Raw genomic sequence first — 144,179 nt, 5'->3', positions numbered from 1 at the left:
ACCCGCTCTGATGCAACACTACTGGCCCCAGCAGGAAAGCTTGTCCAGGGCAAACTCGGCCAGTTGTGGCCACAAATCAATTTTGCCTGCCCAGTAGTCCAGGAGATCATGGATGTGGGGTGGCATGGTGCAGTCCAAGTATTCCACTACCTTCTGGTTCAGGTTCTGATCCATATCTTGCTGCTGGATGGTTTGTTTAGTAGGTGGGTGAAGAAAAGTGCTCATTAGAGACTCCAGACTAGTTGATGCTGATGGTGCTGGTGCTGCTCCTGAACACACCCACCCTCCTCCATCAGCCATGGCAGTGGAATGTGAGAGCAGAGGGCCCCCTCCCCTGTGAAAGTGTGGCTGAAGTGCATGCACAGTTTCCTAAGCCATTTTCAGGAAGTGCAGTTGGGTGGAAGACTTCAGGAACTGCTTTACAACCAGATTAAAGACATGCCCCATGCTGGGTGCATGGGTCAGCCCTCATTTTGATGCCTACACAATGTTTTTCCCATTGTCGGTGACCATGGTTCCAATCTTAAGTTGGCAAGGAGACAGCTAGAATTCAATTTCTTGATGAAGGAGGGGGAGCAGTTCCTTCAAGGTGTGACTCAGTTCACCCAGGCAACCCAGATGCAGAACAGCGTGACACCACTGTGCTCTCAGGTGGTATGCTGGAGTAGCACTCCGAATTGTGCCTGCAGTGGAGGCTGAGGTGGAGGATGAGGAGGCAGAGGAGGACATTGGCACAGGACTCACAGCTTGTGAACGTGGAGGTGGCAGTGGTGTGGCTGGGCAGGAACCACATTTACCCAAAGAGCCATAAATGACATATATTGTCCTTGACCGTAGTTACAGTTACGTTATGGTGACAGGGCATGTGTTGAAGGGCTGTTGTTCCAAACTTTGGCACCAGGGCAACGCTTCATCTTCTGCCTACAGATATTACCAATGGCCACGCTGACATCCAATAGGGCATTTTCCCCCAACCACTTCATGCCTGCTACTGCTGCCTCCGTGAACCCGTGCACCGCTAGTTCTTTCTGGAAAGGTAGGCTCCTGCGTAGCAGATGGTCTACCCCGGGCACGTTTGGCTCCAGATCTCACACTGCTGCCACCCTAATGGCTCAGCCACTGCCTCATGCCCCCCTCTTCTCCTTATGATGATGATGAAGCCCCCTCTTCACCCAGCTCTCACGTGCAATCGGTTACATCATCATCCACTAATGTCTGCATATGACTGATGTCACCCTCACCAGTCTCAGGGCCACATGCCTGACCCCTCGCAACACCAGCTCCCACGTGACTCTCAACATCGCTACTTGCCCGCCTAACGGAAGAAGCAGTGGATTTCTCCCTCCACATCTTGGTTGGGCAGTAGCTGCTGACTGTCCTCTAGAAGCTCGTCCTCACTGAAAAGTGGAGCCGAGCTGACTGCATACAATACTTCCCAAGGAGAAGTAACAGAAAATGAAAGAGGCAGGTTCCGGACAGGTGGGGGGCACAGAGCTTGTTCCCGGGCCATGCCAACTTAGCGTGATGTCAGAGGAACCCACGGCTACTGGTTGTCAGGGAGCAATTTCACCCTCAAAACAAGAATAATTGAATGTATTTGTATATGAGAACATGAGTACACCCCAAAACTTGTAGTATTAGACCGTAATTAACTCCAATTATACAACTAGCGATTAACAGATATACTTATGCATAATAAAATGTGAGTACCCTAAGCAATTTCACCCCAATTAGAGAATCAAGGATTAACAGATTGAATCATATATAAAACAATGTAAATTCCCTAAAATCTATAGTATCAAGGTCCAATTTCATCCCAATAAGACAATCAAGGAGTCTATGCCATATGAGCAATTACGGATAGGGTCATAGAGTCTGACACACAGCCAACAACTCCCAGTTGCCTCCAGCGTGAAATCACACAATGGGAGGAGGCAGGAGGCTGTGAGTCCAACCTATCACCTGCTTATGTTACGCAGGCCACACAGGTGCACCTGAATGTTGCCATTAAATCAAAATCAAGGCACATTTAAACCTGGAGTTGTTGCACCTCCAGGCATGCATGTACAGACAGAATAACAAAATAACGTGGTCATAAAAGGCAGAAAGATGCTCAAAACCCCATATGCTGTTGTGCATATATAATCAGGGGAGAAAATCCTGCACATGTGATCCATTGCTAATAGCAATCCCAGAAAAAAAATGCATACAATGGAGTATGTAGGTGTAAGAGGCAGCCCTGAATCATCCAGCAGCATTTCCAGCACTTACAGTATATCTATGCAAACTGTCATGTTTCGCTCTGGCCATCAGAGGCCACTGTGACTGAGTAGGAACATGAGTTGTGCTGTTCCAGAGGCTAAGGAGGAGTTCAGAAGTTTTTTCCGGGCTGTGCTAGAAGTTGCAGGGTCTTTCTGGAGAGAGAGACTGGCTGCTGGAAGATAACAGAAAGAGACTGGCTGCTGGCAGATAGACAGAGATTGGCTGCTGGGAGATAACAGAAAGAGACTGGCTGTTGGGAGATATAACAGCTAGAGACTATAAGAGGTGATTTTTTTCCTGACAGCTGTGGAGCAGAATACAGAGACTGCACAGTGTGTTCCAGAGGAGTGAGACCGTGTCAGAGAACAGTGACAAGCCGGATTCTTCCTGCCAAAGCTGAAACTAGGTGAAGACCTGCATCTGTTGTAATCCAACCAGAGAGAGAAAGACAGACCACGCTGGGACAAGCAAGCGACCGGACCTGGAGCCAGACTGCACCTTCCGTCACGCACCAGACCAAGGAGAATCTGCAGAACTGTAGAGTAAGGGAATTTAGTCAGTGTGCTGTAGAAGCGTCCCCTGGGTAGCAGGGCTAGATAGGAAATTAGTAGTGAGAGTAGCTTGTAAGCTGTCTGTTTGCTGTTTAGCTCATTCCGTGTCTATGCAAAATCCCATTACCATTGTTGCTGACTTATGTACACCTGTTTATACCATTCCTGTCATTAACCCATTGCGCCTCTGATGCGGTGGCACTGTACTGTTAATAAAGCCGGTGTAATGACCGGTGTCACGCACAGGGAGGAAAACAGGGAAAGCCCTACCTAAGGCCCCATGCACACGGCCGTTGTTCACAGCCGTGTGCGGGCCGTGGAACCGCGGCCTGGATCCCTCCTGAGAGCAGGAGCGCACGGCGTCACTGGTTGCTATGACGCTGTGCGCTCCCTGCTGCCGCCGCAATACAGTAATACACTGGTATGATCTATACCAGTGTATTACTGTACTGTGCCGGCAGCAGGGAGCGCACGGCGTCATAGCAACCAGTGACGCCGTGCGCTCCTGCTCTCAGGAGGGATCCAGGCCGCGGTTCCACGGCCCGCACATGGCTGTGAACAACGGCCGGGTGCATGGGGCCTAAGGGAGAGGGAAAGGTGGTGACCCCTAACTCACCTTGCGGCTGGCACCTGACTGCCCTGATGTCCCTAGACATGTTCCTCACCCGTGCGGCGATCATGTGCCTAAACCCTGGCTTTCCCTGAAATGAGCCCTAGATAGTGAACGGGCCGGTGGGATCGCTAGTCCTCACCACTGCACTAAGAGGGAAACACCAGGGAGAGGACAGACAAACACAAACACCCAGGTGGACGACAACAACTGTCCACAAAGGTCCAACAGGGATCCGGAGGGTAGCGTTCTGAATCAACAGTCAGAGAACGCAGCAACACAGCTCCAGTGGGTCAGGATAGATGTCCAGGCAGGAAGCTCTATCTCTGGCAACCAGAGAAGTGTGAGAGAGGAATATAAGGAGGTTTGGGAGTGCTGGACAAGGAACAGCTGAGGATAAGGAGCTACGGATCCCTGAGTAAGCCAAAAGGGTTTGCAAAGCAAACCCAGAAGGCTACCATAAGGAAAACAGCCCTATCTTAAATAGAGCGTGCAGCCAACCGCTGCGACTTCCTGACCCTGGGTATAACTGAGTCAGGCGTGGTTCTCGATACCCTCGTGACAGTACCCCCCCTCTCTACGAGGGGCCTCCGGACACTCAGGACCAGGTCTCTCAGGATGAGAGGCATGAAAAACCCGAACTAACCTGTCGGCGTTTACCTCAGACGCAGGAACCCACATTCTTTCCTCGGGACCGTAACCTCTCCAATGCACCAGATATTGAAGAGAGCGGCGGACCCGACAAGAATTAACAATTTTGGATATCTGAAATTCTAGATTACCATCCACGACAACAGGAGGGGGTGGCAACGGTGATGGTTCTAGAGGTGGAACATATTTTTTGAGTAACGACTTATGAAAAACATTATGAATTTTAAAAGTCTGAGGTAACTCCAGGCAAAAAGCCACGGGGTTGATGATGGCTACAATCTTGTACGGACCAATAAACCTAGGACCCAGTTTCCAAGAGGGAACCTTCAATTTAATATTCCTAGTAGACAACCACACATAGTCATTCACTCCTAGGTCCGGACCTGGCGACCGTCTCTTATCAGCCATGCATTTGTATTTACCTCCCATATTTTTCAAGTTAGCTTGCACCTTCTGCCATACCGATGAAAGAGATGACGAAAAACGTTCCTCTTCGGGAACCCCAGAAGACCCCCCCCTCTTTGAAAGTACAGAATTGGGGATGAAAACCATATGCACCAAGAAATGGTGACTTGCCAGTGGATTCCTGACGACGATTATTTATGGCAAACTCAGCTAACGGTAAATATGATGACCACAACTCTTGGTTTTCAGACACAAAACATCTTAGATATGTCTCAAGGTTTTGGTTGGTTCGCTCAGTCTGTCCATTCGACTGAGGATGGAAAGCTGAGGAAAAGGACAAGTGTACCCCCAAACGGGAACAAAAAGCTTTCCAAAATTTAGAAATAAACTGGGTACCCCGATCCGAAACAACATCGGAGGGGACCCCGTGAAGCTTCACGATTTCACTGACAAATACCTGAGCAAGAGTCTTAGCATTAGGTAGTGCGGGTAACGCAATGAAGTGTACCATTTTGCTAAACCTGTCCACTACTACCAAAATCACTGTTTTGCACGCAGATAAAGGTAAGTCAGTGATAAAATCCATTGACAGATGTGTCCACGGTCTATTGGGAATGACGAGTGGTAATAGAGACCCTGCAGGACATGTATGTGAAACTTTTGCATGCGCACAGGTAGAACAAGAAGACACAAAATCCAAAACATCCTGACGCAACCTTGGCCACCAAAAACGATGAGACAATAGCTCCAAGGTTGCTTTACTACCCGGGTGCCCAGCAAGTGCCGAATTATGATGTTCGAGACGTAGGTTCAACGGTACAAACAATTTCTCTGAGGGGCAAGAGACCGGGGCGTCCCCCTGGGCCTCTAACACCTTCCCCTCCAAAACAGAGTGTACCGCAGAGACAACCACTCCTCTTTGTAGAATGGGCACCGGATCACTCACATTACCCCCTCCAGGGAAACAACGAGATAGTGCATCAGCCTTGGTGTTCTTTGCCCCAGGACGATAGGTAATAACAAAGTTAAACCTGGTAAAAAATAGCGACCACCTAGCCTGTCTAGGGGTGAGACGCTTAGCTGATTCGAGGTACAGGAGATTTTTGTGGTCCGTAATCACAGTGACGGGGTGGACTGCCCCCTCTAAGAAGTGGCGCCACTCCTCAAACGCAAGTTTAATAGCTAATAGTTCCCTATTGCCAATATCGTAGTTCTTTTCTGCTGCAGATAGTTTTTTAGAAAAGAAAGCACAAGGACGCCATTTGCCAGGAGACGGACCCTGAGACAGCACCGCCCCCACTCCCACCTCTGACGCATCGACTTCAACAATAAAAGGCTGAGAGACATCAGGTTGGACTAGTACAGGTGCTGAGGTAAACCTCTGTTTTAGAGAGGAAAAAGCAACTTTAGCGGCGTCAGACCATTTAGAAAAATCAGTCCCCTTCCTAGTCATGTCAGTAAGCGGTTTTACAATAATTGAATAATTTTTTATGAATTTCCTATAGAAATTCGCGAAGCCCAAGAACCGTTGTAGTGCTTTGAGGTTCTCAGGAAGATCCCAATCTAAAATTGCCTGGACCTTCCTAGGATCCATACGGAAACCTGAAGCAGATAAAAAATAACCCAGGAATTGTATTTCCTGAACGGCGAAGACACATTTTTCAATCTTAGCATATAATTCATTCGTCCGTAGGACCTGCAGTACTTGTCTGACATGCTCCTCATGTGTTCTCAGATCAGACGAATAAATTAAAATATCATCTAGGTATATTACCACAAACCTGCCGATTAGATGACTAAAAATGTCATTAACGAAATGTTGAAAGACGGCAGGAGCATTGGTCAGACCGAAAGGCATAACTAGATTTTCATAATGCCCCTCAGGGGTGTTAAACGCTGTCTTCCACTCATCCCCCTCCTTAATATGAATCAGATTGTAGGCCCCCCTAAGATCAAGTTTGGAGAACCACCTAGCACCCGCAATCTGATTAAACAGGTCAGGAATGAGAGGAAGAGGGTATGGGTCTCGGATGGTTATCCGATTTAATTCGCGAAAATCTAAGCAAGGACGCAGGCCCCCATCTTTCTTTTTAACGAAGAAAAACCCTGCAGCCACGGGTGAAGAAGAGGGCCTGATGTGTCCCTTAGCCAAGCTCTCGGAGATATAATCTTTCATGGCTTGTCTCTCTGGACCCGAAAGATTATATAACCTGGTCTTGGGTAATTTTGCACCAGGAATAAGGTTAACCGGGCAATCATAAGGACGATGAGGTGGTAACTTCTGACAACCCTTTTCAGAAAAAACATCCTCAAAATCCGAAATAAATGAAGGTAGGGTAGTTATGGAGGCAACTAAGCAATTGCTATTTAAGCAATTTTCTCTGCACTGCTCACTCCACTCCAATATCTCCCTGGCCTGCCAATCCACTACTGGATTGTGCGCTACCAACCAGGGAAGACCCAGCACCACCGGAGTGGGAAGCCCCTCCAGAACATAACCTGAAAGAATCTCGTTATGGTGGTCCCCTACCCGAAGGTGTATATTATGAACAATGTGGGTGAGGTTTCTCTGAGACAGGGGAGCAGAATCAATAGCAAATATGGGAATGGGTCTCTGTAACGTACAGAGAGACAAACCCAAAGTGCGGGCAAAATGGGCATCTATCAAATTTACCCCTGCTCCACTGTCTAAAAAGAAAGAAATAGTCTCCGTCTTATCACCAAAAACAATAACCGCTGGCAACACAAATTGCGATGTACGTATGGAGGAGACGTATACCCCCCGGCTGACATCCTCCACACAGCCTGGGGTTAGCAGTTCTTCCGACGGTCTTTTGTTTCTGAGGAAAGAAGGACAGACATTAATGAAATGACCCCTCTCCCCACAAAAAAAACAAACCCCACGCCTACGGCGAGCCTCAGGAGGACGGACCTGACGAGTAGTTCCTCCTAGCTGCATAGGCTCGTCTAAGTCCGTACAGACTAACTGCTGCTTGAGAGGAGTTACCAATTTCTCCGGTTCTTTCAACCTGTCCCTAAGGCGTCTCTCTATACGGATAGAAAGGGACATAACCGCATCAAGGGAAAAGGGGGTCTCATATAATGCAAGCGCATCCTTAACCCTTTCGGATAACCCAGAGCAGAACTGACTCCTGAGAACCGGGTCGTTCCATTGGGTATCCGTAGCCCACCTACGGAATTCAGAGCAATACTCCTCTACCGGCCATTCTCCTTGTACGAGTCTCTGTAATCTTGATTCAGCCAGTGCTACTCGGTCAGGGTCGTCATATATGAGACCCAAGGCCCCGAAAAACTCATCCACTGACCGAAGAGCCTGGGAATCAGTAGGTAAAGAGAACGCCCAGGACTGCGGGTCCCCCTGCAGCAGGGAAATAACAACCCCCACCCGCTGATCTTGATTACCAGAGGAGTGAGGGCGCAGTTTAAAATATAACTTACAGGCCTCATGGAATGCCAAAAACTTGTCCCTTCCCCCAGAAAATCTGTCAGGGAGAGGGACCTTGGGTTCCGCAACAACCTGGTTACCAGTAGCAACCGCTGGGCTTGCGGTCAGTTGTAATTGCTGCTGTTGCTGGAGGACCGACGCCTTCAATCCTACCACCTCCAAAGACAGGCCATGAAATTGTTTGGACAGAGCAGCAATTTGATCCATACTGGATTCTAAGTAGGTAAAAAAAATAAAAAAAATAATATAAATATATATATATATATATATATATATATATATATTTTTTTTTTTTTTTACCTACACAAAATAATGGCCAGAGATAATGTAATGACTGGTGTCACGCACAGGGAGGAAAACAGGGAAAGCCCTGCCTAAGGGAGAGGGAAAGGTGGTGACCCCTAACTCACCTTGCGGCTGGCACCTGACTGCCCTGACGTCCCTAGACGGGTTCCTCACCCGTGCGGCGATCACGTGCCTAAACCCTGGCTTTCCCTGAAATGAGCCCTAGATAGTGAACGGGCCGGTGGGATCGCTAGTCCTCACCACTGCACTAAGAGGGAAACACCAGGGAGAGGACAGACAAACACAGACAAACACAAACACCCAGGTGGACGACAACAACTGTCCACAAAGGTCCAACAGGGATCCGGAGGGTAGCGTTCTGAATCAACAGTCAGAGAACGCAGCAACACAGCTCCAGTGGGTCAGGATAGATGTCCAGGCAGGAAGCTCTATCTCTGGCAACCAGAGAAGTGTGAGAGAGGAATATAAGGAGGTTTGGGAGTGCTGGACAAGGAACAGCTGAGGATAAGGAGCTACGGATCCCTGAGTGAGCCAAAAGGGTTTGCAAAGCAAACCCAGAAAGCTACCATAAGGAAAACAGCCCTATCTTAAATAGAGCATGCAGCCAACCGCTGCGACTTCCTGACCCCGGGTATAACGGAGTCAGGCGTGGTTCTCGATACCCTCGTGACAGCCGGTTTATGCTTCAGTCTCCTTTTCCACTGTACTGTACTTAAATCCTGCCTTGCGGTCTCTTCCTCTTCTGACTGTTAAAAGTGGCGCTGCGAGCAGGGTACAATCACAGAGATAGAGGCGGATGAAGGCAATGTGCATGATGCTAATGTGAGTACCTCAAACAATGTTGGAACCCCTGCAAGGGCCCTCCCTATTGGCACGTTGTTTAACTTGCTATCCAAATTTGGTGGCCAGAACATGTCACTGGCGGATCGGGTGACAAGGTTACAGAGCGCTGCTAGGATTTACAATGTCAGCCAAGAACTACAAGTAGAAATCGCTTTGGCTGCTCTAGAGGGTGAGGCCTGACAAAATGTTCTACTACAACCGGAAGCCACGCGCAATACGTTGAAATAGATTTGCGACTCCTGGAAGAAATATACGGTGAAACAGCCAGTGCAGGGCACCTCAGGGCAAAGTTATTTTACCGGATTCATTGGGAAGACGAACGGGTCTTGCAGAATGTGCTGGCCGAGGTGCAGAAAAAAAGAGGCGGACGGAGTAACCGCCATGGGAACTGTAGATCGGGTACTGCGGGAACAATTCATTCTGGGACTCTACAGCACTCTCCTGAAATGGGCCCTGCAGGAACGAGTTAGGGTGGACTCTACACTAACCTTTCGACAAATATTAGCATCGGCAGTGGCACGGAGCAAATAAGAAAGTTATGTGTCCGGAGTGATACGGACCTAAACCGTCACACCCCTCAGGGTTACAAAGAGCAAAGAGGTCCTAGTCAGAGTGGTACAAGACTTAAAGAAGTCCTATGCATGAAAAATTGACACACCTGGAAAAACGGATGGCGTCGTGCTATACCCCTGAAGCTGCCTACCCGGCCCGACAACAAACTTGTTAGCCGCCCCCATGGGTTCCTATACCAGAATATCCTTACCCTAATTTACCTTCTCTCCAAGCTCCTCAATATCTTCCAAGGAGGCCCGTCAATCAAGTTCTAAGGGCACCCCCCATACCCAGACAAGTAGAAGGACGTCAAGGGGCACAGTGTTGGTGGTGTGGAAATTACGGACATTACGCCAAAGAGTGTCAGAGTGATGCGACTGGATGCCCAGAACTGCCGTTAAACTTCCTCCCCTTCCCCCCCGCAGTAGTGGGGTGTACTGAGGGGGAAGTGGAGAGCTAAGATACCCAGTATGGTTCCGAACACCTGGTCGCAGGGTGTCCCACCACTCAAGCTGAATTTGAAGGCATTCCTGTTGACTGCTTAGTGGATACGGGGTCATAGGTGACGACTATGCCTGAGTCACTCTTCTACCATTACTTCCAAGCGCTGGCCAAGCCAGAGTGAGAGACGCTGGTCCGGGTTACAGAGGCCAATCAACAACAGATCCCTGTCACAGGAGTCATGTGGATGAATGTATGGCTATGTGGGCAAGAAGTGGGACGGAAAAGTATCCTCTTGGTCCACGAGATGTTCAAAGAAAGATGTGCATGTGATAATTGGTAAGAATATTCTGCAAGAATTGGATCAGATCATGTTCACCATACGGGGGCCGGGCTATTGGAAGCAAGCCACTCCGCACAAACCTACTCAGAAAGCGCTTCAACGGCTGATCCGATTCTGTGGGACACAGAAAAGTGTCCCAGAACACCAGTCTGTAGGAACGATCTGAGCACCAGGAAAGGCTACCCTCACCCTCCCCCCTGGACGGGAGACCGTGTTGACGTTACCCGTGGGAACCTTCCGCAATCTTGAAGGTATGGAGGTGTTCATCAAAGAGACCTAGGAGAGTCTGGTAAGGATGTCCTGGTGGCCCGGACACTGGAAGTGGTCCAGAATGGACGAGTACCCATAAGAGCTGTGAACATGGGACATCTAGAAGTTTCCTTGACACCAGGAGTAGAACTGGCTTGTGTGTACCTACATCGGGGAAAAGTACTGCGTCAGAGAGAAGTGACTCTAGCTCCGGTAGGTGATGCTGTTTGGACCCTGGCAGTTACTGTCAGCATAGAAGAGGTGCCGACACCAGAATGGAATGGGAGAACCATCTTGGACCAAATGGAAATAGATGTGAAGGCTCTCACTTCGGACCAACAGTAGCAGTTGAAAACATGCTGTGGGAGAATCAGGCTGCGTTCGCCCGTCACGCCGATGACTTTGCTGCACGGATGCTATCACATATAAGATACTAAGGGGGGACACTCCACCAATTCTGGAAAGATATCGGCAGATTCTGCCCAAGTTGTACCTGGAAGTGAAAATGCTGTTGAAACAGATGATAAATTCCGGAGTGGTGCGGGGTAGCCAGAGCCCTTGGGTGGCCCCAGTGGTGCTTGTCAAGAAGAAGGATGGCACTATTCGATTTTGTGTGGATTACCAGCGGTTGAATACATGCACCGCGCAAGACTCATATCCTCTGCCACGCATCGAGGAGCCTCTGATGGCTCTAGGGCGAGCCAAATACTTCTCCACCCTGGACCTAACAAGCGGGTACTGTCAAGTACCAGTGGCTGAGCAAGACAAAGCAAAGACAGAATTCATACTCCCCATGGGACTATTAGAATTCAACAGGATGCCATTCGGGCTGACTAATGCCCCAGGGACCTTCCAGCGGCTGATGGAGAGATGCCTGGAAGACCTGAATTTTGAAGCCACCCTGATATACCTGGACCAGATCATCGTATACTCCGCTACTTTTCAAGAACACTTGAATCGGCTAGGGCAGATACTCGAGCGACTGCGATCCTATGGCCTGAAGGTAAAGCCAAAGAAGTGTAATCTCTTCAAGAGTGAGATCGAGTACTTGGGCCATAGTGTGTCCCAAGACGGAGTGCTGCCGTCCCAAGACAAAGTGGCTGCAATACAATGGCTAGTGACCAGAACGCTGTGGAAGTTGAAGACCTACCGTGGATTGACCGGGTACTACCTGCGGTTCATCGACAACTATGCATAGATAGCGGGCCCTCTGAATGAGGTATTGAGAGAAACTAATGGGAGGCCCAAGGGCCAAAGTATTCCCTGGGGACAGAAGCAGGAGGAGGCGTTCCAGGCCCTGAAAGAAGCCATGATATCAGCCCCCATCTTGGCTTAGGCCAACTTCGATAAACCATTTCTATCTACTGATGGCTGCCTCTATGGACTTGGAGCAGTCCTGTCGCAGGTACAAGATGGACATAAAAGAGTGATTGCCTATGCCAGTAGATCCTTGAGAGATACAGAGCGAAACCTCCACAACTACAGTTCCTTCCGGCTGGAACTCCTTGCCCTGGTGTGGACTATGTCTGAGAAATTTGCAGGATATCTGGCAGGGGCTAAGATCTTCGTACGAACTGATAACAATCCCCTGGCCCACCTGGATACTGCCAAGTTGGGAGCCCTGGAGAAACACTGGGCAGCTCGCCTTGCAAAGTAAGACTTCTCAAATCGCTACCATTCCGCTACGGTGAACACTAATGTCGATGGTCTGTTGAGGGTTACTTTTGAAACTCCAGTAGGGGATATCGATGAACAAAAGGAAGAAGATGAAACTCCGGACTTCCGCAAGTTTGTTCTGCCTGCAGTCGCGGTCCAGAAAAAAGGGGAGGCCCGTAAATTGGCAAAGGCACTGGGGAGAACTAATGAGGACTGGGGCCGATTACAGCATGAAGATGTTGGACTGCGGCAGATGAAAAGCTGGGTAACCCAGCGAAGGAAATCCCACAGAGAAGTAAGGACTGATCTGGATGCCGAGATGAAGTCTGTTCAACATCAATGGGACAGACTGGAAATGCACGGAGCTGTTCTGTACCGCAAGTGGCAAGAGCCCAATGACCTAGAGGCGAGGTGGAAAGTAGTAATATCCAGAAGTGTGGCACGTGAGATAGCCAAAGAAGCCCATGAAATTGGAGCTCACTTCGGGCCAGCCAAGACTTACCAGTGGCTGCAGCGTTATGTATATTGTCCACGACTGGAAGCCGTGGTTGAGGAAGTTTGCGGGCAGTGTCGAGTGTGTGAACTCACTAAAAGCACAGAACAGAGAGTTAGAGATGTCCCGAACTATTCGCCGGTGAATAGTTCCCGGCGAACATAGCTTGTTTGCGTTTGCCGCAGCGGGCGAACATATGCGATGTTCAGTCCGCCCCCTATTCATCATCATTGTGTAAACTTTGACCCTGTACCTCACAGTCAGCAGACACATTCCAGCCAATCAGCAGCAGACCCTCCCTCCCAGACCCTCCCACCTCCTGGACAGCATCCATTTTAGATTTATTCGGAAGCTGCATTCTTAGGGAGAGGAGGGACAGTGTAGCTGCTGCTGATTTAATAGGGAAATCGATAGCTAGGCTAGTGTATTCAGTGTCCACTACAGTCCTGAAAGACTCATCTGATCTCTGCTGTAAGGACAGCACCCCAAAAAGCCCTTTTTAGAGCTAGAACATCAGTCGTTTTTTTTTTTTTTTTTTTTCCTGTGTAATCTAATGGCAGTTGCCTGTCTGCCAGCGTGTGTGTCAGGCTCACAGAGTATACTGTGCCCACTTGCCTAGTGCCACCACTCATATCTGCTGTCACAGTAGCTTGCATTTAAAAATAAAAATAAAAAATTTGACTGTAATATAATAGCAGTCAGTTGCTAGCACGCTCGTGTGTTTCATGCCCTGCAAGTGCATAGTGTCACCAGCGCAACTCATATGTGGTGTCACAGTCGATTACATTTAAAGAAAAACAACAATTTTGATGACTGTGAATAACTAGCAGTCAGTTGCACACACGTGTTTGTGTGTTTAAGGCCCAACTGCAAGTCCATAGTGTCACTTCAGCGCCATTCATATCTAGTGTCACATTCGATTATATTTAAAGAAAAACTACAATTTTGACTGTGAATAAATAGCAGTCAGTTGCCTGCATGTGTTTGTGTGTTTAAGGCCCAGCTGCAAGTGCATAGTGTCACCAGCGCAACTCATATCTGGTGTCACAGTAGCTTGCACGCATAGTACAACTTAACTAATCTAAAAAAAATGACAGGCAGAGGCAGGCCACCCCGCAGGGGCCGTCATGGTCGTGGTGCTGAGATTCCCTTTGGCCCTAGAATAATGCCCAGTGTTCAGAGTCCACGTACCCTGAACTCGAAAAGTTCTGAGGACATAGTTGACTGGCTAACACAGGACACCCAATCTTCTACAGCTTCCGCTCGGAACCTTGATGCACCATCCTCCTCCAGCTCAGCTTTGGGCACCTCTCAAGTTACTACTCGCCCGCATGCCGCCACCACCAACACTAGCACCACAGCTGCTTCACTTGATCTGTCAGAGGAGTTATTTACACATCAGTTGGAAGAAATGAGTGATGAGCAACCATTATTGCCAGAGGATGTAAATAACAGGGATATGTCTCAGTCAGGCAGCATTCCACCCATGGACGTACGGTGTGATGATGATAATGTTGTACCCGCTGCTGCTTCCTTTGCTGAGTTGTCAGATACAAGTGAAGCGGTTGATGATGACGATGTGTCCGTGGATGTCACGTGGGTGCCCGCTCGAAGAGAAGAAGAACAGGTGGAAAGTTCTGATGGGGAGACAGAGAGGAGGAGGAGACGAGTTGGAAGCAGGGGGAGGTCGTCGCAAGGAGCTAGTCAGACAGCATGCATAGGCACCCGGGGTCAGCTAGACAGCACGCCAATCAACGCATGCTGTTGCCACCACCAGAATGCTGTCATTGCAGAGCTCAGCAGTGTGGCATTTTTTTTGTATGTCTGCCTCTGACAACAGCGATGCCTTTTGCAACCTGTGTCAAAAGAAACGGAGTCGTGAGAAGTCCAACACCCACCTAGGTACAACTGCTTTGCGAAGGCACATGATCGCACATCACAAATGCCTATGGGATCAAAACATGAGTACAAGGAGCACACAAACTCAAAGCCGCCATCCTCCTCCTGGTCCAGCACCTTCAGCCACGTCAACCACTGCTGTCCTCCTTGCCCCCTCTCAACCATCCACCACTCCGTCCCTCGCCTTGAGCAGCTCCTGCTCATCTGCCCACAGTCAGGTGTCTGTCAAGGACATGTTTGAGCGTAAGAAGCCAATGTCACAAAGTCACCACCTTGCCCGGCATCTGACAGCTGGCTTGTCTGAACTCTTAGCCCACCAGCTTTTACCATACAAGCTGGTGGAGTCTGAGGCCTTCAAAAATTTTTTAGCTATTGGGACACCGCAGTGGAAGGTACCCAGCCGAAATTTCTTTGCACAAAAGGCATTCCCCAACCTGTACTCGATTGTGCAAAAGGAAGTCATGGCATGTCTGGCACGCAGTGTTGGGGCAAGGGTCCATCTGACCACTGATACCTGGTCAGGGCAGGTATATCACCTACACTGTGCATTGGGTAAACCTGCTGACGGCTGCCAAGCATGGAATGCGTGGCTCTGCAGAGGAGTTGGTGACACCGCCACGACTTGCAGGCAGGCCTGCTGCCACCTCCTCTACTTCTCCTACTCCATCCTTTTCCATAACCTCCTCGGCTGAGTCCTCTTCTGCTACTGCGTCTTGCTCCACAAAAGCGGCAACCCCCAGCTCCCCAGGGGCTATTCTACATCCCGGATACGACAGTGTCACGCCGTCTTGGGGTTGACTTGCCTGAAAGCAGAGAGTCACACCGGACCAGCACTCCTGTCCACCCTGAACGCACAGGTGGATCAGTAGCTGACTCCGCACCAACTGGAGATCGGCAAAGTGGTGTGTGACAACGAAAGCAATCTGTTGGCGGCATTGAATTTGGGCAAGTTGACACATGTGCCGTGCATGGCACATGTGTGTAATCTGATCGTACAACGCTTTGTGCATAAGTACCCAGGCTTACAGTACTCAAGCAGGCCAGGAAGGTGTGTGGCCATTTCAGGCGTTCCTACATGGCCATGGCGCACTTTGCAGACATTCAGCGCCGAAACAACATGACAGTGAGGCGCTTGATTTGCGACAGCCCGACACGTTGGAATTCAACACTCCTAATGTTTGACGGCCGGCTCCATTAAGAAAAAGCCGTCAATGAATATTTGTATGACCGGGGTGCTAGGACAGCCTCTGCAGAGCTGGGAATTTTTTTGCCACGTTACTGGACGCTCATGCGCAATGCCTGTAGGCTCATGCGTCCTTTTGAGGAGGTGACAAACCTAGTCAGTCGCACCGAAGGCACCATCAGCGACATCATCCCATTTGTTTTCTTCCTGGAGCATGCCCTGCGAAGAGTGCTGGATCAGGCCATAGATGAGCGTGAAGAGGAAGAGTTGTTGTAACGGATCTCCTAGCACCCCGACCGGGTACCTCCGTTAATGGATGCTCCCAGTGCCTCCCGAGGACTCCAAGCACTCTGCTCGACACCGATACCACCACAGGAACCAGGAACAGGAACAGCTCTTACAAGAGCTAGTAGTAATAGCCAGGAGAGTATACAGCGTATAGCAATCCCCATACACATGAGACGAGGCTCTATGTTGAATGTAAAAACAGCAACTCTTTATTGAGGGCTAACCGCCCGTATTTATGCAGGTCCCCATCTGGTTGACACGCCCCTATGAGACCAGAAGGAAGACTGCGACACAGGACAGATACAACACATCCCCACAATGCATCATGGTTTCCTCCTCTCTGTCCTGGAGACAACCGAGGAGCAATCCAATTATCTCTCAGGACAAAGGGAAATCGCCAATACACATGTGGAGACAACAGGACAGACATCACCATTTAAACACACAATGGCACAATGGGACAATAGAAGCAAACCCAGCATATTCCTCCCAAGCTGACAAGTTACACTTATTATAAATTGTTACAATCTTTGTGAGTTTACATTGTACATACATATAACTTACATCAATTTAACCAGTATAACTTGGGGACAAACCTATCCAAAATTCACTTGAATAGGTTCAGGGGTTTAAAACTTAGCAAAAGTATTTCAAAGGACTGTAATCCTAGGGCAGGAGGCTGGCAAACAGCCCCCTCCAAAACACTGTGGCGAGGTTGGTTTTGTCACAGTTGTGGTCACCATCACCACCAGAAACAGCCTTATCAGCATCGCTTGCTGGACCTGCAGCAACGCTGGAAGAGGAGTGTGAGGAAGAGGAGTCAGAGGAGGAATGTGGCTTTGAGGAGGAGGAAGACCAACCACAGCAGGCATCCCAGGGTGCTCGTTGTCACCTATTTGGTACCCGTGGTGTTGTAGGTGGCTGGGGGGAAGAACATACCTTCAGTGAGATCACTGAGCATGAGGAACAGGACATGAGTAGCTCGGCATCCAACCTTGTGCAAATGGGGTCTTTCATGCTGTTGTGCCTGTTGAGGGACCCTTGTATAAAAAGGCTGAAGGGGAACGACCTGTACTGGGTGTCCACGCTACTAGACCCCCGGTATAAGCAGAAAGTGCCTGAAATGTTACCGAATTACCGGAAGTCGGAAAGGATGCAGCAGTTCCAAAATAAATTAAAAAGTATGCTTTACACAGCGTATAAGGGTGATGTCACAGCACAACGGGAACATGCAAAGCTTTTTAAGTCCTACGCATCGCCACAGCCCTTTGGGGTACACCCTCAGGGAACGACTCGACCGACAGGTAGAAGACTACCTCGCCTTAACTGCAGATATCGACACTCTGAGGAGCGATGAACCCCTTGACTACTGGGTGTGCAGGCTAGTACTACTTAACACACACTCCTATCTGGTGGCACATTAGATTGCACGCGCAGTGCCCCAAATTGGAAGTAGGAGGACCGACCAAGCATCTTTTTCCATCTCCCGGTTCCTAAAATCGATTCCATATACACGTCTCCTGATAGGGGACTTAATAGGGATTAAACTGATATGAATAGTACTACTTAACACACCACTCCTATCTGGTGGCACATTAGATTGCATGCGCAGTGCCCCAAATTGGAAGTAGGAGGACCGACCAAGCATCTTTTTCCATCTCCCGGTTCCTAAAATCGATTCCATATACACGTCCCCTGGTAGGGGACGTAACAGGGATTAGGCTACTTTCACACTTGCGTTAGGAGCGGATCCGTCTGGTGTCTGCACAGACGGATCCACTCCTATAATGCAAACGCTTGCATCCGTTCAAAACGGATCCGTTTGCATAACTGTTTATTTCAGATCTGATTTTTCACTTCGGAAAACTCAGATCCGACAGTATATTCTAAACACAGAAGCATTCCCATGGTGATGGGGACGCTTCAAGTTAGAATATACTGAGAACTGTGTACATGACTGCCCCCTGCTGCCTGGCAGATGCTGCCAGGCAGCAGGGGGCAGACCCCCCCCCCCCCTCCTGTATTTAACTTATTGGTGGCCAGTGCGGCCCCCCCTCCCTCCCCAGTATTAATTGTAACCAGTGCGGCCCCCCTCCCTCTATATTCATCGGTGGCCAGTGCGGATTCCCAGTATTAAATATGACCAGTGCGGCCCCCCCCCCTCCCTCCCCAGTATTAATTGTAGCCAGTATGGCCCTCCTCCCTCTATATTCATCGGTGTCCAGTGCGTATTCCCAGTATTAAATATGACCAGTGAGGCCTCCCCTCTCCCCCCCCTAATTAAAATCACCCCACCATCATTGGTGGCAGCGGAGAGTACCGATCGGAGTCCCAGTTTAAATCGCTGGGGCTCCGATCGGTTACCATGGCAGCCAAGACGCTATTGCAGTATTGACTGCCAGGGCTACTTGGCAATAAATACAAGCATTATACTTACCTGAAGAGCTGCGATGTCTGTGTCCGGCCGGGAGCTCCTCCTACTGGTAAGTGAAAGGTCTGTGCGGCGCATTGCCTATAGCACAGACCTGTCACTTACCTGTAGGAGGAGCGCCCGGCCGGTCAGACATCGCAGCTCTTCAGGTAAGTATAATGCTTGTATTTATTGCTAAGTAACCATGGCAGCCAAGACTGCAATAGCGTCTTGGCTGCCATGGTAACCGATCGGAGCCCCAGCGATTTAAACTGGGACTCCGAACGGTACTCTCCGCTGCCACCAATGATGGGGGGGTGATTTTAATTAGGGGGGGGAGAGGGGAGGCCTCACTGGTCATATTTAATACTGGGAATACGCACTGGCCACCGATGAATATAGAGGGAGGAGGGCCATACTGGCTACAATTAATACTGGGGAGGGAGGGGGGGCCGCACTGGCCACCAATAAGTTAATTACAGGAGGAGGGGGGGTCTGCCCCCTGCTGCCTGGCAGCATCTGCCAGGCAGCAGGGGGGCAGTCATGTACACAGTTCTCAGTATATTCTAACATGAAGCGTCCCCATCACCATGGGAACGCCTCTGTGTTAGAATATACTGTCGGATCTGAGTTTTACGATGTAACTCAAAACTGTTGGTATATTCTAACATAGAGGCATTCCCATGGTGATGGGGACGCTTCAAGTTAAAATATACCATCGGATCGGAGAAAACTCCGATCTGATGGTATATTAATAGGGACTCCTGACTTTACATTGAAAGTCAATGGGGGACGGATCCATTTGAAATTGCACCATATTGTGTCAACGTCAAACGGATCCGTCCCCATTGACTTGCATTGTAAGTCTGGATGGATCCGTTTGGCTCCGCCTGGCAAGCTGCGTTCGGGTGTCTGCCTGCTGAGCGGAGCGGAGGCCAAACGGTGCCAAACTGATGCATTCTGAGCAGATCCGCATCCACTCAGAATGCATTGAGGCTGTACGGATCCGTTCGGGGCTACTTGTGAGAGCCTTCAAACGAAACTCACAAGCGGAGCCCCGAACGCTAGTGTGAAAGTAGCCTTAAACTGATAGGAATAGTACTACTTAATACACCACTCATATCTGGTGGCACATTAGATTGCATGCGCAGTGCCCCAAATTGGAAGTAGGAGGACCGACCAAGCATCTTTTTCCATCTCCCGGTTCCTAAAATCGATTCCATATACACGTCCCTGATAGGGGACGTAACAGGGATTAAACTGATAGGAATAGTACTATTTAACACACCTTATAATAACGCAGAGAAAGGCAACGCAGAGAGAGGAGTCTGAAGAAGAGGAGTCTGAGGAGGTGGAAGACTAAACACAGCAGGCGTCCCAGGGGGCTTGTTGTCACCTTTCGGGGACCCTTGGTGTTGTACGTGGCTAGGTGAGGACAAGGAACGGGGCATGGCTAGCTTGGTATCCAACTTTGCGCAAATGGGAGTTTGCGGTTGTGCAAATGGACTGTTTGCGGTGCATTAAACAGGGAGTTTGGTCTTTCATAGTTTGGTCTGTCACTGTGAAGCGGGCGTAACCATTACACTACCAGATCGATACAACATCATACCTGATGTTTTAAAGCATGTTATTCCAAACAATCTAGGGATGTTAATTGATTTATGCCCTTTATGGATTAAAACCCGACTCTGCGTGAACTACGTAATTTTCCATGGGAGTTTTGCCATGGATGCCCCTCCTGCAAGCCACAGTCCAAGTGTTAGTCCCCTTGAAACAACCTTTACATCACTATTGTGGTCAGAAAGAGTCCCTGTGGGTTTTAAAATTTGCTTGCCTATTGAAGTCTATGGCGGTTCGCCCGTTTCGCGAACATTTTCGGAAATTTGCGTTCGCCATCCGCGAATGGAAATTTTATGTTCGCGACATCTCTACCTACAGTCCATACAGACCAAAGAACTGCTGGAAGTATTGATGATAAACTACCTCCTCGTGGGACAATCTTTAAGAGGTCCGCAGTACTGCCTGGTCATGATTGACCACTTCTCCAAGTTTGCAGTAGTCTCCCCAGACTGCTGAGTCCACAACACACGCTATCTGTCAGGATTTCATCCGGGTCTACAGGTGTCCAAAACGGATCCACTCAGATCAAAGGTCGTGCTTTCAAGGGAAAATAATGGAGGAGCTAGACCATGGATGTCAAACTCATGGCCCTCCAGATGTTACAAAACTACAACTCCCATCATTCCCTGATAGCTGTAGTATGCCCAAGAAATAAACAATAAGACAGCACTACTCACTATTGGTATAGCTACTCCGGTACGTGGTGGTGCCTGCAGCATTAAATCCTGGTCCTAGGATTCCAATGGTTAACAATATAGAATAAGCCACGGCACTCCAGAGGGATTCCAATCGATTTATTTTTATTACACCTTGTGCAGCAACGTTTCAACCTAACGGTCTTTATCAAGCTCCCCTTGGAGCTTGATAAAGACCGTTAGGTTGAAACGTTGCTGCACAAGGTGTAATAAAAAGAAATCGATTGGAATCCCTCTGGAGTGCCGTGGCTTATTCTATATTGTAGTATGCCCATGCATGATGGGAGTTGTAGTTTTGCAACAGCTGGAGGGCCACGAGTTTGACATCCCTGAGCTAGACCAACTGTATGGTATTGAAAAATCCAGGACGACTCCCTATCATTCCCAGGGAAATGGTGCCTGTGAGCAATTCAACCGGACGCTGCTACAAATGCTGAGGACACTAGAGGAAGAGAAGAGGGCACTAGTCTGGGTCTACAATAATCGGGTCCATACCACCACCGGTTACACCCTGTACATGTTACTGTTTCAGAGAGCTGGTTGAGAAATCGTTGAATTGAACCTGGAACAGCCAGAAGACCTAATGGAACGATCAACCACCTCATGGGTGAAAGAGCACAGTCCGGATATACCAGACCATTTTTCGGTTGGCCAGTCAGCAGTTACAGGAGAGAGCTCATACGGACCGTCCTCCAGTCCAGGAGGTTCCACTGAAGCCTGGAGACCGGGTCCTGGTACGAGTGTCACAAGGGTGTCAAGAGCCACGCCTGACTCCGTTGTACCCGGGGTCAGGAGGTCGCAGCGGTTGGCTGCACGCTCTATGTAAGATAGGGATGTTTCCTTAGTGTAGCTTTTCTGGGTTTGCTTTGCAAACCCTTTTGGCTCACTCAGGTATCCGTAGCTCCTTCTCTCAGCTGTTCCTTGTCCAGCACTCCCAATCCTCCTTATATTCCCCTCTCACACTTCTCTGGTTGCCAGATATAGAGCTTCCTGCCTGGACATCTATTCTGACCCACTGGAGCTGCGTTCTCTGATTGTTGCTTTAGAACGCTACCCTCCGGATCCCTGTTGGACCTTTGTGGACAGTTGTTGTCGTCCACCTGGGTGTTTGTGTTTGTCTGTCCTCTCCCTGGTGTTTCCCTCTTAGTGCAGTGGTAAGGACTAGCGATCCCACCGGCCTGTTCATTATCTAGGGTTCATTTCAGGGAAAGCCAGGGTTTAGGCACGTGATCGCCACACGGGTGAGGAACCCGTCTAGGGACGTCAGGGCAGTCAGGTGCCAGCCACAAGGAGAGTTAGGGGTCACCACCTTTCCCTCTCCCTTGGGCAGGCTTTCCCTTTTTCCTCCCTGTGCGTGTTGCCGGTCATGACATTATATCTGGCCTTTATTTTTGTGTATTTTTTTATTTTTTTTAACCTACTTAGAATCCAGTATGGATCCAATTGCTGCTCTGTCCAAGCAATTTCATGGCCTGTCTTTGGAGGTGGCAGGATTGAAGGCGTCAATCCTCCAGCAACAGCAGCAATTACAACAGACCGCAAGCCCAGCGGTTGCTACTGGTAACCAGGTTGTTGCAGAACCCAAGGTCCCTCTCCCTGACAGATTTTCTGGGGGAAGGGACAAGTTTTTGACTTTCCGTGAGGCCTGTAAATTATACTTTAAACTGCGTCCTTACTCCTCTGGTAATGAAGGACAGCGGGTGGGTGTTGTCATTTCCCTGCTGCAGGGGGACCCGCAGTCCTGGGCGTTCTCTTTACCTACTGATTCTCAGGCGCTTCGGTCAGTGGAGGAGTTTTTCGGGGCCTTGGGTCTCATATATGATGACCCTGACCGAGTCGCACTGGCTGAATCAAAATTACGGAGACTCCTACAAGGAGAGCGGCCGGTAGAGGAGTATTGCTCTGACTTCCGTAGGTGGGCTACGGATACCCAATGGAACGACCCGGTTCTCAGGAGTCAGTTCTGCTCTGGGTTATCCGAAAGGGTTAAGGATTCGCTTGCTTTGTATGAGACCCCCTTTTCCCTTGATGCAGTTATGTCCCTTTCTATCCGTATAGATAGACGCCTTAGGGACAGGTTGAAAAAACCGGAGCCATTGGTAACCCCCTCCAAAGCAGCAGTTAGTCTGTACGGACTTAGACGAGCCTATGCAGCTAGGAGGAACTACTCGTCAGGTCCGTCCTCCTGAGGTTCGCCATAGGCGTGGGGTTTGTTTTTTTTGTGGGAAGAGGGGTCATTTCATTAATGTCTGTCCTTCTTTCCTCAGAAACAAAAAAACGTCGGAAAACTACTAACCCCAGGCTGTGTGGAGGATGTCAGCCGGGGGGTATACGTTTCCTCCATACGTACATCGCAATTTGTGTTGCCAGCGGTTATTGTTTTTGGTGATAAGACAGAGACTATTTCTTTCTTTCTAGACAGTGGAGCAGGGGTAAATTTGATAGATGCCCATTTTGCCCGCACTATGGGTTTGTCTCTCTGTACACTACAGAGACCTATTCCCATATTTGCTATTGATTCTGCTCCTCTGTCTCAGAGAAATCTCACCCACATTGTTCATAATTTACACCTTAGGGTAGGGGATCACCATAACGAGATGCTCTCATGTTTTGTTTTGGAGGGGCTTCCCACTCCGGTAGTGCTGGGTCTTCCCTGGTTGGTAGCGCACAATCCAGTGGTAGATTGGCAGGCCAGGGTGATATTGGAGTGGAGTGAGCCGTGCAGAGAAAATTGCTTAAATAGCAATTGCTTAGTCGCCTCCATAGCTACCCTACCTACATTTGTTTCGGACTTTGAGGACGTTTTTTCTGAAAAGGGTTGTCAGAAGTTACCACCTCATCGTCCTTATGATTGCCCGGTTAACCTTATTCCTGGCGCAAAATTACCCAAGACCAGGTTATATAATCTTTTAGGTCCAGAGAGACACGCCATGAAGGATTATATTTCCGAGAGTTTGGCTAAGGGACACATCAGAACCTCTTCTTCACCCGTGGCTGCAGGGTTTTTCTTCGTTAAAAAGAAAGAAGGGGGCCAGCGTCCTTGCCTAGATTTTCGTGAATTAAATTGAATAACCATCCGAGACCCATACCCTCTTCCTCTCATTCCTGACCTGTTTAACCAGATTGCGGGTGCTAGGTGGTTCTCCAAACTCGATCTTAGGGGGGCCTACAATCTGATTCGTATTAAAGAGGGGGATGAGTGGAAAACAGCTTTTAACACCCCTGAGGGGCATTATGAAAATCTAGTTATGCCTTTCGGCCTGACTTATGCTCCTGCCGTCTTTCAACATTTCGTTAATGACATTTTTAGTCATCTAATCGGCAGGTTTGTGGTAATATACCTAGATGATATCCTAATTTATTCGTCTGATCTGAGAACACATGAGGAGCATGTCAGACAAGTACTACAGGTCCAATGAATTATATGCTAAAATTGAAAAATTTGTTTTTGCCGTTCAGGAGATACAATTCCTAGGTTATTATTTATCTGCGTCAGGTTTCCGTATGGATCCTAGGAAGGTCCAGGCAATTTTGGATTGGGATCTTCCTGAGAACCTCAAAGCACTACAACGGTTCTTGGGCTTCGCGAATTTCTATAGGAAATTCATAAAAAATTATTTTATGATCGTAAAACCCCTTACTGACATGACTAGGAAGGGGAATGATTTTTCTAAATGGTCTGACGCCGCTAAAGTTGCTTTTTCCTCTCTAAAAGAGAGGTTTACCTCAGCACCTGTACTAGTCCAACCTGATGTCTCTCAGCCTTTTATTGTTGAAGTCGATGCATCAGAGGTGGGAGTGGGGGCTGTACTGTCTCAGGGTCCGTCTCCTAGCAAATGGCGTCCTTGTGCTTTCTTTTCTAAAAAACTATCTGCAGCAGAACAGAACTACGATATTGGCAATAGGGAACTGTTAGCTATTAAACTTGCGTTTGAGGAGTGGCTTCACTTTTTAGAGGGGGCAGTCCACCCCGTCACTGTGTTTACGGACCACAAAAATGTGCTGTACCTCAAATCAGCTAAGCGTCTCACCCCTAGACAGGCTAGGTGGTCGCTATTTTTTACCAGGTTTAACTTTGTGATTACATAGAGGAAAAGAGATTTTGTCCAGCTTGTACTTGTGGTAATCCAAGGCTTCTTTATTGAAAATTCAGTATAAAATCCAGGTACAGAAAGCAGAGTCTACATGTTTCGGGCACAATGCAATCTTAGCCCTTACTCATGACTCATGAGTAAGGGCTAAGATTGCATTGTGCCCGAAACATGTAGACTCTACTTTCTGTACCTGGATTTTATACTGAATTTTCAATAAAGAAGCCTTGGATTACCACAAGTACAAGCTGGACAAAATCTCTTTTCCTCTATACTTCCGCATTTCTCCTGATTCTGGTGAAGGAGCTGTTCCGTGCTATACCAGTGGAATCCCTGGCAGGTGAGAGCTGCTCAATACTTCTGTTTTCTTCAACTTTGTGATTACCTATCGTCCTGGGGTAAAGAATACCAAGGCTGATGCGCTATCTCGTTGTTTCCCTGGAGGGGGTAATGTGAGTGATCCGGTACCCATTCTACAAAGAGGAGTGGTTGTCTCTTTGGTACACTCTGCTTTGGAGGGGAAGGTGTTAGAGGCCCAGGGGGATGCCCCGGTCTCTTGCCCCTCAGAGAAATTGTTTGTACCGTTGAACCTACGTCTCGAATTATTAAAGGAACATCATAATTCGGCACTTGCTGGGCACCCGGGTAGTAAAGCAACCTTGGAGCTATTGTCTCGTCGTTTTTGGTGGCCAAGGTTGCTTCAGGATGTTTTGGATTTTGTGTCTTCTTGTTCTACCTGTGCGCGCACAAAAGTTTCACATACACGTCCTGTAGGGTCTCTATTACCACTCGTCATTCCGAATAGACCATGGACACATCTGTCTATGGATTTTATCACTGACTTACCTTTGTCTGCGGGTAAAACAGTTATTTTGGTAGTAGTGGACAGGTTTAGCAAAATGGCACACTTCATTGCGTTACCCGCACTACCTAATGCTAAAAATCTTGCTCAGGTATTCGTCAGTGAGATTGTGAAGCTTCACTGGGTCCCCTCCGATGTTATTTCGGATCGGGGAACCCAGTTTATTTCTAAATTTTGGAAAGCTTTTTGTTCCCGTTTGGGGGTTCACTTGTCCTTTTCCTCAGCTTTCCATCCTCAGTCGAATGGACAGACTGAGTGTACCAACCAAAACCTGGAGACATATCTAAGATGTTTTGTGTCTGAAAACCAAGAGTTGTGGTCGTCATATTTACCGTTAGCTGAGTTTGCCATCAATAATCGCCGTCAGGAATCCACTGGCAAGTCACCATTTCTTTGTGCATATGGTTTTCATCCCCAATTCTGTACTTTCAAAGAGGGGGGGTCTTCTGGGGTTCCCGAAGAGGAACGGTTTTCGTCATCTCTTTCATCGGTATGGCAGAAGGTACAAGCTAACTTGAAAAATATGGGCGGTAAATACAAATGCATGGCTGATAAGAGACGGTCGCCAGGTCCGGACCTAGGAGTGAATGACTATGTGTGGTTATCTACTAGGAATATCAAATTGAAGGTTCCCTCTTGGAAACTGGGTCCTAGGTTTATTGGTCCTTACAAGATTGTAGCCATCATCAACCCCGTGGCTTTTCGCCTGGAGTTACCTCAGACTTTTAAAATCCATAATGTCTTTCATAAGTCGTTACTCCAAAAATATGTTCCACCTCTAGAACCGTCACCGCTGCCACCTCCTCCTGTTGTCGTGGATGGTAATTAAGAATTTCAGATATCCAAAATTATTAATTCTCGTCGGGTCCGCAGCTCTCTCCAATATCTGGTGCACTGGAGAGGTTACGGTCCCGAGGAAAGAATGTGGGTCCCTGGTAAACGCTGACAGGCTAGTTCGGATTTTTCATGCCTCTCATCCTGAGAGACCTGGTCCTGAGTGTCCAGAGGCCCCTCGTAGAGAGGGGGGTACTGTCACGAGGGTGTCAAGAGCCACGCCTGACTCCATTGTACCCGGGGTCAGGAGGTCGCAGCGGTTGGCTGCACGCTCTATGTAAGATAGGGATGTTTCCTTATTGTTGCTTTCTGGGTTTGCTTTGCAAGCCCTTTTGGCTCACTCAGGGATCCGTAGCTCCTTCTCTCAGCTGTTCCTTGTCTAGCACTCCCAATCCTCCTTATATTCCCCTCTCACACTTCTCTGGTTGCCAGATATAGAGCTTCCTGCCTGGACATCTATTCTGACCCACTGGAGCTGTGTTGCTGCGTTCTCTGATTGTTGCTTTAGAACGCTACCCCCCGGATCCCTGTTGGACCTTTGTGGACAGTTGTTGTCGTCCACCTGGGTGTTTGTGTTTGTCTGTGTTTGTCTGTCCTCTCCCTGGTGTTTCCCTCTTAGTGCAGTGGTGAGGACTAGCGATCCCACCGGCCCGTTCATTATCTAGGGTTCATTTCAGGGAAAGCCAGGGTTTAGGCACGTGATCGCCGCACGGGTGAGGAACCCGTCTAGGGACGTCAGGGCAGTCAGGTGCCAGCCGCAAGGAGAGTTAGGGGTCACCACCTTTCCCTCTCCCTTGGGCAGGACTTTCCCTTTTTCCTCCCTGTGCGTGTTGCCGGTCATGACAACGAGAGAAACATCCCAGAGGCAAGTTGAGTGAGCGTTGGGAGGTACAGCCATACAAAGTGATCAAGAGAGTGTACCCTAATGGTCCGGTCTACGAAGTGCAGGTTGAAAATGAGGAGTTTGCTTCACAGACTTTGCATAGGAATATGCTACGGCCATGCCGGTCCACAGACCTATTAAGAGGACACATCCTCCTCATTCCCCATACCCAGAACTTGTTATCTCCGATGGAAACAAATGTGAATACTGGTGGACCCTTCCTAACACTGCGAAAGGTCCCCAGGCTGCAGGTGATGAGGCTCCTGCTACAGAACCACTACCGTCTCGCAATGAGGATGAAACCGTGACCACATCCAAATCTCCTGCTGTAATGGAAGATCCCAGGTTAACAGCTCCCAGTGGAGAAAGTCAGGTCTTAACAGATAGTCAAGACCTCCGGAGATCCAGTAGGTCTACTGCAGGGGTTCCACCAAACTGGTACGCTGCTGATCAGTTCATTTGGTCTGCCTGTATACATTGTGGACAATGTTGTACTGCCATTTAAATGTTCCATTAACCCCTTTGTTTTCCATGGACTATATCGCAAGGCTGAGGACGGCCACCTTTAAGTGGGAGGCATGTAAGAGGCCGCCCTAAATCATCCAGCAGCATTTCCAGCAATTATATCTATGCAGGCTGTTATGTTTCCCTACGGCCACTGTAGGCCACTGTGACTAAGTAGGAACATGAGTTGTGCTGTTGCAGAGGCTAAGAAGGAATTAAGAAGTTTTTCCCAGCTGTGCTAGAAGTTGCTGGGTTTTTCTGGAGATAGAGACTGTCTGCTGGGAGATAACAGAAAGAGATTGGCTGCTGGGAGATAACAGAAAGAGACTGGCTGTTGGGAGATATGCAATAGGAGAAGACATAAAGAGGTTGGGTAATTCCACCAGGGTTATTAGCCCTGGGGAAAAGGTGCCAGAGGGATGGAAAAGATGTTAATGTGGATGAAGACAGATAAAATAAAATAGAACCACCGTCTATGCGCCGTTCAGTAATTATTTAGGGAAGGCAGCACAAGTGTTAAAGGGAGATGAAATTTTTTTTTTCAATCCCAACAGACACGTACCAATAATGGATGAATCTCGTCTGGTGGTTCCAAATCAACTGAATGGATCCAACTGGACTTGACTCAAAAAAGAAAACACTATAGTAGGCGCCACTCCCAAGAGTATGGAGGAGATAGATGTGGTAAGTAATACCCCCTTACACTAGATGATGGTGATGATATAGAGTATTCTCCTAAGAGGAGGTTGATGATTCTGGAAGTTAGAGTACTCACTTCACAGGAGGGGTAGTCACAGGATAAAGCTTAAGACACCCGTGACTAACTGCCCCCCTATCCAGGATCGCATGTCAGATGGTATCAATTGATGGCCGTCAAACGATAAGGCTTCTGATCAAATGGAGTTTATTGCAGAAGAACAAGATAAATAACCCAACGCGTTTTGGAGGTCTCACACAACCCTCCTTCAGGGGTATTAATAAAGGAATACAACATATAGAATAATTGAATACACAAAAAAAAAACATATATGTGCTTATATATTATATATATATATAATAGATAAGCACATATTCTAATACATAAAAAATGTATATCCAGACAGGACCAGGTATAAGAATGACTATACTATGAATAACCAGTGCTATATAAATTATATTACAGGCCGCTTACCGGAAGTGGTCATGCGTTCCACCTGATTATTGTTTTTAGCCATAACACAGGGTAAAGAAAGTATATCTGGCCAGGATGGGTTAGTAATGTATGGGAGGGAGGTGGTCATCAGGCCCACTATAATCAATTTTAATTATTGATCGATCTAATATGGTGTGGGGCCCTCTTTCCCTGGGACACCACTCCATCTGCTTTTGTATCCTATTTAAGCGTCCATTAAAGGAGAAGTACACACAGTGGGACTATCTCCCCCTGAAGCGCTGGAGACCTCTGTCAAAAGACCCCTGAAGGTAAATTTTGGACATCTGAGTATAGTACTGACAATACTAATTTATTTTGGTTGGATTGTTGACTTGGTCTAGACCCAAAAATTGGATAGGGAAGAAATATTTACTTATGTATATGGTACTGTCTACAAGCTTAATACCTAATAATCTGATTTTCAATTGGAACCTTATAGCACTGGTTATTCATAGTATAGTCATTCTTATACCTGGTCCTGTCCGGATATAAATTTTTTATGTATTAGAATATGTGCTTATCTTGTATATATATATATATATATATATATATATTTTGTGTATTCAATTATTCTATATGTTGTATTCTTTTCTTAATACCCATGAAGAAAGAGGGTTGTGAGACCTCCGAAATGCGTTGGGTTATTTGTATTGTTCTTCTGCAATAAACTGCATTTGATCAGAAGCCTTATCGTTTGACAGCCATCAATTGATACCATCTGACATGCGATCCTGGCTAGGGGGGCAGTTGGTCACGGGTGTCTTGAGCTTTATCCTATGACTACCCCCCCTGTGAAGTGAGTACTCTAACTTCCAGAATCATCAACCTCCTCTTAGGAGAATACTCTATATCAGTGATGGTGAACCTTTTAGAGACCAAGTGCCGAAACTGCAACCAAATACCCACTTTTTTATCGCAAAGTGCCAACACGGCAATTTAACTAGAATACCAATATAGTATATCTTCCATGTACTTTATAATTTAGCTATAATAGCTTAATAGCCTACATTTAGTGCGCTGCCTGTGCTGTTCATAGTGCGTCCTGTGCTGATCAATGGTAGGAAAAGTCTAAAGCATATTGGAACGCCATAGACTTTTTCCAAGGCGCGGGTGCCCACAGAGAGGGCTCTGAGTGCCACCTCCGGCACCCGTGCCATAGGTTCACCATCACTGCTCTATATCATCACCATCATCTGGTGTAAGGGGGTATTACTTACCACATCTATCTCCTCCATACTCTTGGGAGTGGCGCCTACTATAGTGTTTTCTTTTTTGAGTCACGTCTGGTTGGATCCATTCAGTTGATTTGGAACCACCGGACGAGATTCATCCATTATTGGTATGTGTTGGGAGATATAACAGCAAGAGACTATAAGAGGTGATTTCTTCCTGACAGCTGTGGAGCAGAATACAGAGACTGTACATTGTGTTCCAGAAGAGTGAGACCGTGTCAGAGACCAGTAACAAGACGGATTCTTCCTGCCAGAGCTGAAACTAGATGAAGACCTGCATCTGCTGTAATCCAACCAGAGAGAGAAAGACAGACCACGCTGGGACAAGCAAGCGACCGGACCTGGAGCCAGACTGCACCTTCCGTCACGCACCAGACCAAGGAGAATCTGCAGAACTGTGAGTGGCACCGGTGCTAATCTGCGATAGGTTATAGAATAAGGGAATTTAGTCAGTGCACTGTAGAAACGTCCCCTGGGTAGCAGAGCTAGATAGGAAATTAGTAGTGAGAGTAGCTTGTAAGCTGTCTGTTTGCTGTTTAGACAAATAATGGTGTAGTGAGGCGCCAGTTACACGTAACTATTACAGAGAGAGTAAGTGTGAAGATATACGAAGCACGTAAACAGCACAAAATGGCCCACAGGCCAGTGATCAAGTATGGAAGGTATAGTAGAACGTACCATACAATATATACACAGTAGTGAATCTAGTTAAGTCAAGGGACTTACTTCACCGGAGAGGAGGATAGACGGGATAAACTCAAGACACCTGTCTTCCTAACCAAACCCGCCGAAGTCACCTGTAAGATGGATGCACACCCCGTCCTCACGATGGAAATAAACTTAAGGACTTCAAACCAAGGATGCTTGTTTAATTCTTTTCATAAAAAGTAAAGCTCGACATGTTTCGGGGATTACAATTAAGTCCCCTTTATCAAGAGCATAAGCATAACATAATACAGAAAAAACTCACAGAAGAGATTCATATAATTTGTTTGGTTGATTACATGTGGCATTTAGTTGTGGGCCGTGACTTCCTGATCACATGACCTCTGGGTCCAGAAACAGGAAGTACGTTCAAAGGCAGATAAATGAAAATGCTCTAATATTTGGGAATTTTGTCAATTCAATCTTGTTCCTAATCTAATTTAGCCATATCAGTAGCTAGACCGGCGATCTACATCCCCTGGCTACATCTATATGGGGTGAGGTTCGCTGTGCGTTCCACTCTGGAACGCATCGCCACTATGCCGGCTGGGTAATCTACTGTTCCCGGTGCGCTCCAGCCTGGAGCACACCGCGGTAAACAGACTTCCTGTAGGGGGGAGTGGCTAGGGCTCTTCAAGTTTACAATGCGTTCCAACTTGGACCGCATCGCAACATGAAGGGGAATAGAGGAATACACCATTCCTGGGTGCGTTCCAACCTGGAACACACCGCAGCTATTAGACCTTCTGTAGGGGGGGAGGGGCATAGCTATAACACTTCAAGTTAACGATGAGCTCCAACATGGACCGCACCGTAGCATGGAAGGGAATGGAGGATCAAAAAATCAATCAAAACAGCTTAAAATGATATACCTCATCATATATAAGACATTAAAATATTACAAATGAAATAAATAAAATAGGAATAACAATAATAATAAGTCTTAAGTAGCCTTGGGGCATATTAGGCAACAGACCCCCAGGAGTCTATAATCGACAATAAATATTAACAATTACCATATTTTTCGCCCCTATAAGATGCACTTTCCCCCCCCAAAAGTGGGGGGAAAATAGCAGTGTGTCTTATGGGGCGAATGCTGCATTTTGCCGAACTGTCAATGATACGCCACGCCGCGATGCCGTGCGGCGGGTTTATCAGCTGAGAGGAAGGAGGGGCTGGGGGCCGGCATCTGGTTTTATAATGACAGCGGGGCCCGTGCAGTGATTGTATTCTACTACACGGGCCCCGCTCACTGTATATACCGTAATCTTATCTATAGTTGTAAGCATTGTTAATATATACAAATTCAGGGTAATCAGCGCCTGTATTACTTACAACAAGGGCTCGGTAGCAGAGAGGAGGGAGGAGGCAGGCTGGGAGGATGGGCGCTGGCAGCGTGAGTCACTACGTCACGCGCCTGCGCCGCCCGCTTTATGAATGAAGCAGGCGGCGTCAGCGCATGAGGTAGTGACTCAAGCTGCCAGCGCCCGTCCTCCCGGCCTGCCTCCTCCCTCCTCTCTACTACCGAGCACTTGTAAGTAATACAGGAGCTGATTACCCTGAATTTGTATATATTAACAATGCCTACAATTATAGATAAGATTACGGTATATACAGTGAGCGGGGCCCGTGTAGTAGAATACAGTCACTGCACGGGCCATGCTGTCATTATAAAACCAGATGCGACCCCCACCCCCTGTATTGGGGGTCATTCACACTACAGGGACACTTATGGAGGGGATCTGTGGATGACGCATACAGTACAGACCAAAAGTTTGGACACAACTTCTCATTCAAAGAGTTTTCTTTATTTTCATGACTATGAAAATTGTAGATTCACACTGAAGGCATCAAAACTATGAATTAACACATGTGGAATTATATACATAACAAAAAAGTGTGAAACAACTGAAAATATGTCATATTCTAGGTTCTTCAAAGTAGCCACCTTTTGCTTTGATTACTGCTTTGCACACTCTTGGCATTCTCTTGATGAGCTTCAAGAGGTAGTCACCTGAAATGTTTTTCACTTCACAGGTGTGCCCTGTCAGGTTTAATAAGTGGGATTTCTTGCCTTATAAATGGGTTTGGGACCATCAGTTCCATTGAAGAGAAGTCAGGTGGATACACAGCTGATAGTCCTACTGAATAGACTGTTAGAATTTGTATTATGGCAAGAAAAAAGCAATTAAATAAAGAAAAACGAGCGGCCATCATTACTTTAAGAAATAAAGGTCAGTCAGTCAGCCGACAAATTGGGAAAACTTTGAAAGTAAGGGCTATTTGACCATGAAGGAGAGTGATGGGGTGCTGCGCCAGATGACCTGGCCTTCTCAGTCATTGGACCTGAACCCAATCGAGATGGTTTGGGGTGAGCTAGACCGCAGAGTGAAGGCAAAAGGGCCAACAAGTGCTAAGCATCTCTGGGAATTCCTTCAAGACTGTTGGAAGACCATTTCAGGTGACTACGTCTTGAAGCTCATCAAGAGAATGACAAGAGTGTGCAAAGCAGTAATCAAAGCAAAAGGTGGCTACTTTGAAGAACCTAGAATATGACATATTTTCAGTTGTTTTACACTGGTTTGTTATGTATATAATTCCACATGTGTTAATTCATAGTATGATTCCTTCATAGTCATGAAAACAAAGAAAACTCTTTGGATGAGAAGGAGTGTCCAAACTTTTGGTCTGTACTGCATATGTGTCATCCACAGATCCCCATAACAGTGCCATCCAGAGACCCCAATAAGAGCCATCCACAGATCCCCATAACAGTGTCACCCACAGATCCCCCATAACAGTGTTACCCACAGATCCCCCATAACAGTGTCCTCAACAGATCCCCCATAATAGTGTCATCCACAGACCACCATTAGTTCAAAACCCACCAAAAGCACACCTTTTTGTTCAAATATTTTTTTTTATTATTTTCCTCCTCCAAAACCAAGGTGCGTCTTATGGGCAGGTGCATCTTATAGGGCGAAAAATACGGTATAGTTATAAAAGTATAAATATTCCCATAAATAATCAACAGTAAATATTAGCTATTATAGTCATAAAAATATATGTTTGCTGTTTAGCTCATTCCGTGTCTATGCTGCGGTGGTACTGTACTGTTAATCCGATTTTACGGTAGTTCCATTTTATTCCTTAATAAAGCCGGTTTATGCTTCAGTCTCCTTGTCCGCTGTACTGTATTTGAATCCTGTCTTGTGGTCTCTTCCTCTTCTGACCGTTACACTGGCAGATGTAACACAGAAAGATCCTACACGAGGAGTGTGTGGATGTAATTGGCTTTATAAAGCAAACATTTACAAAGAAAACATGGTGCACTACAATGGAAAATGCAATTGACAATATATGGCTAAACCCCTCACACTGATATTAAAATGAGACTTTCGCCAATATATTCTTATATCAAGAACATACCGGAGCTTGCGCACCTCGTCAAGGTCTCTCAAAGTGTCATGGGACCTAGCGCTAACTTATCTATGCCATATGAGCAATTACGGATAGGGGCATAGAGTCTGACACACAGCCAACAACTCCCAGTTGCCTCCAGCGTTAAATCACACATACAATGGGAGGAGGGAAGAGGCTGTGAGTTCCACCTATCACCGGCTCATGTTACGCAGGCCACACAGGTGCACCTGAATGTTACCATTAAATCAAAATCAGGGCACATTCAAACCTGGAGTTGCCACACCTCCAGGCATGCATGTACAGACAAAATAATGTGGTCATAAAAGGCAGAAAGATGCTCAAAACCCCATATGCTGTTGTGCATATATAATCAGGGGAGAAAATCCTGCACATGTGATCCGTTGCTAACAGCAATCCCCAGAAAAATGCATACAATGGAGCGGACCACATGTACCACAGAAACATCCTACACAGGGGAGCCAAATGTGTGGATGTAATTGGCTATATAAAGCAAACATTTACAAATGAAAAATGGTGCACTACAATGGAAAATGCAATTGACAATATATGGCTAAACCCTAAATACTGATATTAAAATGTGACTTTCGCCAATATATTCTTATATCAAGAAAATACCAGAGCCCACGCACCTAGTCAAGGTCCCCCTTACTCATGAGTAAGGGGGCATGTTCTCCTGTAACGTCGCTTGGAGGGGAGGAGGTGTGAACGATGTCTGTCTCAGCATCCCTCATGATGGCAGAGAAGGCAAGTCCGATGCCTTACATAGGCATCGGGGCTTGCCTTCTACGGGAATGTGTGAGATCCAGCCTCTTAGGCTGGGTATCACAGGCAGGCTGTCAGCATACAAGAAGACATTGTCATGGAACCATGAACCAGACGTACAACAAGAGATAAGTGGAAATAAGAAGGCTTTATTGAAAATCAAGCTGTAAGGCAAAAGTCCAAACGGATGGCTAAACCGAAGCAGGGTCTTGCGAAGCCAGAGGTCAGGAACCAGAAGGGTAGTCAGACGAAGCCTGGATCAGGAACCAGCAGGGTAGTCAGACGAAGCCTGGATCAGGAACCAGAAGCAGCAGCAGTCTTAGAAGCATGTGAACACAGGAGGACCAAGCAAGGAACTGAAGCCACAGACCTCCTATATATATGAGCTAGGCATCCAGCTCCTCCCAGTGGGAAGGAGAAGCCGCAGGGTGGAAGGCTACAAGAAACCCAGAAACCAAGATGGCCGCCAGCACATGTCAAACGAAGGAGAGCAGCAAGAAGGTAAGACCATGACAGTACCTCCCCCTCAAGGGCCCCTCCTCCGCGGAGTAAAGAACGGTTTCTGAGGGAAGCGTGCGTGGAAGGCTCAGAGCAAGGCAGGAGCATGGACATCTGCGGAGGGAACCCAGGAACGCTCCTCTGGACCATAACCACGCCAATGGACCAAAAACTGCACCCGACCGCGGACCAGGCGTGAGTCCAGGATATTGCTCACCTCATACTCCTCACGATTGCCCACTTGGACCAGACGAGGCAGAGGAACCGAGGAAGTGAAACGATTACACACTAGTGGCTTCAACAGGGAGACATGAAACACGTTGGAGATCCGCATGCCAGGAGGAAGCGCAAGGGCATAGGCTACCGGGTTTACCCTGCGAAGCACTCGGAAGGGACCAACAAAGCGAGGCGCCAGCTTGGGAGTGGGCACTCGAAGGTTGAGGTTGCGGGTGGACAACCATACGCGGTCTCCGACCTGGTAGGAAGGAGCGGGCGCTCGTCTGCGATCAGCCTGGAGTCTCTGGCGCTGCGCAGAGACCTCAAGGGACCTCTGGATCTGTACCCAAGAAGCACGTAGGACGGAAAGGTGATCCTCCACAGCCGGAATATCCTGGGGAGAGAATACCTCCGGTAACACGGCAGGTTGGAACCCATAATTGGCCATGAAGGGAGACGTCCCAGAGGAAGAGTTCACCGCCGTGTTCCTGGCAAACTCAGCCCAAGGCAGGAGGTCAACCCGATCAGCCTGGAGTCTCTGGCGCTGCGCAGAGACCTCAAGGGACCTCTGGATCTGTACCCAAGAAGCACGTAGGATGGAAAGGTGATCCTCCACAGCCGGAATATCCTGGGGAGAGAATACCTCCGGTAACACGGCAGGTTGGAACCCATAATTGGCCATGAAGGGAGACGTCCCAGAGGAAGAGTTCACCGCCGTGTTCCTGGCAAACTCAGCCCAAGGCAGGAGGTCAACCCAATTGTCTTGGTGATCGGAGACATAGCAACGAAGGAATTGCTCCAAGGCCTGATTGGATCGTTCTGCGGCCCCATTGGACTGAGTGTGGTAGGCCGAGGAGAAAGAGAGATGAATCCCCAACTGGGAGCAAAAGGAGCGCCAGAACCTGGACACAAACTGACTCCCCCGATCCGACACAATCTCCTTGGGCAAACCGTGCAACCGGAAGACCTCCCTGGCAAAAATCGTGGCCAACTCTTGTGCAGAGGGTAACTTCTTGAGAGGAACACAGTGGCACATTTTGGAAAACCGATCCACAATCATGAGAATGACCGTATGGCCTCGGGATGCAGGGAGGTCCACAATGAAATCCATCCCCAGGTGTGACCATGGACGCTCCCCGGTGGCTATGGGTTGCAAAAGGCCCAACGGACGGTGCCGAGGGGACTTACTCTGGGCACAAACGGAGCATGCCGCTACATATGCGGCGATGTCGGAACGTAGAGAAGGCCACCAGAACAGACGTGAAACAGCCCAGGACAGCTGATTCTTTCCAGGATGCCCCGCGGCCTTGGAGTTATGGTAGGTTCGCAACAACCGAGTGCGCAACTCCTCAGGCACAAAACATCTGCCGTTGGGTCTCCCAGAGGGAGCACCAGATTGAGCCGCCAAAATCTGCTCACCCAGGGGAGAGGTCAGGCTGGTGCGAATGGCGGCCAGGATCTGATTCGGAGGTATGACCGAAGTCGGAATCGACTCCTCCCCGGACAGCTCGGAGTACTGCCGTGATAAGGCATCCACTCTGATGTTCTTGGAACCGGGTAGGTAGGAGACCACGTAATTAAAACGTGACAAGAACAGAGCCCATCTGGCCTGACGTGGTGTCAATCTCTTGGCCTCAGAGAGGTAGGTCAGATTCTTGTGGTCCGTCAGGATGAGAACCGGAACCACCAAGCCCTCGAGCAAGTGCCTCCATTCTTTAAGGGCCTGCACGATGGCCAATAACTCCCTGTCACCAATCTGATAGTTGCTCTCCGCGGAAGACAGTTTCCGGGAGTAAAACCCACAAGGAAGCAGAGGACCCTCTGGTGTTCTACGCTGAGACAGAAGGGCTCCTACTCCCGTCTCAGACGCGTCCACCTCGAGGACAAAAGGCAACCCAGGGTTGGGATGCGACAGAATCGGAGCCGACACAAAGGCGGACTTTAGAGCCTCAAAAGCTCGGATGGCCTCGAGCGGCCAGACCTGGGGATTACTGCCCTTCCTGGTCAGATCCGTGAGAGGCTTGGCTAGCCTGGAAAAGTCCCTGATGAACTTCCGATAATAATTGGCGAAGCCCAAAAAGCGCTGCAGGGCACGAAGACCACTGGGCTGGGGCCACTGTAAGACAGCCGAAACCTTCTCAGGATCCATGGAGAACCCCTCAGCGGAAATGATGTAACCTAAGAAGGTTACCTGGGATCGGTGAAATTCGCATTTCTCAAGCTTACCGAACAGCTTGTTCTCTCGTAACCGTTGCAACACTCGTCTGACATCCAGAATGTGGGCCTCCATGGATTCAGAATATACCAAGATGTCATCCAAATAGACCACCACACACTGCTGCAACAGGTCACGGAAAACATCGTTGATGAATTCCTGGAAGACTGCGGGCGCATTGCACAACCCAAAGGGCATAACCAAGGATTCATAATGACCGGTCCTGGTGTTAAACGCGGTCTTCCACTCATCGCCCGCCTTGATCCTTACCAGGTTATATGCCGCCCTCAGGTCGAGTTTGGTAAAGACCGTGGCCCCTTTGAGGCGATCGAACAGCTCGGAAATCAAGGGTATCGGGTAAGCGTTCTTGATCGTGATGCGATTGAGACCCCTGTAATCGATGCAAGGCCTCAACTCACCGCCCTTCTTTTTCACAAAGAAAAATCCAGCCCCTGCCGGGGATGAGGATTTGCGAATGTGTCCGCGTGAAAGCGCCTCCCTCACGTACTCCTCCATGGCCTCATTCTCCGCTACCGACAGTGGATAGACTTTGCCACGAGGAGGAACGGCACCAGATTGTAACTCTATGGCACAATCATATGGGCGGTGCGGAGGTAGGGCAACCGCACGCACCTTATCGAATACATCCCGGTACTCCTCGTATTCAGGAGGCAACAGAGAGTCCGAGGAAGTACACAGCAACTTGACAGACCCATGGATGCAACTAGCCCCACACTGCGGTGACCACGAGAGGATCTCGGCCGATCTCCAATCGAAAGTCGGATTATGCTTCTGGAGCCAGGGGTACCCCAAGACCACCGAGTAGTGTGGAGACGAAATAACCTGGAGACAGACCGACTCTCTGTGAACGGCACCAATGGCCATCCCCACTGGAAGGGTCTCATGAGTCACGTGTGGCGGCAGAAGGGGTCTGCCGTCTATCGCCTCAAGAGCCAGTGGGGAACCTCGAGGCTGCAGAGGAATGGAATTGGCGGCAGCGAACACACTATCAATGAACAAACCACCAGCACCAGAGTCCACCAACGCCTGGGTCGTCACCGAGCCCCCGACCCAGGAGAGGACAACAGTAATCAGTGGTTTGTCAACACGGGAAACCGGGGACGAGGAGACTCCACCCAAGATCTGCCCCCGACAGGTGCGAGCGTTTCCCGGACGGTTCGGGCATGCCAACCGAAAATGCCCACCGAGACCACAGTACAAGCATCGGCCCTCGCGTCTCCGGAGTACCCTCTCCCCCTCGGACAGGCGAGCAAACCCCAGCTGCATGGGTTCACCCCCAGACAAGTCATCCCCAGGAGGCGTGGGAGGAGAGGGAGGCACGGGTGGGACAGCAAACGTAGGCGCCAATCTGTTAGAAGACCTCCGCAGGCTCTCCTTAAAGGAAGGTCTCTCCCTGAGTCTGGTGTCAATCAAAATCAGGAAAGAAATAAGAGACTCGAGCTCCACTGGTAGGTCCTTAGCTGCAACCTCATCCTTCAAGGCATCCGAGAGACCATGAGAGAAAGCAGCGACCAGAGCCTCATTATTCCAGCCCACCTCTGCTGCCAGGGTACGAAACTCAATGGCGTATTCAGCTACGGATCGTGAACCCTGTCTGATGGACATAAGGAGCTTCGCAGCAGAGGCAGCACGAGCCGGCACATCGAATACCTTCCGAAGAGAAGCAACAAAACCGGAAAACTCGGCAACCACCGGATTGTTGTTCTCCCATAAAGGGCTGGCCCAGGCCAAGGCCTTGTCCGAGAGCAGCGAGATCAAGAAGCCCACCTTTGATCTCTCAGTAGGAAAGGCATGTGGCAGCAACTCAAAATAAATGCCCACCTGGTTAAGGAAACCTCGGCACTGAGTTGGCTCTCCCCCAAAGCGCTGTGGAAGGGGGGCAGAACCGGTCATACCCCGAAACACCGCAGGCGCAGCAACAGGTGTCGGGGTAGACTCTGGCACAACAACCGGAGCGGCAGTAGGAGCGGACCCAGGAGCGACAACCGACCCATCGGCAACGGAAGCTAAATGAGCCGTGCGTTCAAGCAGGGTTTGCAACGCCACAGCGAACCGACCCAACAGGTGATCCTGCTGATCAAGTCTGGCAACCAGCGTAGGTAGCGAGGATGGCCCTGTACCGTCAGAATTCATGGCTTGGTCCTAATGTCATGGAACCATGAACCAGGCGTACAACAAGAGATAAGTGGAAATAAGAAGGCTTTATTGAAAATCAAGCTGTAAGGCAAAAGTCCAAACGGATGGCTAAACCGAAGCAGGGTCTTGCGAAGCCGGAGGTCAGGAACCAGAAGGGTAGTCAGACGAAGCCTGGATCAGGAACCAGCAGGGTAGTCAGACGAAGCCTGGATCAGGAACCAGAAGCAGCAGCAGTCTTAGAAGCATGTGAACACAGGAGGACCAAGCAAGGAACTGAAGCCACAGACCTCCTATATATATGAGCTAGGCATCCAGCTCCTCCCAGTGGGAAGGAGAAGCCGCAGGGTGGAAGGCTACAAGAAACCCAGAAACCAAGATGGCCGCCAGCACATGTCAAACGAAGGAGAGCAGCAAGAAGGTAAGACCATGACAGACATGCAATATATTACAATACAGGATGTAGTTTAATACATTGCAGAGGGGATCAGACCAAAGAAGTTGAAGTCCCATAGTGGGACAAAAAAAAAGTTTAAAAAGTAAAAAAAAAAAAAGTGTTTTTCATAATAAAAAAAGTTTCAATTAAGAAATAATAAATTTCCCAAAATAAAACATAAAATTGTAAAAAGAAAATGAAAAAATGCAAAACCAGACATATTGGGTATTGCCACATCCATAACGACTGGCTCTATAAAAATATCACATAATCCACCCTCCCACCTGAACGCTGTAGAAAAAATAAAATAAAAACTGTACTAAAACAATAATTTTTTTGTCACCCTACATCACAAAAAGTGCAACACCAAGCCATAAAAAAGGTGCATGCCCCCCAAAATAGTACCTATCAAACAGTCACCTCATCCCGCAAAAAGTTAGCCCCTACATTAAACAATCAGGAAAAAAATGAAAAAACTATGGCTCTCAGAATATGGAGACACTTAAACATGATTTTTTTTTTTCAAAAATGCTTTTATTGTGTTAAAAGTAAAAATAAATAAAAAAAAGAAGACATATTAAGTATCGCTGTGTCCGTAACAACCAAGTCTATTAAAATATCACATGACCTAAACCCTCAGGTGAACACCGTAAAAAATAAAATGAAAACAGTGTTCAAAAAGCCATTTTTTGTCACGTTACATCACAAAAAGTGTAATACCAAGCGATCAAAAAGTCATGCGCACCCCAAAATAGTACCAATCAATCCATCATCTCATCCCGCAAAAAATGAGACGCTAAAACAAGATTTTCTTTGTTTGTCTCAAAAATGCATTTATTGTGTTAAATAAATTAAAAAGTATACATATTACGTATTGCCGGGTCCATAACAACCTGCTGTATAAAAATATCACATGATCTAACCCCTCAGGTAAACACCGTAATAAATAATATAAAATAAAAACAGTGCAAAAAAATATATATATTTTTGTCACCTTACATCATGAAAAGTGTAATACCAAGCAATCAAAAAGTCATATGCACAGAATATGGAGACACTAAAAATTTTTTTTTTTCATAAATGCTTGATTATGTAAAACTGAAACAACCAAAAGAAGTAATTATATTTGGTATTGTCGCGTCCGTAACAACCTGCTCAATGATCTAACCTATCAGATGAAGATTGTAAAAAAACAAAACAAAATTTAAATGGTGCAAAAACAGCAATTTCTGGTTACCTTACCTCACAAAAAGTATAATATAGAGCAACCAAAAATCATATGTACCCTAAAATAGTACCAACAAAAACTGCCACCTTATCCTGTAGTTTCCAAAATGGGGCCATTTTTGGGGAGTTTCTACTCTAGGAGTGCATCCCCCTGTCTTCAAATGTGACATCGCAACTTAAAATTATCCCAGTGAAATCTGCCCTCCAAAAACCACATGGCGCTCCTTTCCTTTTACACCCTGCCGTGTGCCAGTACAGCAGTTTACACAAATGGGGTGTTTCTGTAAACTACAGAATCAGATTAATAAATATTGAGTTTTGTTTGTCTATTAACCCTTGCTTTGTTAAAGGAGAAAAATGGATTAAAATGGAAAATCTGGAAAAAAAATCATTTTCATTTGATTATTGTGGAACACCTAAAGGGTTAACAAAGTTAGCAAAATCAGTTTTTAATACCTTGGGGGTGTAGTTTCTAAAATTAAGCCATTTATGGGTGGTTTCTATTATGTAAGCCCCACAAAGTGACTTCAGGTCCGGTTTCGGCACTGAGATGCAGGACGTGGAGTAAGTTAGCTGAGGCCGTCCCTCACCAAGACCGTGCTCCGGATTCAATATACCAGCACAGAAGGGGTAGTTGCAGCAACCCTAAACTCCCCAGAGCATCCTGTCCGGTCATTCATGGACAGATACCTACTCCGGAGCGGCAACAAGCAGGTACGGAGCGGCGCTTCACAGGCCGATAACACCATGGTGAGCAAGATGGCGGATTCGCGCCCGGCATCCCCGAGCAGTGCCATAGATAATGATACTGATGCCTTGCCCATTACCCAGGCAGATAGCCAACTTGAGACGGCTAATATAAATTAAAAAACTTTTGCCATAGAAGTTGCCAGACACTTGGCACCTGATATCAAAGAGACACTCTCTAAAATGCTGACGCAATCTCTACAACAACTGCATGAAGCGGTAGCCCAGCATGACACGTGCCTAGAAGTGCATGGGCAGCAACTCGCCCTGATGGAAGAGGAGAATTTTAAGAACGGCTTGGCCATTCAGGAGCTGCAAAAGCACAATATAATATTGAAGGATCGTCTGGGGTAACTGTACCATCTGGAAGAGTCACTCTCAATGTCAGTCACTTCTCACCCGGAAGGGGTCGTATGCCCCATGTCAGCTAAGGACGCTAGTTTTTTTTCAAGTTGTCCGTGTTTTATGCCACTCATTGTCCTTCTCTTATTATTGGGAAGATATCATGTCCGCTTAAGCGTTCAGTTACCACAGTTGGTGCTAATATAACAGTTAAAGTATGTTTACCTGCATTACACCTGCCGCTGAAACAAGGATTTCAGCGGCAGCAAAAGTAAAGTAAACTAGTAGATAAGTAGAATGTAGAGGGTGGGGGTGGAGGGGTTTTTGCAACTCAGAAAAAAGGAAGCAATAAGCTAAAATAAGTTAGAGTTGGGGTAAAGGAGTTGGTATTCATCACAGTTGACACTTAACTTTGAGGGGTCACTGTTCTGGATATCAAGGGGAAAGAGGGGGTAGATTACATAGTTGTGTTTCTCTTTTTATATTATTTTCCCTCTCCTTTACTGTCCTCCCAGAATCACAAAGTTGGTGGAGATCTTATTGAATCTATTTTTAGGCGACTGATAGGTACTGAAACATGAGATGCATGGTGTTACGTCATCTAAAGAGAGACTATTCTGACATTGTGCTTCTTCAAGAGACACATTTAGCGATGGGTGATCTCGAAAGAATGAACAAATTATGGGTTAGGGAGGCTCATGGGTCGGCTTCGGTTGATAGAAAAGCGGGAGTCCTAATCCTATTGAATAAGAACTTGAGCTGCCAGGTCCTGTGGTCGTCAGCTGATACTAGAGGTCGATGGGTCCAGATCCTGCTATCAGTTCAAGACACTCAATATAGCGTCTACAGCATTTATGGCCCTAATGTTAATAATACGGGTTTTTTCAATTACCTAGAAGTACAGGGTGTTAACTTCCTGTTTGTGGCACATTAGTATATGTGAAGGGGGAAACTTTTCAAGATGGGTGGTGACCATGGCGGACATCCAACTTCTGTTTTTTCAATAGGAAGAGGGTAATGTGACACATCAAACTTATTGGGAATTTCACAAGAAAAGCAATGGTGTGCTGACCTGCTTAGAATGGTGTGCTGACCCCCGATCTGACCCCCTTAGACTTTTATCTTTGGGGTCATCTGAAGGCAATTGTCTATGCTGTGAAGATACGAGATGTGCAGCACCTGAAACTACGGATACTGGAAGCCTGTGCTAGCATTTCTCCTGCGGTGTTTCTATCAGTGTGTGAAGAGTGGGAGAAGAGGGTTGCATTGACAATCCAACACAATGGGCAGCACATTGAACACATTTTACAAGTGGTCAGAAACTTGTAAATAACTCATGAAAGAATAAAGTTACGTTAAAACCAAGCACACCATTGTTTTTCTTGTGAAATTCCCAATATGTTTGATGTGTCACATGACCCTCTTCCTATTGAAAAAACAAAAGTTGGATTAAAAATGTCTGACTTCAAAATGGCCGCCATGGTCACCACCCATCTTGAAAAGTTTCCCCCCTCACATATACTAAAGTGACACAAACAGGAAGTTAATATCACCAACCATTCCCATTTTATTAAGGTGTATCTATATAAATGGCCCACCCTGTACAATTACTGACTGATCCCTGCTCAAACTAAATTATAGGGGGAGATTTCAATTCAGTAGTGCAGACAGCAGAAGATAGAAGGCAGGATAAACCCATACAGGCGAGTTCTAATCCGCAAGACCGAGCCATGGGTAGGTTGATGGAGGGAGTGGTTTTGGTGGATCCATGGCGTCAAATGCATCCTGATGAAAGGAGCTACACCTTTTATTCACATTCACAAAAATCATGGTTGAGACTTGACTATATCCTGGTTAGTTCCCACTTGTTTGGGAAAGGTGCAAATGGCATCTATCAGCGACATGGTGATATCGGATCACTCTCCAGTCTGGATCCAGCAGAGGGACACGTATTCCAGAGGCTCTGATTATTTATGGAGATTCCCCTCAAATTGAATAACCAGTGAAGACTTCGTTAATAAGCTAATAGGGTGGTGGGAAGAATTCAAAGGGGATATTCAAGAACATGAGGATTCACCTGAGCTGCTCTGGAATACCTCTAAAGTAGTCATTAGGGGAAAGATCATGAGCTATATATTTGGAAGGAAAAAGCAAGCCCAAGTACGCCTGGAGCAGACCAGCCTGTTAGTCAGGCAAACATATCAAGCTTTTACTCAATCTCCCACCGCCGAGAATAAGCAGAAATGGGTGTCAGCTAGGGGAGCCTTCGAGGCCAAGTAGAAGGACAGGGAGTAATTGCATAACACAAACCTCACAGCGACCCGACATAAATTTGGGAACAAGTTGGGTCGTCTTATGGCCAATGTTGCAAAAGGTAGAAGAGCCCCCCAGTCAATACTAGGGATGAGAGAGGCAAAAGGGGGAGTGGCTACTAATCCGGCCATCATCAACTCAATAGTAGGAGATTATTACGAGCAGCTATATCGAGATAGTACGGAACCGGATCTAGCGGCTACTCTCTTAGATAAGGGCAAATTACCAATTCCTAACTCGGAACAAATACAAAGTCTCAATGGCGAGGTCAGATTAGTCATTAAAAGGCTTGGTAATTCTAAAACACCTGGTCTAGATGGCTATACCGGGGAATATTACAAGGCCCTGATAGGTCAAGTTTCCCCTGTTTTGCTAAGTACTAAAAGGTATAGCATCCCCAGATAAAGAAAATGTCACGTACATCAAATTACTGCCCAAACCCGGAAAAGACCCCCACTCGCCAGGTTCCTATAGGCCTATCTCGCTCATTAATGTGGACACTAAGATCATTTAAAAAATGATGGCAGACTGTCTAGCACTCATATTACCTTCCCTGATCGGCAAAGAACAGTTCGGGTTTGTGCAGGGACGTTCAGCGGTAACGAACATCCGCACGGTACTAACAGTGTTAGATAGGGTACATCATCAGCCGAGGGTGGGAGAGACTCCAGCCATGCTCACTCTAGATGCCGAGAAAGCATTCGACAATGTCCAGTGGACATGGCTGGAGGTAGTTTTGGACAGGATGGGCTTCTCAGGGGCATTTAGAGTCTATCTATCGCAGCTATATAATCATCCCAATGCAAGGATTTATACACAGGGATTTCTATCTCGACCCTTCAGACTCCAGAAGGCTGTCCTCTGTCGCCCCTTCTGTTCAATCTTTCCCTCAAACCGTTAGCAAGATACTTGTGTCATTCAGACCTTTACAAAGGGATAGGGATTGGAAGCAAGCAATTGAAAGTCGCACTATTTGCGAATGATGTAGTTTTGTATTTAGCCAAGCAACAGGAGCACATTGAGTGAATAATTGTCACGGACGGTGTACAGAAAACAAGACAAAGCAACATGCATATATGACTCACTGGATCCAAAGCTAAGGAACCAAAAGGGAGACCCCTGTACAAGACCTGAGACTTTCCCTGGCTGCTCAGCCTATGCAAAGATCCCAGAGGTGGATGGTTGCATATCCACGTACCTCGACTGTATAACCCCTGAACACCCTACAATAGTGAGGGGACACGACCACCGGCTCCCTACACCAGACACGGAGGGAGTCAGGGTCACCTGGGATCCAGCAAACAGAAAATAACAGATAAATGTTCAGCACTTAACTTTGTAGCAGACTGCAAAACAGGACCAGCATGCACACACACTCCAGGAAGTAGTATAAGCCGCCCAGTGATGCATTATGGGGTGGAACTTAAAGGGATGCAATCAGTCCAACTACATGACAGCTGAGAGAGGCTAACGAGATGAGGAACTGAACATCACAACAAAGAAAACTCAAGGAGGAGGTTCTGAAAGGCTTCTGTCAGAGCTTCTCAGCTGTCTGGTTGTGACAGTACCCCTCCCTCTACAAGTGGACTCCGGACACTCAGAGCCCACCTTCTCAGGATGGGACCTATGGAAAGCCCTGATGAGACGAGAGGCCTTAATGTCCGTCACTGGGACCCACATCCTCTCCTCAGGACCATAACCCTCCCAATGAACAAGGTACTGGAGAGAACCGCGGACAAGCCGAGAATCCACAATCCTAGAGACCTGAAATTCAAGAGTCCCATCAACCATAATCGGAGGAGGAGGCAAAGGCGAGGGTACAATGGGTTGAACATAAGGTTTCAATAAGGACTTATGAAAAACATTAGGGATCTTCCAAGTCTGAGGAAGATCAAGACGGTAGGCAACAGGATTGATGACAGACAGGATTTTGTAAGGCCCAATAAACCTAGGACCCAACTTCCAGGAGGGAACCTTCAATTTGATATTCTTGGTAGACAACCACACCAGATCGCCAACATTCAGGTCCGGACCAAGCACACGTCTCTTATCTGCCACACGCTTATCTCTCACTCATGCTCTTTAGATTATCCTGAATCTTTTGCCAAATAGATGACAGACGAGGAGAATCTGTCCTCATCAGGTAAACCAGAAGACCCCTCTCCCGAGAAAGTCCCAAACTGCGGATGAAACCCATATGCACCAAAAAATGGTGACTTATCAGAGGACTCATGACGACGGTTATTTAAAGCAAACTCAGCAAGGGACAAAAAAGAACACCAATCCTCCTGATTCTCCGCCACAAAACAGCGCAGATATGTCTCCAGATTCTGATTGACGCGCTCTGTCTGGCCATTCGACTGCGGTTGGAAAGCAGAAGAGAATGACAACCGAACCCCCAAGCGAGAACAGAAGGCTTTCCAGAATCTGGAAACAAACTGTGTGCCCCTATGTCTGAAGGAATACCGTGCAATTTGACAATGTGATCAATAAATGCCTGCGCCAGTGTCTTAGCATTGGGCAAACCAGGAAAAGGGATGAAATGCACCATTTTGCTAAAACGGTCCACCACCACCAGAATCACAGTCTTCCCCGAGGAACGAGGCAGGTCCGTTATGAAGTCCATGGACAGATGTGTCCAAGGACGGGAAGGAATGGGTAAGGGAAGGAGAGGACCTGACGGCCGTGAATGAGGGACTTTGGCACGAGCGCAAGTCTCGCAGGCTGCCACAAAACCCTCAACCGACTTACGAAGCGCAGGCCACCAGAATCTCCGAGCGATGAGATCCACTGTGGCTCTTGCCCTCGGGTGCCCAGCAAGGACCGTATCGTGGTGTTCCTTAAAAATCTTGTGTCTTAAAGCGAGAGGCACAAACAACCTCCCAGGAGGACAAAGATCAGGAGCCTCTGACTGGGCTGCCTGCACCTCTGCCTCCAATTCAGAAAAAAGAGCAGAGACCACCACACCTTCGGCCAAAATGGGACACGGGTCTTCAAAATTCCCGCCTCCCGGAAAACAACGTGACAGGGCATCTGCCTTCACATTCTTAACCCCAGGGTGGAACGTGACAACAAAATTAAATCTTGAAAAGAACAAAGACCATCTGGCCTGTCTCGGGTTCAGACGCTTGGCTGACTCCAAGTAGGCCAGATTTTTATGGTCAGTAAACACGGTAATAGGGTGTCTGGCTCCCTCTAGCCAATGTTGCCATTCCTCAAAAGCCAACTTGATGGCCAACAATTCCCTATCTCCCACATCGTAATTTCTCTCTGCGGAGGAGAGTTTTTTCGAGAAAAAGGCACACGGTCGCCATTTGGCAGGAGAGGAACCCTGAGACAAGACCGCACCCACACCCACCTCAGAGGCATCAACCTCAACTATGAAGGGTAAAGAAATATCAGGTTGCACCAAGATGGGAGCAGAAGCAAAACTCTCCTTGATATTAGAAAAAGCCTTACGCGCCTCTACCGACCAAGAAGAAAAATCTACCCCCTTTCTGGTCATATCAGTGAGTGGTTTAACAATAGAGGAATAATTCAAAATAAACTTCCTGTAATAATGGGCAAAGCCCAAAAAACGCATCAGCGCCTTCTGATTCTCAGGAAGCTCCCACTCAAGCACAGCGTGGACCTTCTCGGGGTCCATGCGAAAACCAGAAGCGGAGAGAAGAAACCCCAGAAATTGAATTTCTGGAACCGCAAACACACATTTTTCCAGTTTCGCATATAATTTATTCTCCCGCAGAATGAGCAAGACCTGACGTAAATGTTCCTTATGAGTTTTGAAATCAGGAGAAAAAATCAAAATGTCATCCAAATACACTAATACAAATTTTCCCATCAAATGATAAAAAATGCTGTTCACGAAATGCAGAAAAACGGCTGGGGCATTCATCAAACCAAAAGGCATAACCACATTTTCAAAATGGCCCTCAGGGGTATTGAAGGCCGTCTTCCATTCGTCTCCTTCTCTGACCCTGACCAGGTTGTATGCCCCTCTTAGATCTAATTTGGAAAAGACTTCAGCCCCAACAATCTGGTTAAACAGGTCCGGGATCAGACGAAGCGGATAAGGGTCACGAATTGTGATACTGTTCAGCTCCCTGAAATCCAGACAAGGTCTTAAAGAACCATCTTTTTTCTTAACAAAGAAAAGAACAGCGGCAACAGGTGACTTCGAGGGTCCTATGTGTCCTTTTCTCAGACTCTCAGAGATATAAGCACGCATAGCGATCCTTTCAGGTTGGGAAAGATTGTATAAACGAGATTTAGGCAGCTTGGCGCCTGGGATGAGATTAATAGGGCAATCGTACTCCCGGTGCTGGGGCAAATCCTGAACTCCACTCTCAGAGAAGATATCCGAAAATTCAGAGAGAAAAGATGGTACAGTCTTAGTAGCAACCTCAGAAACAGATGTCGTGAGGCAATTCTCTCTGCAAAAGTCACTCCAACCATTTATTTGCCTCGCTTGCCAATCAATGGTGGGATTATGTTTAGTGAGCCAGGGTAGCCCCAACACTAGAGGAGTAGGCAAACCGCTAAGGACGAAACATGACACATCCTCAACATGAGCATCACTCACAATTAAACGGATATTGTGAACTATGCCCTTTAATGATTTCTGAGAAAGTGGAGCAAAACAGGAATATCCTTTCCCAAAGTGCACACCTGGAAACCATGAGTTATTGCAAATTGATTATCAATGAGATTGACCGCTGCTCCACTATCCACAAAAATCTCACAGAAAATGCTCTTGCTCTCTAGCGCCACCCTAGCAGGCAGGACAAAATGGGAACTACAAGCAAAACCTTCAATTTCCACCTCAACCCTGCCAATAGTAACAGACGGAACATTTTTAAAAGATTTTTTCCTCTTTGTTTCTTTATTACTCCCAGAGAACTGCCTGAATCTCCTAGAGGGGCAGACATTTGCCAAATGATTTATACCTCCACAACAAAAACAAACCCTCCCATGCGGGCTGAATCTTCTATTGTCAGAAGCAATCAACCCCAGCTGCATGGGCTCCTGCTCAGAAGGGGCTGACAGCGACTGAGACCCCTGCGCACAGAATGGGACCGCTGCAGTGTCCTGAGACTGAGTATGACAGGAAGGAGAGATCTCTCCTCTCTCTCTAATACGCCTGTCAATACGAATGGCCTGAGACATAGCAGAGTCCAAGGAAAATGCATCTTTCAATCCCTCTGAAAGACCATGGCAAAATTGACTTCGGAGTGCAGCATCATTCCAACCAGTATCAGCTGCCCATCTCCGAAATTCTGAGTAGTATATCTCTGCGGATTGTTTACCTTGGCATAATAGACGTAGTCTAGACTCAGCCAGAGCAACACGATCCGGATCATCATATATCTGACCCAGGGCTAGAAAGAATTCATCCACTGAACGGAGAGGCCGTGCCCCCTCCGGCAGCTAAAAGGCCCAGGACTGAGCGTTACCCCTGAGCAGCGATATAATGATCCCCACCCTCCGTTCCTCATCACTAGAGGAATGGGGAAGAAGGCGAAAATGGAGTTTGCAAGCCTCTCTAAAACGCACAAAATTCTCACTACCCCCAGAGAACGTATCCGGGAGCGAGATCTTAGGCTCAGAACAAACTCCATGAACGCCAGCTGAACCGGTCACTTGAAGCTGAGAAAAAGTCCTGCGGAGATCAGCTACCTCCAATGAAAGACCCTGAAGGCGTTCAGCCAAAAGTGAAACCGGATCCATGCTTGAGACGGTTTAGGCGACTTATAATGTCACGGACGGTGTACAGAAAACAAGACAAAGCAACATGCATATATGACTCACTGGATTTAAAGCTAAGGAACCAAAAGGGAGACCCCTGTACAAGACCTGAAACTTTCCCTGGCTGCTCAGCCTATGCAAAGATCCCAGAGGTGGATGGTTGCATATCCACGTACCTCGACTGTATAACCCCTGAACACCCTACAATAGTGAGGGGACACGACCACCGGCTCCCTACACCAGACACGGAGGGAGTCAGGGTCACCTGGGATCCAGCAAACAGAAAATAACAGATAAATGTTCAGCACTTAACTTTGTAGCAGACTGCAAAACAGGACCAGCATGCACACACACTCCAGGAAGTAGTATAAGCCTCCCAGTGATGCATTATGGGGTGGAATTTAAAGGGATGCAATCAGTCCAACTACATGACAGCTGAGAGAGGCTAACGAGATGAGGAACTGAACATCACAACAAAGAAACTCAAGGAGGAGGTTCTGAAAGGCTTCTGTCAGAGCTTCTCAGCTGTCTGGTTGTGACAATAATGGAAGCTCTGGCCCTTTTCGGGTCATACTCTGGTTATAAGATAAATACATCAAAATGCTAGCTATTGACCTTAACCCGGAAAGGTAAAGGAAGGTTTTGTCCACCCCTTCACTTGGGTATTGCTAAGGCTCAAAGCTGCATTACATATCTGGGAATAAAAATAGGCAGAGAACCACATTCACTGTACCGCCTGAATTTTCCCCCACTTATCACCAAAATCATAAATGAGCTGGATAGATGGCAGGGACTCCCATTATCTTTACGGGCAGATGTCATCTGGTCAAAATGGTGAGCATGTCCAAGCTTCTTTATCCCCTTCAGACGATCCCACTCTTTATCCGTCATGCGGATATTAAAAAGTTGGAAAGCAGGTTAATACGTTTCATCTGGCAGGGGAAGAAGCCCAGAATATTGAATTGGAAATTAAAATTAGTCAGCTCGCATCAAAGTTTGTGTAAGGAAAAAGTTAAATCCATCTTCCCTCAGGTGCAGTTAGAGAGAGCTCCCATGTACTACCATGTTGATTGAATTCTGCTGAGCAACTCCTCCCGCCTTGCTCAGTGTGTCCACTTTTATTAACTAAACAAAAGGTGTAAAAGGGGCTGGCCCAAGACAAGGATACAGGAAGTGATGACATACAGGAAGGCAAGAATAACATAGCCAGCTAACAAACACATGTATACAATACAGGAAGTTATGACATAGGAAGACAAGCATTTAGATACAATAATCACCCATTACCACTGGAGGTAACGTTATCCAGCCTTGCTCAGTGATCAATGCCAGATAAAGTTACTATGATCCACATTCAGGTTTATTTACAGGACAACGTCATTATCTCCAGCGGCTGATCAGACGCACTAGAGACAACAAACGCACGTTCCTTTCGTTTATATTGTTCTCTTAACAAATGCATCCAAGCCAATAAATCCGCGTCTTGTGCGGGGGCCCTAGCCGGCGGCAATACATGAGCCAACAAAACACTGCTCTGCTGAACACATCAGTCTCCCCCGGCCCACAGCCCAGTGCTTAGTACATGGACCATTCGTCGACGGAGACCTCTGCGCCCAGCAGCTGTGACAGGACATACACGGGAAGATATCCACTCCAATGGTTTACCCTGACACTGAGAGACATGATGACAATACACAATATATTAAACACACATCCTAATAAAATTTCCACAACAATATCATTGGACAAACTAAAACTCAGATGTGAAATGGGAGGCTTTAATTTCCCAGAATATCAGAGGGTATAACCTGACCTGTCTTAGTAGACATATCCTGGATTGGGTCAATGGGACGTCGTTTTACTCGAATCTTCTCCTTCAACAGCAGTTTGTGCGACCCTGGGATCTGGTGGCTCTATTACATTCTAAGAGATCTATGCTACCCATGCCTGTCAAACACTCTATGGTGGTGAGGGATACCACTATAGCTTGAAAGGTTCTCAGAAACCACTTTCAACTTCCTTATCAAATATCCAAACATCTTCCCTTTCGGGGTAATCCCTCTTTTGAGCCAGGTAGAAGTAGCGCAATGTTCAATGATTGGACTCTCAAGGGGGTTAATAAAGTAAGCAATCTTTTCCATGGAACGGAGGGTAGATGGGCTACTTCGCAGGAACTAAAAGATAGGCTGGGGCTGGGTAAATTGTCATATCTTCAATATACCCAGGTTAGGAATTATTGCGGATGTTTAGCCAGGGATTTAACCAAATAATGGTTTCCTAATTATTTTGATTCATTTCTGAACATTAAAACAAAAAGATCCTTGTCTATGTTACACCATGTATTGAGAGATAGGTGGAATCCCAAGGACCCTAAAGGGATCTTCAAAAAGTGGGGCCAAAAATTGGGGGTAGCAGAGATACATGACCGGGTATGGACAGGGCTCTCAGCTATGCGCAGTGCCATTATAAATGAAAAGTGGAGGGAGACCCATATAAAAATATTACACCATGCCATTTATGGGTTTGACTTGCCCAAATCTACATCCAATCCTGGGAGACTGATGGCGTGCCCAAAATGCTCATGTGTTTTGGAGAAAACATAAAGTCTAATTTATGCTGATCTTGACTTGAGTCCTCAATGGAAGACTATTGTACAATCTTCATTCATCTTGATGTATGTTATCTTCTCTTGTAATATATAAAAAATAACAAAACTCAATAAAAAAAGATATTGAAAATAAAATGTGACTTCAGACCTGAGCTACTGCTTAAAAATTAGGTCTGGGAAATTTCCCCCAAAAAATGATCCAAACATGAAGTAGACATATGGGAAATGCAAAGCGATAACTATTTTAGGAGGTATCACTCTCTGTTTTAAAAGCAGAGAAATGGAAATTTTGAAAATTGCTCATTTTTCCAAATTCTTGGTAAAGTTGGTATTTTTTTTATAGATAAAATGAAATATTTGGACTCAAATTTACCACTGTCATGAAGTACAATATGTGATAAGAAAATCTCAGAATGGCTTGGATAAGTAAAAGTGTTTTAAAGTTATCCCCACATAAAGTGACACATGTCAGATTTGCAAAAAAAAACGGTCTGGTCCTTAAGGTGAAAAATAGCAGGGTCCTGAAGGGGTTAAATTGAAAGTATAAAAAAAAAACTAAATTAAATTCAAGTATAATATCAACTGAAAATAATTAAACTTTTTACATCTTACCTATAATGATATCTTATACACATATTTTCTGTGTCAGGGGCGGACACAGAAAGCAGGGGGCCCCTGTGCCAAGAATGTACCTAGCCCCTCCCCCCACAAACCACACTTACAGATATAAACATATAGTGGTGAACTAGGTACAAAATACCAGCGCAGTACAGCTATGGCGCACTGATCGGGCAGATGCAGGAGCTGCGCCCGCCCAATCAGCTGCAGGGTTCCGGCAGACATTGATAGCCGGACCCCTGCTGTATGCGCCAGCATCGGTGAAAACACTGATGCCGGCGCATTAACCCTTGCACTGCCGCTGTCAGCACTGACCGCGGCATGTGCGCTATCCTGCCAGGTGCGGGATGTCCATCAGGTCCCCGCATTGCTGTGACAGGGACCCGATGGCAGCGTGGCTGCTTCCATGAGAGCCTGTGAGATCTAACCCCCTGGATCTCACAAGCAGGAAGCTGTAAGTGTATTACAGTGAGTAATTAACTTACAGCCAATGCATTAAAATACAAAAGTATTGTAATGCATTGTATGGATCAGACCCCCAAAAGTTGATGTCCCAGAGTGGGCCAAAGTAAATAGAAAATAGGGAAAAAAAGAAAAGTAGACATATTAGGTAGTGCCACGTTTGTATCGATCGGCGCTATAAAAATATCACATGAACCACCCTGTCAGGTGAATGGCGTAAAAAAAAAAAAACTGTGTAAAAAAGCCATTTTCTGGTCACCTTGCTTCACAAAATGTGTAATACCAATTGATCAAAAAGTCTTATGTACCCCAAAATGGTACCAATCAAACCGTCATCTCATCCCGCAAAAATGAGCCCCTACCTAAGACAATCGCCCCCAAAAATTAAAAAATCTCTCAGAAAATGGAAACACAAAAACAAGAGTTTATTGTGTTCAAAAATGATTTCACTGTGTAAAACTTTTAACAAAAATAAAAATGATAGACATATTAGATATCACCACATCCGTAACAGCCTGCTCTATAAAAATATCACATTATATGCCCCCTGGTGAATGCTGTAAAAAAAAAAAAAAAATTTGCCAAAACAGCAATTTTTTTCACCTTGCCTCACAAAAAGGTAATAACAAGCGATCACAAAGTCTTATGTACCCCAAAATGGTACCAATCAAACCATCACCTCATACCGCAAAAAAATTTGCCCCCAACTAAGACAACCACTTAAAAAATAAAAATCTATTCATCAAAATCTGCGCTGCAAAAGCCATATGGCGCTCCTTTCTTTCTGAGGACTGCCATTTACCCAAACAGCAGTTCACCACCACATATGGGGTGTTGCCGTATTCAGGAGCAAATGGGTAATAAATTATGAGGTGCTTTTTCTCCTGTTACCCCTTGTGAAAATTTAAATTTTATTGGAAGAAAAAAACTTTTCATTTTTACAGCCAAGTGTTTCCAAATTCCGTAAACCGCTTAGGGGGACAAAGTGCTCCTTACCCCCCTTAATATATTTTTTAAGGGGTGTAGTTTCCAAAATGGCGTTTTCAAATACAAAATGTTGCCTAAAAACCATTCTAGCGAAATCTGCCTCCAAAATCCATATGGCGCTCCTTTCCTTCTGACCACTGCCACGTGCCCATAGAGCAGTTTACCACCACATATGGCATTTCTGTAAACTGCAGAATCAGAGTAATATATATTGAGGTGTATTTTGATGTTAACCCTTGCTGTGTTGCAAGAAAAAAATTCTTAGCATAAAAAATCTAACAAAAAAATTAGCATTTTGAAATTTCAATTCTTGTGGAACACCTCAATGGTTAACAAAGTTTGTAACATCAGTTTTGAATAATTTGAAGGGTGTAGTTTCTAAAATGGGGTCATTTATGGGTGGTTTACATTAGGTAAACCCTTCAAAATCACTTTATAACTGAATTGGTGCTTAAAAAAATGTTTTTTAAATTTTTTAGAAAATTTAAAAAATTGCTTCTAAACTTCTAAGCCTTCTAACGACATTTACAAAATGATGCCAACATAAAGCAGACATATGGGGAATGTTGATTGATAACGATTTAATGAGGTATTGTTATCTGTCTTAAAAGTAGAGAAATTCTAATTTAGAAAATTGTAAATGGTGAATTGGATAATTTTATAAATAAAGGTGAAATATATCGACTCAAATTTATCACTTGTCATGAAGTGCATTGTGTCACGATGAAAACAATGGCTTGGATAAGTAAAAGCATTCCGAAGTTGTTACTACATAAAGTGACACATCAGATTTGCAAAAATCAGCCTGTGATTTAACCCGTTCGCTACCAGTGCTGCGAACTAGGTACAAAATGCCAGCACAGTACAGCCACGGTGCTCTGATCAGGCAGGTGCAGGAGCTGCGCCTGCCCAATCAGCGGCAGGAGTCCAGCTGTCACTGATAGCTGGACCCCTGCTGTATGCGCCGGCATCGGTGATTGACCCTTGCACGGCTGCGGTCAGTGCTGACCGTGGCACATGCGGTATCCTCACGGGTGCCGGTGTCCATGGGGTCCCCGTGCTGCTGTGACGGGGACCCCATGGCAGGGAAGGCATCCCGATGCATGCCTTAGGCATCATGGCTGCCTTCCGGGAGAGCCTGTGAGATCCAACACCCTGGATCTCACAGGTAGGACACTTACAGCCAATGCATTACAATACAGAAGTATTGTAATGCGATGTAAAGGAGATCAGACCCCCAAAAGTTGAAGTCCCAGAGTGAGACAAAACAATAAAGTGAAAAAAAGTTTAAAAAATGCATTTTTCAAAACAATAATATAAAAGTTTCAAGTAAAGAAAAAAGGGCAATTTTCCCCAAATAAAGTAAATAAAAATAAAAAATGGGAAAAAAAGAACAGTTGACATATTAGGTATCGGCATGTCCGTATCGACTGGTTCTATAAAAAATATCACATGACCTAACCCCTCAGGTAAACACCGTAAAAAAATAAAAACTATGCTAAAGAAACTATTTTTTTGTTACATTACATAACTAAAAATGCAACATGAAGCGATCAAAAAGGCATATGCCCCAAAATAGGACCAAACTATGGCTCTCACACTATGGAGACACTAAAACATGAATTATTAGTGTTAAATGTAAAAAATAAAATAAAAAATTATACATATTAGGTATCACCGCGTTTTTAATGACTTGCTCTATAAAAATGCCACATGACCTAACCCCTCGGGTGAAAACCGTAAAAAAAAAAAAAAAGGTGTAAAAAAAAAAAAAACATTTCTTGTCACCTTATATCACAAAAAGTGTAACAGCATGTAACGGATCTCCTGGCACCCCGACTGGGTACCTCTATTGATTGATGGATGCTCTATGTTGAATGTAAAACAGGAACCCTTTAATGGGTTATTTTTCAGCCTTTTATGCAGGTCTTCTAGTAAGGGACACTCCCCCTGGGGACCTTGTGGAAGACTATATTGGCTTATATATTAGCCAATCACATGCATTTACAGTATTGAAACCTTTCCATCAATTTTAAACAAAACCCCCTTACCTCTGTCTGTAATGCAATCAACAAAACTCAACGGGCTCTGCCTGTGATACAATTACCAAACACAATGGGCTATGCTTGTGATACAATTACCAAACACAATGGGCTCTGCCTGTGATACAATTACCAAACACAAAGGGCTCTGCCTGTGATACAATTATCAAGCACAATGATCTTAATCACTCACAGGCAGAAAAAACACATTTTTCCCCACAACAAAAAACACCTCAAAATCCCACATATCCCTATAATGTATACATCCATGGATAACTCTGATCTGGGTGGACAACATATCCAAAAATCACCCAGATCGGAGCAGGGGGTTCCCGAATTCAATGGAAGTCACATTTGGCCAACCGCAAGCATGGCTTTCCTGCCCAAAACAGTTTCACAGATTTAGGTTGTGCGGCCACTCTGTCTTCTCCTTCAAAGTTAGTATATGGGCCACAATCCTGAGGCAAGAGGCTGGCAATCAGGCCCCTCCAAAACCCAGTGGCAAGGTTATTTTCGCCACAGCAAGCGAGCAAAAAGTCATATGCACCCTAAAATAGTGTCAAACCGTCACCTGATCCTGCAAAAATGGTACCCTACCTAAGGCAATCGTTTAAAAACTGAAAAAACTATTACTCTCATGGATCTTATGGAGATTTTTTTGGGTTTAAAAAATATCAATGTGTAAAACTTACATAAATAAAAAAAGTAAACATATTAGGTATTGCCATGTCCGTAACGACCAGATCTATAAAAATATCACATGACCTAACCCCTCAGGTGAACATCGTAAAAAAAAAGGTGTCAAAACAGAATTTTTTTGTTACCTTACATTACAAAAAGTGCAATACCAAACGATCAAAAAGGCATATGCCCCCGAAAATAGTACCAATCTAACCTTCACCTTATCCCGCAAAACATGAGCCCCTACGGTTTGATTGGCACTATTTTAGGGTGCATATGACTTTTTGATTGCTTGCTATTACACTTTTTGCGATGTAAGGTGGCAAAAAATGGCATTTTTTACACCATTTTTATAGAGTTTTTTAACAGTGTTCACCCGAGGGTTTAGGTCATATGGTATTTTTATAGAGCAGGTCGTTACAAACGCGTCGATACCCAATATGTATACTTTTTTTTATTTATTTTTTACATTTAACACAATAAAAGCATCTTTGAAACAAATAAATCATATATTAGTGTCTCCATAGTGTGAGAGCCATATTTTTTAATTTTTTGGGGGGGCGATTGTTAGTTAGCCTCCTCCACGTGCCTGGCGATCAGCGGCCATGTCATATACTCAGCTGACTTTATTCCAGACTTGATAAAGGGGTCAGTGGTACCCCGAAACGCGTCATCTTACAATGTATTGAATTTTGTCTATCAACTTGTTGTGAAAAGTGCGCCCCTTATTGTCCACACGCTTACTTCAAAAAATAAAATGGCATTCACAAAATGATCCAAACATGAAGTAGACATATGGGGAATGTAAAGTAGTAACTATTTTTGGAGTTAGTACTATCTATTATAAAATTTGAGAAATCAAAATTTGGAAATTTGCCAATTTTTCCAAATTTTTGGTAATTTTTTTTATAAATGAAAATTGTGACGGTCACGTACACTACACACAGGGGGAGGATAGTGACCACTGCGCTCCACCCTCACCCCTGGCGCTGCCTACTTGCCTCGCAAGTCCTAATGACAGGGGACAACTAGACGGCAGTCCCTAACTTAGGATACGTGCTGGGAAGACAGACAAGACAAATAACGGAACGTGAACAGACCGGGTCAATACCTAGAGAGCTACGCAGTACTAAGGAATGAGCAGAGAATAGTCAGGAAAAGCCGAGGTCAAATACCAGGATAGAAACGAAGTACAACAGAAGTCCGCAAAGAATCGTCAGGTGGAAGCCAGGGTCAGGATACCAGGAGAGACACGCAGTACAGGAGGAGCAGGCAAAGGATCGTCAGGAAACAGGGTCAGGTAGTATTCAGTAGTCCAACAAAATGCCAGGAACCTAGAATTAACAGGCAACCTGTGGCCAGCAGGCTGCCTGTATTTATAGTGGGGAGTGAGGATCATGTGACGTGGAATAAAAAAAATTGGAATACCCAGTCTAATGGCGTACTCAGAGTCAATAAAGCCGGCCGCTGAACTGGAGTCAATAAAGGCCTTACCCGGCCATTTATTAACCCCCAGAGATATTGGTATAGGTACCAAAAGCTTACATTTCATAAGCTGATACCTGGTCTTTAGGTTGCCTTGCCTTGGGAGACTTAACGGAGAGGGCCTTCTTAGGACACTGGTTGATCCAATGGTCAGGATCTCAGCAGTAAAAACACACTCCACGTCTGCGGCGCAGATTCCCTTGAGTCATGCCGACCTGCATGGGTTCTTCGGTAGAGACCTCCGCGTTGTTTCTGGGATAGACCTCAGGCTGAACCACCACCTGAGGAGAGAACTGTCGTTCCTGACGTCTCTCTCTAACCCGTCGGTCAAGTTGGACTACAAGGGTCATCATCTCCTCTAGAGTCTCTGGAAGCTGATAACTCACTAGAAGATCCTTTAAGTTATCAGACAGACCTGACCTGAACTGAATCTTAAGTGCTGGTTCATTGCATCCTGAGGGAACACACCACCTTCTGAATTGGGTGCAATACTCCTCCGCAGGTAGATTGCCCTGAACCAGAACCTTTAGAGCAGTCTCAGCTACCAGTGTCCTGTCTGGTTCATCATACAGGGTACCCAGGGCCTGAAAAAACCCTCCACTGATGTTAAACAACTGGCGTCAGCAGGTAAAGAAAATGCCCAGTCCTGGGGATCACCCTGTAACCGGGAAATGACAATGCCCACGCGTTGACTCTCGGGGCCACAGGATATGGGGGGCAAACGGAAAAAAAGTTTACAATTTTCTTTAAAGGAAAGAAACTTCTTCTGATCTCCAGAAAAGGGCTCAGGAAGCTTAATCTGGGGCTCTAAATGCAGACTGGAGACCTGAGGGATGGAAGTACCTTGTCCTAGCTCAAAAGAGCAGAGTTTCTCCCCTAGCTCCTGCACCATCTGCGTCAGGTTAGAGACATGGTCAGTCAGGGTTTACCAGAGGATTCATGATACAGTGGTAGGTTATGGGCTGTTAATCTGTGACGGTCACGTACACTATACACACAGGGGGGAGGATAGTGACCACTGCGCTCCACCCTCACCCCTGGCCCTGCCTACTTGCCTCGCAAGTCCTAATGACAGGGGACAACTAAACGGCAGTCCCTAACTTAGGATACGTGCTGGGAAGACAGACAAGACAAATAACGGAACGTGAACAGACCGGGTCAATACCTAGAGAGCTACGCAGTACTAAGGAATGAGCAGAGAATAGTCAGGAAAAGCCGAGGTCAAATACCAGGATAGAAATGAAGTACAAAGTACAACAGGAGTCCGCAAAGAATCGTCAGGTGGAAGCCAGGGTCAGGATACCAGGAGAGACGCGCAGTACAGGAGGAGCAGGCAAAGGATCGTCAGGGAACAGGGTCAGGTAGTATTCAGTAGTCCAACAAAATGCCAGGAACCTAGAATTAACAGGCAACCTGTGGCCAGCAGGCTGCCTGTATTTATAGTGGGGAGAGAGGATCATGTGACGTGGCCAGTGTCACATGACCAACAGACCGACCAGTCGAGCACCGAGTGATCAGCTCGGCGCTCAAGGCAGACCTAGGAGCAGGGAGCCTCCCAGCTAGCAAAGCTGCCCTGGGAACGAGGTCAAACACAGATCCTCGCTCCCGAAGCTAAGCAGCAGGTCTGTGGCTGATGGGAGACCGTGTGCGCCTTCGGCACCCCGTTACAAAAATGACATTTTTGTCTCAATTTTACCACTGTCATGAAGTACATATGTGACGAGAAAACAATCTCAGAATAGCCTGGATAAGTAAAAAAGTTTTAAAGTTATTACCACATAAAGTGACACGTCAGATTTGCAAAAATCGACCTGGGATTTAAGGTGAAAGGAGTTCGGCAGCAAGGGGGGTTAATGTGCAAAGTGGCCCAATACTAAAAAGGGTTAATATGGGTCAATATGTTTACAGTATGTATATATATATATATTCATTCTAGGCCACACCTCTAACTCCGCCCAAAGCAAAACTTTACACACCCAGTCACCTTAATGCTCCCACATAGTAATTATTCCCCATTTGTACCAGCACATAGTAGTAATGCCCACACTGTGCCCCCTTTACAGTAGCTATGCCCAGATGTGCCCCCTTCACAGCAGATGCCCCGATCATAAGGGCTGTTTTGTAAACATTTTTACTAGCACTGATGCATGACTTTACAGGCTAGAGCAGCGCTAAAGCCCATCCATTAGTGCTGGTGACGTCACCGGGCTCACTTCTAGGCAGAAGTCCCCCCACACACAGTAGCCCCAGTGGTAATAAGGCTCCCTATAGTACCCTCAGTACTAATAAGGCACCCCTAATAGAAATAAGGCCAATCTATAAGGCACTCCTATAGAGCCCTCAGTATTAGTAATGCCTCCCACCACTTCCCACAGTATATATAATGCCCCCTGCAGTGACCCTGTAATTATAATGCCTCCCGCTGTACCTCCTGGAATTATAATCTTCTCTGTAGTGCCCCCATAAATTATAATGCCTGTCCTCTCCCTACAGTCATCTATACCATGCAGTCCCACCATAATACCAGTCCTCTCCCACCAGTCTCCAATATAGTACAGTCCTATGTAAATAACCTATCTTCCTTACAGTCTTCTATACCATGCAGTCCCATGTAAATAACATCACTTCTTACCCTCCAGTCCCATGTAAATAACACCAGATCCCTCTAACCACACATCATCACAACCATTGTATTTTTTGTCCTAATATCAATATTTATTCTATTTTTATCTATATCCAAAAGACTTATAAAGTTCAACTTTTAAGGCAACCCCCAACCAAAGAATTTCCTGTCATGATTCATTAGCTTCAATTGTCCATCGGATATCTATTTTAACAAGTATTAAGGCTGGTTACAGCCTGTATTTGTGGGCGGGGCTGCTGGCCATATCTTTCCACGCGACCTCCCCCTGAGGACGGTCGCTTCATGCAGGCTTTCTCCGTTCCGCCCGTCACTTCCGGTGCGCGGTCGCGTCACTTCCGGGTGAGTCTCGGCTCGGGGCAGCGTTCGTCCATCGCCCGGCCGGGCTCGGCCGGTCTCTCTCTTCCCTCCAGTTCCGAGGGAGCCTCCTCTTCTCAGGTCGGTTTTGTTCCTCAGCAGGGTTCGGCGGGTCCGGCGCCTGCAGCGCTTCAGGTGGGGGCGCACTGTTCCGCTCGGCTCCCCCTGCGCCTCAGGTCTTCAGCGGTGTAGCAGAGCTGGAGTGTGTTAAAAAAAAAAAAAAAAAAAAGCACACACTGCTCTGCTGCCCGTGTTCCATTTTCTTATGCTTTTGTTTTATCCAGCAGGTTCCTCAAATGTTATGTGGTTCCCCATATGCCATCCGGGCCCCCATGTTCCGGGCTTCTTGTGGTCGGATCGGCGTGCGTTCCAGCGTGGAACGCACGCCGATACCTGCTCCTACATCTGGGTCTCCTGCTCTCCCTGCGACTTGGGACGGGGGGCCCTGTTCCCCAGTCCACCCGTCCACATGGTCACCCCCCACCACAACCACAATCATGGGTACAACAGGTTGGCCTCTGTAATTGATGGATATGAATGGCCGGATGTAACTGACATGGAAGAGTGTGAACGCCCTTCTCTGTCCATTAGTCACAAGAAGGCTAAATCGGCCTATAAAGCAAGCCATCTTGGGATAAAACATTTCTTGTACGGCTAATAACGTTGCATTTTTATTTTTTCATCCCGTCAGTACAGTAAAGTAATTGAGTATTGAATAATACATTCATATTCTGGAAAAGGGTTTCTGATTCGGAGCCAAGAGTTTATTTCCTTAAAGATTTCCTTCTAAATGTTTTCTTTTAAATTCAAACTGCTCTTGCGAATTCTACCTTTGTTCCGTGCTTGTGCATCACTCCATATGTTTTCCGCCCCGGGGCATTGGTTTATGGCGCGGCAGCGTGGTGCCGCCCTCCTGTGCACACAGGACTGGCGGCTGTGTCTGCCGCCCTCCTGGGCGCATGCGTCTGGCACCATTGCAGTGCCGTCCTCGCATGCTCAGGTTTGGCACAAGCTGCCCCGCCGCCCTCCTGTGCACATGCGTGTGGCACCACCGTGTTACACCTGGGTGCTGATTATTGTTTGTTGTCTATACTTGGGTCTGTTTTCCATGCTTCTTATCTCGCTCGCCCAGGCTCATTCTGCCTCCGTCATCCTGGATCACCCAGGCTCGTTCTGCCTCTGTCATCCTGGATCACCCAGGCTCGTCCTGCCTCTGTCATCCTGGTTCGCCCAGGCCCATTCTGCCTCTGTCATCCTGGATCACCCAGGCTCTCCTAAAGCAATGTTTAAAAATAATGACAATATTAAAGCTAATTGGTACAAGTTCTTCTTTAGTCCACCGGACCTGGGGGTATCCACAACTGTAATCAGGTATAATTGCATGTATTGTTTCTATTTTTCATTTATTTTGCAGTACATTCCAGCCGAGAAGCCATGGTTAGCAGGCACGGGGCTGGCCGGCCTGTTTCTCCATTCCACCCTCCTGAGCACTTGGTTATAGCGCAGTGGTGTGATGCCACGCTCCTGTGCACACGTGTGCGGCACCCCTATCTTATGCCACCCTCCTGGGCGCATTACACGGCTTGCGGTGTTGTGCCACCCTCCATGCTCGGGTACCTGGCACAGCTGTCTCGTGCCGCCCTCCTGTGCACATGCGTGTGGCTCTGCCATGTTTTTCCGCCCTGCCACATGTATGGGGGAGGGCGCGATAACCCTTAAACGGGCCCTTCCTTTCTCAGGTGCAGCGGCTGTTCCGGTTGTCTTATGTGCCATTTCGGGCTCGGGGCTGTCTTCATGAGCTTGTTGTCTTCATCTAGGTGCTGATAAATTTTTCCAAAATGAATAGGGCTGCAGTACCGTCTGATATCCAGTCTTCCGGTTCGGCCAAGTTGCTGCTCAGCTTCCCGAATTTCTTCAGGTATCACGCACACGTCACTTGGTCCGTTTTCCATGCTTCTTGTCTCGCTCTCACACTTCATCTATAGTCTCCCTGGATCACCCAGGCTCGTTCCGTCTCTGTCATCCTGGATCTCCCAGGTACACGCTGTCTCTGGTTCACGCTGCCTCTGTCATCCTGGATCGCCCAGGCCCACGCTGCCTCTGTCATCCTGGATCGCCCAGGCCCACGCTGCCTCTGTCATCCTGGATCGCCCAGGCCCACGCTGCCTCTGTCATCCTGGATCGCCCAGGCCCACGCTGCCTCTGTCATCCTGGATCGCCCAGGCCCACGCTGCCTCTGTCATCCTGGATCGCCCAGGCCCACGCTGCCTCTGTCATCCTGGATCGCCCAGGCCCACGCTGCCTCTGTCATCCTTCCTTGCTCCCTGTCCACGGCCCTCCGTTCCCCCATCTTCCTTCTCTTCCTGTCTCTCCTAAAGCGGTGTCCATTAAAATAATAAGAATAAAATCTAATTGGTTCAAGTACTTCCTCAGTACACCGGACCTGGGGGCATCTCCAACTGTAATCAGGTATAATTGCATGTATTGTTTTCTATTTTTCATTTATTTCACAGTGCATTTCAGCCGAGGAGCCATGGTTGGCATCAGTTGGCAGGCACGGGGCTTGCCGGCCTGTTTTTCCATTCTGGTGGGAGTGGGCTGGTCCTGCTTCTGCTGGGGGGAGAGTTCAAGTATGAAGACAGAGAGGGGAGGGAGCGTATGCCAGAGCTTCTATTCCTGGGAACAGAAAAAAAAAAAAAAAAAGTGTCTAAGGTTGTCTTAGTAGTGGGGTTCAGTTGCCGTGCTATTTTTCGGTTTCCTAATGTACCATTTTGGGCACTATTTTCTTAAATCAAACACGGCTGCGGTACTGTCTGATATTCAGTCCTCCCGATCAGCCAAGTAGCCGCTCATCAGCTTCCCGAACTCTTCAGGTATCAGGCATACCTCTTCTGTCTGTCTTCCCTGCTTCTTGACACACTCTCACGTCATCCGAAGTCCCCTGGCGGGTCCGCCCAGGCTCACTCTACCCCTGTCATCCAGGATCGCCCTGGCCCGTTCTGTCGTCCTGGGTCGCCCAGGCTCGCTCTGTCTCTGCCATCCTGGATCGCCCAGGCTCGCTCTGCTTCTGTCATCGCGGTTCGCCCAGGCTCGCTCAGCTCTTGTCATCCTGGATCGCCCAGGCTCGCTCAGCTCTTGTCATCCTGGATCGCCCAGGCTCGCTCCGCCCCTGTTATTCTGGATCGCCCAGGCTCGCTCTGTCTCTGCCATCCTGGACCGCCCAGGCTCGCTCTGCTCCTGTCATTCTGGTTCGCCCAGACTCGCTCTGCCCCTGTCATCCTGGATCGTCCAGGCTCGCTCCACCCCTGTCATCCTGGATCGCCCAGGCTCGCTCCGCCCCTGTCATCCTGGATCGCCCAGGCTTGCTCCGCCCCTGTCATCCTGGATCGCCCAGGCTCGCCCTGCTCTCGTCATCTTGGTTCGCCCAGACTCGCCCTGCTCCTGTCACCCTGGGTCGCCTAGGCTCGCTCTGCCCCTGTCATCCGGGATCGCCCAGGCTCGCTTTGCCCTTGTCATCCTGGATCGCCCAGGCTCGCTCTGCTCCTGTCATCCTGGATCGCCCAGGCTCGCGCTGCTCCTGTCATCCTGGATCGCCCAGGCTCGCTCTGCTCCTGTCATCCTGGATCGCCCAGACTCGCTCTGCCCCTGTCATCCTGGATCGTCCAGGCTCGCTCCGCCCCTGTCATCCTGGATCGTCCAGGCTCGCTCCGCCCCTGTCATCCTGGATCGCCCAGGCTCGCTCCGCCCCTGTCATCCTGGATCGCCCAGGCTCGCTCCGCCCCTGTCATCCTGGTTCGCCCAGGCTCGCCCTGCTCTCGTCATCTTGGTTCGCCCAGACTCGCCCTGCTCCTGTCACCCTGGATCGCCTAGGCTCGCTCTGCCCCTGTCATCCGGGATCGCCCAGGCTCGCTTTGCCCTTGTCATCCTGGATCGCCCAGGCTCGCTCTGCTCCTGTCTTCCTGGATCGCCCAGGCTCGCTCTGCTCCTGTCATCCTGGATCGCCCAGGCTCGCTCTGCTCCTGTCATCCTGGATCGCCCAGGCTCGCTCTGCTCCTGTCATCCTGGATCGCCCAGGCTCGCTCTGCTCCTGTCATCCTGGATCGCCCAGCCTCGCTCTGCTCCTGTCATCCTGGATCGCCCAGGCTCGCTCTGCTCCTGTCATCCTGGATCGCCCAGGCTCGCTCTGCTCCTGTCAGCCTGGATCGCCCAGGCTCGCCCTGTCTGTCATTCGGCATCGCCCAAGCTCACTCTGCCTCTCTCATCCTGGATCGCCCAGGCCCACGTTGCCTCTCTCATCCTGGATCGCCCAGGCCCACGTTGCCTCTCTCATCCTGGATCGCCCAGGCCCACGTTGCCTCTCTCATCCTGGATCGCCCAAGCTTGCCCTTCCGCTGTCATCCTGGACCGTCACTTACCAACTACCCAGTGCCTTCCCGGCTCGCTCAGGTCATTTAACAGCCCAGCTCCTGCCTGAATCACTCTGGCCCTTGTTACTTCCCGTGTCGGTCGGTCCAATTATCTATTTCCCTCCTACAGCGTGGGTAGTCTTTTTGCCCACTTATTCAGGCCTACCCCGCACTGGCTCCGGGCACAGTTCAGCCAGATGGATTATGGAGGGTGATAGGCATCCCTCCCGACTCCACGCCAATGTACACCTCAGCCCCTGCCACAAGTATTAAGGCTGGTTACAGCCTGTATTTGTGGGCGGGGCTGCTGGCCATATCTTTCCACGCGACCTCCCCCTGAGGACGGTCGCTTCATGCCCCACCCTCCCGACCCTTCTTCTTTCATTTCACTCTCTTGGGTGGCCCACTTATTCAGGCCTACCCCGCACTGGCTCCGGGCACAGTTCAGCCAGATGGATTATGGAGGGTGATAGGCATCCCTCCCGACTCCACGCCAATGTACACCTCAGCCCCTGCCACAATTAGGTGGATATATTACTGTGAGTATGGTTGGCTGATGTAAAATAACAAAAAGACCAACAAAAAACGCACTAAATCTGCATCATTAACGCATCTGCGTTTTTTTAGTTTTTATAGACATTTCTAGAAACATTACCGATCGTATAAGAATAAACATGTGGATCCATCAGTCAACTATATAAAAACAAACTTTAAGTGATTATCATGCTAGAATACATTGAGAATCCCCTTAAGAGACTCCTATTAAATCTGGAAACCTACACTTTCAATTAAATACTATTTCTTAAAGCTTTTATATATTATTTTTTAAACAAAGTTTTTAAATCTTTTTATTGTATATATAATTTATCCAGAGACTGTATACAACAATGCAAAGATGGTAGAAAGGAAAAACAAGAAAAAAACGACAAAATCGCAATCAATACCGCATCGTTAACGCAGATGCGTTTTTAGTTGTTTTTGCTAACAATTTTGATGATTGTATCGATTGTATGATAATGAGTAAGTCAATGTATTGATTAATCTAATAAAGTCAAATAATTATGTTAAAGCACAAGTCTGTTTTTTTAAGAAATTCCAGATCGGGTCTTGGTGGGTCCCCCCAACATAAGGGTATAAAAGGAGGGTAGATGAGACTCTCAGTATGGCCACTGAGGAAGAGGATAGAAGTCCTCAAAACGCGTCGGCAGAACCAGAGAATCGCAACTACCCACCACTACCCGAATATACTAACTGCGATATTTACAAAAGACCACAACATCAAGAAAGAGATTTATTCATTCGAAATCTAATACTCAAGTTTTGATTGCTACCCTCTCGTAACACCACGTGATAAGAATCTTAAGCTCCGCCACACAAGTCACAGGACTGAGCATCACGTGAGACACCAGCCTTCACCGGGAAAATTCAAACTATATGGCTGCTGCATAAAGATTCAAGACATATCGCACATACAGAAATACGAAGGTGGGTGAGTTGTCATATACCACGAGGGATGCCTCTGGTGGAGACGCTGAAGCAACCATACAGTGAGTACAACTTTATTAATACTTGCAAGTAAATCCAGTTATAGATAACTTAAAGGATCCGCGTTTCTTCACAAAGGACTGTCGTCTTTACATTTGAATATTTAAAAGAATGTTTGTATACTAATCAACAGCTCGAATATATAATACTTTGAATATTTTAATTTTTTTTTGACATATCAATACTTAGATTTTTCTATCAAGTTTTATTCACCGATTTATCTATTATAGTGCAAGGATTATTTATTGGACCAGAATTATTGACTTATTCACCTACTTATGATTCCAAGTCTCTATTTTCTATTCTTATATTGTTTACAATTGTAGATGTATTAATCTTAAGTGTTTTATTTGCATATGTCTTATAGCTAATATATATAAAAAAAAGTATCTATTTTTATAATTTATTCGAATAAATGTTATTCTTATAGGTACTTGGTTTTAGATGTGTTTTGGATGGTGAGTGCTGGTTTAATCACTTATTTATTTATATTTCCAATTTATCAAGTGACTGGGTGAGCCACTTTTAAACCAAGCACTCTTACCAGTATTGCTTGAGTGAAGTGAGCCACTATAACATTCCATACTTTCAACACCAGTCATCTCCCTCCAATCTTCTATAACATAAAGTCCCATGTTAATAACACCCATTCCCTCCCTTCAGGCCCTCTAACATACAGTCCCAGTTAAATAACCTATTTCCCTCCCCCTAAGCAGGGAGGGGGTTTATTTCTCTGGCGGCACTCACATTCATTCCATGGCATGATGATCTTTTCACACTTCTTTCCATCAATGGGCGCTGCCTCTTTCTGCACTAATCACATGATGATGACCTGATCACAGTTCCTACCACCACTTCCACTGTTGAAAAGATCACATGGCTGCAGCAGATTCACAGTAAGTTCTAATCCCCCCCCCCTCCCCCGAACTGGTTACCCTGTTGACAGAGGGAGTAAAAAAATAATAATAATAAAAAAAAAAACGTATCTGCTGGCACTGGGACCTCTGCTGGCACTGGGACCTTGCTGGACCTCTGTGCAGCTGAACCAGGCCATATGTCTTCCCCTGAGTTATATATCCTGTTATATCCACAAATCAGAATTTAACAAGAGTTCATTATCTGCGCTGAGTTGAAGACAAGAGAGAAACCATTATATACAAAATATATGTATTTATTAACAATCAGTGCAAAATAATAATAAACTATATAATTGGTGACAAACAAAAAATAATGATCAACTAAGTTCATTAAATTTGTGTCACCACCAGATCTCTAAGAAGTTCTGATAGACGTTCTTCAGTACCTCCTGCATGATCTTCTTTTGTTTTGCTTTCGCTTTGACATCTCTCCTCCCTCTCCCAGCTGTCATCTATTTGCAGTGATTGCCTCCTTATATATCTCCTCCCATACTACCTCACTTTGCGGTTTATACAACTTCCTGGATTGTGCCTATGCTAGAAACTGCTACTGCTGCATCCACAAGATAAGTCTGTTCCTTTATTTCTGTTTTCCTGTGGGCTTGATCCTAGGTGTCCCTGACTCCCTCCGTATTAAGTGTAGGGAGCCGGTGGTCGTGTCCCCTCACTATTATAGGGTGTTCAGGTGTCATACAGTCGAGGAACGAGGGCATGCAATTATCTATCATAGAGATTTTTGAATGGGATGAGCAGTAAGGGAGAGTGCTAGGGCTGTTACAGGGCTCACCCTTTTGTTCCTTAGTTTTGGATCAAGTCAGTCGGATCTTCATTTGTGTCTTCTAGTTTTCTGCAACACCATCCATGACAATTTGAGAATATAGGTAACATCTAAGTGATGAAGTGAAGGAAAATCACTGCAGCTCTCACCTGCACTCAATGGAGCACTGAATATCAGACCTGGACACGGTCAGATATGGACTGCAATCAAACAAATGGAATCCAGCTTCACATAGAAAATGCCTCCAATCGACTTCCATAAAATCCAGACATCAAACAGGACAATTTGCTGTGACGCGTTTCGGGCTATTACATCTTTAGCTCTTCATCAAGACAAAGAAACAGGCTTAAAAACCTAAGTTTTATACACTGACATGACACGCCCACTTTATTGAACAATCTTCCCCACCGGAGATCCACACCATTGAATAAAGTTCGGCAGAAGGGAGGAGAATTCAGCCAAGTGGAACAGAGGCCCAATACAAATAGGAGACATTATTTATAGTGCAAGGTTATATCATGTTTCTTATTCAGTCCCTTCGGGAAAAACGTTCCAAGATTGAACATCCAATAAGTTTGCCTGCTAAAAAGTTTCTGTCTACGATCTCCCACTATCGGTATGATAACTCTTTCAATGCCCTGTACAAAATTGGAGTGGGTCGATTCCCTGCTGCAACCCCTTGTGCCCTTTATACCTGGCTATCTTAAAGATACTTGTAGCGTCCTCCAGAATTTTCACTAGTTTAGATGGCAAAAAGAACACATGTAGGTTATTGATGATATTACCTCACTGTACACTAATATTCCACACCATTTGTCTATTTTAGCTTTAAAATGTTTTTGGGATATGTACAGCAATTACACCCTGGAACTCTTTGCATTTGTATTGATTTTTTACTTAAACATTATTTTTTTATGTTTAATGGTTTATATTATTTACAATTATTCTGAGTTTCCATGGGTGCTAAATTCCCCCAGTCTGTGGATAATGTGTTCATGGCGTGGTGGGAGAGTTGTTCATGTCAGTGTATAAAACTTAGTTTTTTAAGTCTGTTTGTTTGTCTTTATAAAGGGCTAAAGATGTAATAGCCCGAAACACGTCATAGCAAATTGTCCTGTTGGATGTCTGGATTTTATGGAAGTCGATTAAAGGCATTTTCTATATGAAGCTGAATTCCATTTGTTTTATTGCAGGTAACATCTAAGGTATAAAGGCAGCCAATAAAAAAACTTTTCAAAGGCAATGGGTGGTTTATCAATGGTTCACAGAATAAGGAAGCAAAAGGCTCAGAATTGACATGTGACTTCTCCCAGCCAACAGATATTATTCAAATTAAAGATAAATTTCCATCAATCTCAATTATAATTTTATATATATATATATATATATATATATATATACAGTCAGGTAAATAAATATTGGGACATTGAAACAATTCTAACATTTTCGGCTCTATACACCACAACAATAGATTTGAAATGAAAGAAACATGATGTGCTTTAACTGCAGACTGTCAGCTTTAATTTTTATGGGTATTTACATCCAAATCAGGTGAACGGTGTAGGAATTACACTTTACATATGTGCCTCCCACTTGTTAAGGGACCAAAAATAATGGGGCAATTGGCTTCTCAGCTGTTCAATGGCCAAGTGTGTGTTATTTCTTCATTATCCCAATTACAATGAGCAGATACAAGGTCCAGAGTTCATTTGAAGTGTGCTATTTGAATTTGAAATCTGTTGCTGTCAACTCTCAAGATAAGAGCCAAAGAGCTGTCACTATCAGTGAAGCAAGCCATCATTAGGCTGAAAAAACAAAACAAACCCATCAGAGAGCTAGCAATAACATTAGGCGTGGCCAAAACAACTGTTTGGAACATTCTTAAAAAGAAGGAACGCACCGGTGAGCTCAGCAACACCAAAAGACCTGGAAGACCACAGAAAACAGATGTGGTGGATGACTGAAGAATTATTTCCCTGGTGAAGAAAACACCCTTCACAACAGTTTGCCAGATCAAGAACACTCTCTAGGAGGTAGGTGTATGTGTGTCAAAGTCAACAATCAAGAGAAGACTTCACCAGATTGAAGACAGAGGGTTCACTACAAGATGTAAACCATTGGTGAGCCTCAAAAACAGGAAGGCCAGATTAGAGTTTGCCAAACGACATCTAAAAAAGCCTTCACAGTTCTGGAACAACATCCTATGGACAGATGAGACCAAGATCAACTTGTACCAGAGTGATGGAAAGAGAAGAGTATGGAGAAGGAAAGGGACTGCTCATGATCCTAAGCATACCACCTCATCAGTGAACCATGGTGGTGGTAGTGTCATGGCGTGGGCATGTATGGCTGCCAATGGAACTGCTTCTCTTGTATTTATTGATAATGTGACTGCTGACAAAAGCTGTAGGATGAATTCTGAAGTGTTTCGGGCAATATTATCTGCTCATATTCAGCCAAATGCTTCAGAACTCATTGGACAGCGCTTCACAGTGCAGATGGACAATGACCCAAAGCATACTGCAAAAGCAACCAAAGAGTTTTTTAAGGGAAAGAAGTGGAATGTTATACAATGGCCAAGTCAATCACCTGACCTGAATCCGATTGAGCATGCATTTCACTTGCTGAAGACAAAACTGAAGGGAAAATGCCCCAAGAACAAGCAGGAACTGAAGACAGTTGCAGTAGAGGCCTGGCAGAGCATCACCAGGGATGAAACCCAGAATCTGGTGATGTCTATGTGTTCCAGACTTCAGGCTGTAATTGACTGCAAAGGATTTGCAACCAAGTATTAAAAAGTGAAAGTTTGATTTATGATTATTATTCTGTGCCATTACTTTTGGTCCCTTAACAAGTGGGCACATATTCAAACTGTTTTAATTCCTACACCGTTCACCTCATTTGGATGTAAATACCCTCAAATTAAAGCTGACAGTCTGCAGTTAAAGCACATCTTGTCCATTTCATCTCAAATCCATTGTGGTGGTGTACAGAGCCAAAAGAGTTAGAATTGTGTCGATGTCCCAATATTTATAGACCCGTATGTGTGTGTATATGTATATGTATATATATATATATATATATATATATATATATATATATATACATACTCACACACAGGTGAAAATCGAAAAATTAGAATATCATGCAAAGTTCATTTATTTCAGTAATGCAACTTAAAAGGTGAAACTAACATATGAGATAGACTCACTACATGCAACGCGAGATATTTCAAGCCTTTATTTGTTATAATTTGGATGATTATGGCTTATAGCTTATGAAACCCCAAAGTCAAAATTTTGAAGTACCCTTTGCTGAGGGGATATGGATTAAATAGCTGACTAGCGTGTGACACTTTGAGCCTAGAATATTAACCTTTTCACAAAATTCTCATTTTAAGCTGCATCAATGCAATTCCTTTTAATTAGCATTACTGAAATAAATGGATTTTTGCACGATATTCGAATTTTTCGAGTTTCACCTGTGTGTGTGTATATATGTATATATATATAATATATGCCGTATTTTTCACCCTATAAGACGCACCGGCCCATAAGACGCACCTAGGTTTTTGAGGAGGAAAATAAGAAACATTTTATTTTGAACCAATAGGTGGGCTTTTGGTGGGTTTTGAACTAATTGTGGTCTGTGGGTGATGCACTGTTATGGGGGATCTGTGGGTGACGCACTGTTATGGGGGATCTGTGGGTGACACACTGTTATGGGGGATTTGTGGGTGACACTTATGGGGGATCTGTGGGTGATACTTATGGGGGATCTGTGGGTGACACTTAAGGGGGATCTGTGGGTGACACTTAAGGGGGATCTGTGGGTGACACTTATGGGGGATCTGTGGGTGGCTCTTATTGGGGTCTCTGGATGGCACTGTTATGGGGATCTGTGTATGACACTGTTATGGCAGGGATCTGTGGATGACGCATATATAGCATCTTATGCTATGTGTTATCCACAGATCCCCTTAACAAGTGGGCACATATTCAAACTGTTTTAATTCCTACACCGTTCACCTCATTTGGATGTAAATACCCTCAAATTAAAGCTGACAGTCTGCAGTTAAAGCACATCTTGTCCATTTCATCTCAAATCCATTGTGGTGGTGTACAGAGCCAAAAGAGTTAGAATTGTGTCGATGTCCCAATATTTATAGACCCGTATGTGTGTGTATATGTATATGTATATATATATATATATATATATATATATATATATACATACTCACACACAGGTGAAAATCGAAAAATTAGAATATCATGCAAAGTTCATTTATTTCAGTAATGCAACTTAAAAGGTGAAACTAACATATGAGATAGACTCACTACATGCAACGCGAGATATTTCAAGCCTTTATTTGTTATAATTTGGATGATTATGGCTTATAGCTTATGAAACCCCAAAGTCAAAATTTTGAAGTACCCTTTGCTGAGGGGATATGGATTAAATAGCTGACTAGCGTGTGACACTTTGAGCCTAGAATATTAACCTTTTCACAAAATTCTCATTTTAAGCTGCATCAATGCAATTCCTTTTAATTAGCATTACTGAAATAAATGGATTTTTGCACGATATTCGAATTTTTCGAGTTTCACCTGTGTGTGTGTATATATGTATATATATATAATATATGCCGTATTTTTCACCCTATAAGACGCACCGGCCCATAAGACGCACCTAGGTTTTTGAGGAGGAAAATAAGAAACATTTTATTTTGAACCAATAGGTGGGCTTTTGGTGGGTTTTGAACTAATTGTGGTCTGTGGGTGATGCACTGTTATGGGGGATCTGTGGGTGACGCACTGTTATGGGGGATCTGTGGGTGACACACTGTTATGGGGGATTTGTGGGTGACACTTATGGGGGATCTGTGGGTGAGACTTATGGGGGATCTGTGGGTGACACTTAAGGGGGATCTGTGGGTGACACTTAAGGGGGATCTGTGGGTGACACTTATGGGGGATCTGTGGGTGGCTCTTATTGGGGTCTCTGGATGGCACTGTTATGGGGATCTGTGTATGACACTGTTATGGCAGGGATCTGTGGATGACGCATATATAGCATCTTATGCTATGTGTTATCCACAGATCCCCTCCATAACAGTGTCCCTGTAGTGAATGACCCCCTATACAAGGGGTGGGGGTCGCATCTGCTTTTATAATGACAACGGGGCCCGTGCAGTGACTGTATTCTACTACACGGACCCTGCTCACTGTATAATCGGATCTGTATTCTGTAATAGTTAATTATGTATATACCGGTAATCGCATAATCAGCGCTACTTACAACTTCAAGTGCCGGTAGGTAGCAGAGAGGAGGCAGGCCGGGAGGACGGGCACTGGCAGCGTGAGTCACTACGTCATGTGCCCACGCTGCCTGCTTCATTCATAAAGTGGGCGGCGCAGGCGCGTGACATAGTGAGTGACGCGCCGCCCGCCCGTCCTACCGGCCTGCCTCCTCCCTCCTCTCTGCTACCTACCGAGCGCTTGTAGTTGTAAGTAGCACCAATTATGCGATTACAGGTATATACACAATTAACTATTACAGAATACAGATACGATTATAAAGTGAGCGGGGCCCGTGTAGTAGAATACAGTCACTGCACGGGCCCTGCTGTCATTATAAAAGCAGATGTCAGCCCCCAGCCCCTCCTCCCTCACAGCTGATACACCCGCCACACGGCATCGCGGCGGGTGTATCATTGAAAATATGGTAAAATCAGCAGCATTCGCCCCATAAGACGCACTGCTATTTCCCCCCCAATTTTTTCGGGGGAAAAGTGCGTCTTATAGGGCGAAAAATAGAGTATATATATATATATATATATATAAAAATATATAGATAGATAGATAGATATTTTGAATGATATAGTTCAGAAACAAATGTTGGTCAAGTTCTCTTTAGTTCAATCTTCTTCCTGCCTCGTCTTTGATGGATCCATCCCCTTACTGGCTCCTGCTATCTTTTATCCCCCCATGGAATGTGGGCATGGTTTCGTCTTCCATATGACTAATGATGTCAGAGTGCATCAATTTGCTACTTATCTCATCCTGACCATACTCACCACCACTCCAAGGGGGCACTAGTGTCCTATGTAAAGGTTTGAGTAATTACATTTAATTATGTTTAGAAAGATTACCTTTGACCTAAGCTCTAGACAAAGCCCTAAATATGGGGAAAACTGATATTAATGGATACCAACTGTCAGACGTATAGTTTGACTACTTTAAGCTTATCTACCAAAGCACTTAATCTTCCTTTTCCACATACTTTGAAAATGAGGTAATTAATTCACACACTAGCTTTTTACACTTAACAAAAAATACATTGTATATACCACCTAATTCTATATATATAAAAAAATATAAAAAAAAATTTGGAATAAGGCATACTTAGGCTACTTTCACACTCGCGTTTGGTGCAGATCCGTCTTGTATCTGCATAGAAGGATCCGCACCGATAATGCAAATGCTTGTATCCATTCATAACGGATCAGTTTGCAGTATTAATTTTTAAAAAATGTCAATGGGGGACGGATCAGTTTTCAATTGCACCATATTGTGTCAGTGAAAAACGGATCCGTCCCCATTGACTTACATTGTAAGTCAGGACGGATCCGTTTGGCTCCACATCGTCAGACGGTCACCAAAACGCTGCAAGCTGCGTTTTAGTGACCGTCTAAAAAAACGCAACGGAGACCAAACACAGCCAAATTGATGCATTCTGAACGGATCCATTTAGAATGCATTGGGGCTGAACTGATCCGTTTTGGGGTGCTTGTGAGAGCCCTGAAATGGATCTCACAAGCGGACCCAGAAACGCCAGTGTGAAAGTAGCCTAACATGTTTCCATGGGTACACTCGAACAATACAGGGAGTGCAGAATTATTAGGCAAATGAGTGTTTTGACCACATCATCCTCTTTATGCATGTTGTCTTACTCCGAGCTGTATAGGCTCGAAAGCCTACTACCAATTAAGCATATTAGGTGATGTGCATCTCTGTAATGAGAAGGGGTGTGGTCTAATGACATCAACACCCTATATCAGGTGTGCATAATTATTAGGCAATCCTTTCCTTTGGCAAAATGGGTCAAAAGAAGGACTTGACAGGCTCAGAAAAGTCAAAAATAGTGAGACATCTTGCAGAGGGATGCAGCACTCTTAAAATTGCAAAGCTTCTGAAGCGTGATCATCGAACAATCAAGCGTTTCATTCAAAATAGTCAACAGGGTTGCAAGAAGCGTGTGGAAAAACCAAGGCGCAAAATAACTGCCCATGAACTGAGAAAAGTCAAGCGTGCAGCTGCCAAGATGCCACTTGCCACCAGTTTGGCCATATTTCAGAGCTGCAACATCACTGGAGTGCCCAAAAGCACAAGGTGTGCAATACTCAGAGACATGGCCAAGGTAAGAAAGGCTGAAAGACGACCATCACTGAACAAGACACACAAGCTGAAACATCAAGACTGGGCCAAGAAATATCTCAAGACTGATTTTTCTAAGGTTTTATGGACTGATGAAATGAGAGTGAGTCTTGATGGGCCAGATGGATGGGCCCGTGGCTGGATTGGTAAAGGGCAGAGAGCTCCAGTCCGACTCAGACGCCAGCATGGTGGAGGTTGAGTACTGGTTTGGGCTGGTATCATCAAAGATGAGCTTGTGGGGCCTTTTCGGGTTGAGGAGGGAGTCAAGCTCAACTCCCAGTCCTACTGCCAGTTTCTGGAAGACACCTTCAAGCAGTGGTACAGGAAGAAGTCTGCATCCTTCAAGAAAAACATGATTTTCATGCAGGACAATGCTCCATCACACGCGTCCAAGTACTCCACAGCGTGGCTGGCAAGAAAGGGTATAAAAGAAGAAAATCTAATGACATGGCCTCCTTGTTCACCTGATCTGAACCCCATTGAGAACCTGTGGTCCATCATCAAATGTAAGATTTACAAGGAGGGAAAACAGTACACCTCTCTGAACAGTGTCTGGGAGGCTGTGGTTGCTGCTGCACGCAATGTTGATGGTGAACAGATCAAAACACTGACAGAATCCATGGATGGCAGGCGTTTGAGTGTCCTTGCAAAGAAAGGTGGCTATATTGGTCACTGATTTGTTTTTGTTTTGTTTTTGAATGTCAGAAATGTATATTTGTGAATGTTGAGATGTTATATTGGTTTCACTGGTAAAAATAAATAATTGAAATGGGTATATATTTGTTTTTTGTTAAGTTGCCTAATAATTATGCACAGTAATAGTCACCTGCACACACAGATATCCCCCTAAAATAGCTAAAACTAAAAACAAACTAAAAACAACTTCCAAAAATATTCAGCTTTGATATTAATGAGTTTTTTGGGTTCATTGAGAACATGGTTGTTGTTCAATAATAAAATTAATCCTCAAAAATACAACTTGCCTAATAATTCTGCACTCCCTGTATATAATGAATATATTTGGATATGATAAAAGTACAGATTTATATTTTAATTCCAATTAGTCAATAACATAAGCATACAAATGTTGCATATAATATCATAATACAATTACATTATTGCCATTATAATCACTGCAATGAATATTAAAGTCACACCAAGCAACCTTTAAATAAACCCTTTTTCTATTCATTGAGGGAAGAAGAAAAAATCTTTAGAACACTCTGTCTTTTGTCCATTGTCTTTTGTAGAGGCCGTATCTTTATGGTACCTGTGTGAGACCCCCCACAACTTACGACATGAGAATGTTTATGTTAAGATTCTTGACTCTTCTCTGTAAGTCTTTGTCCAAAAAGAATAATCTCGCATTGACCTTCTATCAAGCAGACAAAATGGCAACCATAATGCCCATATACCAATCTGTAAAGCAAGATGTATAGGCCTTTACAATATTGATTGTTTTCTGCCCGATATTTCTGACAAATCACCCCCCCCCCCTTCTTCCTATGTTATTCAGGTGTATTTCCTCAGACATACTGCATCTTGGAAGAAGGTCAGAAAGAATGTTATGTCCACCAAAAGATATACATTTTTGCATCTCTTCAAGCTAAAATTTGGATATTTTGTATTTCCTCTCAATGGATATCCTTTGATCCAAACTCACAAAGATCTTCTGACATAAAACCTTCCTCTTTGTCAATAAGAATCCTGGAGCGTCTTGCATCATGATTCCTGATGAAGGACCGGTTCGATGACAGGTTCAGTCCTAAACTGGACACCAATGATTAACACCATCCATACGATAGCTGTATCTTTGGCAGTAATCATCGTCTTTGCGAATCAACGACTTGGTTTAGACGGTCCCTTTTTTCTATTAAAGAAACCAATAGAATGAATACACGTTCTTAACAATTAATATTTACTGTTTTCTAGCTATACTATGTGTAAACATTTTTATAAAGAAGACATGAACCCATTTTTCTACAAAACCATCATTCTTAACAATTTTTATTTTGTAAACCATGGGTGAGATTTTGTCGATGATGTTATAAGGACCTTTCCAGAACGTAAGAAACTTATTTTCTTTTACCCGGTCCCGAGCAAAATTGTAAAGATACACTTTATCACCTATCTCATACGCCTTCTTAGTGTTTTTAAGATCATAATAAGTTGTATTACTTACTGCTGCTTTCCCGAGATTCTTCTGTGCGAAAGCAAAAGCTTGTTGAAGATTTTGACGAAGGTTCTGCACATACTGATGTGTCGTGCCTGCATTGATCACATTATGATCCGATTTGCGATACAACAGATGTTGTGGAACTACCATTCTCCTACCTGTCATCAGCTCAAAGGGTGACATCTTAGTAGCAGCATTTGGAGTGGCTCTAATAGCAATGAGCACTAAAGGTAACTTCATGTCCCAGTCTTTACCTGATTCCTTAACGTACTTCTTAAGGATGTTGACAATTGACTGGTTATACCGCTCCACAGATCCAGTAGATGCTGGACAATAAGCAATGTGTAATTTCTGGTTGACACCCAAAATCTTCCACATTTTAGTAATTACCTCACTTATGAAATACGGTCCACGGTCCGCATTAATCCTTAATGGTAGCCCAAATCTGGAAAATACATGGTTAATAAGCAAAGTAGCGCATGTTTCGGTTGTGTTATTACGAGCCAGTAAACACTCTACCCACTTGGTAAACACACAAGTGACTGTTAACATGCATGTGTTTCCCCTGGATGACCGTGTGACAGAACCTATAAAATCAATCTGTATATCGGACCATGGGAATGATAAACCCTTTTTCTGAAGTGGGGCAATATGTGTGGGACCTTGAGGTTGGAAGTGAGCACAAACTAGACAACATTGACAGTAAGTTTGGACATCTTTCAACATACATGTAGCATCGCTAGCGCTCCCATCAGACTAGCGTGAGCGCATAGCGATATCCAATTCCATTAGAAAACCCGAAGCTCGTAAATAGACTAGTAAGAAAATTCAGGCTGCAATTTATGTTTGTGAACACCAGATGGCACATGAAACTACTGTACATGCCTAACCCTTCTCTGCCACCCTGCTGCATTAAAACATAGTTAATTATATTAAATAATAAATGCCCATGAAAAAAGTAAAAAGAAAAAATGAAAAAAGGAAGAGAAAAATTTAAAAAAAACATGTGCTTTGTTAAAAATTAAGGATGTAAAATGTAGGGTATAAAATAGTTAATCGGCAGTACAGTTCCTGGTTACATAAGTGAACTAAAGTGAACCTAAGGGGAACAATTTACGGAGAGACCGGCTCTGTATTTTCCGCTGCCGTTCTGTGCCTGCCCAATTCTAAACTATTATAGCACTTTCCCCAATATTTATTTTTAAGGAAAGGGGGTGAAAGGGTTAATGTGCAGTCGGACTAGAGGTCAGGGTTAGGGTAACTTTCAGCATGCATGTCAATAACTTTCCGCTGTAACAATTAACACTGTAAAGGTAATAATTCTCCGCTCTGGCAATTACAGCAGCCTGTATATATATACTGTATCTCCACTATACTGTACCTGTAGCAGTTAAGACAAAATGTGTTCATAAATCTCCATTGTGACAGCAGCATACTGTATATTTTCAAATCTCTGCTATAGCAGTTATGTCAGAATGTATTTATAAATATCTGCACTTCAAGGGGTTAAAGAGCCATATACCTATTTATTTATACATATTTCATTGCTGTCTACTACACTATAATTATCAATTAGACATATACTATATATAATTACATTATATAAGATTATAATTGTAAAAAGTCTACCTGTCAATTTATATGAATGGCATATTAAACAATACCATACATGATTCAATAAGGGATTAATGTACAAGGGGAAAACATATCCATGAAACATTCATTATATCGTGCATATACTGTATATTTTTATTGCACATCAGACACATCATAGATCAAATGACACATATAATTAAAACAAAACAAAAAATAACAGCATCAGAATGAATTATATTTTATAAAAACAATGAAAAAGGATTATAATTTTATATTGCTTAATTTGGTATATATTACATAGAGCATCATGCACTGTTATTTACAGAAATAAACTATTTTATGCTGAAAAAAATAATACAAATAAAAATAATACATTTACAAAATTATACTATATATATGTACAGTACAGACCAAAAGTTTGGGCACACCTTCTCATTCAAAGAGTTTTCTTTATTTTCATGACTATGAAAATTGTAGAGTCACACTGAAGGCATCAAAACTATGAATTAACACATGTAGAAACAACTGAAAATATGTCATATTCTAGGTTCTTCAAAGTAGCCACCTTTTGCTTTGATTACTGCTTTGCACACTCTTGGCATTCTCTTGATGAGCTTCAAGAGGTAGTCACCTGAAATGGTTTTCACTTCAGAGGTGTGCCCTGTCAGGTTTAATAAGTGGGATTTCTTGCCTTATAAATGGGGTTGGGACCATCAGTTGCGTTGAGGAGAAGTCAGGTGGATACACAGCTGATAGTCCTACTGAATAGACTGTTAGAATTTGTATTATGGAAAGAAAAAAGCAGCTAAGTAAAGAAAAACGAGTGGCCATCATTACTTTATGAAACGAAGGTCAGTCAGTCAGCCGAAAAATTGGGAAAACTTTGAAAGTAAGGGCTATTTGACCATGAAGGAGAGTGATGGGGTGCTGCGCCAGATGACCTGGCCTCCACCGTCACCGGACCCGAATCCAATCGAGATGGTTTGGGGTGAGCTGGACCGCAGAGTGAAGGCAAAAGGGCCAACAAGTGCTAAGCATCTCTGGGAACTCCTTCAAGACTGTTGGAAGACCATTTCAGGTGGCTACCTCTTGAAGCTCATCAAGAGAATGCCAAGAGTGTGCAAAGCAGTAATCAAAACAAAAGGTGGCTACTTTAAAGAACCTAGAATAAGACATATTTTCAGTTGTTTCACACTTGTTTGTTATGTATATAATTCCACATGTGTTAATTTAATAGTTTTGATGCCTTCATAGTCATGAAAATATAGAAAACTCTTTGAATGAGAAGGTGTGTCCAAACTTTTGGTCTGTACTGTAGATTATATATATATATATATATATATATATATATATATATAGATAGATATTTGTGGTCCTGGAATGCGAGTAATGATACCTAATCTAACTAGGTAGGCTAGTGGTGTGCCCTTAGCCACGTAATGAGGGTAGGCCAATAAAGGGGGCATATCCTGAAGGAGATGTATTGAAGAAGGGCCGGGAGGGTGGGGCAAAAGAGTACGCGCACCCCATGTGCGGGACGGCGGGGCTTAAGAAGTCCCCAACGCCCCTCCCACAAATGCAGGCTGTAATTCAGCCTGCTAGATTTGTGGTCCTGGCTACAGCACGAAGCCTGGCATGCAAGTCCTGATACCTAATCTAACTAGGTAGGCTAGTGGTGTGCGCTTAGCCACGTAACGAGGGTAGGCCAATAAAGGGGGCAAAAAATGCGAGTAGGAAATGGTTTATTGATACAACCCTTTTATTGTTGTTATTAGTTTTTTATAGTACCAAGTCGGAGAAAGCTCTGGAGGTCTCGGCTTTTGGATGTGGGATGTACCGCGAGAAACAAGATAATTGCCATCGACCCATTTTGCGTATGATGTCAGCCGGGACCCCGTGTTTAGATGCGGCGGAGGCTGTTCCGATCCGGAACGAATGGCCCGATATGGCCCGGGGGTTAAACCCTAAACCTGATGAGAGGCTGCGCATGTGCTTGGTAAACTGAGAGGACGACAGTGGCCATGAAGGGAAAGGAAGTAAAGGGCTAGCTGTAGCCCGGTTGCCTAGGATGGCTAGTAATCTGTTGAGGACGGCTACTGGGCACCATGGGTTGGTAGTCGGGAAATATTCGATGCGTACAGGGGGCCCTATTTGCGAGGTGTTGGAAATGGGTAAGGTGAAGATGAAATGCTCGTGTCTGCGGGTGAATTGGCTTAGTGCGGGACGAGAATTATGAGGGGAAGTGCTGGTAAATTCCCCGGGTCTGATAAAGCCGTAGAAACTTAAATAGAGGGCAGCTTTGATAATGCTGCTTTTGAATGGCCCAAAATTATTGCCGTCTAGGGAGGTTGAGATCTTCCTGAACAAGTCCCCCGACACGGGTTGCCTGGTGGGTTCGGACTTGTTAGAGCTCTTCTGAATGCCCAGCAATGTGGCTTTGATGGCATGGGAGGAAAATATGGAGTTGCTGCCAGGGTGATGGATCCTGAGGTGATGCTGTACCCCCAACAAATGCAACCTGATGGTACTGTATGAAAGGTGAAGGTCTTTGTGGCAGTATGCCAGGAAAGCCATGATAAATGTGAATTTGTTCGTGTTGCCCCTAGGGTGAAGGTGAGAAAAAACCCTAAATGCCTTCCAACCTGATTGGTAGTTTCTGGTGGAGTTCTCAGACAGGGACTTGCAGATGAGAGACTGTGCAACTGATATGTGCCTGTCTAGTCCAAGATCAGGGATTCAAAATCCGGGGGGTTATCCCTACTCTTTCGGCTTGTGGCATGACCTGGAAGAAAAGGTTAAGATTTAGGCGGGACAAGGCATCTGCTGCTACGTTCTTGATGCCCTGGATGTGGGCACAAGAGATGTGGAAATTATGTTTTAGAGCTAGCCAAGTGAGTTTGCGCATGAAGCACATGACCTTGGCCGAGGTAGACCTGCCTTTGGTGAGGATGTCAACTACCGTGTGGTTGTCTGTGATGAAGGATACCGGCATGTTGTTCCATTCTTTGCCCCAGACTAGGGCGGCCGCCACGATGGGATATAATTCTAGGAGGGGGGAAGACTGAATGGCCTGAGGGTATGAGTAAATTTGAGGAGGCCAGGAGTCCGCGAACCATTGCCGACCGAATAAGGCACCGAACCCGACAGATGCAGCCGCATCGCAATACACGGTCGGGAAGGTGTCACTCCAGTGCGGAACGAACAGGGAGATGCCATTCCACTCTGATAGGAAGACCCTCCACATAGCTAGGTCGGCCAGGGCTTCCCGGTCCAGCTGGATAAGTGAGTCTTGCGTCGGGGCCGTAGGCAACAATGGGAGGAGTCTTGATGTGAAGGAGCGACCCTGTGGCATGATTCAGGTGGCGAAAATGAGAGAGCCCAACAACGACTGTAAGTCACCCTTCCACATGTTCAGAAATGGACGTTTGGGGCCTGTCTAATTTGTCCTCTGGGAGTCTGGCCTCCATCCTAAGGGTGTCTAAGGAAATGCCTAAGAAAGTGATGACCGTGGAGGGGCCATCTACCTTTGACGGTTCCACTGGGACCCGTAACGCAGTGAAAATACTGGGAGACTTTCCAACTTGTCGGACACATGGTTGGGGTTTTCGATCAGTAAGAAGTCGTCCAGATAATGAATTACTCTGGGACAATTGCCATGGTTTACCAGAATCCAATGGAGGGCCTGGGAGAACTGATCAAAGAGCCAGGGGCTGCTCTTTGACCCGAACGTGAGGCAAGTGGCGAAATAGTACTGGTCCCTCCATTTGATTCCGTTAAGCCTCCAAAGATGCGGTTGGACTGGCAATAGCTTGAAAGTGTCAGAGATATCCACTTTCAATAGCCATGCGCCCACCCTCACTTGTAATATCGGTTGTATCGCTTTATCCAGGGAAGAGTATTGCATCGAATACTCTTCGGACAGGATCAATGAGTTAAGACTTGGAATACTGGAGGCATGAGGCGCTGACAAATCATAGATCAAACGCTTTTTATTGGTATTTTTCTTGGTGACCAGACCGATGGGACTTACTCTGTAGACATGAAAAGGTGGTTGGGAAAAGGGGCCTATGATGAATCCCTTCTGCAGGACCCCTCCGTGGCTGACACCAGGTTTGGTGTTTCCCATGAACCTTGGGGCAAGGTGACGAGACCGGTATGGAAGCCTTTGGAAAACCCGGATTGCAGGAATTGTACGAAACCGGGGTTGTGATGAGTTTTTAGGAGGGAGACCAAAAGGGGAACATTGATGTCGGCTAGTCAGCTTTTCGCAGCGCGTTGGAAGCAGGAGGATTGAGGATGGGCCCGAAAGCAGGTGGAACAAATATGGAGTGCCTTACACTTATTGTAGTTGCAGAAAGTGGAATTATAATTATTGCATAACTGATTTTTCCCCAGGAATACTATGGGCCGACCTAATTTGTCCAAGAGCGGACCTGGCTTTTGGGGAGCTGAAGTGCTCGGCTGCTGTTTTGCCTGGGAAGTGACGTGTGAGTTGGGGCACCAGTTGGAGGCATGCAGCACCGACTGACAATTAGAGCAATACGGAGATCTAAGTCCGGCAAAATGTCTACAGAAAAGCTCCATATCTAAGGATGCCCAGTTGGTGACATGCTGAAACTGGGCGAGGGCGGCGGCTGCCTTCACTGAGAATGACCTAAGGTAGTCGTAGTGGGCGAATCCTCTGTATTCATACCCGAGCTCCGTGACCCTGTACAGGTATGTGTCGAGCAACTCCCTTCTGGCTGGCTGCGCAGAACAGATGATGTTCCGATACAGGCTAAACGCAAGCACAAACTCCGAGATAGTTTTTTGTTACGGCGTGTGTCTTTGGACTTCAGTACCACAGAGACATCGCCGCATGCGATGGTCCCGCCTTGCGAGCTGTGGCTGAATGGCGTATCATTCGCTTGTTTAGCTCGGCAATCATCTTAGGGATTGTCCAAGTTCAATAGTATGAAAGGCTTGCTCGCTCCAAAACCGCGGACTCTACAGTTGACAAACTGTCCTGGATGTCGGAAACGTGAGACATGGTGAGCTGAAAAAATGAAAGGGACATGATGGGAGCTGGTAGGGGATAATCGTAGGATGGGTGCGGGCGGGGCTGCCGAAGAGAATGCTCGTAGCGAGGTACAGGGGCTTGACCTAGCTGGTGACCTAGGGACGCGTTGGTCCCCCTGCGAGGCGTGCGACTGTCAACTTACCTGAATTTACTGAAGCTGCTTGCGCCGAGACTAAGGGAACTTCACCTGAAAAGAACGGTATATGTTGCCACGATTAGCTATGCCGGGAGGCCGAAATATCGAATCGTACTTTCTACTTACCTGGAAGCAGAAGACTAAATTCTTACGGGTACCCGCGGGGTAGCTTAGCACCTAAAAGAACAAGACCGTACATGTTGACTTCACGAAGCCATGACTGGAAAAGCGACCAGATGTTTGAAGGATATGACAGGACTGATGCCAGGAACGAAAGGAATTGACTGCTGCTGAAGTGGGCCCGATATGGGGGATGTGCGGTTCGGGCGGAATCGGCAGAACGAAACGGGGTAATAGCGCACGGTCGAGACCATGAACCATTATGATTGACGGAAAGACTAGCAACAGAGGGTCTGCTGAGGAAACGTGTACCAGGGCGATCCTGGGTAACCTGGGAATGACAGGGGTAGGAGACATTTAGACATAGACAAGGAAAGATCCAGGGCATACCTGGTGAGGATAACTGCCGTGGGAGACGCGAGGCCTGGGCGTACCAGGCCAGGTGACAGAAGAATGAACATGGAAGAAGAATGGAACACGTAAGCAGGAAGAAGACCAGGGCGTACCTGATTAGTGTGAGAATGCGTGGTGTTTGGGCGCACCAAGCGCAAGAAGACATGGGTTGCGTGACCCGAGGAGAAGGCAAATGAGAGTGACAGAACCCACGTGAATAGAGACAGAAGAAAACGTGGCACACGGAAAGGAGGGAATCCAGGGCGTACATGGAGCAACAAGACGAGTGAAAGACCGCCGAGGAAAATCAGGTGGGGGTGGGGAACCTGAAAGTATCAGGCGGGTAGGACCCGACATGCAAGGATAAGAGGAATGTGGCGTGAAGATGCAAGGGCATACCTAGCGGAAAGGAGAAGACGACAGAAGTTGACAGGACACAGTAGGATGTTTCTTATTTATCCCTTTTTTAATTTTTTTTATTCATGCTGCAAGTGATCCAGTTCTCATTACCAGGTATGGAACGAGATTTGTAGGATTACGTGCTACAAGCGCTGGGAAAGCAGCATGAAATATGGTGAGTACAGCACAAAAGCGGTCTAAACATGGTGTTCTACAGTCCTGAATACATAATAGGAATTCGGGAGCAATGATTTACAGATTGCAATGGAAGCAGCCGGAACCTCGTACATTCACTATGCGGGTCCCCAACCCGGGAATGGGGATTTCCGGACTCCCAGAATGAATGGCCCGCACAGCGCATGCACGACGCCTGAACTACACCTTGCCAAAATGTCGAAGGAAAGCGCAAATTTCAGGTTTGTGTGAGCCTGTACTGCTTTTGTTGCAAACCCCAATTTTTTTATTTTATTTTTTAAATAAAAGTAATTAGGGCCAGCTTTAAAAAGACCCTTATGTGCTGAATTTCAACGTGCATGTGATGGCTGCGAGTCCAACAGAACTGGCCCGCTGCAGGCATCCAGGTATGGTGCCCATCATAAAGACAATTAATGCAGGGCCCTGTTCACATATAGTTTGTCCCCACATGGACTTATTTGTTGAGTATAAGTGTTGTGGACGATCCTATCCAGGAAATACATGATCTATATCGGCTCTATGAGCCTGTGTGGATGCCTGACTGCAGAAACCCGGTGTGGCCACTACACCATATGTGGAGCTGTGGTGTAGAGGTGCACAGCAGCTACTGAAACAGCTGATTGGGGGGGTAGGGGATGTCAGGAGGATTGGTATGATAAAATATCGCCTGGGCACAGTAAGGCGGTAATATACAATGTGCCAGATGCTAGGGTACAAGTTAATGTAGGACACGAGGTTATTACTGCTGACGCGAGAAAGCACGCCAGGAGACGAGCGGCAGGCATGCTCCTGCCGGCTCCTGGCTCGCTGCAGCGGGGGAGATCACGTGGTGCGTTCCTCGGTGGCACGTATGGCAGGTTGGAGCGCGATTCTACCGGGAGCGGCAGGAGGGGAGGATGGTCGCCGTGAAGCGCGGATCATGCGGAGGTAACTGGTGGGAACCAGGGGAGGAGGGGGGAACTTACCCTTGATGGCCGCGAGTTCTGGCATGCAGGATCGCGGTGCGTGCAGGATCGCAGGAAAGGCCGGAAATGATGCCTAGAGCAACGAAGGTGCGACTCCTCCTACCCAGGAACATCAGGCGAGAGAGGACGCGCACCCCATGTGCGGGGCGGCGGGGCTTATGAAGTCCCCTACGCCCCTCCCACAAATGCAGGCTGAAAGTCAGCCTGCTAGATATATATATATTTTTTATTGCACAACAGACACATCATAGAACAAATTGTATTTCCTATGAAAAAATTAATGAAACCTATTTTTTTTTTTTAGGCTGACCGCTCCAAAGCTTTAGAGGAGACTGACCGTGTATGTGTGTGTATGCATATATATATATATATATACACACACACACATATGTTTGGTTGAAAAAATGAGTATTTATTATCCCATTTTAAATATATAAAAAATTATATATACATGATAAGGCAAAAAAAAAAGTGTCAAATGATTAGGAGCATGGATAGTGTGGAAAATTAACAAATCATATTGCTCCTATATAGAACTAGGTGACATCTGGGGTGTCTTTCTGTACTGTAGGTGTATAGCACTGGTAACAAAGCATATTGTTTTTGTATTCCCCTTCCCCCACATGTTCTCTACCATCTGTGTGTATGGTGGGGAAGGGGAGTAGAAAAAAAAAAGGCTTGTTAATTGGCTCATTACCAACACAATACACCTACAGTACAACTCTATTAGCAAAAGCAACGTGTTGAGGATCGCTGGATAATGGAGTACAGTATGTTCAGAAAGGAGAGGATCGCTGGATAATGGTTAATGGGGAAGGTGCACAAGAGAGAGGATTAACAAATTAAAATAATACATTTCTGATAAAAATACTACATCAGTGATCCAACTAAACTATAAACCTTCCCCCTCTCATCAAACATCTGACACTTCCATCTGGAGCGCTACTAGATCTCCCTGTATGTACTACAGCGCTGGTTCTTCTCCCTCCAGCATTCAGCCGCTCCCCTCAAGACATACATTTTTGTCACCTCTTCCCCCTGCCCTTTTATCCATGCTAAGAAAAAAATCGATATCTGCAGGAGGTGGCTCTGTTTCTATACTTTAAAACACTGCTAACAATTATCTTATTATGTATTTTTGTAACACTGTCACCACTATTGCAATGGGATGTGCCCCAATATGTAACACAATGTCAGTATTCTTAAAGATTCCAGCGATTATCTGATCATTATGCCCTACATTAACTCTGTTTGCACTCTATATCCACGCCTCCATGTGTTTGTATGCACGCAGGGTTATATATATATATTATTTATATATATATATATATATATATATATATATACACATACAGTCAGCCTATATAAAAAAAAAATATAGGTATCATTCATTATTTCATAGGAAATAAAATTTGATCTATGATGTGTCTGTTGTGCAATAAAGATATATATATCCACTATGTAATGAATGTTTCATGGATATGTGTTCCCCTTGTATTTCCTTATTGTATTATGTATGGTATTGTTTAATATGCCATTTATGTAATTTGGCAGGTAGACTTTTTGTGATATATATAATATAATTATATATAGTATATTTCTATTTCATAATTATAGTGTAATAGACAGTAATAAAATAGGTATAAATGCAAAATATGACGTGCACAGATTTGCCCACCACAAGAACGGCTATCTATGAAATTATATGAATGGCCGAAATTGAGCCATTCCTACATATATATAGATATGCATGTTATATTATATTATTAACTGCACTGAATTGTCCACTACAAAAAAAGGCTACCTGCCAAATTACAGCAATTGCATATAGTAGTTCCTGTTATTTGGCAGCTAGCTGCTCCGCTAATGATATAGTGCGCATATTTTTAGAATATAATGATATAGTGCATATATAGGGGTGGCTAGAGTTCCCCCTATAACCAGGACAACAGCAGACATCATGGAGTGACTTGATTAAATAACATCACACACCCCTCTACAACTAAGCAACATTATTAATGTAATTATTAATTAAGAAGAAATATTACTAATAAATCAATAAAAAAAAAAGGGGGGGGACAGCATCCTTGCCTCCAAAATAATTTGGACTGCCATTTTCTTTCGGGTTGATCTTTATATACCAGGAGGTGTGTTTTCATTGGTTCCACAAGTCACATGCCTGCCCATTCACATAAAAAACTAGGTTTCATTCACAGAATAGGCAGAGCAGGGGAGGGCATGTGACTTGTGGAACCAATGAAAACACACCTCCTGGTAAATAAGGATCAGACAGAAAAGAAAATGTCAGTCCAAATTATTTTGCAGACAGGGATGCTGCCTCTTTTTTTTTTTTTTTTTTTATTCATTAACATTTATTAGTAATATTAGATATTATTTAATAATGACATTAATAATGTTGCTTAGTTGTAGAGAGGTGTGTGATGTTATTCAAGTCACTCCAGGATATGCGCTGTGTATGTCAGCTGTGTAGAGCAGAGTTTGTCATTAATGGCAGAGATGTGTTACAGTTAGAGATGTCGGCGAACAGTTCCCGGCGATCATAGCTTGTTCGCGTTCGCCGCTGCGGTCGATGTTCGGTCCGCCCCCTATACATCATCATTGAATAAACTTTGACCCTGTACCACAGTCAGCAGACACATTCCAGCCAATCAGCAGCAGACCCTCCCTCCCAGACCCTCCCACCTCCTGGACAGCATCCATTTTAGATTCATTCGGAAGCTGCATTCTTAGTGAGAGGAGGGACAGTGTAGCTGCTGCTGATTTAATAGGGAAATTGATAGCTAGGCTAGTGTATTCAGTGTCCACTACAGTCCTGAAAGACTTATCTGATCTCTGCTGTAAGGACAGCACCCCAAAAAGCCCTTTTTAGGGCTAGAACATCAGTCTGCTTTTTATTTTTATTTTTCTGTGTAATCAAATTGCAGTTGCCTGCCAGCATGTGTGTCAGGCTCACAGCGTATACTGTGCCCACTTGCCTAGTGCCACCACTCATATCTGCTGTCACAATAGCTTGCATAAAAAGAAACTAAAAACTTTTTTTACTGTAATATAATAGCAGTCAGTTGCCTGCCAGCGTGTGTGTCAGGCTCACAGCCCTGCAAGTGCATAGTGTCACCAGTGCAACTCATATCTGGTGTCAAATTCGATTCCATTTAAAGAAAAAAAACAATTTTGACTGAATAAGGCCTCATGCACACGACCGTATTTTTTAACGTCCCGCAAAACATGGTTCCGTTGTACCGTGATCCGTGCCCGTTTTTTCTTCCGTGGGTCTGCCGTGATTTTTAGAGGATCCACGGACATGAAAAATGAAATAAAATTCTAAGTCAAGTTTGCCATTGAAATGATAGGAAAAAACGGACACGGATCACGGACACGGATGACAATCTTGGGTGCATCCGTGATTTTCACGGACCCATTGACTTGAATGGGCCCGTGAACCGTTGGCCGTGAAAAAAATAGGACAGGTCATATTTTTTTCACGGCCTAGAAACACGGGTCACGGGCGCGGTGTAAAAACGGTGCACAAGCCGAGTTTTCAACGGCCCCATTGAAAGTCAATGGAGCCGCAGAAAAAAACGGAAAACGGCACAACGGCCACGGGTGCACACAACGGTCGTGTGCATGAGGCCTAAATAGCAGTCAGTTACACACGTGTTTGTGTGTTTAAGGCCCAGTGCAGCGCATAGTGTCATTTCAGCGCCATTCATATCTGGTGTCACATTCGATTCCATTTAAAGAAAAAAAACAATTTTGACTGAATAAATAGCAGTCAGTTACACACGTGTCTGTGTGTTTAAGGCCCAGTGCAGCGCATAGTGTCACTTCAGCGCCATTCATATCTGGTGTCACATTCAATTCCAATTAAAGAAAAAAAACTATTTTGGCTGAATAAATAGCAGTCAGTTACACACGTGTTTGTGTGTCTAAGGCCCAGTGCAGTGCATAGTGTCATTTCAGCGCCATTCATATCTGGTGTCACATTCGATTCCATTTAAAGAAAAAATATATATTTTGACTGAATAAATAGCAGTCAGTTACACACGTGTTTGTGTGTCTAAGGCCCAGTGCAGTGCATAGTGTCATTTCAGCGCCATTCATATCTGGTGTCACATTCGATTCCATTTAAAGAAAAAATATATATTTTGACTGAATAAATAGCAGTCAGTTACACACGTGTCTGTGTGTCTAAGGCCCAGTGCAGTGCATAGTGTCACTTCAGCGCCATTCATATCTGGTGTCACATTCGATTCCATTTAAAGAAAAAAAACAATTTTGACTGAATAAATAGCAGTCAGTTACACACGTGTCTGTGTGTTTAAGGCCCAGTGCAGCGCATAGTGTCACTTCAGCGCCATTCATATCTGGTGTCACATTCAATTCCAATTAAAGAAAAAAAACTATTTTGGCTGAATAAATAGCAGTCAGTTACACACGTGTTTGTGTGTCTAAGGCCCAGTGCAGTGCATAGTGTCATTTCAGCGCCATTCATATCTGGTGTCACATTCGATTCCATTTAAAGAAAAAATATATATTTTGACTGAATAAATAGCAGTCAGTTACACACGTGTTTGTGTGTCTAAGGCCCAGTGCAGTGCATAGTGTCATTTCAGCTCCATTCATATCTGGTGTCACATTCGATTCCATTTAAAGAAAAAAAACTATTTTGACTGAATAAATAGCAGTCAGTTACACACGTGTTTGTGTGTTTAAGGCCCAGTGCAGCGCATAGTGTCATTTCAGCGCCATTCATATCTGGTGTCACATTCGATTCCATTTAAAGAAAAAAAAAATTTTTGACTGAATAAATAGCAGTCAGTTACACACGTGTTTGTGTGTCTAAGGCCCAGTGCAGTGCATAGTGTCATTTCAGCTCCATTCATATCTGGTGTCACATTCGATTCCATTTAAAGAAAAAAAACTATTTTGACTGAATAAATAGCAGTCAGTTACACACGTGTTTGTGTGTTTAAGGCCCAGTGCAGCGCATAGTGTCATTTCAGCGCCATTCATATCTGGTGTCACATTCGATTCCATTTAAAGAAAAAAAAAAAATTTGACTGAATAAATAGCAGTCAGTTACACACACGTGTTTGTGTGTTTAAGGCCCAGTGCAGCGCATAGTGTCATTTTAGCGCCATTCATATCTGGTGTCACATTCGATTCCATTTAAAGAAAAAAAACAATTTTGACTGAATAAATAGCAGTCAGTTACACACGTGTTTGTGTGTCTAAGGCCCAGTGCAGTGCATAGTGTCATTTCAGCTCCATTCATATCTGGTGTCACATTCGATTCCATTTAAAGAAAAAAAACTATTTTGACTGAATAAATAGCAGTCAGTTACACACGTGTTTGTGTGTTTAAGGCCCAGTGCAGCGCATAGTGTCATTTCAGCGCCATTCATATCTGGTGTCACATTCGATTCCATTTAAAGAAAAAAAAAAATTTTGACTGAATAAATAGCAGTCAGTTACACACACGTGTTTGTGTGTTTAAGGCCCAGTGCAGCGCATAGTGTCATTTTAGCGCCATTCATATCTGGTGTCACATTCGATTCCATTTAAAGAAAAAAAACAATTTTGACTGAATAAATAGCAGTCAGTTACACACACGTGTTTGTGTGTTTAAGGCCCAGCTGCAAGTCCATAGTGTCACAACTCATATCTTGTGTCACAGTAGTTTGCACGCATAGTACAACTTAACTAATCTAAAAGAAATGACAGGCAGAGGCAGGCCACCCCGCAGGGGCCGTCGTGGTCGTGGTGCTGTGATTCCCTTTGGTACTAGACTAATGCCCAGTGTTCAGAGGCCACGTACCCTGAACTCGAAAAGTTCTGAGGACATAGTTAACTGGCTAACACAGGACACCCAATCTTCTACAGCTTCCGCTCGGAACCTTGACGCACCATCCTCCTCCAGCTCAGCGTCGGGTACCTCTCAAGTTAGCACTCACTCTGCCTGCCGCCACCACCAACACTAGCACCACAGCCGCTTCACTTGATCTGTCAGAGGAGTTATTTACACATCAGTTGGAAGAAATGAGTGATGCGCATCCATTACTGCAAGAGGATGTAGATAACAGGGATATGTCTCAGTCAGGCAGCATTACACAGATGGACGTACGGTGTGATGATGATGATGTTGTACCCGCTGCTGCTTCCTTTGCTGAGTTGTCAGATACAAGTGAAGCGATTGATGATGACGATGTGTCCGTGGATGTCACGTGGGTGCCTGCTCGAAGAGAAGAACAGGGGAAAAGTTCAGATGGGGAGACAGAGAGGAGGAGGAGACGAGTTGGAAGCAGGGGGAGGTCGTTGCAAGGAGCTAGTGGCACAGTCAGGCAGCATGTATCGGCACCCGTGGTCAGCCAGACAGCACGCCAATCAACGCATGCTGCGTTGCCACCATGATAACAGCAATGCCATTTGCAACCTGTGCCAAAAGAAACTGAGTCGTGAGAAGTCCAACACCCACCTGGGTATAACTGCTTTGTGAAGGCACATGATCTCACATCACAAACACCTATGGGATCAACACATGAGTAAAAGCAGCACACAAACTCAAAGCCACCATCCTCCTCCTGGTCCAGCATCTTCAGATCTTCAGCCATGTCAACCACTGCTGTCCTCCTTGCCCCCTCTGAACCACCCGCCACTCCGCCTCTCGCCTTGAGCAGTTCCTGCTCATCTGCCCACAGTCATGTGTCTGTCAAGGACATGTTTGAGCGTAAGAAGCCAATGTCACAAAGTCATCCCCTTGCCCGGCGTCTGACAGCTGGCTTATCGGAACTCTTAGCCCGCCAGCTTTTTACCATACAAGCTGGTGGAGTCTGAGGCCTTCAAAAAATGTGTAGCTATTGGGACACCGCAGTGGAAGGTACCCAGTCGAAATTTATTTGCACAAAAGGCAATCCCCAACCTGTACTCGATTGTGCAAAAGGAAGTCATGGCATGTCTGGCACACAGTGTTGGGGAAAGGGTCCATCTGACCACTGATACCTGGTCAGGGCAGGTATATCACCTACACTGCGCATTGGGTAAACCTGCTGATGGCTGCCAAGCATGGAATGCGTGGCTCTGCAGAGGAGTTGGTGACACCGCCACGACTTGCAGGCAGGCCTGCTGCCACCTCCTCTACTCCTCCTACTCCATCCTCTTCCATAACCTGCTCGGCCGAGTCCTCTTCTGCTGCTGCGTCTTGCTCCACATCAACGGCACCCCCCAGCTCCTCAGGGGCTATTCCACATCCCGGATATGACAGTGTCACGCTGTCTTGGTGTTGACTTGCCTGAAAGCAGATAGCCACACAGGACCAGCACTCCTGTCCACCCTGAACGCACAGGTGGATCAGTGGCTGACTCCGCCCCAACTGGAGATTCGCAAAGTGGTGTGTGACAACGGAAGCAATTTGTTGGCGGCATTGAATTTGGGCAAGTTAACACATGTGCGGTGCATGGCACAAAGCTTTAACAAGCGCACAATTAGCTGATGACACGAAGCTCCAACAAGAGCGTAGTTAGTTGTTATCCGGTTCATTGCGAATTCCCAAGCCCGCACAAAGACAGGAGGACATCGACTAGATTGAGGTAACACTAACACAGTTGTAAAAATAGGTGGTATGTTACCGCACTGTGGTAACATACCACAGTGTATGTTAAAGTATGTTACCGCACTGTGCCTCTTGGTCCCCTCTGTCTTCCTTAAGGACTTGTGACATTCTCTTATGCGCTGCCGAAAGTCAGCAGCAACACCATACGGAACCGTGATTATCTATGAATACGATTATTTGAGAATCCCTTTATTTAAGAGTGTTATCCGGATATATAAGAGGATTATTACCTTTTAAAGATCTAACATACGAATTGCGGTTATCCACATTCTGGACTTTGATTATCGATGCAATGTGTCTATTTCACTTTTGCACTTTGATGAGCACCTATTTCTGCTACCCATGTGATTGATTGATTTATTCATATATGATTTTTATGCTGTTATATTTATGAATTATTGCTGCCACCTAGGTGATTTATTCATATGTGATTTTTATGCTGCTATACTCATGAATGAATGCTACTTTAGGGAGTTTAATTAAATATTTCTTATTTTTGACTACATATTTGAGTGCCTGGTCTTACTGTTTTATTATTTTATCCCCATTAACAACTGTATACTGTAAGAAGCCACATTGTTCTGTAGAGAAAGAGGATATTCATTGTGCTGTGCAGTTTAGTCTGGCAACGCAGCGTAAAGGTAGTATGCATACACTGTGAGGGATAGAGACATAACGCGGGGGTATGATCTGTGGTTGTTGACTAATCGTTTGGCATAGTTCTGTACCAAAGGTGTTGGAACAACAAGCCATAGAGTTGCACATCACCTCGGTTAGGGTTTCTAGTTGGGGGACTATAGTGGTATAGTGGTTGTAGTCCATCAATCCACAGCAGAAGAAGGCACCGGGCGGTGCTCTCCTAAATTGGTGCACGGGTTTCCCTGGACGCAGGGGTAAGAATAGAATCAATTAATCGCCATGGGCAATGGGCCATCCATGCAAGGGAAGGAAAGCGAGGCTTCCCACAGAAAGCTGCACAGTACATCAAATCTAGTTTTGGGGCGAAGGCCATGAAACTCCTTAAAGAATGGCATAGATGGTCCAAGGGTACCGCTTGGGGTATCCCTCGGGAGGAGACGTTTGACACCTGGAGATGGGTTTAAGCCCAGGCTCTAGACAGCAAGGACCTTAGATGTAGCTCAGCTGTGGCTTCAGAAGTCTATTACGATAAACCGGCAGGGTATACAGAAGGCGGTTTCAGTCCGGAAGAACTGCATTATGTATACCTGGCCAGAGGGGATAGCCGCGATTGGTGATCCAATGCTGGAAGCAGAAGAGGCTCTTTCTGGGCTAACTCTGCTAAGTCAGGCTGGATCCGCCAACACTGGATCGGTTGTAGTTTCCTCTGATGCTTCTGCCATCACCGATGTAACCAACTCTACTTTGTTCTCTCCAGATACCATTTCTCTCTCTCCCGCAACTCCACCTAACCGTGTCACCTTTGAAGCTAACTCTCTCCATCAGCCTCCCTCTGAGACATTGAAAGACCTGCAGAGACCTAAAAACATCCGACAATTGAGAGCCATTCTCGGACTTATCAATTACTGTAGAGACTGGATCCCTAATATATCATCAAAATGATGCCCCCTTTATGAGCTGACATCAAAAACACCCTTTCAATTGTCAGACGACAACTGGTCGATCCTACAGGATCTGACCCAGGAGCTCTCCAAAGCACCTGCCTTAGGTCTGCTCAACTATGACCTTCCCTTCTAAAATCAGGGCCATGCAGCTGATCATTGACCCAACTAGACGGGTCCTGGTACCGACCCACCATGTACCTATCGACCGCCCTAGATCCGGTCATCTGAGGCTCACTGGGATGTGTATGAGCCGCGGCCGCTGGTGCTGTACTACTACAGAAAGTTAGGCGAGTTTGGAAGGAGAAGTGGAAGATTTAAAAGTAGAAATTTGGTAAATTGAGAACTCTTGTCCAGCAGGCAGCTGAAGCTAGCACTAATTATGAATGTACTGTTAGGTGTAATAATGAGCTGCGCAAGGAGAATGGTTGTCTGAAAGCCTGAATGTTCTGCTGTAGCCTTTTATTTCATCAGGGATGCCCCTAGGCAGCCCCATGGGTTATCACCCGATGTCTACCACCGGGTTTGGGAGCCTCTCCCTGACCCAGACTCAATAACCAGTGTTCATTCTAGTCTACCAGGTGACTGGGTCATGATAAAGAAACTTCCGAGGACGGGAGTAGAGCCGAGATATCTTCGGCCATTCCAGGTGCTGCTGATGACGCCAACCTCTCTGAAGTTCGAGGGACGAGACAACTGGATCCACACCAGTGACTGCAAGAAGCTGCTCAACTACATCAAAGAATGAAGAGTATCACTTTTGTTTATTTGTTTAGTTTAGTTTTTAGGGAGGGAAACGCACCTCAAACTAGCAAGAGCCACAAGTGGACATTTGTTGATAACACATAACAATACATTCCTAAAGGGTAATATCAGCTATAGGTTTAATAGTAGCTCTGGCTTCTCGCTTGTTAATCCTGTATGGGTGTCCGGGCACCTAGACAGCCCGTAGATATGGTAAAGGGCATACGTTTGTGGGATCCTCCATAACACCCATATATCAGATTATATCTGCTGGAAAGAAGGGTGTGACGTTCAGACTGAGGGAGTGATCCCCCAGTCTATTCAGTTATTACTGGATGCCCATGACCGTCAGAAGTTCTTGTGTGGAGTTGACTGGTCCATACTATTTCCTATGTGGGTTAGATGCTTATAAGTAGAGTTGAGCGAACACCTGGATGTTCGGGTTCGAGAAGTTCGGCCGAACTTCCCGAAAATGTTCGGGTTCGGGATCCGAACCCGATCCGAACTTCGTCCCGAACCCGAACCCCATTGAAGTCAATGGGGACCCGAACTTTTCGGCACTAAAACGGCTGTAAAACAGCCCAGGAAAGGGCTAGAGGGCTGCAAAAGGCAGCAACATGTAGGTAAATCCCCTGCAAACAAATGTGGATAGGGAAATGAATTAAAATAAAAATTAAATAAATAAAAATTAACCAAAATCAATTGGAGAGAGGTCCCATAGCAGAGAATCTGGCTTCCCGTCACCCACCACTGGAACAGTCCATTCTCAGATATTTAGGCCCCGGCACCCAGGCAGAGGAGAGAGGTCCCGTAACAGAGAATCTGGCTTCATGTCAGCAGAGAATCAGTCTTCATATCATAGCAGAGAATCAGGCTTCACGTCACCCACCACTGCAACAGTCCATTTTCATAAATTTAGGCCCAGCACCCAGGCAGAGGAGAGAGGTCCCGTAACAGACAATCTGGCTTCATGTCAGCAGAGAATTAGTCTGCATGTCATAGCAGAGAATCAGGCTTCACGTCAGCCACCAATGCAACAGTCCATTGTCAGATATTTAGGCCCAGCACCCAGGCAGAGGAGAGAGGTCCCGTAACAGAGGATCTGGCTTCATGTCAGCAGAGAATCAGTCTTCATATCATAGCAGAGAATCAGGCTTCACGTCACCCACCACTGCAACAGTCCATTTTCATAAATTTAGGCCCAGCACCCAGGCAGAGGAGAGAGGTCCCGTAACAGACAATCTGGCTTCATGTCAGCAGAGAATTAGTCTGCATGTCATAGCAGAGAATCAGGCTTCACGTCAGCCACCACTGTAAGAGTCCATTTTCATAAATTTAGGCCCAGCACCCAGGCAGAGGAGAGAGGTCCCGTAACAGACAATCTGGCTTCATGTCAGCAGAGAATCAGTCTGCATGTCATAGCAGAGAATCAGGCTTCACGTCAGCCACCACTGCAACAGTCCATTGTCAGATATTTAGGCCCAGCACCCAGGCAGAGGAGAGAGGTCCCGTAACAGAGGATCTGGCTTCATGTCAGCAGAGAATTAGTCTGCATGTCATAGCAGAGAATCAGGCTTCACGTCACCCAACATTGGAACAGTCCATTGGCATATATTTAGGCCCTGGCACCGAGACAGAGGAGAGGTTTATTCAACTTTGGGTAGCCTCGCAATATAATGGTAAAATGAAAATAAAATAGGATTGAATGAGGAAGTGCCCTGGAGTCCAATAATATATGGTTAAGGGGAGGTAGTTAATGTCTAATCTGGACAAGGGACGGACAGGTCCTGTGGGATCCATGCCTGGTTCATTTTTATGAACGTCAGCTTGTCCACATTGGCTGTAGAAGGGCGGCTGCGATTGTCTGTAATGACGCCCCCTGCCGTGCTGAATACACGTCCAAGGCATAAAAGGCTAGCTCTGGCCATGTGGACAATTTAGAGACCCAGAAGTTGAATGGGGCAGAACCATCAGTCAGTACGTGGAGGGGTGTGCACACGTACTGTTCCACCATGTTAGTGAAATGTTGCCTCCTGCTAACACGTTGCGTATCAGGTGGTGGTGCAGTTAGCTGTGGCGTGTTGACAAAAGTTTTCCACATCTCTGCCATGCTAACCCTGCCCTCAGAGGAGCTGGCCGTGACACAGCTGCCTTGGCGACCTCTTGCTCCTCCTCTGCCTTGGCCTTGGGCTTCCACTTGTTCCCCTGTGACATTTGGGAATGCTCTCAGTAGCGCGTCTACCAATGTGCGCTTGTACTCGCGCATCTTCCTATCACGCTCCAGTGCAGGAAGTAAGGTGGGCACATTGTCTTTGTAGCGTGGATCCAGCAGGGTGGCAACCCAGTAGTCCGCACAGGTTAAAATGTGGGCAACTCTGCTGTCGTTGCGCAGGCACTGCAGCATGTAGTCGCTCATGTGTGCCAGGCTGCCCAGGGGTAAGGACAAGCTGTCCTCTGTGGGAGGCGTATCGTCATCGTCCTGCCTTCCCCCCAGCCACGCACCAGTGATGGACCCGAGCTGCGTTGGGTGCCACCCCGCTGTGACCATGCTTCATCCTCCTCCTCCTCCACCTCCTCCTCATCCTCGTCCTCCTCGTCCTCCAGTAGTGGGCCCTGGCTGGCCACATTTGTACCTGGCCTCTGCTGTTGCCAAAAACCTCCCTCTGAGTCACTTCGAAGAGACTGGCCTGAAAGTGCTAAAAATGACCCCTCTTCCTCCTCCTCCTCCCCCTGGGCCACCTCCTCTTCCATCATCGCCCTAAGTGTTTTCTCAAGGAGACATAGAAGTGGTATTGTAACGCTGATAACGGCGTCATCGCCACTGGCCATGTTGGTGGAGTACTCGAAACAGCGCAACAGGGCACACAGGTCTCGCATGGAGGCCCAGTCATTGGTGGTGAAGTGGTGCTGTTCTGTAGTGCGACTGACCCGTGCGTGCTGCAGCTGAAACTCCACTATGGCCTGCTGCTGCTCGCACAGTCTGTCCAGCATGTGCAAGGTGGAGTTCCACCTGGTGGGCACGTCGCATATGAGGCGGTGAGCGGGAAGGCCGAAGTTACGCTGTAGCGCAGACAGGCGAGCAGCAGCAGGATGTGAACGCCGGAAGCGCGAACAGACGGCCCGCACTTTATGCAGCAGCTCTGACATGTCGGGGTAGTTGTGAATGAACTTCTGCACCACCAAATTCAGCACATGCGCCAAGCAAGGGATGTGCGTCAAATTGGCTAGTCCCAGAGCTGCAACGAGATTTCGCCCATTATCACACACCACCAGGCCGGGCTTGAGGCTCACCGGCAGCAACCACTTGTCGGTCTGTTGTTCTATACCCCGCCACAACTCCTGTGCGGTGTGGGGCCTGTCCCCCAAACATATGAGTTTCAGAATGGCCTGCTGACGTTTACCCCGGGCTGTGCTGAAGTTGGTGGTGAAGGTGTGTGGCTGTCTGGATGAGCAGGTGGAAGAAGAGGAGGAGGAAGCCGAGAAGGAGGAGGTGGCAACAGGAGGCAAAGAATGTTGCCCTGCGATCCTTGGCGGCGGAAGGACGTGCGCCAAACAGTTCTCCGCCTGGGGCCCAGCTGCCACTACATTTACCCAGTGTGCAGTTAGGGAGATATAGCGTCCCTGGCCGTGCTTACTGGTCCACGTATCTGTGGTTAGGTGGACCTTGCTACAGATGGCGTTGCGCAGTGCACACTTGATTTTATCGGATACTTGGTTGTGCAGGGAAGGCACGGCTCTCTTGGAGAAGTAGTGGCGGCTGGAAACAACATACTGCGGGACAGCAAGCGACATGAGCTGTTTGAAGCTGTCTGTGTCCACCAGCCTAAATGACAGCATTTCATAGGCCAGTAGTTTACAAATGCTGGCATTCAGGGCCAGGGATCGAGGGTGGCTAGGTGGGAATTTACGCTTTCTCTCAAATGTTTGTGAGATGGAGAGCTGAACGCTGGCGTGTGACATGGTTGAGACGCTTGGTGACGGAGGTGGTGGTGGTGTTGGTGGTACATCCCCTGTTTGCTGGGCGGCAGGTGCCAATGTTCCTCCAGAGAAGAGGCCGAGGCGGCAGCAGCAGAAGAGGTAGCAGGGGGAGCCTGAGTGACTTCCTTGGTTTTAAGGTGTTTACTCCACTGCAGTTCATGCCTTGCATGCAGGTGCCTGGTCATGCAGGTTGTGCTCAGGTTCAGAACGTTAATGCCTCGCTTCAGGCTCTGATGGCACAGCGTGCAAACCACTCGGGTCTTGTCGTCAGCACATTGTTTGAAGAAGTGCCATGCCAGGGAACTCCTTGAAGCTGCCTTTGGGGTGCTCGGTCCCAGATGGCGGCGGTCAGTAGCAGGCGGAGTCTCTTGGCGGCGGGTGTTCTGCTTTTTCCCACTGCTCCCTCTTTTGCTACGCTGTTGGCTCGGTCTCACCACTGCCTCTTCCTCCGAACTGTGAAAGTCAGTGGCACGACCTTCATTCCATGTGGGGTCTAGGACCTCATCGTCCCCTGCATCGTCTTCCACCCAGTCTTGATCCCTGACCTCCTGTTCAGTCTGCACACTGCAGAAAGACGCAGCAGTTGGCACCTGTGTTTCGTCATCATCAGAGACATGCTGAGGTGGTATTCCCATGTCCTCATCATCAGGAAACATAAGTGGTTGTGTGTCAGTGCATTCTACTTCTTTCACCGCTGGGGAAGGGCTAGGTGGATGCCCTTGGAAACCCTTCCAGCAGAGTCTTCAAACAGCATAAGAGACTGCTGCATAACTTGAGGCTGAGACAGTTTCCCTGGTATGCATGGGGGTGATGTGACAGACTGATGGGGTTGGTTTTCAGGCGCCATCTGTGCGCTTTCTGCAGAAGACTGGGTGGGAGATAATGTGAACGTGCTGGATCCACTGTCGGCCACCCAATTGACTAATGCCTGTACCTGCTCAGGCCTTACCATCCTTAGAACGGCATTGGGCCCCACCATATATCGCTGTAAATTCTGGCGGCTACTGGGACCTGAGGTAGTTGGTACACTAGGACGTGTGGATGTGGCAGAACGGCCACGTCCTCTCCCAGCACCAGAGGGTCCACTAACACCACCACGACCATGTCCACGTCCGCGTCCCTTACTAGATGTTTTCCTCATTGTTATGGTTCACCACAACAACAAAAATATTATTTGGCCCAATGTATTGTATTCAAATTCAGCTGAATATAAATTTGAGGCCTAGTATTTAGGCGCTGGGTGACCGGTATGGATTTAGTGACAGAATTAGACTTGGAAATGCACAGTAGCGTGTGTGTGAAGTTATTCTGAATGACCCTATGTGCACCTTGAATATTATATACCCTTTTAGGGATAGATTTCAAATAGCTCTGATATAGCAGAAACCACTAAATTATGAAATTGCTAAATTGGGAATTGTATTTCAACCCAGAACAAAAAATGTGCTTTGACGGACACTAAATAACTTGCCCATCCACAACAGGACAGCGGTAACGACAGATTTAGCGGGATATACATTTGAGGCCTAGTATTTAGGCGCTGGGTGACCGGTATGGATTTACTAACAGAATTAGACTTGGAAATGCACAGTAGCGGGTGTGTGAAGTTATTCTGAATGACCCTATGTGCACCTTGAATATTATATACCCTTTTAGGGATAGATTTCAAATAGCTCTGATATAGCAGAAACCACTAAATTATGAAATTGCTAAATTGGGAATTGTATTTCAACCCTGAACAAAAAATGTGCTTTAACGGACACTAAATAACTTGCCCAGCCACAACAGTACAGCGGTAACGACAGATTTAGCGGGATATAAATTTGAGGCCTAGTATTTAGGCGCTGGGTGACCGGTATGGATTTAGTGACAGAATTAGACTGGGATATGGCCAAAAAATAACCACACTATTGCTGGTTAAATGCACTTGGTGTGACAGCTTGACCAACCACACTACTGAGGGTTAAATGCACTTGGTGACGGGCGCAGCTTGCCCCTGATGTAGTATATGGCCAAAAAATGAACAGACTATTGCTGGTTAAATGCACTTGGTGTGACAGATTCACCCTGATGTAGGCTTTAGCCAAAAAACAACCACACCATTGAGGGTTAAATGCACTTGGTGACAGGCGCAGCTTGCCCCTGATGTAGTATATGGCCAAAAAATGAACAGACTATTGCTGGTTAAATGCACTTGGTGTGACAGCTTGACCAACCACACTACTGAGGGTTAAATGCACTTGGTGATGGGCGCAGCTTGCCCCTGATGTAGTATATGGCCAAAAAATGAACAGACTATTGCTGGTTAAATGCACTTGGTGTGACAGCTTGACCAACCACACTACTGAGGGTTAAATGCACTTGGTGATGGGCGCAGCTTGCCCCTGATGTAGTATATGGCCAAAAAATTAACAGACTATTGCTGGTTAAATGCACTTGGTGTGACAGCTTCACCCTGATGTAGGCTTTAGCCAAAAAACAACCACACCATTGAGGGTTAAATGCACTTGGTCGCAGCTTGGATGCACTTGGTCGCAGCACCGCACAAGACACAAAATGGCCGCCGATCACCCCAGAAAAAAGTGACTGACAAACGGTCTGGGCAGCCTAAAAACAGTGAGCAATTGAATTTCAGCAGCTCAATGATGCACAGCTGCAGATCGATCGATTAATCAAGTCCTTTAGAGGAGTTAATCTGCCTAATCTCGCCCTACTGTCGCAGCCGCAACCTCTCCCTACGCTAATCAGAGCAGAGTGACGGGCGGCGCTATGTGACTCCAGCTTAAATAGAGGCTGGGTCACATGGTGCTCTGGCCAATCACAGCCATGCCAATAGTAGGCATGGCTGTGACGGCTTCTTGGGGCAAGTAGTATGACGCTTGTTGATTGGCTGCTTTGAAGCCTTTCAAAAAGCGCCACGAAAGCGCCAAGAAAGCGACGAACACCGAACCCGAACCCGGACTTTTACGAAAATGTCCGGGTTCAGGTCCGTGTCACGGACACCCCAAAATTCGGTACGAACCCGAACTATACAGTTCGAGTTCGCTCATCCCTACTTATAAGGCAATACTCCCTAATGCCAGAGGCTCATGTTTCCTGGTGAAGCTTGTCCCTGCATCTTACATTTCAGCCGATTGGGAGGAACTGATGGTGTGGAAGGAGGTAAGAAGGGCGGGGAGAGCTGGAAGGGAGTTGTTCTCTGGCTGGACGGGATGGGGAGTTGGAGTTATGAAGCGATTAAACAATATCTCGTCCATAGTGGATGAGATGTTCAATGAAACCGTGGGCAGTGAGGGAGATCACTGAGAAACGACAGTAGAGAGTCCAAAGAGGGGTTTATGTGAATTTGATAATGGTTGTGCCTGGCTAGCAGACACCAGTGACAAGGGTCAGGCCCATACTGACAGGAGCAGGACAGAGGCAGAGCTATGACTATTGAGGGATGGAATCCTTTCAAGGCTGGTTTTGGGGATTTTCAGTTTTCTAAAGGTAACTGGTTGAAGGAAGTAGGAGTATATATTCTCATGTTGTTCCTTTTTCTCTTTATCCTATATATCCTGGTGAGATGTTCCTGCTGTTTGATCGATCGGATCGCCCAGGCACGTGCAGATGATCACATCCTCATTGCAGCTCCCGGATCAACCTATGTCTTTGATGAAAAGGATGTCCAAATAAATGTTCATCGCCACGCCACACCTCCCTACATCGGGATCTCCCTCCGAGTCAACTCCCCGAAGACTCAAGCTGACATATGGAGCATCATCATAGAGTCAATGGCACCCAAGGAGCACCACAATCGGCGAGGGCAAGCTGAGGAAACCGAAGATTCAGCAAGAGACTCAAAGAACACAGGGGACATATGACAAAGGGGAGGGAACGGTCGTGGAAAATGTAATTAGAATAGGATGACTATAGTGGACTTTCTCTTTAGTTTAGGAATGTTATGTAGTTTTATTTTGTATATGCCTCCCTCCCTGTGTTAGGTCTGACCGGATTACGGTTATAAAAGAGCGTGATCGCGTCAGGACGTTACAAGGGAAATTCTATAGATTAGCACTCGGGTTCCTACTCCCCCATGTGAAAGCCGCCACCGTTGGTTTGAGGGGGATCTAATGGCTGCTGGCTCTGAGAGCAATTTTCTTAGTGAAAGCTACCAGCGGGTTCTCATCAGCAACGGTGGGGTATAGCACGCTGATGCCGGTCCCACTTAACCATGGGGGCTCCACCATGAAACATTGGTTGGTGGGACTGGTGTCCATGTGAATGCTATATCATCTTTCTTGGTCGACCCTGTTTTAAAAGACCTTCCTCAGGGACTGATCCCCCCTTTCGGAACCATGTCTAACAGAGGTTCACTTTGGGTCAGTAGTAGATTTGTACCAGATTGAATAGATGTCTGATTAGGGCCATATTTGTTTAAGTAAAAGGCTGATTCATTTGGAAGCATTTGCACATGTTCATTGTGAGCATGTTTGTGCTCCCCCCACTGGCACACTCAGGAAGTGTGCAAATGTGTACCTTCCAGTTCTGAAATGTATTCCTGTTGGCCAAGGCATGAGGTGGATTGTACCTGCCTATCTGTAATATTATTGGGCGGTCATGTGCCATGGAGTGCGGGGTTAGCCCAGTAAAAGGTAAGTGATGGTGGTTTCTCATCTTCCTGATGCAAGCGAATTTCCACTACAAGGTAGTAGGGAGGAATCGGGCAACTATAGGCCAGTAAGCCTGACATCAATAGTGGGGAAATTAATGGAAACCATACTTAAGGAGAGGATTGTGGAACATCTAAAATCCCATGGATTGAAAGATGAAAAACAGCATGGGTTTACTTCAGGCAATTAAAATTTAATGTTGATAAGTGCAAGATAAAGCCCCTGTGGCGTAAAAACCCAAGAGCAGAATATAAAATCAGTGATACAGTCCTAACCTCAGTATCTGAGGAAAGGGATTTAGGGGTCATTATTTCAGAAGACTTAAAGGGACACTGACAGGCCCAATAAGCATATTTATCTATATATATGAATGCACAGCTTTTCAATTATGTATTAAAAACATATAAGTCTAACTCCTGTCCACCTTATGAACACTGCAAACTGATGTTTTATAACCTGATGTAATCGGTCTTCTTTCTGCCCAAGGGGCGGCATTTCAGCCAGCCGCACCCCAACTGCCGTTTTGAAGCGCCGACCAGCTCATCAATATTCACTTCGCTGGGCGGCTTCTGCTGTCCCCGACGTTCCGAGAGCCCGCGCATGCCCAATAGAAAGCTATGGGTATCGGACTCAATTTCAGCTTCTGCGCATGCGCACGGCTTTCTTACTCGCCGGGATCAAAACGCGCCTGCGTCCCCTCTTCTTCTTTGAGGCCGCTTCAGCCTCTCCGTTCTGCGCTGCGCCGGGCACTCTTCTGAGCAGCGCTTCAGAGCGCTGCTCTCAAACACATCTGAAGAGGTTAATGCAATTGTGCCCGACCTCCAACTCTTCACTCCGTCCTCATTGTCTGTGTGTGCACAGTGCAGACAAAGAAGAGAGGCGGAGGAAGAGTTTGAGGTCCGAGATCGTCAAGTGGCAATTACTGGGCGACCCATTATTTTCCAAAAAACGGTAAATAATGTCCCCCCCCCCCCCCTTCATTTCTGTTATACATCTAATTCCATGAAATGGTTAATAAATATTGAACCATACAATCTATATGAGCCACATATATATTTTAACAATAATTTTTTTTAGTTTTTACTTTTTTTTTTGCTTGCTATTGCAAAATTATAGATTTTAGAACAGACACGGAGGCTTCGTATTGCTATTCTCTTTCTTTACTTAAAATATAGCAGCAAACACAGGAAGAGAAAAAAGTGCACCTGTAACCCAGGCAACCAGCCACTCCCCCAGACTATCCGGTATAAGAGCCAGCTCCACCACACAGTCCTCCTCTTTCTTGCTGCTCACAGGAAGATGAGTATCAGGTTAATGTGTACTGTCATTTAACTGTTATATTTTTTCCTACAGTGAATACTTTTTCTTTTCCCTTGGTTGTCTGGTGGTCCCCCTGTGCGTTGTTTCGCCAGGTGGGATTTGTTCCTTCCGTACCTCTAGGTTAATCCTTGCCCTGTTTTGTCTGCGGCCTCTCTCCTTTCCAGTCTTGTGGTCTCGCAGCGGCTCCGGCAGTTGCGCCGGAAGTCTCGTGAGATCTCGGCCGTGCGCGCCTCCCGTTGACCGGTAGTCTCGCGTGACTTCGGCGGCTATCTTGGGAGTCGCCTGCGACCTGCTGTGCCCTGCGGACCCTGTCCTCCGTCTCCCTCAGGTTTTTTCTTAGTGCAGCCCTTTAGCTTCGCCCAAATTAGGTTAGTCGGCCTTCTTAGGGTGCTTTATGATGTCTGCTCCGTCTGTCAATCCCCCTTCTCCTGGGGACGCTGCTCCGCCTGTTGTCCCTGTTGTCCCCCTGACTGGTGTGCCTGCCGCATCCTCCTCTGGCATGAATCCGGTCCCTGATGCTGCATCCTTCCTCCAGAAGGCGGTGGCGGAGGCCATTGCCTCGGCTATGGGCTCTGTGTCAGCCACCATTTCTCACACCCTGTCCCAGGCGCTCCGGACCCATTCCGGTGACGCGCAGGTTACACAGCATGGGTCGCCCTCTGGCCCTTCCCCACCTACTGCCATGAACGAGCCCCAACAAGATACTCAGGCCTCCAGAACCCCTTTGACTGGTGACTTGTCTCACCCACAGGATAGCGTGCCGCGGGCACGCAAAAGAGCCTTACCACACCAAGCAGAACGGGCGCGGCAGTGGAAATGCACCAGAGCGCAATTTGAGAGCGACTCCGACTCAGAAATCGGGTCTAGTGAGGAGGCTGAGGATGAGTACGTTCTTGATTCTGGGGACGCCACGGACACAGAGGGCCCGGGTCCCTCTGACCCCTCGCCCCTAACCGTACAGCCTTCTGGCGCATCGGACACCCTTTCCGTTGCTCCGGAGGGTGCGCTTCTAGACTCTTATGGGGATCCGCTTTTTGACCCTGACGCCTTGCACCATCCCAGGTCGGCGGAATGGCTCCCTGCGGAGCATGTATCCAGTTACCTGGAAAATTGGGTCCATCGCCCGCTTAGCAAAGCAGTGCGCAAAAGGCTTAAGGCTGAGTGCCCTAGGCCTATCATCCCTAATAAGGTGTGTGATACCCCCACCGTGGATCCCAAGATGACGCAATTTCTTGCAAAACTGGGCTGGAATCCACGTAAAGGCCTGGATTTGGCATTGAAGGCTTGCCAGGACAAGCTGCTCGATATCTTTGGGCCCCTGGCAAAGTTATTTGACCTAGCAGAGTCCGCTAGGGCTGAGAATAGGTAGGTGGATCCGGAAGATCTCCGAGGTTGGGTGCAGCGGGCGATTTGTATTGCGGGTAGCGTCAATACTTCGCTCTCCATAGAGAGGCGTAAAGCCATCCTCTTTAAAATTGAGCCTAAATTGGCGAATCTCGCCCTCACTGAACCGGGCAAGGACGCCCAGGGCCTCTTATTTGGGGACTCATTTATTAAAGACCTGGGTCGCTATGTAGGTGCCTTCACGGCCTTGGATAAGGCGCGGTCCTCCATATGGAAGGTTTTTCAGGGACGGGTCTCTTCCAGGGCCGGCAGTGTCAGGGGCCGCCTGTCCTGCCGTTCATCCTACCAGGCCCGTACCGGGGGCCGAGGCTCCTTCTCCCAACCACCTGGTTTCCAAGGTCCCTCCTACCAGGATTCACGCCAACCCCCCCTTTCCTGTGGAAGACCTTGGCGTTCCAGAGGTTTCAGAGGCACTCCCGGATCAAGACGTCTGTATGGTAAGATTGCCGTTTCCTCATGTTTCTTTCAATCCACCTGTAGGGGGCAGACTCCAACATTTTTTCCCTGCCTGGCAGACCATTACATCGGACAGTTGGGTCCTTTCCTCGGTCCTGGGCTTCCAGATAGAGCTAGTCTCCTCCCCAGACCGCATCCCGCGCCCCCACCCGATAGTTTTTTCCGCAGCGGACCGCGCCTTGGTCCAGGAGGAACTCTCTACCCTATACAGAAAAGGGGCGGTGGAGCCTGCGCTCGCCTCCTCCCCAGGAGTAGTAAGCAACATTTTTCTGGTCGAGAAAAAGGGAGGTCAGATGCGCCCGGTTATCAACCTCCGAGCCCTGAACGCTCTAGTGCGCTACAGGCATTTCAAAATGGAGGGCATCCACCTCCTGCGGGACCTTCTTCTGCCGGGAGATTGGATGGTCAAACTGGACCTCCAAGACGCTTATCTTACAGTCCCGATTGCGCCTCACTCCCGAGACCTTCTCAGGTTTTCTGGAACGGAGAGACTTGGCGCTTTACTTGTCTGCCCTTTGGCTTCTCCTCCGCCCCTTGGGGTTTTACCAAGCTCCTGCAGCCGGTTGTGGCCTGGCTTCGGGCCAGGGGTGCCCGTCTCATTGTGTATCTGGACGACATCCTGATAATGGCCCGGAGCAGGGACTTGCTCCTGTCCCACCTTCGGTGGGCGACAGACCTCCTCTCGCAGCTGGGTTTCCTGCTCAATTGGGAGAAGTCTTGCCTGTCACTGTCCAGGCGCATGGAATTCCTGGGTTTCCTAGTGGATTCCGAGTCCGAATCTCTCAGCCTTCCATTGGAGAAGGTGCGCGCCATTCGCAAAGAGTTGCGATGAACTTTGCGGCGCCCCCAGGTTTCTCTGCGCCATTTGGCCCGCATAATTGGCCTCCTTTCGGCATCCATCCAGGCGATCTTTCCTGCACCCCTCCACTATCGGGCTCTTCAACGCTTGAAGATCGCCCACCTTCGGGGGGGTGCCTCTTATGCGGATGTCGTCTCGTTGGATGTAGAGACACGAGACGAGCTGTCCTGGTGGATCCACAACCTGTCGGCCTGGAACGGCAGGGCCATTTTTGGCTCTCGCCCGGAGTTCACGGTGGACTCCGATGCCAGCCTTCTCGGTTGGGGTGCCCACTGCGACGGGGTGTCCACGGGGGGCCTTTGGTCTCAGGAGGAGTCCAACCTCCATATCAATGCCCTGGAGTTGCTAGCCGGGTCCTTTGCAATCCGGAGTTTTACATGCAACAAGGTGAATGCTTGCATTCGCCTCCGGATGGACAACGTGTCCGCTGTGAGGTATGTCAATCACTTGGGCGGCACTCGCTCCGCCTTGCTAGCACGATTGGCGAAGGACTTTTGGAACTATTGTTTCTCCAAGAATCTGGTTGTCCGTGCAGACTACCTTCCGGGCCTCCACAACACCGAGGCGGATTGGAGCTCTCGCCATTGGGCGGACTTCAGCGATTGGAAGCTCAATGTGGAAGTCTTCTGCAGTATCTGCTCTCTGTGGGGCTCTCCGTCGGTCGACCTTTTTGCATCTCGGCTCAATGCCCAGCTCCCGCGGTTCTTCAGCTGGAGGCCGGATCCCGTGGCGGAAGCTGTGGATGTGTTCCTCCAGGACTGGTCCAGCGAGCTCCTCTATGCTTTTCCTCCCTTTGCTCTCATTCCCAGGGTTCTCCTTCAGGTCAGGCACCAGTTGGCCGAGTTGGTGTTGGTGACCCCGTTTTGGAGGTCTCAGGCGTGGTTTCCTCAGCTCCTCGAGTTGACGGTGGATATCCCCAGGTTGTTGCCGGCCCTTCCGGACCTGATTTTGGGCCCCCTCGGTCAATTTCACCCGCTTCTGATGGGGGGATCCCTGTCTCTCCTGGCCTGGAGGATCTCTGGATCTCCGGTGAACTCCAGGGACTTCTGGTCTCGACTAGGCGCCTACTGGCCAACGCTTGGGCCCCTGGCACTAGACGCGCATATCTTTCCGCCTGGAAGGCTTGGGCTGGTTGGTGCATGGGAAGGGACTTGGATCCCGTATCAGCACCTGTTTCAGACGTCCTTAGTTTCCTGACGGCCTTGTTTGAGGAGGGCTGGGCCTACCGGACCATCAATGTGTATCGGTCTGCAATTTCTTCTTCCCACCAGGGTTTCGAGGGTCGTCCGGTCGGGCAACATCCTCTGGTGTGCCGTCTTCTGAAGGGTGCGCGGCTGTCTCGTCCCCCTAAGCCTAAGTATTCTTCTACCTGGGACGTGTCATTGGTTCTGTCGCTTTTTTCGTCCTGGCCTTCTAACTCAGGTCTTTCCTTGCGCCACCTTTCGGCCAAGCTGGTCTCCCTGCTGTGTTTAGTGTCTTGCAGGTGGGTTTCCGACGTCCAGGCCCTGGACATTTCGGCTAGGTCATTTACGCCCGAGGGGGTGTCCTTTTTAGTTTCTAGGCGCACAAAATCCTCCTCTCGCACGATCTCTTACCTGGCTTTTGCGGCCAGGCCTGACTTGTGTCCGGTTGCTTGCCTTTGTGAGTATGAGGTTAGAACTCGGGCTCACCGCTCTCCTACCTGTCCGAATCTTTTTCTGGCCTGTCGCGCTCCCTTTGCCCCTGTTTGTACCACCACTTTGGCTCGTTGGGTCAAGTGGGTGCTTTCGCTGGCTGGGGTGGACACTTCCACCTTCACGGCTCATTCCACGCGCAGCGCTTCGGCCACTGCTATGTTGGCTTCTGGGGCTAGGTTGCAGGATATCCTTAGGGCGGCCGATTGGTCGCGAGAATCTACCTTCCGGGATTTCTATTTCCGCCCGTCTCCTCATGCGTTTTCTGCGGTGGTCATGCAGCTTTGAACTTGCAATACGAAGCCTCCGTGTCTGTTCTAAAATTGTGGGATTTTACTAGTTATACGACGTAAAGTCATGATTTTAGTAAGACACGGAGGCGAGTATTGCCCTCCCTGTATTTTTCTGCTCCCACCCTGGTTGGGTCTTGGGTATGGTAAGTACTTCTCTGCATGATATATATGGTTATTGCTGATTTTATCTGTATTGCCGATTGCATGCCTGACGGGTTCCTTCCGTAGTAGGACGGTGATGATATTTTTCTGTTTTACCGGTTGCATGCCTCAGAGATTCCTTCCATAGTGGATGGTGTTGAGTCACCGTGTCTCGCATTTTTGCCTTTAGGTTGATACCTCCGGAAGTTGCAGTTCCAGAAGTACCTCCAGGATTCGCAGTTCCAGATGTTCTTTCGGTTTCGCTGTCTGGCGATTGGTTCTTTATTGACAAGCCGTAACAGGACTGTTCGGGTTCCGGTTGATGCAGTACAGTGTTTGCCAAGATGATTGGAGTTCCGCAGTTCCTAGTTGTTGGTTCTTCCTGTTCGCTAGGATGAGTTACAAAGAAAGAGGAGGACTGTGTGGTGGAGCTGGCTCTTATACCGGCTAGTCCGGGGAAGTGGCTGGTTGCCTGGGTTACAGGGGCACTTTTTTCTCTTCCTGTGTTTGCTGTTATATTTTAAGTAAAGAAAGAGAATAGCAATACTCGCCTCCGTGTCTTACTAAAATCATGACTTTACGTCGTATAACTAGTAAAATCCCACAATTGTTGTAACGTTAGTGTCACAAAATGACACATATTATAGTGGGATCTAAAGTAGTTGTACATAGACTGGACAAAAATGCTTACGGGCCATTTAACCTAGGATATGGCAGTGGTACATAGACATGAATAATAGTGTGCTGGCCAATTGCCCTTGGTATGGCAGTGGTACATAGACAGGAATAATTGCGTGCTGGCCATGTTCCCTGGGATACAGTGGTGGTACATAGACAGGAATAATTGTGTGATGGCCATGTTCCCTTGGATATGGCAGTGGTACATAGACAAGTATAATTGTGTGATGGCTATGTTCCCTGGGATATAGCGGTGGTACATAGACATGGATAATTGTGTGCTGGCCAATTGCCCTTGGATATGGCAGTGGTACATAGACATGAATAATTGCTTGCAGGCCAATTGCTCTGGGATATGGCGGTGGTACATAGACAGGAATAATTGTGCGATGGCCAATTGCCCTGAGATATGGCGGTGGTACATAGACAGGAATAATTGTGTGATGACCAATTGCCCTTGGATATGGCGATGGTACATAGACAGGAAAAATCGTGTAATGGCCATGTTCCCTGGGATATGGCGGTGGTACATAGACAAGAATAATTGTGTGATGGCCATGTTCCCTGGGATATGGCGGTGGTACATAGACAAGAATAATTGTGTGATGGCCATGTTCCCTGGGATATGGCAGTGGTACAAAGACATGGTTAATTGCTTGCTGGCCAATTGCCCTTGGGATATGGCGGTGGTACATAGACAAGAATAATTGTGTGATGGCCATGTTGCCTGGGATATGGAGGTGGTACATAGACCGGACAAAAATGCTTACGGGCCATTTAACCTAGGATATGGCGGTGGTACATAGACATGAATAATAGTGTGCTGGCCATTTGCCCTTGGATATGGTGGTGGTACATAGACATGAATAATTGCTTGCTGGCCAATTGCCCTGGGATATGGCGGTGGTACATAGACAGGAATAATTGTGTGATGGCCATGTTCCCTTGGATATGGAGTTGGTACATAGACAGGAATAAACGCATGCTGGCCAATTGCCCTTGGATATGGTGGTGGTACATAGACAGGAACAAACGTTTGATGGCCATGTTCCCTGGGATATGGCAGTGGTACACAGATAGGAATTAACGTGTGCTGGCCATGTTCCCTGGGATATGGCGATGGTACAAAGACCGTAATAAATGTGTGCATGCCATGTTTTAAAAAAAAATTATATATATTTTATCTTTGACGTTTTCATGTGTGTTATATATACATTATGAATAAAAATATTTTTCCAAACTATTCAGTGTGTATTAGAAAAAAATGTCAAATATAGAGGAAGTACAGAAAACCGCTTCGATCAACCCAGACTCGGTGAGTTGAATTATCAAATACATTTTTTTTATAGCATCATACTAAAATCTTTTTTTTTTTTTTAAGATGGAAGGTGGAATTGCCTTACAGCATGAAGATCTTGAAGTAATAATTAGCTCTGATAGCTCTTCTATGATTGTGAACACTAATTATGACATTTTGGCTTGCTATGTGCAGGATGATAGTTTAGAATTATCGGTAAGTTATTTTTATAAATTGAAATGTAAAAAATTATTTTTTGTTAAATGGATGGCCCAAAATATATTTTTTTAAATCTGGCATAGAGCCCCGTTGTTACACAAAGCATTAATAAAGTATTTACTATAAGTATTTATATCTTGTATAACAAGATTTAATGATTATTAATTATTTTATTTTTTTCATTTTTAAAAGCAACTTTTTGAGAGTGCTGACTTCAATTCAAATAGTAGTACTAAAGTACCATCAACCGTCATAGACACTGGAATTGTTGAATTGCATGAAAAATTATGAGGAGGTACTCAATATTATAAAAAAAAAAATTGTTCATTCTTCATAACCGAATTTTTCAGTTGTTGGATTCTTTATTTAGTTTAGAAAATGTACTAATAATTTTTATTTACCTTTTAAGATGCTGATATTAATAGAAGAATTAAACCAAAAATACGCTAGGGATACTTCACAATTAGAATGTTTTCCAACAAACCCACTATTGAGTCAAAATTCTAAATACAGAATATTTATCTAGAATGAAAAAGAACAGAGAATTGGTGTATTGCATTGGTGCAATTGTTCTAATTGTACAATGATGCCAACCAACATTGAATCCATATGCTGTAAAGAAATTACCAATATAGAACCCTACATGGGTGATTTTACATGTATCGTTCAGCATGAATACTTTGATATTTTTTGTCAAAGGGAAGATACACTACATATAGTATTACGGACAATCGGCCAAGTTCAATCTCCCCCGCCTTAAAAGAATCTCAACCGGTGAGATGATTGTACATTTCATGTCCGTATAACACATTTAGGCTACATTCACACGTCAGTATTTTTCTATATCCCGAATTTCAGTCCGTTTTTTGCGGATCCGTTGTTCCTGAAAATGTTTCCGTATGTCATCCGTTTTTTGCAGATCCGCAAAAAACTGAAACATGTATAAATTTCACAAAGCAAATAAAGTTGTTTGGATTTCTTTGAAAAAAAAATGTTAAAAAAAAGTGAATAAAAGTCTAGTTATGTGTTACCTCAGGTGCCATTTTCTTTGGTCCATCGTGAGGTAAAGCGCTCTGTGTGGAAATTTTGCTGTTTAGCCATTTTTCCGTGCAAACTCTACTGCGATAACATGCCGAGGGATATTTCTGGAGTTCTGTTCCATTGGGTCCTATTTCGTTTATTTGGACATCAAGCAGCAATGTTGGAAGAAGAACGGGAGAGGAGGAGGAGGAGACAGTGGATTCATCCCATTGTTGCGCAGAGACATCAGAAGGGACAATTTCATACTCTTTATAACGATCTGCGTCAAGACCCCTTCAAGTTTCAAAATTTTTGCCGTATGTCCATGGAGTCATTTGATCACCTTTTGTCGTTTCTCCATCCAGACCTTAACTTCATGGACACTAGCATGTGGCGCAGCATCTCTGCCGAACAAAGGCTTATTGTCACGTTGAGGTAAGGTTTTTTTGGTAATGTGAATATGTTGTGGTTTTTATTGAAATAAAAATATATATTTTTTTCTTTTTCCCACAGATTCCTTGCAACTGGAAATTCGTTTGCATCGCTGCACTTTGAATATTTGCTTGGGATCTCAACAATCTCTGGGATTGTCTGCCATACGTGTCAAGTCATATGGCAGCGACTCAGAGATGCGGTGATGCCCACCCCCAAGGCGGAAGATTGGCTTCGTATCGCCGAGGGATTTTACCAATCAGCGCAGTTTCCAAACTGCATTGGGGCACTGGACGGAAAGCACATCCGTGTGAAGAAGCCGCCTCACTCAGGGTCCCGGTAGTTCAATTACAAGCAATATTTTTCTGTAGTGCTGATGGCCTTGGTTGACAGTAACTACAAGTTTGTAATTGTGGATATCGGGGCCTACGGGAGCACTTCAGACAGCCGCATCTTTAGTGTTTCCAGAATGGGTGAACGGCTTCGTGAAAACCAGCTTGCCCTGCCAGAGCCAAGAAGACTACCCGGATCTGCAGGTCCGCCGGCTCCATTTGTGATCGTGGCAGACAAAGGATTCGCATTGTCACACCACCTGATGCGGCCCTTCCCTAGATGCGATCTTGATGACAGGAAGCGCATCTTCAATTATCGATTGACTCGTGCCCGTCGGTATGTGGAGTGCGCTTTTGGAATACTGTCCAGTAAGTGGAGAGTATTCATGTCATCCATACAGATGAATCCGGACAATGCCACCCGGGTGATTCAGGCTTGTGTACTGCTGCACAACTTCACCAGGATACATGATGCCTCCGCTGATGCTGATATTGGTCAAAATGAGCCATCTTCTGTCAATTTTGATCTGAGTCGGACTGGACGACTGGGAACGGCTGGGCTAGCTGTTCAGGAATTCTATGCCGACTTTTTCAGCAGTCCAGAGGGGGCATTACCGTGGCAATTGGAAGCCATCTGTGGAAGACGTTGATTTCAGCTTGAATCTGGTTTCCAAATTACTATGCAAATTTACATTTTCTTAGTTTAGTTAGATCCCCTGTTGTTAGTTTAGTTTAGGGACTCGCAAGATAATGAGGACCCTTGATGTGGGCTTGCGAGCTGAGGTATTTAATATTTGACAAATGACTATCATTATATCAAATTTTGGTGATAGTGTTTTAAAATTTTTTAATTTTTTTTTAAATACCTTCAAATACCTCAAAATAACATTTATTAAAAATTGTTTGCAATGTGTTTTTGAATTGTGCTTTTTTTTTTAACTATTACATTTTTCCTAAATGTGTGTTGGACTTAAATTTTATTATTTATATGTTATTAACTTTAATTGTCTAAATAAAATTTAATAGACATATTTAAATGAAAAATGTGATTTATTAAAGTAAACATATTTTTTTAAAGGAAAAAATTAAAGATCAAAAAGTTCCCTTGTAAAAGGGCCGGGATTGGAACTGGGGGGACGAGTTCCCTCTGAAGACCTGGGGTGTCCATGTTGAAATTGGTAACTCCCCTGGGTAGAGGTTTCTCCACGATATGACCGAGATGGTGGTGGATAGTGGGAATAAGTTTGCCCAAATGGCCTCCAATTGAGCATTTCATCTCGATCGCGCTCCAAATTGTGAACCGTTTCAATGGGTTCTTGTGGACCTGCAAATAGGTCCATTAAAAGTGCCACAGCAGATAGACACCAAGCTTTTTGTTCCTCGGGTATTTTTTTAAGTAAGGGCACCAAACTTTTTACCATGGTTTCGTCCGGACTCTCACCACGATTCTGGTTTAGATACTCCATAACCCTTGATTCAACAATGGTTCGAGTATCTAAAGCAAAATCGGGGGGAGGGGGACCCCTACGGCTACCAGAGGAACGACGCTGGGTGTGGATTTTCTTCCGTGGATGGAGGGGCAGATGTATTATCAATGGAAGATGGTCCAGATGCTGCTTCGACTTCATCCGGGTCTTGGCTGAGGTTATCAACGGTCCTGTAAAATATTTTCAAAAGTATTATTAAAGTTAATTATTCAAGGAGATATAAAAATCTAAATTGATTATTATTTGACAGACATGCTGATCCGGGAAAAATCTAGCAGTTTCAAAACTACATTTCCCATCATTTCAGAACGGCATACAGAAATCCTCTTATTAGGACCATTGTGGGAGTTGCTATTTGCCAACTGTTTTAAGAATGACGCAGGGTCACTAGCCAAGCTATTGGATATTAAAATACCATAGGCCCCTTGCAGACGAGAATAACTGATTCTGTCCAGATAGATTGACTAACCAGTTCAACTAAACCCACGGGATTCCTCACTCAATGAGTGTGACATTATTATTAAAAAGTACAAATTTTAAGCCCAAAAAGTTAAAAAAAGAAAAAAAAACAAAAAACATCCCTCTCACCATGAGAAAACTTCTATGTTAGAATATACAATCGAATTTCAGTTTGAAAGCTCAAACTCAGGTCCATCAGTATAATCTAACACAGAGGCCTTCCCGTGGCGATAGGGACGCTTCAAGTTGGAATATAAAAAGAACAATGTACCGTATTTTTCGCCGTATAAGACGCACTTTTTCTCCCCCCAAAATGGGGGGAAAATGCCCCTGCGTCTTATACGGCGAATGCTGTCAGTTTTACATCGCAAGCTGCCATGTAAAGCGAGCGGGGACTCGGGGAGGGACTGGGAGGAGGAGCTGGGACCGGCAATAGCGGCGGGGCAGTGCAGTCACTGTACTATAGCCCCGCCCGTCGCTCTGGTATACTAACATAATATGTCATATTCAATTAATGGTTATGAAATATGCCCCTTTATGCCTAATAGTACCTTAAATCCTAAGCGCTTCAGTAGAATGCAGGCCGGGAGGGCGGCAGCGTAACTCCCTGATGTCACGTGCCTGCGCCGCCTACTTTATGAATGAAGCAGGTGGCGCAGGCAAGTGACGTCAGTGAGTGACGCGCTGCGCCGGCCGCCCGGCCTGTCGGCATTGTACTGAAGTGCTTAGGATTTAAGGTACTATTAGGAATAAAGAGGCATATTTAATAACTATTAATTGAATAAGACATATTATATTAGTATACTGGAGGGACGGGGGATCTGTGGATGGCACAGTTATGGGCTGGGAGGGTCTGTGGATGACACATGTATAACAGTGCCATCCACAGATCCCCCCCCCCCTGTAACAGTGCCAGCCACAGATCGCCCTGTAACAGTGCAAGCCACAGATCCCCCCATAACAGTGTCCGTCATCCACAGATCCCCAGTAATAGTGCCATCCACAGACCACCATTAGTTCCAAACCCACGAAACACACAGCACACCTTTTGGTTAAAAATATTTTTTTTCTTATTTTCCTCCCCAAAAACCTAGGTGCGTCTTATACGGCGAAAAATGCGGTACACACTGACCCTTGCCTGCCTGGCAACACCCTATCTGTTACAGGGTGCTATTATCCCCACAATTAACCACTCTGGTGCGGTTAATTACACTGTTCTTAGTATAATAGAACTAGAAGCGGTCCCATGACCATGGGAACGCCTCTGTGTGTGCATATACTGTTGGATCTGAGTTATTACAAACAAACTTACATCCAATGGTATATTCTAGGCATGCTCAAACAGCGGCCCTCAAGCTGTTGTCCAACTAAAGCTCCCACGTTGGCCTGCTGTAAGCTGTATGCTGTTCGGGCATGCTGGTAGTTGTAGTTTGGCAACAGCTGGAGGGCCGCAGGTTGAGCATGCCTGGTATATTATAACATAGAGGCTTTCTCAGGGTGATGGGGACTCTTCAAGTTAAAAAATACCATTGGATTTGAGAAAACTCTGATCCAATGGTATATTAATAGGGACTCCTGACTTTACATTGAAAGGCGATGTGAAATGGATCCGTTTACAATTGCACCATATTGTGTAACTGCAAAAGCAGCTGTACACATTTACTTACATTGTACCTCAGGACAGATCCCTTTGGTTCGGCACCTCCAGGAGCACACCTAAATTCTTCATACATCATCTAGATGCCCGCCTCCTGAGTGGAAAAAAGGCATGATGGCGCAAAATGTATGCATTCTAAATGGAACCATATCCAATCAGAATGCATAGGTCCAGAACTGATCATTCCTGGGCCGCTTGCGAGAGCCTTAAAACTGATTTCACAGGTCGACCCAGAAACGCCAGTCTGAAAGGCACCAAACTATAATCATCAAGATGACATTGAAATATAATCTTAATAAAACATTACTTACGGTCGAGTTTCCATGATTGGCCTTAAAAATTGTAAATTGGCCGTATACAAGTAGGGCTTTTTGGCTAACGATCCGTTGCCACTTTTTTGCCTCTGGTTCATCTCCCGCTTGACATATATTTTAAATTTTCCATAATTATAAAAAAACAACATATCTGAGATTTACACACTATTCAAACACTCATCTACTCAATTTACTGTATTAGCTGTAAGGCAGGCATGCACTACCTCAGGTCCTCATGCTGTTTCCAAACTACAACTCCCAGCATTTCTGCACAGGCGACAGCTAACAGCCTATAGCATGGCATGTTAGGTGTTGCAGATTGTCCAAAGCTGGATGGCCACAGCTTGAGCAGCCATGCTATAAGGAGTTAGGCTACTTTCACACTAGCGTTCGATCGGATCCGTTCTGAACGGATCCGCTCATATTAATGCAGACGGTGGCTCCGTTCAGAACGGATCCGTTTGCATTACCATGAACAAAAAAAAAAAAAAAAAGCGGAGGAGAAACGGTGCCAGACTGATGCATTCTGATGCATTCTGAGCGGATCCGTATCCACTCAGAATGCATTAGGGCTGGACGGATCCGTTCGGGGACGCTTGTGAGAGCCTTCAAACGGAACTCACAAGCGGAGCCCCGAACGCAAGTGTGAAAGTAGCCTTAACATGTTTGAAAGGCCTAAAAAAAAAAAAAGTAGCCATATGCAGCTGTATAATAATGCCTTGCTATGCACAGGTTTGCAAGGTAAAAATCTTGGACTGGGGGCTTAAAATGTTTGCAAACCAGTAAAAAAAAAGCATGCATATGCAGATGTATAGTAATGCCTTGCTATGCACAGGTTTGCAAAGTAAAAATCTTGGACGGGGGGGTTAAAATGTTTGCAAACCAGTAAAAAAAGCATTCATATGCAGATGTATAGTAATGCCTTGCTATGCACAGGTTTGCAAAGTAAAATCTTGGACGGGGGGGTTAAAATGTTTGCAAACCAGTAAAAAAGCATGCATATGCAGATGTACAGGTCCTTCTCAAAAAATTAGCATATTGTGATAAAGTTCATTATTTTCTGTAATGTACTGATAAACATTAGACTTTCATATATTTTAGATTCATTACACACCAACTGAAGTAGTTCAAGCCTTTTATTGTTTTAATATTGATGATTTTGGCATACAGCTCATGAAAACCGAAAATTCCTATCTAAAAAAATTAGCATATCATGAAAAGGTTCTCTAAACGAGCTATTAACCTAATCATCTGAATCAACTAATTAATTCTAAACACCTGCAAAAGATTCCTGAGGCTTTTAAAAACTCCCAGCCTGGTTCATTACTCAAAACCGCAATCATGGGTAAGACTGCCGACCTGACTGCTGTCCAGAAGGCCATCATTGACACCCTCAAGCAAGAGGGTAAGACACAGAAAGAAATTTCTGAACGAATAGACTGTTCCCAGAGTGCTGTATCAAGGCACCTCAGTGGGAAGTCTGTGGGAAGGAAAAAGTGTGGCAGAAAACGCTGCACAACGAGAAGAGGTGACCGGACCCTGAGGAAGATTGTGGAGAAGGACCGATTCCAGACCTTGGGGGACCTGCGGAAGCAGTGGACTGAGTCTGGAGTAGAAACATCCAGAGCCACCGTGTACAGGCGTGTGCAGGAAATGGGCTACAGGTGCCGCATTCCCCAGAAACAGCGGCAGAAGCGCCTGACCAGGGCTACAGAGAAGCAGCACTGGACTGTTGCTCAGTGGTCCAAAGTACTTTTTGCACGTCATTCGGAAATCAAGGTGCCAGAGTCTGGAGGAAGACTGGGGAGAGGGAAATGCCAAAATGCCTGAAGTCCAGTGTCAAGTACCCACAGTCAGTGATGGTCTGGGGTGCCATGTCAGCTGCTGGTGTTGGTCCACTGTGTTTTATCAATGGCAGGGTCAATGCAGCTAGCTGTCAGGAGATTTTGGAGCACTTCATGCTTCCATCTGCTGAAAAGCTTTATGGAGATGAAGATTTCATTTTTCAGCACGACCTGGCACCTGCTCACAGTGCCAAAACCACTGGTAAATGGTTTACTGACCATGGTATTACTGTGCTCAATTGGCCTGCCAACTCTCCTGACCTGAACCCCATAGAGAATCTGTGGGATATTGGGAAGAGAAAGTTGAGAGACGCAAGACCCAACACTCTGGATGAGCTTAAGGCCGCTATCGAAGCATCCTGGGCCTCCATAACACCTCAGCAGTGCCACAGGCTGCTTGCCTCCATGCCACGCCGCATTGAAGCAGTCATTTCTGCAAAAGGATTCCCGACCAAGTATTGAGTGCATAACTGAACATAATTATTTGAAGGTTGACTTTTTTTGTATTAAAAACACTTTTCTTTTATTGGTCTGATGAAATATGCTAATTTTTTGAGATAGGAAATTTGGGTTTTCATGAGCTGTATGCCAAAATCATCAATATTAAAACAATAAAAGGCTTGAACTACTTCAGTTGGTGTGTAATGAATCTAAAATATATGAAAGTCTAATGTTTATCAGTACATTACAGAAAATAATGAACTTTATCACAATATGCTAATTTTTTGAGAAGGACCTGTATAGTAATGCCTTGCTATGCACAGGTTTGCAAAGTAAAAATCTTGGACGGGGGGTTAAAATGTTTGCAAACCAGTAAAAAAGCAAGCATATGCAGATGTATAGTAATGCCTTGCTATGCACAGGTTTGCAAAGTAAAATTCTTAGATGTAAGGATTATAAAAGTTTGCAAAGCAAAAAAAAGCATGAATATGCAGCTGGATCTTTATGCTATATGGAATGCATGGTCAGCCTGCTGCTCTCCAAATGCTCAAAAACTACTACTCTAGACAGCACGTTATTGGAGGAGTAGTAGTTTGTAGAGCCATAGTTTTCATATTCCTGATTACATGCACTTCATACAAGAAATACGAAGCCGTAGGGCGAAACGCGCGTCGAGGTTGTGCGCCCAGGGTCCATACGCCCACTCACTACCATGTCTTCAGGTACGTTCTGAGCCGGTATTTCCTTTTCCACATTGTTGCTAAGGACCCCTGCACGCATCCATAGTGAGTCCCTTTACATATCCATGGTGTATATTGCCTTTATTGTCACTCTTACTTGAGTATCATTGCTCCCATGGTTTGTTTTCATGGTTCCAGTACTATGTGTAGATTTACTGTGCTCCTCCCTGTACCCAGTATGGTCACCTGCATGATTCATACATAGCAATTGTGTGGAGATATTACATTTGGCCATCCAGGTTAGTTTTGAACATATATCAGCATTTATTCATTGTACCTGTTCGTGTGTTATTACTCATAGACACCAAGGTGTGCTGTGGTGCCTGTGACCCTGCGCTTCTCCGTATTCTTGCAATTCTGTAGTAGCTCCATTCTTTGTATTTTATTAATAAATTTATACCTTTTTATACCATTCTCCACTTGTTCGTTTTGGTTTACCTTAGATGTTATACAAGTGGTAATTGTAGCTGTCTAGTTGACAGGTGGCCTTCTGTAGGTTAACAAGAAATATGACCAGACATATATACATATATAAATTACTCACTGATGATGTGACGCTTCTTGGAGTCTGCTTTAGCAAATTCAGCCCCATCTATTTCTTGGGCAATCTCTTCCCATGACCTTTCCTTCTGGACTCTAACATGGTAGGAGTCCAGGAGGGTATCCCATAGGTAGGGACGCTCTTCAATTAGCGTAATTAATTTCTCCACATCATAGAGTGGCATCCTGACAACTTTAAATCCAGTCTGATTTAAAAAAGATGATCCAGCTCTGCAAAGCCCTTCCCCTTTGGTTTCTGTGGGCAGGATTTAATTTCCAGGAACGGAATCCGCATAAAACGGATGACATACGTAATGACATCCAAATGTCTTCCGTTTTTTGCAGATCCATTGACGTTGTATTGTACCAGGATCCGATTTTTGCGGAAAAGAATAGGACATGTTTTATATTTAATCGGACATGCGGAACGGAACAACGGAAACGGACAGCACACGTTGTGCTGTCCGATTTTTTCCAGGACCCATTGAAAATAAATGGGTCCAGATCTGGTCCTGATCTCTTCTGCAAAAAACGGAACAGATCAGGAAAGAAAAAACGGACGTGTGAATGGACCCTTATAATTATTTTATTTGGGTCAAGTTTTCTTTGTATAAAATTTTTTTATTAATTTTTACAAATTACATAATTGGATATACGTTAACATTTATTTTAGAGGCAATGTCGAATGCTATCGCAGTGAGTATTAAATCCAAAATTTGCATTAATACTCACTATATTAATGTTTTTAATTTATCAAAAAAAACTTTGATTTATTTTTTTATATATTGATAAGATAATCCTATCCGGATTATTTTATCAAAATCAGAAAACTAGCCTAAAAAAACTGTATAGGGTTAAAGTGGACCTTTCATTACGATAAAAAAATCTAAACTAAGCGTACAGACATGGAGAGCGCGCTCAGGTATCTCCCTGCACTAACTATTATCCCTGGGCACCTCTCCGTTGTCCAGGTTTTGGATCCAGTATCTTCAGGTTTTTGGCTCAACTGGGAGGAGCCTGCTATTGTTGTCGTGGGCATCTCTTTGTCACAGGCTATAGTGCTGGCCAATCGCAGCGCTCCGCTCATATCCTGAGATTTTTTTTTGCTCCCAGGCTATGAGCTGAGCACTGCGATCGGCCAGCACTCCAGCACTGGGAGAAGCAGACGCCCAGGACAACAAGGGCAGACTTCTCCCAGTCGTGTCAAAAATCGGAATATACCGGAGCCTATACCGGTAGAATGGAGCAGCGCCCAGGGATTATTGTAAGTGCATGGAGATCCCTGGGCGCTCTCTCCACCTCTGTAGGCTTAATTTTGTTTTTTTATCGTAATGAAATGTCCTCTTTAACTACTAGTAACATCGATGATAGTGATTTAAAAAAATGATCCATTAAGTTTATTGCAGGTCATTACAATCTAAATTCTCCGTTTTTTTATTCCGATAGATTGAAAAGAAAGGCCGTCTATCCGTGTTTCACAGCATGGATTCATGGATACTTAGGCATCGGAAACCGCAGTCCAATACCTTCCCGTGTTGTGTCAACGATACGTAATGGTTTCCCAGACCCGGACCAAGAATACATGGGTTACAAACAACATCCTGATAGCCCTGCTGAATTTATGGCTTTTGAGTGAACCAAAAAATATCCATGCAGCGTTATAGATGATAATTTAGAATTCAGAAATTATGCAAAGTATTGTCTAAAAAAAAAAATCTAGTCATATGTTTACATACTAATACGAGCACAAATAAAAGGTTCGTAATCAAAATGTTTTCATTAAAAAAAAAAAACAATCTTATTTGCACTTTACGATAGAAAAAATTTGTTCTATATTTTGTTTTATTTATTATGCTTATTTATTTTAAATTATGTTATATTTTGTTTCTTATATGGTTTCATGTTACAAAATAAAACTTTTATGAGGAAAAGAGGTTTTATTTTCATTTGTTTTTATTTAATGAATTATTCTTTCAACATATACAGGTTAGCAAACTATAAGTAATAAAGAAAGTAACATTTAGATATTGCAAGTAAAAATAAAGTAAATCACAATAAATAAATAAAAAATAATTATATTATTATATATCAGAAACATTTTTTTATAATATAATAGAAAAAAGCTGATTGAAAAATAACTATTTTGAAAGGACTATAATCTAATGTCACTTCTTTTTTAAATAAACATACCAATATGAAATAAGATAAAGATTAAAAAATAATAATTAGTATATATTCTTATTTATCAATTTATAGTGTCAATTTAATTAAAAAATATATACATGAATTCAGTACATACATCAAATCTACTAAACAAAAATATTTTTTTTTTATATGTTTTAGCAATTTAAAAAACCTAAATAAAAATATAAGTGTTACAAATTTTATAAAAATAAATAAATAAATATGGATGATTACCTTTTAAAGGGGTTGTCCGGGATTGGGGACATGGGTCTATATGTACAATGGTCCCCTAAATATTACATTCATGCCTGTCCTTCCCTTACCAGACATTTCTGATGGCCCTTTTTCACTTGACAAATTTTCAGCCGGAAGTGCAGTTTCTATCACAGTCAGTGACGTACCGGGTCCCTTTCTGCATAGTGAAGCCTCTCCTTCCGCTTCACAAGGAGCCCGGTGACGTCACCGTCAGCCTCTAATTATTCCAAGCGCATGGAGGGGCAGTAACTATGCGGCAACAGAAGCGCTAAGCCACGCCCCCTCATGACGCGAAGCCACGCCCATCGCCGAGCAGGGTGCATTATTAGTAAGGAAGGAGGTGTTTAGCTGCGCTGGGACCCAGAAAGCATTGAGGCAGGAAGTTGCCGCACATAAACAGAAAGGTAAACAATCAGTGGGGGACTGTAGGAGCCCTGCTGAAGTGTAAAAATACCTAAAAACATCTGGGGGGACCTTCAAACCGCTATTAATAGTGATTTAACTGTTTTTTAAAAAAAATCTTGATCCCGGACAACCCCTTTAACTGATTTTACAGCATTGGTGTGGGTGTAGCTCTGTATCTGCTGATTTGTTGTTTTTTTTAACTTCGTCCTTGCTTGGTTTTTCTATATTTGCAAGATTGTGCGGGACGGTAGGTGCTCTTGACTCCCATTCATACATCATCGAACTATTGCAGATTTTCAGGACATCCACACAGATGTCTTCCATAAATTTGACAGAATTTTTTTCAAATATGTTTGTTATTATCCAGCGAGAGTTTCCTTTTGGCAGAACGACTCGAGTACAAAGAGTTCCCACCGGTTCTGTATTGGTTCTTGACACCTGTACAACTGCTTGCTGTCTTCCCACATTGTGGTTATAAGATAGAGCAGCGAGTTTTGTTCTGGCTTCCATGGCATCAATTCCGAAATCTATGCGTTTTGAACGGAACTTAAGAGACAGACTATGGAAATTTTCCAAAAGACCAGTATGACAATTATGTATCAAATGTTGTAAGTCCTTTATTAGAACTTCATTGGAGACAATCTTCATTATATTCTTATATAACGGTTTCTCTTTAGAAAGCCAGAATATTTCATCGTCATTTTGTTCTTCAATCGAACTATGCATACACGCACTTTTTTTTTCTTTACATAACTCTGGATTATGGTTACAAGTTTTTATGCACCACCAAAAGTGAAGTACGATTTTATCAACCCATGGAGTTATTTCCTTGCAGAATTTTAGTTTACTGGCGTTTAGAAGCTTCTTCTTTAGTGATTTTGCATAGTGCCAAACATCAAATTGATGGTTTATCATCGAGTAGTCAGTACACATTTTCTTCCGTATACTGACATGATGATCAGAGGCAAATATTTTAATTTTTGATCCTTGTGCTATTATTCTGTCCATCACAGTTTCAAAACCGAGTTTTTCCATTGCAAATGAGGATGCATATTGTGTTTTTTGAATTACTTTAAAGTCCAAGATTTTATCGTTCACAGTATTCATCAATGTATAAATACAATACTTGCCGCTATGCCCCAGGCTATCGCACTGGCCATCTCCAGCAATACACAAAGGTTTATTTAGAAAATAATCTTTCATTTCCTCTTTATTTGATTGCCAAGCCTTGTCTATAGCTGGAAAAAGAAAGAGACTTTGATATCGTTAAAAGGTTTTTTCAGCGATGCTTTGAAGTCCCAAAATATTTAAAAATTCTTTAGTTTTAACTAAATTTTGTCCACTCAACAGGATTGCTGCCGCTATAAGAATATTTCCAGAACAATATCGACCAACTCTGGGTTGACTTTCAAAGATTGTAAATGAATGTCCTTGATAACATGTTCCTGTAATCTTACAGTAGCTACCTTCAATTCTCTTATTGAATTTTTGAACCATGTAATCGCAATCTTCACTGTATTGACATTTAACTTTGCGTACAAGATTATCAAGGCAAGATTCAAAAACTAAAAACTTTCTTTCATTTACTATTTCGCGTTCGTTTTTTGGTATAAAAAGTAAAAGTTTTTTTTAATTCTGGAAAGAGGCTTGCACACTCATTCAGGTCTGAAGTATCCATTGAGTGGATTTCGGGGGCGTAGCTTTCGTCTGCATCATGAGTTTTAGAGATAGAAAAATAATTCGATATATCTACAGAATCTTCTATTTGATGAAATCTTATGGGAGAAATTGGTTCAATCCCTTCAATAGTTATTTCTTCATGTTGAGAAGTAACTCCAATAATACCACAAGGACTTTTCTTCACTGGTAAATCGAAATAGGAAAATGTATCAACACTTTCTGGTAACCTCTTTTCCATAGGTGTGGACTGTAGAGGTTCAGTATTCGACTTTGCTGGAGTAGTATTTTCTTCCACCCTTTCTGTAATGATTACAGCTTCCTCATTATATGTAATATCCATATTTAGTAGTGATAGCTCCGTTTGGCAACCGACATCCACACATTTTGTTATTATATTTTGTTCACCAACGAGCTCGGGTACACTGTAAACACTTTCTTCTATATGGGGAACATCTTTAGTTCTTTCTCTCGTACATTTGCGGGTCACTACTCTTTTTTTTGGTAGTCTTCCTCTATTATTTTTTCACCTTCTTCTAGAGTGGGAAATATAGTCGGGATAGCGTTCGGCCTAAGTTTACGGCCATCTACATTGATAATATAAGAATCAATGGTAAAGTGTTTTGAGAAAATACATTATTTGTCTTATTTTGTGCCTCAAATATTCTCTGAGCCAAACCAGCAAGGTCTTCAAAGCATTGATTTATACCCTGCAACCACAAGGTGATCCGATCGATGTCTTTAGGCAATCGATGTAATAGAATATCCTCTGCTTGACCCTTTTTGCCCGACTCGCTGCGACATTTATTTATAATGTACAGCAGCATTTTTGGCCTATAACAGATTTTTAGAATCTGACATTAATATTTTTTATTGACAATCAAAATAATTTATTTTTGAAACAAATTTTTTATACATTAGTAAAAAAATAATAATATTTCAATGTGTAAGCTGTGAAAAGTCATTTGGAGTTAAAACGCTGACCTAACAAACAGCAGTTGACAACTGTGTACTTGAAAGTTTGACACTATATATTATATATGTTTTGCTGACACATGTAAAAATAGAATATATAACAGACAGTTAGCATTATATCTAGTCTATTTACCAAGACCTTATCTAATCTAAAATAAACAATTTGCAGTGAGTCCGGTATAAGTAAGACAGCCATATCCAAGGACAATAGGCTATCACAAAATTATTCCTTTCTATGTACCACCGCCATATCCAAGGTCAATAGGCTATCACATAATTATTCCTGTCTATGTACCACCGCCGCCATATCCAAGGTAAATAGGCTATCACATGATTATTCCTGTCAATGTACCACCGCCATATCCAAGGTCAATAGGCTATCACATAATTATTGCTGTCTATGTACCACCGCCATATCCAAGGTCAATATGCTATCACATAATTATTCCTGTATATTTACCACCGCCATATCCAAGGGCAATTGGCCAGCACGCATTTATTCCTGTCTATGTACCACCGCCATATCCCAGGAAACAAGGCCATCACACAATTATTCTTGTCTATGTACCACCGCCATATCCCAGGGAACATGGCCATCACACAATTATTCTTGTCTATGTACCACCGCCATATCCCAGGGAACATGGCCATCACACAATTATTCCTGTCTATGTACCACCGCCATATCCAAGGGCAATTGGCAAGCACGCATTTATTCCTGTCTATGTACCACCGCCATATCCCAGGAAACAAGGCCATCACACAATTATTCTTGTCTATGTACCACCGCCATATCCCAGGGAACTAGGCCATCACACAATTATTCCTGTCTATGTACCACCGCCATATCCAAGGGCAATTGGCAAGCACGCATTTATTCCTGTCTATGTACCACCGCCATATCTTAGGAAACAAGGCCATCACACAATTATTCTTGTCTATGTACCACCGCCATATCCCAGGGAACATGGCCATCATACAATTATTCTTGTCTATGTACCATCGCCATATCTCAGGGAACATGGCCATCACACAATTATTCATGTCTATGTACCACCGCCATATCCCAAGGAACATGGCCATTACACGATTATTCCTGTCTATGTACCACCGCCATATCCCCGGGCAATTGGCCAGCAAGCAATTATTCCTGTCTATGTACCACCGCCATATCTCAGGAAACAAGGTCATCACACAATTATTCCTGTCTATGTACCACTGCCATATCCCAGGTAACAAGGCCATCACACAATTATTTTTATCTCTGTACCACCGCCATATCCCAGGGAACATGGCCATCACACAATTATTCCTGTCTCTGTACCACCGCCAAATCCCAGGAAATAAGGCCATCACACAATTATTCTTGGCTATGTTCCACCGCCATATCCCAGGGAACATGGCCATCACACAATTATTCTTGGCTATGTACCACCACCATATCCCAGGGAACATGGCCATCACACGTTTATTCCTGTCTATGTACCACCGCCATATCCAAGGGCAAGTGGCCATAACACAATTATTCCTGTCTATGTACCACCGCCATATCCCAGGAAACAAGGCCATCACACAATTATTCCTGTCTATGTACCACCGCCATATCCCAGGAAACCAGGCCATCACACAATTATTCCTGTCTATGTACCACTGCCATATCCCAGGGAACATGGCCAGCAAGCAATTATTCATGTCTATGTACCACCGCCATATCCCAGGGAACATGGCCAGCAAGCAATTATTCATATCTATGTACCACCTCCATAGCCAAGGGCAATTGGCCAGCACACAATTATCCCTGTCTATGTACCACCGCCATAGCCCAGGGAACATGGCCATCACACAATTATTCCTGTCTATATACCACCGCCATATCCCAGGGAACATGGCCATCACACGTTTTTTCCTGTCTATGTACCACCGCCATATCCAAGGGCAATTGGCCAGCATGCTTTTATTCCTGTCTATGTACCACCGCCATATCCCAGGGAACATGGTCATCATACAATTATTCTTGTCTATGTACCACCGCCATATCCCAGGGAACATGGCCATCACAAGTTTATTCCTGTCTATGTACCACCGCCATATCCAAGGGCAATTGGCCATCACACAATTATTCTTGTCTATGTTCCACCGCCATATCCCAGGGAACATGGCCATCACACAAATATTCTTGTCTATGTACCATCGACATATCCCAGGGAACATGGCCATCACACAATTATTCATGTCTATGTACCACCGCCATATCCAAGGGCAATTGGCCATCACACAATTATTCTTGTCTATGTACCACCGCCATATCCAAGGGCAATTGGCAAGCACGCATTTATTCCTGTCTATGTACCACCGCCATATCTTAGGAAACAAGGCCATCACACAATTATTCTTGTCTATGTACCACCGCCATATCCCAGGCAACATGGCCAACACACAATTATTCCTGTCTATGTACCACCACCATATCCAAGGGCAATTGGCAAGCACACGTTTATTCCTGCCTATGTACCACCGCCATATCCTAGGAAACAAGGCCATCACACAATTATTCTTGTCTATGTACCACCGCCATATCCCAGGGAACATGGTCATCATACAATTATTCTTGTCTATGTACCACCGCCATATCCCAGGGAACATGACCATCACACGTTTTTTCCTGTTTATGTACCACCGCCATATCCAAGGGCAATTGGCCAGCACACGTTTATTCCTGTCTATGTACCACCGCCATATCCCAGGGAACATGGCCATCACACATTTATTCATGTCTATGTACCACCGCCATATCCCCGGGCAATTGGCCAGCAAGCAATTATTCATGTCTATGTACCACCGCCATATCCAAGGGCAATTGGCCATCGCACAATTATTCCTGTCTATGTACCACCGCCATATCTCAGGAAACAAGGTCATCTCACAATTATTCCTGTCTATGTACCACTGCCATATCCCAGGTAACAAGGCCATCACACAATTATTTTTATCTATGTACCACGGCCATATCCCAGGGAACATGGCCATCACACAATTATTCCTGTCTATGTACCACCGCCATATCCCAGGGTAATTATTATTATTATTATTATTATTATTATTATTATTATTATTATTAAAGCACCATTTATTCCATAGGGCTGTACATATGATAAGGGGTGCACATACATAATACAGACAATTGCACTAATCATAAACAAGATGAGTTACAAACTGGTACAGAAGGAGAGAGGGCCCTGCCCGTGAGGGCTTACAATCTACATGGTATGGGAGAAGGACACAGTAGGTGTGGGTTAAGTTGGTAATTGGCCAGCAAGCAATTATTCATGTCCATGAACCACCGCCATATCCAAGGGCAATTGGCCAGCACACAATTATCCCTGTCTATGTACCACCGCCATATCCAAGGGCAATTGGCCAGCACACGTTTATTCCTGTCTATGTACCACCGCCATATCTTAGGAAACAAGGCCATCACACAATTATTCTTGTCTATGTACCATCGACATATCCCAGGGAACATGGCCAACACACAATTATTCTTGTCTATGTACCACCGACATATTCAAGGGAACATGGCCATCACACGTTTATTCCTGTCTATGTACCACAGCCAAATCCCAGGAAACAAGGCCACCACACAATTATTCTTGTCTATGTACCACCGCCATATCCCAGGGAACATGGCCATCACACAATTATTCCTGTCTATGTACCACCGCCATATCCAAGGGCAATTGGCCATCACACAATTATTCTTGTCTATGTACCACCGCCATATCCAAGGGCAATTGGCAAGCACGCATTTATTCCTGTCTATGTACCACCGCCATATCTTAGGAAACAGGGCCATCACACAATTATTCTTGTCTATGTACCACCGCCATATCCCAGGGAACTAGGCCATCACACAATTATTCCTGTCTATATACCACCGCCATATCCCAGGGAACATGACCATCACACAATTATTCCTGTCTATGTACCACCGCCATATCCCAGGGTAATTATTATTATTATTATTATTATTAAAGCACCATTTATTCCATAGGGCTGTACATATGATAAGGGGTGCACATACATAATACAGACAATTGCACTAATCATAAACAAGATCAGTTACAAACTGGTACAGAAGGAGAGAGGGCCCTGCCCGTGAGGGCTTACAATCTACATGGTATGGGAGAAGGACACAGTAGGTGTGGGTTAAGTTGGTAATTGGCCAGCAAGCAATTATTCATGTCCATGAACCACCGCCATATCCAAGGGCAATTGGCCAGCACACGTTTATTCCTGTCTATGTACCACCGCCATATCTTAGGAAACAAGGCCATCACACAATTATTCTTGTCTATGTACCACCACCATATCCCAGGGAACTAGGCCATCACACAATTATTCCTGTCTATGTACCACCGCCATATCCCAGGAAACCAGGCCATCACACAATTATTCCTGTCTATGTACCACTGCCATATCCCAGGGAACATGGCCAGCAAGCAATTATTCATGTCTATGTACCACCGCCATATCCCAGGGAACATGGCCAGCAAGCAATTATTCATATCTATGTACCACCGCCATAGCCAAGGGCAATTGGCCAGCACACAATTATCCCCGTCTATGTACCACCGCCATATCCCAGGGAACATGGCCATCACACAATTATTCCTGTCTATATACCACCGCCATATCCCAGGGAACATGGCCATCACACGTTTTTTCCTGTCTATGTACCACCGCCATATCCAAGGGCAATTGGCCAGCACGCTTTTATTCCTGTCTATGTACCACCACCATATCCCAGGGAACATGGTCATCATACAATTATTCTTGTCTATGTACCACCGCCATATCCAAGGGCAATTGGCCAGCACACAATTATCCATGTCTATGTAACACCGCCATATTCCAGGGAACATGGCCATCACACAATTATTCTTGTCTATGTACCACCACCATATCCCAGGGAACATGGCCATCACACGTTTATTCCTGTCTAAGTACCACTGCCATATCCCAGGGAACATGGCCAGCACGCAATTATTCCTGTCTATGTACCATTGCCATATCCAAGGGCAATTGGCCAGCACACAATTAGGCTACTTTCACACCTGCGTTCAGGTGTCCGCAGCCGTCTGGCCCTAATGCATTCTCAGTGGAGGCGGATCCACTGAGAATGCATCCGTCTGCCAGCGCTCAGCCTCCGCTCCGCTCAGTGAACGGACACCTGAACGCTGCAAGCAGCGTTCGGGTGTCCGCCTGGCCGTGCGGAGGCGAGCGGATCCGTTCCGACTTACAATGTAAGTCAATGGGGACGGATCCGCTTGAAGATGACACCATATGGCTCAATCTTCAAGCGGATCCGTCCCCCATTGACTTTCAATGTAAAGTCTGAACGGATCCGCTCAGGCTACTTTCACACTTAGAAAATTTTTCTAAGTTATAATGCAGACGGATCCGTTCTGAACGGAGCCACCGTCTGCATTAATATGAGCGGATCCGTTCAGAACAGTTCCGATCGAACGCTAGTGTGAAAGTAGCCTTATTCATGTCTATGTACCACCGCCATATCCTAGGTTAAATGGCCCGTAAGCATTTTTGTCCGGTCTATGTACAACTACTTTAGATCCCACTATAATATGTGGATTTTGTGCCACTAACGTTACAACAATCTATAATTTTGCAATAGCAAGGAGAAAAAAAAATGAAAACAAAAAAAAATTATTGTTAAAATATATATGTGGCTCATATAGATTGTATGGTTCAATATTTAGATAGATATCATTTAATTATTATACAATTATAGGGGTGGAGGTGGGTTCTGTCACATAGATCCAATTAAACTTGTACAAATGTAGTTTGCGGGCCAAAATGATATATTTTTATTTTATTAACCATTTCATGGAACTAGATGTATAACAGAAATGAAGGGGGGACATTATTTACAGTTTTTTTAGAAAATAATGGGTCGCCCAGTAATTGTCACTTGATGATCTCGGACCTCAAACTCTTCCTCCGCCTCTCTTCTTTGTTTGCACTGTGCACACAGACAATGAGGGCGGAGTGAAGAGTTGGAGGTCGGGCACAATCGCATTAACCTCTTCAGATGTGTTTAAGAGCAGTGCTCTGAAGCGCTGCACAGAAGAGTGCCTGGCGCAGGCGCAGAACGGAGAGGCTGAAGCGGCCTCAAAGAAGCAGAGGGGACTCAGGCGCGATGTGATCCCGGCGAGTGAGAAAGCCGTGCGCATAGGCAGAAGCTGAAATTGAGTCCAATGCCCATAGCTTTCTATTGGGCATGCGCGGGATCTCTGAACGTCCGGGACAGCAGAAGCCACCCAGCGAAGTGAATATTGATGAGCTGGGCAGCGCTTCAAAACGGCAGTTGGGGCGCGGCTGGCTGGTCAGAAGTGAAGCTGAAACGCCGCCCCTTGGGCAGAAAGAAGACCGATTACATCAGGTTTTAAAACATCAGTTTGCAGTGTTCATAAGGTGGACAGGAGTTAGGCTACTTTCACACTAGCGTTCGGGCGGATCCGTTCTGAACGGATCCGCCCATAATAATGCAGACGGAGGCTCCGTTCAGTACGGATCCGTCTGCATTATTTTTAGCATAGAACAGCTAAGTGCGAAAATAGCCTAGTACGGATCCGTCCAGACTTTCAATGTAAAGTCAATGGGGGACGGATCCGCATGAAGATTGAGCCACATTGTGGCATCTTCAAACGGATCCGTCCCCATTGACTTACATTGTAAGTCTGGACGGATCCGCACGGATCCGCACGCCTCCGCACGGCCAGGCGGACACCCGAACGCTGCAAGCAGCGTTCAGCTGTCCGCCTGTCCGTGCGGAGGCGAGCGGAGCGGAGGCTGAACGCCGCCAGACTGATGCAGTCTGAGCGGATCCGCCTCCATTCAGACTGCATCAGGGCTGGACGGCTGCGTTCGGGTCCGCTCGTGAGCTCCTTCAAACGGAGCTCACGAGCGGACACCCGAACGCTAGTGTGAAAGCAGCCTTAGACTTATATGTTTTTAATACACAATAGAAGACCTGTGCATTCATATATATAGATAAATATGCTTATTGGGCCTGTCAGTGTCCCTTTAAAGGTAGGCAGACAATGTCATAGAGCAGCAGGAAATGCCAACAGAATGCTTGGGTGTATAGGGAGAGGCATTACCAGTAGAAAGAGGGAGGTGCTAATGCCGCTCTACAGAGCACTAATGAGACCTAATTTGGAGTATTGTGCTCTGTACTGGAGACCATATCTCCAGAAGGATATTGATACTTTGGAGAGAGTTCAGAGAAGAGCTACTAAACTGGTACATGGATTGCAAGATAAAACTTACCAGGAAAGATTAAAGGACCTTAAGGGCTCATGCACACGACAGTATTTTGCGTTCAGTATACTGGCCGTTTTTTTAGTTCAGTATGCGGAACATATACTGAACCATTCATTTCAATGGTTCAGCAAAGAATACTGTAGTGTCTCAGTGTGCATTCCGTTTCAGTATTTCAGTATTTCCGTGCCGTAAAAAGGTAGAACATGTCCTATTCTTGTCCGCAAATCACAGTGCTTGGCTCCATTCAAGTCAATGGGTCCGCAAAAAAAATGGAACACATACGGAAATGCATCCGTATGTCTTCCGTATCCGTTCCGTTTTTGATGAACCATCTATTGAAAATGTTATGCCCAGCCCAATTTTTTCTATGTAATTGCTGTATACTGTATATGGCATATGGAAAAACGGAACATAAAAACGGAACGGAAAAACGAAAAGGAAACGGAAACACAACGGAAACAAAAAACGGAACAACCGATCCGTTAAAAATGGACCGCAAAACACTGAAAAAGCAATACTGTCGTGTGCATGAGCCCTAACATGTATAGCTTGGAAGAAATGATAAGACGGAAGAGGATGAGAAAAGGAAGATTCAACCATATACCCTTGTTTGTGGTGGAAGGGGTGCATGGGAATACAGTCTATTAACTACATTAAAAACAACACATGTAAAGTGCATTTATGTTCATGAGCATTCCTCTGGTGGAGTCGAGAAGTCATGGTCAATCCAGGCCTTGTTCATTTTTATATGAGTAAACCTGTCAGCATTTTCAGTTGACAGGCGGATACGCTTATCTGTTATAATGCCACCAGCAGCACTAAATACACGCTCAGACAAAACGCTGGCGGCAGGGCAGGCCAGCACCTCCAAAGTGTAGAGCCCCAGTTCGTGCCACGTATCCAGCCTGGACACCTAGTAGTTGTAAGGCACAGAGGGATCATTGAGGACGCTGACACGGTCTGCTATGTACTCCTTTACCATCTTCCAAAAATTTTCTCTCCTTGTGGCAGTAAACTGCACATCAGGGTGAGGTTGCTGGCAGGGTGTCATGAAACTGTCCCAGGCTTTGGAGAGTGTTGCCCTGCCTCTGTTGGAACAGCTGTGTGTTCCCTTTGTCTCCCCTCCTCGGTTGGCCAAGGAAGTACGGACTCTGCCGCCAGCGTTGTCAGATGGAAAACTTTGGAGCAATTTTTCAACAAGGATCTTCTGGTATTGCACCATTTTGCTCGTCCTCTCCACCAGAGGAATGAGAGATGAGAAGTTATCTTTGTAGCGATGGTCGAGAAGGGTAAACATCCAGTAATCCGTGTTGTTTAAAATGCGTATAACATGTGGGCAGTGGCGTACATATAGGGGTCGCAGGGGTCGCAGTTGCGACTGGGCCCGGCACCCCAGGGGGGCCCGGCCGCCTGCGGACCCCTGGGGCCCCTGCTGCAGCTGTGTCTCAGACTCAGACGGACCGTCACACATATGTTGCCCCCCGGCCCGGGCCCGCCCTCCTTCCTCCTCCTTCCAAGTTCCACCTCCTTCTTCCTCCTCCCTCCTCCTCCTCCCAGTCCTCCCTCCTCCCTGCGGTCACTCACGTCAGCGCCGGCGCCGGGCCCGTGAACTCCCGCGAGACCTGTGCGAACTCCTGTGCAGGTCTCGCGGGAACACGCGCCTGTTCTCAGACGGGATCCGGACGTGACGACGAGAGGACGTGTCTTGTGAGAAGAGGACCCGCCGACCGGAAGAACAGAAGAAGAAGAACCGAAGTTCCTCTGCCCTGCCCGCGACGGTCGGTAAGTAAAAGCCGGGGGGGGCGCGGGACCGGACCCCGACCCCGACCCCGACCCAACCGGACCCCGACCCAACCGGACCGGACCCTGACCCAACCGGACCCTGGGGCCACCAGCAGATGACGACGGGGGTAGCAGCTGCAGGAGGGCACACTAGGCCCACAGCCCCCCAGGCAAATGACCCGGGGGGGGGCAGCAGCAGGCCCACAGCCCCCCAGGCAAATGACGGGGGTGGGGGCAGCAGCAGGCCCACAGCCCCCCAGGCAAATGACCGGGGGGGGCAGCAGCAGGCCCACAGCCCCCCAGGCAAATGACCGGGGGGGGGGGGCAGCAGCAGGCCCACAGCCCCCCAGCCCCCCAGGCAAATGACCGGGGGGGGCAGCAGCAGGCCCACAGCCCCCCCAGGCAAATGACCGAGGGGGGGGGGCAGCAGCAGGCCCACAGCCCCCCAGGCAAATGACCGGAGGGGGGGGGCAGCAGCAGGCCCACAGCCCCCCAGGCAAATGACCGGGGGGGGGCAGCAGCAGGCCCACAGCCCCCCAGGCAAATGACCGGCGGGGGGGGCAGCAGCAGGCCCCCAGCCCCCCAGGCAAATGACCGGGGGGGGCAGCAGCAGGCCCACAGCCCCCCAGGCAAATGACCGGGGGGGGCAGCAGCAGGCCCACAGCCCCCCAGGCAAATGACCGAGGGGGGGGGGCAGCAGCAGGCCCACAGCCCCCCAGGCAAATGACCGGAGGGGGGGCAGCAGCAGGCCCACAGCCCCCCAGGCAAATGACCGGGGGGGGGCAGCAGCAGGCCCACAGCCCCCCAGGCAAATGACCGGGGGGGGGCAGCAGCAGGCCCACAGTCCCCCAGGCAAATGACCGGCGGGGGGGCAGCAGCAGGCCCGCAGCCCCCCAGGCAAATGACCGGCGGGGGGGCAGCAGCAGGCCCGCAGCCCCCCAGGCAAATGACCGGGGGGGGGGGCAGCAGCAGGCCCACAACCCCCCAGGCAAATGACCGGCGGGGGGGGGGGCAGCAGCAGGCCCCCAGCCCCCCAGGCAAATGACCGGGGGGGCAGCAGCAGGCCCACAGCCCCCCAGGCAAATGACCGGGGGGGGGGCAGCAGCAGGCCCACAGCCCCCCAGGCAAATGACCGGCGGGGGGGCAGCAGCAGGCCCCCAGCCCCCCAGGCAAATGACCGGGGGGGCAGCAGCAGGCCCACAGCCCCCCAGGCAAATGACCAGGGGGGGGCAGCAGCAGGCCCACAGCCCCCCAGGCAAATGACCGGCGGGGGGGGGCAGCAGCAGGCCCCCAGCCCCCCAGGCAAATGACCGGGGGGCAGCAGCAGGCCCACAGCCCCCCAGGCAAATGACCGGCGAGGGGGGGCAGCAGCAGGCCCACAGCCCCCCAGGCAAATGACCGGCGGGGGGGGCAGCAGCAGGCCCCCAGCCCCCCAGGCAAATGACCGGGGGGGGGCAGCAGCAGGCCCACAGCCCCCCAGGCAAATGACCGGCGAGGGGGGGGCAGCAGCAGGCCCACAGCCCCCCAGGCAAATGACACTGAAAGTGAAATGTCTGTGGAAAGTGCTGTTGATGTCAGAGAGGTGGAAAGTGCTGTTGATGTCCGAGAGGTGGAAATCAGCGAGTGCACTTACTCCAGTTCTTTAGATGTAGCAGGTGACGAGAATCCCGATGAAGGTAGTAGCACAAGTCTACCAACTAAAGAAATAGTGCAGTCAACAGAAAGCACCAAATCAGGTGATGATTTTGAATTGTTGAAATCTGCAGAGGTTTCTATAGAAAGTATTGTGGGAGAGAAACATGTTACTGATAGGGGACATTACCCTATTACAATAATGGATTCAAATGTCAAAAGATTTATAATAGCTCATGGCCCGTGCCGACCTTCAGGACCTTTTCCACGAGATGATGAGAGAAGGTGCTTTTCTGAAAGCTATTATGTACGCGTTACAAAAACAGGCCTTAAGATCCCTGTGATGTGGCTATGCTACTCACCTAAACTTAACGTAGCCTACTGTGAACCATGCTGGCTGTTTGGGGACCGTAAAAAGACAGGATTTGAACCTGCATGGGCCAAAGGAATACAGAAATGGCAAAGGCTTTCTGCAAGAATTCAGGCTCGTGAGTCTTCCAAAACTCATATAGAAGCCTGTGTAGTGTATGAACAGTGGAGGAAGAACAAAACAATAGATGAGGAAAATGAAAAGCAAATTAGACAGAAAAAAAACTATTGGAGACAAGTTTTACATAGGATTGTCAATGTAACATTAACAATGTCAATGGCTAATCTTTCCTTCCGTGGTCATGAACTTGGCGAGGTAAACAATGGGAATTTTCTCTCCATTATAGAGCTGCTCGCGGAATATGACCCTGTTCTAAAGCAACTCCTCCAGTTACCCCAAAAATCAGTAAGATACTTGAGTCCTAGAATCCAAAATGAAATTATAGACATACTTTCAAATAAGGTCCGGAACATCATTGTGTCTGAAATAAAACAGGCACCTTTTTTTTCTATTATAATGGATACTACACAGGATATATCAAAAGTAGACCAAATGAGTCAAATAATAAGATATGTTTCTGTGGAAAGAGATGAAAGCCAGAGAGCAACTAGTGTGGAGATCAAAGAGGTTTTCCTAGGGTTTCATGCCGTTGAGGACCAGAGTGCTGCAGGCCTTGAACATGACATTGTCTCGTGCATAGAGAGCAACGGCCTCAATATAACAAAATGTTGTGGCCAGGGGTATGATGGGGCAGCGACAATGAGTGGGGTGTATTCTGGTGTTCAGGCTCGAATTGCACAGAGAGAAAAAAATGCCTTGTATGTACATTGTGCAGCTCACAATCTCAACCTGGTACTTCAGGATGCTGTTGGGAACATACCAGAAATTTCTAGTTTTTTTGAAGTGGTCCAGGAATTGTATGTTTTTTTTGGGGAAAGCATACGCAGATGGAACATTCTTTCATCATTCTCTACAGAGTCCTCAATTACATTGAAAAAACTTTGCCCCACTCGATGGTCATCTCGCCATGATTCACTGCTTGCTCTACGCTTTCGTTTTGTGGACATTATGCAAGCTTTAACAAAAATAAACTTGATGTCATCCAAGCCAAAAGAAAGGGATGATGCTGCTTGCCTTAGAAAAAAATTAGGATCTTTTCAATTTGTTTGTCTCGTTGTCCTGCAAAGCAAGATTTTTGACACCATAAATGTGGTTTCTAAATTGTTGCAGTCAAAAAATATAGATTTATCCAGTGCAGCACATCTTATACAAAAGGCAGCTCAAGTCCTTACAAAATATAGGGATAATTTTGATGGAGCAAAACAAACAGCGGTAGAATTGGCAGAAAAGTGGAACATCCAGCCGCAGTTTGAAAACAAGAGAGCAAGAAAAGTGAAGCGTCACTTTGATGAACTTTCAATAGATGAAAGGTTGCAGGATCCAGAACAATACTTTAAAACGGGTGTGTTTTATAGGTGTTTAGACATTGTGACCAACCAGCTGTCTAACCGATTTGCTGGAATGAGCAATGTCATGCAGCGATTTAATATACTACAGCCTACAGTACTTGCCTCTGAAACCGATGATGATTTGTTCAAAGCTGCTTCACAGCTACAGGAATGCTACCCAGAGGACATGTCACCAGCTTTCCCAGAACAGCTTCTGAGCTTCCGATTAACATTTCAGGAAGAGATTCGTAGATGCTCCACTGTAAAGGACCTTTCTCACCTTCTAATTGTTGAAAATTGTGCCTTGTCATCCAATCTACAAGATGTGTGCATAGCGTTGCTGCTGTTCCTCACCATTCCAGTTACAGTTGCAAGTGCAGAAAGGTCCTTTTCAAAATTAAAGTTTATAAAAAATTACTTGAGAAGCACCATGTCCCAACAGAGACTTTCTGGCCTGGCTCTGTTAAGTATTGAAAATCAGAGAGCTAGAAGACTTAACATTGAAGCCATTGTGGACAACTTTGCTGAAATGAAAGCACGGCAGCGTCCATTTTAAAGAGATTCGTAAGTTTTCAGTTCGGCCTTGATGT

Source organism: Bufo gargarizans, chromosome 8 (genome assembly GCF_014858855.1).
Source record: "Bufo gargarizans isolate SCDJY-AF-19 chromosome 8, ASM1485885v1, whole genome shotgun sequence".
Lineage (NCBI taxonomy): Eukaryota > Metazoa > Chordata > Amphibia > Anura > Bufonidae > Bufo > Bufo gargarizans.
The sequence above is the reverse complement of the archived record's forward strand: the minus strand, read 5'-3'. Positions refer to the sequence as shown.